Here is a 144,179-nt window from a genome sequence, read left to right as displayed (position 1 = left end):
TTAATGTGTTATGTAAAAAATTGTTAATGCAAAATTATAGTGTATAAATGACAAATGCAAACAGAAAGGTTTTGGTGATCCACATGTAGTCTCAATAAAGGAGAGCCAAAGAACTCATCCACGTGTCTCCAACACTGCTCCCAAGAAGGATGATGGCCTGATTTTAATGTAAGATATTGGTTAGCTAGGCAAAAACCTAGTCTAACTTATCAAGCATTCTTCTGATGTAGAATACGTTTTCTCAAGGAAGATAATTTTCAAGAATATAGGCGCTCTATGTAAAAGACCAGTCCCAACTATCTTGTCAGATTGGGTTCAAATGCTGCCTTCAACAGATATTAGCAGTAATAGCAATTACATGCGACAATTTCCAATGGCAAATCATTTAATCTTTCTGAGTCTCAGTTTCTTTACCCATAAAATGAGAATAACAATACCTGCAGTAGCTAACTTACAGGATTATTGAGAGAGTAGTTGAAAGAGGTCTGGATTTGAATTCAAATTACCTAAATTCAAATCCCAGTTTTGCCAATGAACAACCCATAGGATATGGGCCAAGTCACTTACTTAACCTCTCTGGGTTCAGTTGTCTCATTTGTAAAATGAGGAGTTAGACAAGAAGGTTCCTTCTAGCTCTGAAGCTAAAATGCTTTGAAAGATGTGTCTAAAGTGTCCATATCTAAGGTCTAACTAGGTAAAGTTTATAAACCTCAGTGCCTCTGAAAGTCTCAGTTTTTAGATAGCTTCTATTGTTAAGTTGGGCTCTTGGATTTACCAATCTCCTATGAGTTTGGTTAAAACAGAGAATTGCTTCCTGAAATCCTGATGGGTCTAGTGAAACAGATAAATCTGAGTTGCTTCATCAGCAAAGCTGAAAAACCATTCCTAGTTCCACAGCACCCTCGGCCAGTGTAGCCATGGTGCTCAGCTTTTTAACACCATCTTTTCCATGTAACACAGGCCTAGACCATGAGTAAGATTCAGTTCCACATGGATACTATTAACCATCTGTGCCCTCTTTTTTGTGCCTATATCCTTTGTGTGTCTAGTTTGTTCATCTTAGACCACAAAGCTACACATCATGCAATCTCCACATTGTACAACACTTCTCTTACTTGTTGTTTAGTCATTTCAGTCATGCTCAACTCTTTATGACCCCATTTGGGGTTTTCTTGGCAAAGGTACTGGAGTGGTTTGCTATTTCCTTCTCCAGTTTTTACAGATGAGGAAACTGAGGCAATTAAGTGGCTTGCTCAGGGTCACACAGCTAGTAAATGTCTGAGGCCAAATTTGAACTCAGAAAGATGAGTCTTCCTTACTCCAGACCCAGCTGTCACCTAGCTATCCACTTCTCTTATACACTGGGTTAAACTCATTGGTTTTGCATTCCCTACATGCGTAAGTCTTAAGAAATCTCTAACAGCTATCTCTTAATGGTATAGTATCAAAAGCAATGCTCTTTAGCTCTAAATAAATTAGTGATAAACTGTTTGAGAAAGGCAAAGCAACCTGAAACAGTCATGTAAAGGTTAAATGAACTTCAGGGCAGAGAAATGACCTGGCATAGTTATTGTTAAAACTTGAAGATTAGGCCCATAGAATATTAGGTGGTAAGAGGCAGAGCCAGGATGAATACTACCTTACTTCAGATTGTAAGGACAAACCAGGGGTCCCCAGATATTGGAATAAACAAAATATGTGACACCACTTTGGGGAGAACTTGAAGTTATAGATAAGCCCTCAAGTGATCTAAGACTCCAGGAGTTTCTCTGGGCTAGGAATTCTCTGATGCCAGATTGGACTTCCTAAGCTCTAGGAACGGATCCCTTCTGGCTCATGGCTCTGGTCTGGTCTCCAGAGTCCAGAATGAGTCCGAGAAAGGGGGAGAGGAGGCTAGATGCCATCCCTAATGCTTTGTTTTCAGAGCACAATTCTCCATGAATCTTAGCACGAAACTTACCAAGCGCTATGGAGAAGAACTATGACTTAATCTACAGGCTTTTATTTTTTAAAAATTCACATTTGAATGATTGAGCATAGGACTTTAAAATGTCTTGGGGGTTTTTTTTGTTGTTTTTGTTTTGTCAGAAATAGTATGATAGATGCAGGCTGAGGTGGATTATGAAATACTGAGTCTATTATTGGACCTAATCAATCAATGTGTTCATTAGTTTGGCTGGACATTGTTTTTCTTCTCTTTTTTATTCTTTCTTGAATGGAATGGCTTTCTTGGTGGGGCAAAGGGAAGAATATATTGGAAAATAAAATGATGCAAAAACAAAGAAGGTATCAATAAAGTGTTTTTTAATGAATTTACTTTTTAGCTGAGCTAAACAGTTTGGTCCCATTTAGAACAATAATAAGATGGTACAATGGATCGAGCACTGGGCTTGGAATCAGGAAGCCTCGTTTTCCAAAGTTCATATCTGGCCTCAGATAGTTACTAATTGTGTGGCCCTGGGCAAGTCACTTATCCCCAATTGCCTCCAGGAAGGAAAGAAGGAAGGAAGGAAGGAAGGAAGGAAGGAAGGAAGGAAGGAAGGAAGGAAGGAAGGAAGGAAGGAGAGAGAGAGAGAGAGAGAGAGAGAGAGAGAGAGAGAGAGAGAGAGAGAGAAAGACCAAATTAGCTTGAACCTTAAAGTTAATTCTCCTAAACTAGTAATATTTAAAGGAGCAAATAGATATAATACTATCCTGTTACCCGCCCTCTCTGAAGAGAGAAGAGTGTGGTCTCTAACCCCAACCTCTTGTTTCTCCTCCTGGAAGAAATTATGGTCTCCCTTGGAGAAGGGCAGGAAGAGGAGTTATTTATCCAGGCCTGCCTGAGAGCCCCAAATATCAACACAGCTACCCACTACATAAGAAAAAAATTTCTAACAAATTAAAGCCGTCTAAAAATGGAAAAAGCTACTTCAGGAGGTAATGGATGTCTTATCATTGTAGGTATTCAAGAAGTGCCTAAATAATCACTTGTTAGAGATTCTGTGGAATGGATTCCTCTTTGAGTACAGGTTGGACCAGATGATCCCTGAACTCTGAGATTCTGTGAGCCTCTGAGTCATAATTGCGGTAATGCCTGAAAACTTCACTGGTGTATGTTAAAAAACAGACTATCTTGTTGAGTAAGCTTGGAGATTCCTCCCAAAAATAAAAAGTCTTATAACCACACTAACACAATTCTCTGTAATACAAAGCCTACAAAAGGAAGTATGTCCCACAGAATAGGAAAATAGGTCTGCAGTTGGAAGTCTTAGGGAAAGAAACAAATAGTAGAAGGAAAATATGCCCCTCCCATTCATTTTAGGCCCCTGAAACTCTGGGGAAAATATGCCTGCCTGGGATAGGGATGGGGAGGATAGGGAGAGAGTGGAGAAAGTGTTACTTCTCATGAGGTATCTTTTTTCAGATATCTTTTTTACTTAGAGTTATTGTTGTTCAGTCTTTTCAGTCATGTCCGACTCTTTGTGACCCCATTTGGGATTTCCTTGGCAAAGGTACTGGAGTAGTTTGCCATTTTCTTCTCTAGCTCATTTTACAGATGAGGAAATTGAGGCAAACAGGGTGAAGTGACTTGCCCAGGGTCACACAGCTAGTAAGTGTCTGAGGCTGGATTTGAACTCATGAAGTCTTCTTGATTCCAAGCCCAGTGTTGTATCCACTGTGCTACCTATAATAATGTTGGTTCCGTTAGTTCTATTGGTAAGAAAAGGTTCTTCTCTTATCCCCACCTCCAGCAGATAAACTATCATAAAAAAAGAATCTCAGGAGAACCATGTAACTATCTCCCTCACCCGACTAAAGCAGGAATGAGCCCCGTTCATCATGACCACTTGCTAGAACACAAAAGGACCTCTAATCATACATATTTGATTCTTTGATTTAAGGATAAACACTGGATGTTCTTTCCAGGACTATGAAATCATGTACACTACCCCATACTTTTCTTAAAATGCAAAGTTTTTTCTTTATTATAAACTTACTAGTCATCAATAAACATGAACATTTCAAGATATCAGGAACAACAAAAAAAGGATTACATATGAAACCATAACTTCCATTAACATTGTTTTTAAGTGCATATTAAATTTAACACAACACTACCGCATGCTTATCCTTTTACATTATGTAATATTACTATAAAAATCAAAGTAAATTCAACCTTCGTTATAATACTATCCTCAGAGTTCGCACACGTCAGCCTGACTTTTTTTTTTCACTGAATCTCCCTTATAGTAGGTCTTGTTAATGTAGGTCAGAGATAGTTTATTAACGTCTGCGGAAAGGATGTGGCCACTGAACAAGATACAGCTTCTTAGAACCACAAGTGAGAGTTAGGTGGTAGGTGCACACCAAAGGTGGATGAGCAGTCCTGAAACGGGCTTGGCAAGCCTTCACACCACAGGTGCTAATACTCTTCAAACACCCAGGTTGAGGGTAACCAACAGGCCTCAAACCCGTCAATGAGTTAGAGAAATGTCTACCCTAAGCATGTTAAGACTTCCCTTGGCAGAATGGGCAGATGAGAAGAATTTGTTCCAACAGCCATGAAGGTGACTGAAGCCGGTGCTGTGGAGCACTTAGAGATTGGTCAGACATCAAAGATGCCAAGGTCATGCACTGCATCCCAGTCAACCTGACTTTTGTCTTGTCACTGGACTTCAATGACTCTGGAAGAGAGACTGAGGCTAATAACTTTGTGCAATTCTGCCTCACTTAAATCCAGGTCATGCACAAGACATCACCCCATGGTGTCATTAGTCCTCTTTGAAAACAAAGGATAATCTCAATTAACTTTGAGATCTGGAAAGAACCATGGAGATCACTTAGCCCAACTCTTTCACTTTTCAGAGGAGGAAATCAGATAGTATTTTTTTGCTATGCCCAAGATCATACTACTAAATAGTGACACAGCTCAAACTAGAACCTGGGTCTCTGACTTTGTAGTCCAGGACCACTTCTTTTAGATGACTCTTTAGGGTTGTTAAATCCCTTGCTTGGGGATTCAAGATATACTGAACTTATATTGAATACTACTTTGTTGTTATAGCCTCTGCTGTAACTTCTTCCAACCCCTTAAACATGGAAGACCAAAAGTTCTGCCACTGGCCTTCATCTTATCTCTACAGTCTCTCCCTTGGTCTCATCCTCAGCTATGGGCTCACTTTTAACCTCTATGTAGATGTCTCCCAAACGTCCCTACTTCTCCCCAAAGCTCCAGTCCTGTATCCCAACTTCCTGCTAGAAAACTTCACCTGGATAACCTACTTAACACTTCAAATTTAACACATCCAAAACTGAATTCATCATTTTTCCCCATGAGCCGTCTGCTCTCCCTAATTATCTTTTTCCTGTTTATCGTACTTTTTATTGTATCTTCCCAGTTACCAAGACCCAACCCTTCAGTCATCCTTGACTCTTCTCTAATAAGGACTCCCCACATCCAATCCATTACCAACCAAAGTCTTAGATATGGGGCAGCTAGGGTGGTGCAGTGCATAGGGCACTGGCCCTAGATTCAGAAGGATCTGAGTTCAAATCCAACCTCAGACACATAACACTTAGTAGCTGTGTGATCCTGGGCAAATCACTTAACCCCATTGCCTAGCCAAAAAAAAAAATCTATCACCTATTTCAGGGCTTTGCCTCTTCTTTCTCAGACTATTACAAAAGTCTCCTAAGTGATTTTCTTACTTTCAGTTTATCTTCTCTCTAATCCTTCCTTCAGGGCAGCTAGGTGGCACAGTGGATAGAATGCACAACCTGGAGTCAGGAAGATTCATCTTCCTGAGTTCAAATGCAGCATCAGACACTTACTAGCTGTGTGACCTTGGGCAAATCACTTAACCTGTCTGCCTCAGTTTCCTCATCTGTAAAATGAGCTGGAGAAGAAATTGGCAAACCACTCTAGTATCTGCCAAGTAAACCCCAAATGGTGTCACAAAGAGTCAGACACAACTAAACAACAACAACAATGCTTCTTTTACACCACTCACTAACCAAGTAATCTTCCTAATTGAATCATGTAACTCCTGTACTCAAAAACCTTCATAGGGTCTCCATTATCTATCAAATAAAATGCTAACTTCTAATCCCGACATTCAATCATTCTGCAATTTGGGTACAATCTACATTTCCAGCCTTATTTCACACTGCACATTACTCTGCAACCAAACTGCCCTTCGTTCTTGTTATGCCCTCTCCAGTCTCTCTGTGCCTTTGATTTCACTGTTCCCCATTTCTGAAATGGATATCTTCCATTTCTATCTTTTGAAACCCTTCCATTCTTTCAATTCAATTCAATTTAACAAGTATTTAGTAAACACTTTCTATGTACCCAGCACCGTGCCATAAAGATGAAATAAAACTGTCCCTGCTTTCAAGAAGCTCATATTCAATTGGAGAGAAATCAACATTCACAAATACATAAATACAAAATATAAAGTAATTTAGGACAGAGATTCTAGAGGGCTCAATAGAATGTTGAAGAAGATTGGAATAGGGATAATGGAGGGTTGGGTATGACATGGATGGGCATGAGTCATCCGGTATTGGAGGTCAGGGAAAGACACTTGGACATAGACATTCTCCAACTCAAAAGTACTGAGAAGATACTGAGTAGTACAGCTTAATAAACTTTTGCTGAATATATCATAATGAATGAAAAATGCTGTGATCTAAACATTAAAGGTTATTCCATAAAAAATATTAGAGGAAAATCTGACCAGTTAATTTTTCTAGCTATAGCTAGAAGTTTAAGTCTTAACTTTAAAAAAAAAAAAAGGCCAGGAGGGGATAGGGGTGATCACAAAGGATACAGAAAATTTCAATTATATAACACTGAAGAGGTTTTTCATGAACAAATTTAACACAGTTTAGGATAAGAAGGGAAGTGTCCACTGTGAAAAAAAAAAGCCTTTTCATCAAATATTTCTGATGAGAGTCTGATATCCAAGATATGTAGGGAATTAACACAACTACACAAGACCAAGGGCCATTCCTCATTAGCTAAATGGTTAAAGGATGTGATCAAACAGTTCTCAAAAGAAGAATTGTAAGTTATTAACAACCATATTAATTTCTTAAAGTTTAGGTACATTACTAATTCCACGACATCTTTTCAAATATAGTAAATTTAAATGTCCAGTTTTTTAGGGCCAAAATGATCTCTACTTCTGCTGAGAGAGTGAAACAAATTGTGTACACCCATGATATCATTAACATAGCAGGACCTTTAGGTAAGCATATTCTGTACTAGTACATATGTGCCATGTGTATATGTTAGGGTAAGGAGGATGATGTGGGGGAATGTGATGGGAAAGGAGAGGAGAGGAAAGTATAATGCAGCAAACAGTCAAGTGTTAAGACTTCGTCTGAGGTGTTTCACAATACTTCCTGTTTCTGGCCAGATCAAAAATACCATGAGAACCTCATATAAAGTATTTCGGTACTTCTGCTATTTTGGCCCTAGCCAAAACTAGGAAGTGCATAGAGGCATGAAAATGAGACAGAAAAGAATAATAAGAAGGTTAAAACATAACAAAACCAGACACTTTATTGGGTTTCTTTAACATAACCTGGAATGCCTTGTTAATACACATGTTGTATCTCTTTATTTGAATAGGGCTACAAAGGTTTCTCTCAGATCTTCTAGATGATCTTGTAAGCCCCCTTCATGTACTAATTATTCCCTGAGTCTAAGTCAATGACATCTATTTACTCAAGGAATTTACAGTCTACTGGAGGGAAACAGTATATACCCAGATAAGCAAGTAAAAATATATATGCAAAGTAAATACAAAATAATTTAGGGAAGAGCACTGGCAACTAAGGGGATCAGGAAATGCTTTGTTAGCATCTTACTGAGTAACCCTAGATCATCTTCTATTCTTCACTCTCCATCACTTTGCCCTCCACCATATCCAATCAGTTGCCTACTCTTGTCAATTCCACTTCCGTGTCTCAAACCCACTCCCTTCTCTAAACTGAATTGGTTCAACCATTCTGGAAAATAATTTGGAATTATAAAGAAAGTCACTAAACCATTCATACTCTTAGACCTAAAGATCTTACTACTGGGCATCTAGGACAGAAAAAAATGTCCAACATGTGTTGAAATACTTAGAGTAGCGTTTATGAAAGTAAAACAACAGTAAAAACTGGAAACAGCATACAACCACAGATTGGATAATGGCTGAACAAATTGTGGCATGTAATGGAATACTGTTACATATGTGCAAGAAACGATTAAGATGAAGAATTCTAAGGTATATGTGGAGACTTTATTAATTGATTCAGAAAGAAGGAACCAAGAGAATAATATAAACAATTACCACAATGGTGCAAATGAAAATAACTCTAATTGATTAATTGTGTTGACCACACACAGTCCTGGAGAATATATAAAACGCATTTCTTAGCTCTCAGCAGTGAAGAGGAAGACTTCAGCAATGCAAATACTGTCAGACACACTGCTTTTGTGGCTTATTTTGCTGAACTGTATTTCTTTGTTACAGGAAAGGATTCAGAGATGACATACTGGGAAATATACAGGAATCCGGGAAAGCATATAGGGAAATAATTATTGTATAAAAAACAAAGGACATAAATAAAAAGGTAAAATAATATAAATTAAATAATAAATAATATATAAACCTACACGTTTGTGTTGTTGTTATTGTGGTTGTGTCCGACTCTTTGTGACCCCATTTGAGGTTTTCTTGGCGAAGATATACTGTGGTGGCTTGTCATTTCCTTCTCCAGCTCATTTTACAGATAAGGAAACTGAGGCAAACAGGGTAAAGTGACTTGCCTAGGATATATGTATGTATGTATGTACACACATGCATATATACATGCATGTCCACACATGCCCACATATTACACTGTATACATGTTTCTAAGCCCACTGTGTATTACATGTGTACATGTGTGCGAGCACGTGTGTATGTTACTGTCTGTATATGTGTGTGCACCTGTACATTGTATTATATACTAGCTGGAAATAGTGGTGCACACCTGTAATTTGTGCAACTGGACAGGCTGAGTCTGGCAGATCACTTGACCTCAAGAGTTCTGAGCTGCAAAGAGGCTAAAGCCAATCCAGCATCTACAGTGAGTCTGGAACCAATATGGCGAGCTCCTGACATGGGGAGGGGGACAGCTGAGGGGAGGGGTCGGTCACCAAGCTGTCTAAGAAATTGCAAATCAGCCCAACGTAAAAGCTTTCCTACCAATAAGTAATGGGATCAGGTCCGTGAGCAGCCACTGCACTTCCAGCCAGGGCAAACTAGGGTGACCTAGTCTCAATATATGCAGGCATGAATGCATCTGTATAAATATATACACATATGTTTATGTATACATATGTATATATCCATGTATAAATATATTTATGTTATGACACTATATATGTATATACACATGTGTGTACTACATTAATTCTACAGATAAGTCCTGCTTATCTGTCTCTGTCTGAATTTCCTTCTGCTCTCTTTGGTGCATTCAAAAATATGTTTCATTGATTCACTTTTTTCTTGCTCTTTTCTTTTTTCTTTGGCATCACTATCACTAGCCTCCCTTTCCCCCATCAGTTCTAAACCACTTCCCCCTTTCCCAAGGCTTTGTAACAAGTTCGGTCAAGCAAATCCTCATATTAGTCATGTCCGAAAATATGCCTCAAAATTGATGCTTCTTAATCTAAAAAGAGCAAAATAAAAATTACATTAAAACTATATATACACACATCACTCTGTACCTCTAATCTATTAAATCTCTATCAAAAGGTGTGGAAGCTTATTTCATCATCAGTCTTCTATCATCCATCAACAAGTACTTACTATGTGTCAGGAACTGTGCTCAAGTTCTAGAAATAATTAAAAAATAAAAACATTCCTTGTCCTCAAGGATCTTCCATTCTAATGAGGGGGAAAAGTATACATAAATAGGCACATGCAAGATAAATACAGAGTAGACAGAAGGCAGTCTTGGAGGGTAAGGTGGGAAAGAGGGAGGGGACAGAATTGGGAAATGCTCCCAGGAGAAGGAGGCACAAGCTGAGTCTTAAAGGGAGTCTTAAAGTCTAGAAAGGAGAGCATTCCAGACATGGGACACAGCCAGTGCAAGATCATTGAGATGGGAGATGGAGCATCACGGGTAAGAAACAGTAGGTAGGTCCTTAAGGCTGGCTCACGGAGCATGTGGAAGAGCTTAATATGTTAAAATATTATAAAGATAGAAGGGGGCCAGTGAAGAGCGTTTAGCGGCAAACAGAGAAGTTAATATTTGATCCTAGAAATAATAGGGAGCCACTAGTGACTACTAAGTGACATAGTCAGATCTCTGTTTCAGGAAAATACATTGGCATCGATGTGCAAGATGAGTTAGAGGGAGCAGAAATGGGTTAGAAGTACAGTTGGAAGACTATTGTAATAGTTTAGGTTACGAGGATGAACTATGGTTGTTGTTTATTATTGTCATTTATTGTTGTTGGTCCTTTCTTCTGGAAGAGCTCCAATGCTATAATGGGGTGATGTCTTGACTCGTGTGGGAAGTGGATTTAAGTGAGGGAGAAGTTGCACAAAGCCGTCAGCTTCACTCTCTCTTCTAGAGTCATCAAAGTCCAGTGGCAGGACAGAAGTCAAGAAGACAACTGGTGATGGCCCAGGATGCAGTGGATGACCTTGACGTCTTCAATGTGTGACCAACCTCTGAGCACTCCACAACACCTGCTTCAACCACCTTCATGGCCATTGGAACAATTGTTCTCATCTGCCCATTCCATCATGGGAAGTCTTCACGTGCTTGGGGGTAAACATCCCCTAACTAACTGGCGGGTCTGAAGCCTTTCATTTACCCTCAACCTGGTTTAGCTCTTCTGCCGAGATGGTTTTGGTTTTGCCACGGTGTGGCTGCTGTGCATGATGCAACTTCTTGGAAACATGGTTGAAAGTTGAACTACTGTAGTGACTATGTGAGTGGAGAAAGGGCTATATTACAGAGATGTTGTCTAGACAGAAATTATAAGGTTTGTCAATTGCTGGGATACAATGGACAATGGAGAAGAGTAGAGGATGAAGGGGCAACTAGGTGGTGCAGTGCATAGAGCACTGGCCCTGGAGTCAGAAAGAGCTGAGTTCAAATCTAGCCTCAGACCAAACACTTGACACTTACTAGCTATGTGACCCTGGGCAAGTCACTTAACCCCAATTGCCTAAAAAAAAAAATTAAATTTAAAAATTTAAAAAAAGAATGAAGGGTGAAACCAAAGTTTCTAACCTGGGTGACTAGAATGCCCTCAACAGTAACAGGAAAGTTCAGAAGTGGGATGAAATAATAAATTCTGTTTTGGACATGTTGAGTTTAAATTATTTTTCTTTACAAATGTTATCATTACTATATAAATCATTTTCCTGGTATTTTTCCAAATTGCTTTTCAGAATGTCTGGTCAAATTGACAGCTCCAACAGTGTATTAGTTGGCTTGTTATTTTCCTTTATTTTGGTTATATTTGCAAATACAACGGTTGTAAGGTGGCACTTCACTTACCTTTGGGCAGTTATGTGGTACAAAGTTTCAGGCCTGAAGTCAGAAAGACTCATCTTCTTGAGTTCAAATCTGGCCTCAGACACTTACTAGCTGTGTGACCCTGGGCAAGTCACTTAACCCCCTTTTTTCCCATTAGTAAAAAAATTATTTCCTTTGACACTCTTGACTTTTTGTTACTCTGAATGAATTTTGTTATTATTTTTCCTAATCCTATAAAGTAATCCTTTATGTAGTTTGGTTGGTATGGCACTGAATAAGTAAATTAATTTAGTTAACACTGTAATTTTTATTATATTGGCTTAGCCTACCCATGAGCAATAAATATTTCACCAATTATTTAGGTCTGTATTTATTATCATAAAGATTGTTTTGTACTTATATTCATATAGTTTGTGTGTGTATCTCAGTAGATCGACTCCTAAGTATTTGATGTATTCAATATGAACACTGGGTTATTAGTTTCAAATATTTCTGATTCTTCTATGTTCAGTGTGTTTTATTGTTTACTTTTCTGTTTTAAACCAGTACTCCTAATGGATTTGATAGCTGATGTTTTACTGTATAGTTTGAGGTCTGAAAGTGCTATTCCCTTTGTAGTCCTACCTTTTTTCCATTATTTATCTTAACATTTTAGAACATTGTTTCTCTAAATAAATTTTGTTATTATTTTGTCTAGCTCTGTAAAGTATCTTTTTGTAGTTAGATTGGTATAGCACCACATCTGTAAATTAACTTTGGTCATTTTTACTATTATTTTTGTCATTTTTATTATTATTATCATTAAATTTCCATGACTCCTTCAAGAGTACTAAATATTCCTCCAACTATTTAAGTTGTTCTTTTTTTTCCTTTAAAGAATATGTTGTGATTCAATCTGCATAGGTATTGAGTGTGCTTTGGTATGTTGAATCCTAAATATTTATGTATTCTGTAGTTATTTTCAATGAGACTTTCATATTTAGTATTGCTTCCTAGATTTTATGATTATCTAGAAATGATATTGATTTTTAAAATTTATTTTGTAGCTACAACTTTACTAAAGTCATTAATTCTCTTGATTAGTTTATTTTTTTTTTGCTTTTGGTTTTAGAAACTTTTTATCATATTAAAAAATCCTCTGTGTCTATACTATGTGTGTTTAGCATAAATGAATGTTGTACTTTGTCAAAGGCTTTTTCTGCATCCATTGACATAATCACATGGTCTGGAATGTTTTTCTTTTTCACACGATTAACTGTATGCTGAATTATCCTTGTATATTAACTTATCCTCAGTATAAGTTCAACTTACTCATGAATAATTTTTTTATATATAAACTACTATAGTTTATTTGGGGAAGAGCAAGATTTTATTTAAAAATTGGTCCATAGCAAAAAAAAATAATCATCACACACTCATAAATCACTGTAAAATTCATCCTAATCTCCATATTTATTAGAAATGAGACCCTCGGGGAGCGGAGCCAAGATGGAGGAGTGAAAGCAGTGACTTGCTTGAGCTCTCCTCCAAACCCCTCCAAATACTCATAAAAAAAAATGGCTCTAAACAAATTCTGAAGCAGCAGAACCCCCAAAAAGACAGAGTGGAACAAATTTCCAGCCCAAGACAACCTGGATGATTGATCAGAAAGGTGTATCACGCTGGGCTGGGAGCGCAGCGCAGAGCGGCGTGGAGCGCAGGCCGCAGCAAACGTGGAGCAGGCCTCAGAGGACTGAATCTTGGGCAGCTGTGGAGGTTTCCAGGCTCCTCAATCCACCAATGCCAAAAGCAACTTAGAAGGTCAGTGGGAAAAGTCTGTTTCTGTCAGTGCTGAGAAAGGAAGGCGGGTTTCAGCTCCATTCCCCAAGAGCATGGCCCGGGGGGGGGCAGCTGCTTCCCAACTTCTGGCCCACAGACTGAGGGGGAATCCAGTGGCTGATCAGAGAGGGATTGCAGGGATCTCTTTGCCAGTGCTGAGGCAGGAATCTCTTGCTTTGCCCTGTTTGGATCTGGGTCACAGTTCTGGGCGCAGTGCTGGGGTGAGGAGGAGCTGGGTGGTGGAGCTTGTAGTGGCTGTGGAGAGGAACCCTCCTCACAGTTACAGGACAGAAAGGAATACTTGTGGTCACAGGCCAGGAAAGGAGTAAACACCTCGCCCCTTATCATACCACCTTGGAAGAACTGAAAATTTACAGGTCCCTACAAGTATCTCTGAAAACAGTACAAACCCCTGAAGCTTGGGACAGTACATTCTCCACATTGGAAGCAGACTCTTACCTTAACAAAGAGTTTAAAACTAAAGTAATTGGCTGGGATCATGAGCAAGCAGCGCAAAAAGAGTCAGACTATATTATCTTACTTTGGTGAAAAAGAAGATCAAAATATACAACCAGAAGAAGACAACAAAGTCAAAGCTCCTACATCCAAAGCCTCCAAGAAAAATATGAATCAGTCCCAGGCCTTGGAAGAGCTCAAAAGGGATTTTGAGAAGCAAGTAAGGGAAGTAGAGGAAAACTGGGAAGAGAAATGAGAGTGATGCAAGAAAATCATGAAAAACAAGTCAACAGCTTGCTAAAGGAGACCCAAAAAAATACTGAAGAAAATAACACCTTAAAAAATAGCCTAACCCAAATGGCAAAAGAGGTCCAAAAAGCCAATGAGGAGAAAAATGCCCTAAAAAGAAAAATTGGCCAAATGGAAAAGGAAGTCCAAAAGATTACTGAAGAAAATACTTCCTTAAAAATTAGAATAGAGCAATTGGAAGTGACTTTATGAGAAATCAGACACAGTAAAACAAATCCAAAAGAATGAAAAATTAGAAAACAATGTGAAATATCTCATTGGAAAAACAACTGACCTGGAAAATAGATCCAGGAGAGAGAATTTAAAAATTATTGGACTATCTGAAAGCCATGATCAAAAAAAGAGCCTAGACATCATCTTTCAAGAAATTATCAAGGAAAACTGCCCTGATATATTAGAACCAGAGGGCAAAATAGAAATTGAAAGAATCCACAGATCTCCTCCTGAAAGAGATCCCCAAAGGAAAACTCCTAGGAATATTGTAGCCAAATTCCAGAGTTCCCAGGTCAAGGAGAAAATATTACAAGCTGCCAGAAGGAAACAATTCAAGTACTGTGGAAACACAATCAGGATAACACAAGATTTAGCAGCTTCTACATTAAAGGACGCAGGGCATGGAATATAATATTCCAGAGGGCAAAGGAGATAGGATTACAACCAAGAATCACCTACCCAGCAAAACTGAGTATAATCCTTCAGGGGAAAAAATGGTCATTCAGTGAAATAGAGGACTTTCAAGCATTCTTGATGAAAAGACCAGAGCTGAATAGAAAATTTGACTTTCAAATACAGGACTCAAGTGGAACATGAAGAGGTAAACAGGAAAGAGAAATCATAAGAGACTTATTAAGATTGAACTGTTTACATTCCTTCATGGAAAGATGATATTTATAACTCATGAGACCTTTGTCAGTATTAGGGTAGTTGGAGGAAAAAAAAATTATATGTATGTATATGTAGATAGATAGATAGAGGGCACAGGGTGAGTTGAAGATTAAGGGGTCATATCTGGAGAATAAAATTAAGGGATGAGAGAGGATTATACTGGAGAAGAAGAAAGGGAGAGGTAGAATGGGGTAAATTATCTCACAAAAAAAAACAGAAAAGAAAAGTCTCTTACAGTGGAAAGGGAAACAGGGGAAGGTGAGAGGGAATGAGTGAATCTTATTCTCATAGGATTTGGCTTAAGGAGGGAATAACATACACATTCAATTGGGTATGGAAATCTGTCTTACCCTACAGGAAAATAGGGGGAGAAGGGGACAAGAGAGCAGGGGATGATAGAGAGGAGGGCAGATTGGGAAAGGGGTAATCAGAAGTAAATACTTCTGAGGAGGGACAGGGTCAAAAGAAAGAATAGAATAAATGGGAGGGCAGGATAGGATTAAGGGAAATAGAGTTAGTTTTTCACAACATGTCTACTATGGAATGTTTTGCATAACTGCACATGTACAACTTATATTGAGTTGCCTGCCTTTTCAATGAGGGTGGGTGGGGAGGGAGGAAGAGAGAAAATTTGAAACCTAAAGTTTTAAAAATATGTGTTTAAAAAGAATGTTTTCACATGCTACTGGGAAATAAGAAATACAGGAAATGGGGTACAGAAGTCTATCCTGCCCTACAGGAAAATAGAAGGGGAAGGGGATAAGAGAAGGGAGAGAGATAGAAGAGAGGACAGAGTAGGGGAAGGGATAGTCAGAATGCATGACATCTTGGGGTGGGGGGAGGGGTAAGATGGGGTGAAAATATGGAACTCAAAAACTTGTGGAAGTGAATGCTGAAAACTAAAAATAAATAAATTTGTATTTTAAAAAAAATGAGACACTCAATAATTGTCATTCTTGATAGTGGTATTTTTTCCATGTAAGATAGAGACAAGTGACTATAAGGTAAGGAAATGCAAGGTCCTAACTGGGGAAAAGCCACAATATATGGTAAGAAGTGGAAAGCCATTAACTTAAACTCTGTGAAAGGTGGAAGCCTAGATATGATGACTTGTTAAAAAAAAAAACCATAGCTTAGATCCTGAATCATATGTTAGAAACTAAGTCATAACTTAGATACTGTGACTGATGAAAGCCATAATATGGACACAGTAACATGTTTATGACCCATACATGATAAAACCTCTGTTTGGGCATAACATTGGCTCAATGCCCAAGCTCATTACTTAGCAGAAAACCCAAAACATCTACCAGTGAGTCAGTAGTGATGTACTCTAAGGTACATCTTTGTTTGATTTTTACAATTACCCTGGACTTTCCTTGAGTCTTTACCATGGGGATCCATTGCATTGTCTGGCAGCCATCCCAGATTGCTTCTGTTTGTAAGTATTTATAATAATTGATTAAACTCCTATAATCAATCTAGAGACTCTTGGCCTCTTCCTTTGATATCAAACTTACCCCACAGTTAGTGGGGAGGTACAGGGTTCCCCAGCCAGGGGAATTTCTGGACCTTATAGGAGACTACTTGAAAAAAACACACACACAATGGAATTTTAGGCATAAAAATGACCTTTGTCCCCTTCAGAGTAATCATGTTGAGAAAGTGTTAACTATTTCTATGATGTGGTCATTATTCATAAGAATTTGGGTATTTCTCTTTTGGAATTGCTTTCTGAGTCTTCACCATCATTCTCAATGGTGGTGCTGTTTGCTTTTTTTTTTAATTAGCTTTGACTTTTTGAAACTATTTGGAGCCAAGTCTGATGAATAAGGTAGATGATATTACTTTGGTAATAAACAAACAAACAAAAACCAAAACCTTGGGACATGGCAACAAAGTGATGTAACTGTTTTTCATTTGTAACCTCTAAATTCGTTCTCCAAATGATTCCTAAAGAGGAGTGGCAGAGATATTTTAATCAACCATGGAATTACTGAAATAATAATTCAATCAAAAGTACTAATTAACTGCCTCCTATATGCCAGGCATTTTGCTAGGTACTGGGGATATGAACAATGAAATAATCCCTACTCACAAGGAGCAGGGAGACTAAAGGACAACATTCACAGAGTCACAGAATTAAGAGTTGAAATGGACCATCAGAAAGTCCAAATTTAATAATTTTAATTTAATAATTTAATTTAATAATTAGAGCTAACATTTATATTGCACTTAATATGTGCTAGGCACTGTACTAAATGCTTTATAACTATTATCTCTTTTGATCTTCACAACAACCCTGGGAGGTAGGTGCCAATATTATCCTCATTTTATAGATGAGGAAACTGAGGCAAACAGAAGTTAAGTGACTTGCCCAGGGTCACACAACTAGTACGTGTGTAAGACTGGGTTTGAACTAAGGTGTTTTTGATTCCTGACACAATGCTCTATCCATGGTGCCACTGATATCTGAAAAGAATTCCAGACAAAAAGCAATCATCTAGCTTCTATTTGAAGATTTCGTAGTAGGGGAGACCTGCTACCCCTGGAGGCAGCCCATTCTCCTTCTGGAACCACTACTTGTTAAGATAATTTTCCTGACATCAAACTTAAATTTATTTCCTCTTACCTTCAACCAATACTCCTGGCCCTCTGCAGTCAACCAGAGCAAGCCTAATTCTTCTTCAGCATGACAGTTCTTCAAATTTTTGAAAGACTTTGCCCCATGAGTCATCTCTTATTCAGGTTAAACATTCCTAGTGCCTTCCATTAATCTTTGTATGACATGGACTTAGTACCCTTTTCTGGGTCTCTAGTTTACCAATACCCTCCTTAAAATGTAGCATCTATAGGGGGCAGGTAGGTGGCACAATGGATAGAGCACTGGCCCTGGGATCAGGAGGCCCTGAGTTCAAATCTGACCTTAGACATATAACACTTATACTAGCTGTGTGACCCTGAGCAAGTCACTTAACCTAACACCCCAAAAAAAATCATTTAAAAAAAATAATATCTATAACTGAGCACAAGACTCCATATATGATCTGTCAGGGAAAAGCATAAAGGGATTATCATTTCCTAATTCCTGGAAGTTATGCCTTTTGAGATAGCCCCAAATCACATTTTCTTTCTATTTCAATGGCAAAGCATCATACTGACATCATATTGAGCTTTCAATTCACCAAAATCCTCTGATGTTTCTTTAGACAAACTATTGTCTGAACATGTCTCCTCAGACCTCTAGCTGTAAAGTTGCTTTTTTTAACCTAAAAGTGTGACTTTCCATTTTTCCCATTTAATTTCTTATTAGACTCAGCCCAGTTGAGTTACTTTGGTTCCTGCTTCTATCATTGTTATCTAATCAATTAATAAGTATATAAGAACCAACTCTGTGCCAGGCACTGCAATAATCATTAGAGATGCAAGTGCAAAGAATAAAACGGTCCCTACTTAAAACTCACATTTTAATGGAGACAATAAGTATATTTTTTAACATACAGCATAAATAAATACATATGTATTTATTTGTATTTTGGTGTTCTGAAACTCTTACTGCAATTTTAAGGTATTAACAAAACAATACAACATTACTAAATTTAAAAAACGCAGCATAAATAAATACATATGGGGTGTCCCAAAACTCTTAGTGCAGTTTTAAGCTTTAATGCCTTAAAATATAACCTTCTTCTTCTTTATTTTTTTTTTTTGGTTAGGCAATGGGGCTAAGTGACTTCCCCAGGGTCACACAGCTAGTAAGCATTATGTGTCCTAGGCTGGATTTGAATTCAGGTCCTCCTGAATCCAGGGCTGGTGCTCTATCCACCGTGCCACCTAGCTGCCCCTGAACCTTAAGTTTTAATAGCATAAAACTGCATTGAGAGTTTTGGGACACCCTGTCTATATATGTATATGTATATATATATATGTGTGTGTGTGTGTGTGTGTGTGTGTATATATATATATGTATGTATATATATATGTATGTGTGTATATATATATGTGTGTGTGTGTATATATATATGTATGTATATATATATATGTATGTGTATATATATATATATGTGTATATAGATAGATAGATAGATAGATAGATAGATAGATAGATAGATATCTCCACACTCAAAGTAATTAAGTACAAGGTACTATGAAAGAGTAGTGGTTGGGAGGGATCAGTAAATGCTTCCTGCTGGAGAGTGTCTAAGCTGCATCTTCAAAAAAAAGAGGGACTCCATAAGGCAGAGAGGTAAGGAGGGAGGGCATTCTAGGCATAGGAAATAGCCATTGCTAAGGCATTGAGGCGGGAGGTTGAGCATCATGAATGAAGACCAGAGTGAAGGCTAGTTCAAAGAATCTAGGGTATTTAATTATTGCTGTCAGCTTTGCGTCATCTGCAGATTTAAAGGGCGTGCCAGCAATGTCTTTATGAGTGCCCAAAAGAGAAGAGATACGTCATAAATGCCTTTTGATTTATTATCCAGGTCCTTGATAATGATGTAAATTTACACAGGGCCAAACAAAAAACCCAGAGCTGTTGAATTAGGGCAAGCCACTACATCAAAGGTCTCACGCCAGGCTGACATAGAATCATTGACAGTGACTCAGCAATTCCAGCAAGTTGAAAGCCACACAATTGCACTATTATCCAGTCCTTCCCATCTGTCTATTTTTTTCGACAAAATGCATATGAGATATTTTATCAAGTGTTCTGCTAAAATCCAGGTAAGCTATATCCACAGCATTCCCCTTCTCTAGTAGTGTGGTAAGCCTGTTTAAGGGGAAAAAAAGAAAGAAGACAAGTCTGACAGGATCTATTCTTGACAAAGCCATGCTAGGTCTTGGTAATCATTGCTCACACAGCTAGTAAAGAGGAAAGAGTAAGAGGAGAAATATGAGTAAGAGAACTAAATTTGACAACAGGTCCTGGGTTGGATATTTGTATGGCTTTGAATAAGCTACTTTCCTTTCTAGACTTCATTTTTCTCATCCTATTCTGGAAAAGAAAGAACAAAAAAAAATTAATGGGGAGTTGATTCACAAGATAAGTAAGAAATGGAAGTCACCTGGACCAGATTCTTTCAGGTACTGAAAGAATGAGCAGATACTACTGCTGAGCTATAGCCAGTAATATTTGTAAGATCATAGAAAACATGAGAGAAAAAATGTGGGAAAAGGTGCATGCTGACCCAATTTGAAAAGAAAAAGTAGGGGAAGGAAACAGACCCTATAAACCACTGAGCTTATTTTCAATTCCTGGGAAATTCTAGAATGTATCATTAAAAAGATTATTAGTGAATACATAATAATATTCCATTACATACCTTAATTTGTTCAGCCATTATGCAACCCATGGTCATTTACAATTTTTGTTTTGCTTTCAAAAATACTACCCTAAATATTTTGGTTCAAAGGGTATGAACATTTTAGTGACTTGAATAATTCCAGGTTATTTTCTAGAATAGTGGGACCAATTAACAGCTCCAAAAACAGTGTTTACCTAGATTTTTCAAGGACATTTGATAGTTTCTCGTGCTAATCTTGTAGATGAGATACTTAATTAAATTTAACAAGCATTTATTAAGACCCCGCCATTAAGAGGCAGCTAGATGGTGCAGTGGATAGAGCACCGGCCCTGAAGTCAGGAAGACCTGAGTTCAAATCCGGCCTCAGACCGAACACTTGACGTGTACTAGCTGTGTGACCCTGGGCAAGTCACTTAACCCCAAATGCCTCAAAAGTAAAAACAAAAAACAAAACAAAAAAAAAGACCCCGCCATTAAGCACAGTATCAGGCAATGGGGTAGGAACTGGGGATGCAGAGACAAAAAGGAAGCCATCCCTGCCCTCAAGGAAGTTACATTTTACTGGAGAGAAACAACACATACACATTTATGTAACTACAAAATACGTGGATACAAAGTAATTTGGGAAGGAGCACTAGTGACTGAGGGAACAAGGAAATTCTTCGTGACAGATGCAGCACCTTAGTTAACTAACCTTGAAGTTACCCTCTATCCTTCACTCTCCATCACCCTCCTTGTATATCCAATTAGTTACCTACTCTTGTCAATGCAACATTCATGTCTCAAAACTCATTTGCTTCCCTAAACATACACGCCAGCACCCCAATTCCAGTCCTCATCACCTCTTACCTAGACTCTGAAATGGTCTCCTGATTGTACTGGCTGCCTCCAGTCCCTGGTCTCTCTGACCTATTCTGCAAACAGCTGCCAAATTGATATTCCTAAAGCACAGATTAGACTATGTCCTTCCTCAGCTCAAGAAGTTTCAATGGCTCCTTGTCACCTCTAAGATAAAAATGCCAACTCCTCAGTTTAGCATTTAAAGCCTTTCACAGTCAGATTCCAAGCTATTTGTGCAGACCGATTTAACATTCTCCTCATAGACTCTGCACTGAAGCCAAGTTGACGTTTCATATCCAGCCTCTGCCCCTTTGTATAGGCTGTCCCCTATCCTGGGAATGCTCTTCTCCCCATCATCTTTAGAGTATTTAGCTTCCTGGGGCAGCTAGGTGGTGCAGTGCATACAGCACCGGCCCTGGAGTCGGGAGAACCTGAGTTCAAATAAGACCTGACTCACAACACTCACTAGCAGTGTGATTGCAGGCAAGTCACTTAACCCCAGTTTCCTCATAAAAAAAAAATGTAGCTTCCTTTAAGGCCCAACTAACCTTTCTAAGCCCAGATTCCCAATATGTCTATATCACAGATATGATAATAATACTTACACTCTTTATCTCACATGGTCATTGTGAGGAAGGTGCTTTGTAAACTTAAAGCACTATATAAATATGAATCATGATTCCATACAACCATGGATGTGTGGATCTTTACATTGCTTTTGTTCTTTCCCTCAAGCACCCAGAAAGTAGTATATTTATCCCATCCTCTATTCTGTACCTTCCACCTCAGACTGAACTGTGCCCACGTGGTTTTGGATGCCAACCTCTGTCCCCTTTGTCTTAATGAAAACAAACAACAGTATTTTAGCACCTTATATGCAGCTAAGTGGAGGGAAATCACTCTACATAGCTCAAAGAGCTCATTTGTGATATTGAAAGTGTCTGAATCCAACCCAGAAGAATAAATATACTAGCACCCAGTAGCACAAATTATCATGCAGCGATTTAGCCATGTTTCTCCTTTGCTCAGAAGTCTACGTCAACTCCCTATTGCGGGCCTGCACAACATATGGACCACCAAAGGATTTGGGGCAGCCTGAGAAAAATGTAGAGGATGTAAAAAAGAGTAAAGATCTAACAAGTGCTTTGTCAGTGCCCCACCTAACCTGCCTTCCACTAGTCACTATTGTGCCACCATGTAACTTAGCAGGTGGGTTGCCACCACACACTCCTGTTTGTCTCATGACCTGTGGCAATCAACCATCATTAGTCAGTCTCTGGTCTGAGAGGAGCAAGAGTCGTATCATTTTGCTGTGTTTTCAGTTGTTACTGGCATTGAACAGCGAGCGACAAAGTGAATGTAGCCACGCGCCAGCACAGCTGATACCTACTATTTGATGAGTGGCAACAACTCAAGGGCTTCTTCCCCTCACTCGCTGCGTGGCCACCCTCCAAGTTTCGTTGAGTGTCAGGTGCTCTCTCCAAGGTCAGACACTCAGTTCAGTATTTCTTTGTATGTGAGCAGTTGCTATGGACATTTTTTTGGTTCTAACATTAAAGTTTTTAGGGTGACTTTGTAAAGTGGGTGATAAAAAGAAACAGAAGATCAAATTGGGATGTAAAGTGTTTAATCCGGAGTGTACAAATAAATATTTGTTTACTTACAAGAGAGAGACAAAATACGGTCCCTTATTTGCCAAGAAGTAATAGCCGTTCCAAAGGAATACAATCTTTGTTGCCATTTTGAACCAAAACACCCTGACTTAAACAAATTGGACACCAATGAAAAACAAATTAAAGTGTCTAAATTGTTGAAGAATCTCAGTGGGGAACAATGGTTTTTCAAGAAAATAAACTCAGAAAATGAGGCGGCTACTAAGGTTAGTTTTCAGGTTTCTAAAGAAATTGCCGTTGCTGTGAAGTCTTTTGCTGATGGTGACTTCATAAAGAAGAATTTGCTGATTGCAGCTTCTGGATTATGTCCCAAGGTGTTTTTGAGAATGTAAGGTTGTCCCATACAACTGTGCAGCAAAGACTAACTGATGATAAACTGACTGCTGACAAGAAGTTCAATATGTTCCATTAACCAAATCTAAAAGTAAGAAAACCTGAAAAATGTATTAAAACTTGTACCACTTAGCAAAGTAATTTTTTTAACATTAATGTGATTTCATGATAAATAAAAATCTTAAGTAATAAGTATAATTAATTGATATGAATTGAAATTTCCTTTTTTTAATATGGTTTATTTGCAAAATAGCTGAATCATTAATTATACCTTTACTTGGAAAGTGAGCTGCTAAAAACCTATCTGTGGCCCTGAAGAAGTTTAGCCTATTTTAATTTTGGCTCCTACCTACTGCCAAGTTGTGCAGGTCTGCACTATTGCCTACTAGGTAAGATTCAAATTCCTGGCATCTAAAGTCCTCCACAGTCTAGTACCAGCTAATATTGGCAGCGTTCTCTCAGATTACTACCCTCTATGCACTCTACCCTCCAATCAAATCATTCTACTTGCCCTTTGTACTTTCAAACATGTCCTCCACTTATCTTCCTCCTTACATTTGTTCAAGCTCTACCCTAGGCCAAGAACGTCCCCTCTCCCGTGTTGAATTCTTCCCCCAGCAAGCCTTTCCTGAACCAAAAAAGATATTTATTTTTCATTATATGACAAAGAGTATTTAATGCTAATGAACTTACCGTACATAATCTTATATGTGAAAATTATCCATGAATGGACCTTGACTGGGGTCGTTTAGGCAGTGAGGAGCAAAGTTGGAACACAGGACCCCTGGCTTTCTGGTCTCCATCTTCGCCGTGTTGACAGCAGGACTAGCGGGACCGAGTCACCACCATGCAGCTGTTTCTCCGCATGCAGGCTCTGCACACCCTCGAGGTGACCGGGCAGGAGACCATCACCCAGATCAAGGGCCACGTGGCATCCCTGGAGGACATCGCTCCCAAGGACCAGGTCCTGCTTCTAGGTGGCTCCCCACTGGAGGATGAAGCCCTCTTGGGGCAGTGCAGGGTGGAGCCTCTGGCCACTATGGAAGTGACTGCTTGGATGCTAGGAGGTAAAGTCCACGGCTCTTTGGCCTGAGCTGGAAAAGTGAGGGGTCAGACTCCCAAGGTGGCCAAGCAGGAGAAGAAGAAGAAGAAGACTGGGCATGCTAAGAGGAGGATGCAGTACAACTGACGCTTTGTCAATGTAGTGCCCACCTTTGGAAAGAAGAAGGGCCCCAATGCCAACTCCTAAACCCCTGGTACTTTCTGTCTGTCCCCAACAAAGCCACTATGACTCTAAAAAAAAAAACAAAAAAAAAAACACAGGACCTCTGACCCCAAATCCAATGCAAATTCGATAATAATAAGACAAGGCCACTGTTCTTTGAAGTTTATATCAGCATGTCTTTGAAGACATTTCTCCTGTACTCCACTTGAGTTGCCCCCACTTCACGGGTTCTGCTTAGTGTCATGTCATAGCATCCATTTTCTGCTCAAACATACTTTTAAATCTGCCCACATTCTCACTTTACCACCATCCCCTTCACCTTTCCAATCACCAATTTTTCCCCGTAGCCTTTGTTCACCTACGAATTACCTTATCTGACAACTATGTGCTTGGTGAGATAATTAAAATATTAAATAGATTTAAGGTCATAAATTACAATGACAAAACTGTTTAAGAAGTCATAGGTAGCCTTGCATCATTGATAGCAGATCCAGAATGATCACCTCCAGAGAAAGGTGAGTGTCAAGTTTTATTCTGTAATGAAAGAAGATACCCTTTCCTAGGCACCGGTCCCTTATATGTATTATCTGTCTCTATTGAAATGTAAACTTGTTGAGGGCAGAGAAGGCCTCTCCTTTGTATTTTTTAACCCCAGCTCTTAGTACAGTGTGTGGTTCATAGGAGTTTCTTAATAAATACTTTTTTTATTCATTCATTCTCCACCGTAAATGTCCCTACTCAAATCCACCCTTAACCAACTTCAAGGGAGTTTTCCGAGCAGTTTCTGTATCTGGTTCACACATAATTACTATACCTTGGCATCATAGACCTAGAGTCGGAAGGCACCTGACAGTCCCCCTAGTCCAAGCTCTCATTTTACAGAAAAGGAAACCTTGAGGTCCAGAGAAGTGGCCTTCCCAATGTCACACAGGTAGTAAATGTCAGAGGTCATATTTGAACCCAGGTGCTTTGACTTCAGAGCTAGAGAAATCTGCTGATGGAGTTCAACCAACACAATGCTAAGATGCGCAGAGTACCTGGAGCACTGTAGTTTCGTTGTCCATAAGAAGGGATCCAAGGTTCTGGATCTGAAGGAAATTAGACAAGACTGATGGAATAGCTTTTGAGTAAAAAAGAATCATCAGGTTATAGTGTTGGAAGGGGCCTTAGAGAGCCTCAACAGTCCTTATTTTAGTAATGAGGAAACTGACATATTAAAAGGGGAAATGACTCATCCAAGGTGGTGAGTGGCAGGACCAGCATTTGAACATGGAGCTTTTGACTTATAAATTGACGTTCATTCTATTCTATCACACTGTATTCTAAAATTACAGATCACCCATACCAAATGACACCAAATTTTCCAGTTTAGTGATGCTTGCTGACATAAAATATATATCACAGTAGGTATTATACTGTACCTTAAAGACCTCCCTGACTCTCACTTTTTTTATTTTTTGACCAATTCTTGGTCTCAGTTGAAAACAGTCTTATCAACACTTCAAACTGACACAAACATAAATGCCATCAACAGTCTGGAACTGGTAGGTTTGTCTGATGAATACAGACCTAGGCTAGGACACTCCCATGAAGATGACAGTCCTAAGAACTAATCTATATGCTTAGACATCCAATAACCCTTCACAGGTCCTAGTTGTGCCCAAACTAGTCACTTGGGACTACCCGTCCTTGATCCACATCTCCAAGACAGATAAGAGATGCTATCATGAGTTGGAGTTTGCCTATACAGACACTTGCTCACAGAATCTTCCATCTTAGAGTTCACGGAAAAGATGAAAAGACCCCTGAGTTACCAGAAGGCTGCGTAAGATCCAGTCCTCAGGTGCCCCTGTTACAGGGAAAAAATAATATGGGCCAGGTATGGTGGCACACACTACAGTCACAGCTCCTGGGGAGGCTGAGGATGGTGGCTTTCTTCTTGAGCTTGGGACTCTGAGCTGCAAGTGGTCTATGCTGAGAGTAGTGTGATGGGTCCTGTGAGCAGCCCCTACACTTTCAGCTTGAGCAAGATAAAGAGGACCAGTCTTAACATATAGTAATGATAATGTGGTCATGTTGTCTAGAGTTTGTCAGTGGTTTAGAAAGTTATTATATCAAACCACACCCAACAGACAAACAGTGTTTATCTATTTACACCATTGTGTGCCCAAAGGAGCAGAGTATATAGGAAAGAACACTTGTTTAGGCCAAAAAGGCCCTAGTTCTACTCCCAGTCCTGCCACTAAATAGCTGCCAAAATGTTTTGTTGCCCCCAGGTGGTACCAAAATCCTATAGAATTCAATTGAACAAATATTTATTTAGCACTTTTACTATGTGCAAGGCCTGGGATAGCTACATGTGTGGTAGGGGTTATGAAATCCTGGAGAAAACAAAAATATTTTCCTTTGGGGGCAGGAGGAAAGGGAAGGAGAGTCTAAAAGCCATGCTATCTCAAAAAATCTATTTGCAAGGCTGCTATGATAATACTATAATATGGCACACTTAGTACTTAGCATAGCACCTGCACATAGTAGGCACTTAATAAGTCTTAGTAACTAGTGGTAAAGCACACCAGAGAGGGAGATTTTACAATTACTGGGACCTTTTCAGCATGAGGGCCTGAGGGCCTGGGTAAAAGGGAATGAGAATATGCTAACCACTGAGGAATGAGTACCAAGTTGGTTCAAGTATGTCCATCAGTCTATCAGACTGACTGATTGACTATAAAGCTGATTGGTTGCCTGGATACAAAATAGTCAAGAAGTGAGGGGCTGGAGCTCCCCCCCTCCCTTCTCCCTCTTCCCCTTTAAGACCACAGATGCATTCCCACTTCTGTTTACTAGGATTGTGAGGTAGTAGTGCCAGGAGTTGTTATTTTATTAAAATAAAGGAATCAGATGTCATTTTGGAAATTCTTGAAAAATATTGCTCTCCTAACTCACCCCCAAAAGAAGAGATAGGAGAAGATATCTTCATCTACTCTTTTGCAAAGTGGAGGTCCACTGGTATGGAATATTGCAGATATTGTCTGTTTTTAAAACATATTTATTAGCTTAGTTGATTTTTTTTTCTTCTTCCTCTTTATTTAAAAAAACAATTCTTTGCCTTAACAGGTGTCTCTCCAGTGTGGAAAGGAAGAGAGATATGGGGAAAATCTAGACAACATAACAACAATCAATAAGAATCTTTTTCTTTAAAAAAAGAAAAGTACTTTAACCTTTTTTGCAGAAACAGATATGAAAACAAAGTAAATGCTTATTGACTGGGAAATGGCAACACAAACTGAAGTGTGCCAGCTCCTGCATGAGGAAGGTGAGCCTCCCTTGGAAGCTTTCAGTTTCTACCTTTCTAGTGTCCCCAGCTAAGCTGTCCAGCACGCCTCCTGACCAGGTTCCTAGACTGCCCTGCCTGTGCCATACCCCTTCACAGTTCACTACAATATCCCCTTTCATAAAGTCAGGGTTCAAAGGACAAACTTGAACCAACTTGGTACTCATTCCTCAGTGGTTAGCATATTCTCACTCCCTTTTACCCAAGCCCCTCAGACCCTCATGCTGAAAAGGTCCCAGCAATTGTAAAATCTCCCTCTCTGGTGTGCTTTACCACAAGTGATGACTCAGGTGAGTCCCCTGCTCATTTAGGTCCACATCCATAATAAAATGAAGCCCTCAAAAATAGGCATTAGTAATCCATTCAACAGTTAACTAAAAGGTTTACACAGCCTAGCAAGGGAAAGGATTTTAATTCCCACGGATTCAGTGGAGCCCAGCTTCCCAGTATGACTCATACTGCTGATCTAGGGTCATATGCCCCAGCTCCTCAGATTCTGACTCTTGTTTCCAGGCATCCAATAAACTATGTCTGCAGAGCCAATTAAATCTCAAGGACAGAGTTTCAATACAGTAATGCAATGGTTAACCACTTTACACTAGAGAAATCTGGTTCTTTTTAAAACAAAAACTACCACAAAGTAACACACACACACACACACACACACACACACACACACACACAGAGATTGGGAATACAGGATCATCTTTCTGCCAAGAAAGCAAGAGGGTCAGAGTGAAGCAAAGACCAGGAAAATGGTAAGAAAATGCCGTTTCTGTTCTCAGCTTCAGGAATGGCTCCAGTCAATCTGCTGTTGTTCTGGGTGGGCCCTGAATTGCTCTGCAATTGTTTCTGAGTCTCTGTTACAAGTAGGTATATTAGGGAACTGAAGATTTTAAGACAATAAATATCAATAAAACTTTTTTTTAAAGTTAAGTTTTGTACCCAAAAGGGCATATGTAAGACTCACAAAATAAGCCTGAATGTGATTGAAGCACACACATCTCATACCACATCAGACATCATGATGCATCTCCCTCTTCTATGCATAATTTTGCTGTACCATCTGAATGCAATTATTTCCTTCCTCTGTTTGACAAGGTTGATTACATTGGGAGGCACAGTGGTGAGAGAAATGATTATTAAATAACCAATTATTGGGGAGATCCAAGGATTGTTCCTTCCTATATCTTCCTTCTCTACTAGGCCAAGCCAGCATCTGAAGGACATGATAGATAATGAGATCGGATTAACTTTCTCCTAGGTCTTGTTCAGACCCTACCCTAGTGGGGAAGCCCATTATGTTCCACTGGGGCTTGGCTGGGTGGGGTAGATCCTTTGTCCAGATCGCCCGAGGCTAAGGGTAGTATAGTATACTGATCAGTCATCCCCTGATTAGAATGGGTCCCCTCTCATTTTAATATTCATTCTTTCATTAATTGTTAACCAGTCAGAGTAGACTGCCACCCTCAGCAACACCCACCTTTCCAAGGGCATATAAGCTTGAGTTGATTCCATGAGGAGTATTTGGCATTCAAGAGTATCACTGATCCCTTTTATTAATTATCCTCTAGAATAATTAATAAAATGATTAATTACTCAGAAACTATGTCTCTCAAATATTTTCTATGTCATGGGTGGGGGCAAGGTAAAGAGTGATGGATTTGGAAAGTCAGGAGCTTGGGTTCTAATCCTGACTCTATCGCACATTACCTTGGGACAATTAATCTCTTTAGACTTAAGGTTCTTCATCTGTAAAATGAGATGGTTGGACTATGTGAAACCTCTAAGGTCCCTTCCACCTCTCAAATGAGCCTCTCTTCTCTGCTCTTTGCATGTAAAACGTTTTCATTATCCACCAACAAATACTCATATCTACTTGCCATAGGGTTGCCAGGGTGCTTCTGTTACTACTCTCTACAAATGGAGAGGCAAGAGGCCAACTACCACAAGTCTGAGGCAATAACTGAAGAAGTGAAACATAGAAATTCTCAGGAATTTTATCTGGGATTCCTTGAGGCTCTGTGAGCTCCACCTGGCCACTCTAGAGGCAGGAAATGGGTCAGGAGGACAGGGGAAAGGGAGGAATAGAAGATCCAGAAAGATCAATGTAGAAAACATAGGGTTTAGGGAGGGAACACTCTAGGTTTATCAGCTTGGAACTCACTGATGAATCTTCCCTCTCACCAATCTTCCTTCCTTCACATAGCTGGCCAAATAATCTTCCCAACACACAGGTTTGATCATGAGTGAGACTCCTTTGCCAAAAACTTTCAGTGTCTCCTTTTTGCCTCTAAGATAAAATAAAAATTCCTCTAAGCCACAATCTGGCTCCAATCTACTTTTCCATCCTTATTTCACATCATTCCTCTTTATGCACTCTGTATTCAAGCTAGGACCTCAAGCTTCTTTTAAGGTTCTCAACTCACATACTTCATATGCAAAGCTTTTCTCAGTTGTTAGGGGACCTTCTCTACTCCACAAATGTTATATGTCTATGTGTGCATAGACATATAAATATACATGTGTATACACACATATGTGTTATATGTGTACATGCACACATGCACATAAACAATATACATGCTGTTTCAAAATTCTTAGTGCAATTTTAAGCTACTAAACTCCACAAAGGCTTTTGAAATATCCTGTACATATATGTGTGTGTACATATGTATATATGCACATGTGTATGTATATCTTAACATGTATCTCCCCAAAAGACTGTAAGCTTTTTGAGGGCAGAGAGTATTTTTCATTTTATCATTGTATCTATCTCCAACTCCTAAAACAGTGCTTTATACATAGCAGGTGCTTACAAAATGCTTGGCTGGAAACTGTATTATTTCCTGTTTTTAATACTGCCCTGTGTACACAAGTCATGCTATCCACTTATTGACACCTTCTCTTCCTTTATGGCCCAACCAAGCTACTATCTCCTCCGTGATACTCCTTAGCTGAAAACATTCTCTTACCTTAAATTTTGCTGGTGTACTTTGGATCTCTCTTTTGCTCTTATCACAGTCTACTATGTAGCATATTTATTCGTCTTTATGTTGTATCCCCAAGTAGACTGTAGACTATATACTCCTTGAGGACAGTGACTATGTCAACTTCTCATCCTTGGCAACTAAAACAGCTCTTTTTACACATTAGGCTCTTAAGGTTTTTTTGATTGAATTGACTGAGCCCCAAGGTGGGGAGGAGAGAGACAGAAAAAGGGGAAAGTGAAGAGGAGAAAGAGAAACAGAGAAAGGAGAGAGAGAGAGAGAGAGAGAGAATTTGAGGTAGAACTGAAACTGACTTCCAGGACAAGGAAAGGGAGAAAGGAGCTAAGAACAATTAGGCCTAATAACATACATATTTTAATGAAGACTAGGGTTGACTCTTACATAAGGTTAATCTTACAAAGATTTCTTTAAAGATCTTATAAAGATTTCTTGAAACTTTTTAATTATTCCTTCTGATTGTTTCTAACCCCTGTCTTTTTTCCCTGTAGTTACTAACAGTAAAAATCCACAAGAAACCTAGAGAAGTGTAGTGTACTTGTTTTAGACATGGTAGAACAATGAAACCAAGTATAAGGTGAAAGTAGCATCTCAGAATTGGAAGTATCCTCAAAGGTCATTGAGTCCCCTGGGTCCCTTTCTATGGGGAGCTTAGACAGAGCTAAATCCAAGTGGGAGAGCAGGTGGCCATAGGGAACAAGGGAGCAGGCAACCCAAAGTAGAGAATACCATGGGGTTTGAGGTACGTATGCCTCAGCAATGTTGTCTCTGAGGATTTAACACTAGAAAGAAGCTCTTTCTATACAAAAGGCATAATCTGGACAGTCTCTGCTTCTGGACATAATGTATTTCTGGAGACTGTCATCCTGGAGCATGGTACAATCAATGGAATTGTTGGATTTCCAGTAAGAGGACCTCAGTTTGAATCCCAGATTGTGTAAACTTAACCATGTTATTTCACCTATCTTGATTTCATTTTTCTCATCTGTAAAAAGTGAATCTTGGACTGAGGTCTCTTCTGCTTCCACATTTTAAGATTCTATCAGACTAATTCAGCTAGGATGGAAGCCTGCAAGACAGGACAGAAATTCTCAATGCATTCTTATCCAAGGACTTGAGGCTATGACCATGTCCTCCTCCCTTCCTAATCCCCTCAAGGGGGGGGGGGGAGGTGTGCTGAAATTCTGGGGGAAGCAAGAAGTAAACATTAGGAAGAAGAGACAAAAGATGGGAGAATGAGAAAGGATGGGAGACTGGCACCTTGAGTTGGCTACCAGTGCCCCAACTAGGGGTGAGACAGCAAGAAAAGGTTGTAGCTGAACAATGGAGTCAATGCAGAGTGGGAATATCGCCCCTTTCCTTTCTTCATTCTGACTCCTCTTCCCAGCTATCTCAACCATGCCTTCTGCTCTAGGGCCATTATCTTCTCCTGAAACTTGGACTCTGCCCCCTGGATATTGTTGCTCTGATGGGTGAGCTCTCATCTTTCAAGCACCCAGCTCTCCACATCAGTTCCATACTATCTCCTTACTATGGTGCCACAGATTACACACACACACACACACACACACACACACACACACACACACACATACCTCCCTGCCTTCCAGCACAACTTTATATCCTATCTTTACCATTAGAATGCAAGCTCTTAGGCAGAATTCAGAAAAACCTGGAAAGACTTACAAGAAGTGATGCAAAGTGAAGTGGGCAGAACCAGGAGATTATTGTACACAATAACAGCAATAGAGCACCATGATCAACTGTGAATCACTTAAGCTATTTTGGGCAATACAATGATTCAAGACAATTCCATAATAAATAATAATAATAATAATAAATGCTATCCACCTCCAGAGAAAGAACTCAGAGAATCTGAATGCAGATTGAAGCATACTATTTTTCACTTTCTGTATTTTTTCATGTTCCCCCCCTACCGCCTTGGGAGTGTCTTCTTTCACAAGATGACTAATATGTTAATATAGTCTGCATGATTGAACATGCATAACCTATAACAAATTGCTTACTGTCTTAGGGGAGGAGGGGAAAGAGAGAGAAAAAACTTGGAACTCAAAATTTTTTAAATGAATGTTAAAATTTGTCTTTACATGTAACTAGGGAAAAAATAAAATATAATTTAAAAAATTTTTAAAAATTAAAAAGAATGTAAGCTCTTTGAAGACAAGGACTTGTATTTCCAGCATTTAGCACAGTACCTGGTACATAGTAAACACTTAATAAATGCTTTATCATCAGACACATGTGTGTCTGTCTCACACTGAGCCCATATCTCATTTGGATAAGTGAGGGGGAATCAGCCTCCTTATTCACTGTTTAGAAGACAGCTTCAAGTGAACTCACACACACACACACACACACACACACACACACACACTCAGGGTGGAATCAAGGGCAGTAACTAGAAAGCCAGACCTGAAGGCAGCGCTTGGCCCATACAAAGGTGAGAGTCAGAGAGAAGCAATAGTTAAGTTCTTTTTTGCTAAATACCTCCTCTCCCCAGCCACTGCTAGGCTAATATTAGTAAAGAAAATCACAAGGTAAAATTCTGACAGTCACTAGCTACTGACTCAACAGTGTCTGCTTAGACATGGGTGGAAAACATCACATAAAGAGCCAAGGGCCATAAGAAATCAAGGATAGGTCTTTAGGGTACCATAGCACATGAGTCTAATGGAGAAATACAAATATAGCCCTACAATATAAAGTAGGGCTACTTGTATCTCACTTCTTTTTGCTAATAGCAAGGTTCTGCCCCAAATCCTTCTGGACCAGCTTCTGTACAAGCTGAACAATTTGCTATTCTCAAAGCATATATCTGGATTTAAGCTATGGTATGGAATAGTGAATCTGTGTTTTGGAGGCATAAGGATACACAGAAAACTTCAGAAAAACCTTGACTATTAGTCATTGGGTCTCACGAAAATATGCCTTGATGTTTATAAGTATTATATTAAATAAAACCAGATGCCATGAGATGTTTGTGGAGGTCCTGAGGCTATTTGTAATGTTACAGACTGTCAAATAAAAATTGAGGATATCCTAGCTGATTCATTCCCTATTAAGGATGTAGTGAAACAGGATTGGAAAATCAGAGTATCCAGCTCTATTCAATCTCTTTTATTAATTGCCTGTGCTGTCAGACACAATCAAAATATTGATTAGTTTTACTAAATTGCTTTTAATTTTCTTTAATCATTGTTACAAAGGATAGCAGGGGAAGGTATATATTCAGAAATAAATGTGATGTAAGAACAAAAGACATCAATAAGAATTAAATAAAAATATTTTAATTCTTGTATTCAGTCACGCTAAGGGAAGAGACAAGGAACACAAAAGTTGATTTTTTTTTGGACCCCCATTGAGGAAACTACTTCTACTAATGCAGGTTTTGTTCAGTCATTTTTCAGTCATTTCCAACTCTTCATGGCCCCATTTGGGGTTTTCTTGGCAAAGAAAATGTAGTGGTTAGCTATTTTCTTTGCCAGCTCCTTGTACGGAGGAGGAGACTGAGGCAAACCAGGTAAAGTGACTTGCCCAGGGTCACACAGCTAGTCAGTGTCTGAGGTGGGCTTTGAACTCAGAAAATGTGTCTTCCTGACTCCAGAATCAGCACTCTATCCACTGTGCCACCTAACTGCCCAATGCAGATAAACATCTACTCCTTTTCTCCCTTGAATAATTTTTAATTAAATAAAATAAAAAGTCAAAAGTTGCATTTTTAAAATGCCAAAACTTGGGCTTAGTTCAATGAAGACAGCCTATAACTTGGGTTTGGGAGAGGCTACCTTTCACTGTCCTCTCCTCCACCCCCTGGAACAGCAGCAGCAACTTAGAGCACATGCTTTCTTACCAGGAAAGGAATATAATTCTAAAGACTCTTCAGAGGATGATTAGAGACAGAGCTGGTAGATGAGAATGAACAGAAGTGGTTCTAGTGGGGAAACGAGTGAAAATACTCCACTCGCCACCGGGAGAACTAGTGAAGGTTAGTATAAGCAATAGTAGTATCACTATCGTAGGTAAGGAGAGAAACGCTAAAAAGTTGTCAGCAAAAGTAATACCAATTTGCCTAACGGTGAGCACAGAGCTAGGGCTTGAGGGAAGATGGAGGGCGGAGAGTTAATAAGAGAAAATCAGGATTCATAATTTTAAGACAATGGTGGAGGTTACCCCCAGGTCCCAGCATTTGCAGGAGCTGGCACTGAATTAAAAAAAAAAACACTATCTGATTTCTAGCCATAGAAAAGGGGAAAACCCCAAAAGGGTGAGAGAAAGAGGCATTGAGCTAGTGTTATTTCCTGTCTAATCCAAACTCTGACTGCTCTCTACTAACTCAAACCTTATTCTGTGTGAGAAATGATTATTTCTCTCTTGTATTAATAACTAATTATTGAATCAGAACCAAGGTTTTTCCCATTTTCTACTTCCTCATCCAAAAATCAACCATGTTGGGAAAGCTTTCTAAAAAAATATACTCAGCCAGGATGTTTGAGATCTAATCAAACCCAGTAAAAGAAATTCTAAGTTTGGGCTAATAAGTGCATTCCTACTTAATGTGTTTGCTCAGATAGGTCTGGGAAAATGTGGATGCTCTCTTTTGTCAGACAGGTAATATGGACATTGACAAGTCTTTCTGACCAAGACTTTGATGATCCAAGTCCTGTACCCTGAGACCCTTATTGGAATATAGCCCAGTCTCTCATTATAATATTCATTCCCTCATTAATTGTTTACCAATCAGAGTTGATTGCCACCCTCAGGAACACCTGCTCTTCCAAGGGCATGTAAGCTGTGAGTCCATCTCCATGAGGGGTCTTTGGTTAAAAAGAAATAGCCAAATGACCATCTTTTTATTAGTAAACATGTTGGCCTTATTAACAAAATGACTAAATTACCCAGAAACAATATCTCTTGGAAACTTTTTAAATGCCACATCTGTGTTGGAACCTTATTTGAAAGCACTTTCTTCCCTGACTGCTTCAGGAGTCCTTCAGCATACATGAACCAGAAGAGGCCAGTGAAGCCAACAGCCACACCTAAGCCTTCTACCACAGGGACCGGGTATCCATAAAGAAGATGAGAGAAAAAGATGGCAAAGGCTTGGCACAGTGTCATGATGACAGTAAAAGTGGCAGCACCAAACTGCCCATTGGTGTAGAAAATGGAGAGCCTGCCAAAGGCTGAAGAGATTGATCGCAGCAGAGCATGGACAGCAAACTCTTGGTGATACTCCATAAATCTCCTTACTTCCATACTGTGAAGAGGTAAGAAAAAAGATTGTTTCCAAATATCCTATGCACTGAAGACATCTTGCAGACAAATGGGACATCTTGCCATTTGAAGGTAAAGTTATCAAAAGTGATATAGCCAACAAGCAAGACGAGGCCCGAGGCTGGGGAAACCTGGGGCTTGGGCCCAGTGGCCCAAGCAACTTTTTTACCCAAAAACAAATGAGGTCAAAGTCAGTCATTCTCAGGACTCAGAGCTTCAGACGAGAACTCAGGTTGCTCATCAGTATCATGGGGGTCCCCCGGAAACCTTGGTCAGCACCTGTGTGAGGAAGCTAACAAACTCAAGAGCCTCCTTCTGGAACCAGCCACTGAGGCTGTTAGAAAGACTGGCAAAGCACTATCAGAGTCACAGGTGCTCCATACAGGGGCTGTCCAGGGAACATACGTCATGGGCCAGTCGCTGTCAGTGCTAAATCCATTCGTCAGCACTGGGACCTGAGAGTCAGTCAGGGAAATGCACTCCAGGCATTGTATCTATAGCACCAGAGTTTCACGTCATTCATTATTCCTCCCTGTAGTGCCCACCAGGTCAGATATGATGCCCGAAGCCCCTCAGTACAGGAGGGCAGCTCAAGGGTCAGCCAAATAGGGTAGTTTCTCTCAGTTCTGAATGAAAACCTGGTGAGGGGTTCAACTGAAGGCTTGAGCTCATTGCCAAACCCTAGGGTAGCAAAGGCCCTCACCTGGTAACCAGGCACCATGAAGCCGGCATATCCAGCAGCGTTCCCCAGGAATCTGAAGATGTAGAAATGGGCCCAGGGCTCTAGGTTAGCCTCAGGAAACTTATTCTTCCATCTCCAAGGTGGGGAAAGTGGTCAACACCACCAAGATGGCAGAGGAGTGCAAGAGGAGCTGGGGACTAGGGAATATAGAGAGAGGATCTGAGGACCCCTAGTCCCTCCCTGACAGCCACCTCCTCCTCATCATCATCATCTCCAGTTCTGAGCTGCCAGCAGAAATCAAACCTATTCTTACAACCTATAGCAGAGATGTCAAACATGAAGCCCCAGGAGTGTGGCTCAAACCAGACTAAAACATAATTGGGGGACAGCTAGGTAGGTAGTGCGTATAGAGCACCAGCCCTAGAATCAGGAGGGCCTGAATTCAAATCCCACCTCACATACTTACTAGACCCCGGGCAAGTCACTTAACCCCAACTGCCTCCCTCAAAAAATGCAATTGGAAAATACTTAATAAAACAAATAAAAATATCACAAAACATAGATAATATCACATTTAAAAACTAAGTCACATTCAGCCTACAGAGATGTTTCTGTACCAGTTAATGGCCCCTGATTCTATTAGTGTTTGACACCCACTCATCTACAACCATCTTAAACAGTTATCTGGAAAAGAGCAAGAGAGGGAGCGTAGCGGAAAGAGAGCTGGCCTTGGGAGTCAGTAAGACCCATGTAACAGGTACATGATAACTCTGCCACCTACCACACAACGCTGTGTGACCTTGAGGTTATTTAACCTCTCAATGCCCCCAGGAATTCTCTAAGATTAAATTATACAAGAATAAAAATAGTTGCCAACATTTCTATAGTACCTGAAGAGTTACAAAGTGCTTTGTAAACATCTCATTCGGGCCTTCAATAGCCTTGTTCAGTGGGTACTACAGATATAATTATCCTCTTCTTATATCTTATGAGGGGTGGTCCCCCACATGTAGCCTGGGCTAATTCCTGACAGGAGCAGAAGCAGAAAGTTTGGACCAGAAGCCATCACTCTGCTCCCCTCAGAAAGAGAGGGGGTCCTGCACTAGAATTTTATCTTTCTTCTCTCTTAAATATTGTTAAGTCTATGGGATGTGGCTTTCAAATTCAATATAATATCTGAATGTTGTTTGATTAATGGGGGAAGCTAGTCAAAGCTTTAAAGGAAGCTTAGTGATTGTGACAGGAAGTGTGTTATGAGGCTCAAATGAGAGGATCTCTGTAAAGCACTTTGCAAACCTTAAAGTGCTACATAAATGATACCTAGTATTGTTATTATTACTACTCAACCAATAAACATTTATTAAGTTCCTACTATGTGCCCAAGCACTGTACTGCACACTAGGGACACAAAGAAAGGCAAAAGACAGCCCTTCCCTCAAAGAGCTTCCAGTCTAGTAGGGAAGACCACATGCATGAGTTATCCCTTCCACATCACGATTTTCCCCATCACATTTTTGATATATCATGGGATGGCATTAGAAATTAAATGGGAATTGTGGGAGAGTTTTGTGGAAGCCACAGATGACACAGAAGTTTAGAAACACAAAAATGCATAAAATAGATGAATAGTATTGTATAATATAGCCATGACCAAATACTTAACCCAAATTTTACAATAAGGTACTGCAAATACCCCATAAAAAGAATGAGAAAAAAAAAATTCAGACTTCTTCTCTGGTGCGAAGGGAGGGCCAAAAGTTTTTATGCAGACTTTCCTGTGGACCTAAGTGCCATGACGTGGAAGGGATAACTGCACAAACTATAGACAGGATAAAGTTGAGATCACCAAAAGAGGGCAGACCCTAGGATAATTGTTATCATCATTACCATTACTCTCATTATCGTCATTATTGTTGTTGCTGTTGTTGTTATAGATCTAGAACTGGCCCCAGAGTCAGAGCAATCTGGATTCAAGTGCGTCCTGCCTCTGACATCCTGGGTGAGCCATTCAATGTCTCCATGCTCTGGGGAGCTCTCCAAGACCACAGGTTGCAGAATGGTTGCAGATCTTTACTGAGAGAGGGAGCTTCTGGGCAGAGAAAGCCCTTCCCTAATGAAATCATAGGTCTAGACAAAGCCACAACCAAATAAACCATAGCAAAAAAGTGGTAGACTCCAACCAAACGTGGTATCTGGATGTGTCACTGTCAGCTTAAGTGCCTAGGAATACTCCCAAGACAAACCACTGAGAGGAGAGCACCGGGCTAGGAGTTCCAGGCCTAGTGACACCCCTAACTAGCTTTGTGACCTTAGCCAAGTGCTTCACCTCACTGGGATTCAATTTTCTCATCTATAAGAAAGAAGATTAGAGAAGAGAATATATAAGATTTCTCATAGGGCATCTAGGTAGTGCAATGGAGTCAGGTACACCCGAGTTCAAATTCAGTCTCAGACATTTACTGGCTCTGTGAATCTGGGCAAGTCATTTAACTCTGTGTGCCTCTGTTTCCTCATCTGTAAAATGAGCTGGAGAAGGAAATGGTAAACCACTCCAGTATCTTTGCCAAGAAAATCCCAAAATGGAGACATGAAGAGTTGGAAACGACTGAAACAACTCAACAAGATCTCTTCTAGCTCTGATATTCTGTGAATTATATATACATATATATATATATATGTATTTATGTATGTATGTATGTGTATATATACTCATACATATACAATTACCTGCATATATACACACCTGCATATATACACACATATAAATGTATCATATATACATTATATATACATATATGTGCATACATGTGTATGTATGTACAAGTATATATACACATACACATATGAATGTATGTTCACCAAAAAGAGGTGAACTCAGTAGCCTCTAAGGCCCTTTCTGGCACTCAATCTATAATCCTCTGATGGAGTGGTGAAGAGGACTTGGAGGTAGGAAGGCCTGAGTTCTAAAATAGCCTCAGACACTTACTAGTTATGTGACCCTGGCCAAGTCACTGAACCTATCTCAGTTTCCTCATCTGTAAAATGAAGGTAATAACCTACCCGACAGGGTTGTTATGAGGATCGAGTAAGTTGGCATATAGAAACCTCGCAAACCTTAAAGCATTATATAAATGTTAGCTATTATTAATACTACAATTATTATTATTACTAGGATCTAACCAAAACATCACCACAGAAAAGATGCCTGCTCTAAAGCAGTATTGTGGGGGAAATCTTGTGCAAAGGAGAGATAATGCCAGGAGCTCAAACAGGGCACAGACTCACAGAACAGCAGAACTGGGAGGGATCTATCTCAGAGGTCACCCATTCCAATCTCTAGCAAATGGTCACCCTACTGTCCCTTTGCTGGAAATCTTCCAGTGACAAGTTATCCTCTACTTCTTGAGGCCCACTCCACCTGTGGGCAACTTTCGTTGTTAACACGTATTTCCTCATGATGAGCTGAAAGCTGCTTTTTAGTAATTTCTACCCACTGTTCCTGGGCTAAGTAGAAAATGTCTAATTTCTCTCCCAAAAGACAAAGACTTGAAGACAGCTATCACATCCATCCAAATCTTCTCTTCTCCAGATTACTTCCCTATTTCCTTCAAATGATTCTTCTCTAACAAAGTTTCTAGCCTTCTCGAAATCCTGATTACCCTCCTCTTGACCCACTCTAGTTTGTCAATGACCTTTTTAAATGGGACACAGAACAAAAGACAATCCTCTAGGTCGGGTCAGCCCAGGGCTAAAGAGGTCCATGGCTGCCATATTGGTGTTGCTGAGTCGTATCAGTCATGTCTGACTTTCCATGACCCCATTTGGAGTTTTCTTTTCTTTCTTTTTTAATGCTTTGAAACTAACATGTTGAATTTATTATTTTTTAAACAAGCTCACACAATATTCATGATCTTATATACAATCTTCTGTTTTTTTCTTTGTATATGGAAATGTTTGTGTTTGTCAAGTTAATGATAACAAAACATAATTTTTTAATATAAATTTATTTTTAGTTTTCAACATTAACTTCCACAAGATTTTGAGTTCCAAATTTTCTCCCCATCTCGTCCCTCCCCCCACCCCAAGATGTCATGCATTCTGAATATCCCTTCCCCTAGTCTGCCCTCTCTTCTATCTCTCCCCCCACTTCTCTTATCCCCTTCCCCTTCTATTTTCCTGTAGGGAAGGACAGACTTCTGTACTCCATTTCCTATATTTCTTATTTCCTAGTTGCATGTGAAAACATTTTTTTAAACATGTGTTTTTAAAACTTTGGGTTCCAAATTTTCTCCCTTCCTCCCTCCCCACCCACCCTCATTGAAAAGGCAAGCAACTTAATATAGGTTATACATGTGCAGTTATGCAAAACACTTCCATAGTAGACATGTTGTGAAAAACTAACTCTATTTCCCTTAATCCTATCCTGCCCCCCCCATTTATTCTGTTCTTTTGACCCTGTCCCTCCTCAGAAGTATTTGCTTCTGACTACCTCCTTTCCCAATCTGCCCTCCTCTCTATCATCTCACTGCTGTCTTGTCTCCTTCTCCCCCTATTTTCCTGTAGGGTAAGACAGATTTCCATACCCAATTGAATATGTATGTTATTCCCTCCTTAAGCCAAATCTGATGAGAATAAGATTCACTCATTTCCTCTCACATTCCTGTTTCCCCTCCACTGAAAGAGACTTTTCTTTTCTGTTTTTTTTTTGAGATAATTTATTCCATTCTACCTCTCCCTTTCTTCTTCTCCTAGTATAATCCTCTCTCATCCCTTAATTTTATTCTCCAGATATGACCCCTTAAACTTCAACTCACCTTGTGCCCTCTATCTATCTGTCCATACATACATATAATTTTTTCTCTCCAACTACCCTAATACTGAGAAAGATCTCATGAGTTATAAATATCATCTTTCCATGCAGGAATGTAAACAGTTCAACTTAATAAGTCTCTTATGATTTCTCTTTCCTGTTTACCTCTTCATGTTCCACTTGAGTCTGTATTTGAAAGTCAAATTTTCTATTCAGCTCTGGTCTTTTCATCAAGAATGCTTGAAAGTCCTCTATTTCACTGAATGACCATTTTTTCCCCTGAAGGATTATACTCAGTTTTGCTGGGTAGGTGATTCTTGGTTGTAATCCTATCTCCTTTGCCCTGGAATATTATATTCCATGCCCTGCGGTCCTTTAATGTAGAAGCTGCTAAATCTTGTGTTATCCTGATTGTGTTTCCACAGTACTTGAATTGTTTCTTCTGGCAGCTTGTAATATTTTCTCCTTGACCTGGGAACTCTGGAATTTGGCTACAATATTCCTAGGAGTTTTCCTTTGGGGATCTCTTTCAGGAGGAGATCTGTGGATTCTTTCAATTTCTATTTTGCCCTCTGGTTCTAATATCAGGGCAGTTTTCCTTGATAATTTCTTGAAAGATGATGTCTAGGCTCTTTTTTTGATCATGGCTTTCAGATAGTCCAATAATTTTTAAATTTCTCTCCTGGATCTATTTTCCAGGTCAGTTGTTTTTCCAATGAGATATTTCACATTGTTTCTAATTTTTCATTCTTTTGGATTTGTTTTACAGTGTCTTGATTTCTCATAAAGTCACTAGCTTCCAATTGCTCTATTCTAATTTTTAAGGAAGTATTTTCTTCAGTAATTTTTGGACTTCCTTTTCCATTTGGCCAGTTTTGCTTTTTAGGGCATTTTTCTCCTCATTGGCTTTTTGGACCTCTTTTGCCATTTGGGTTAGGCTATTTTTTAAGGTGTTATTTTCTTCAGTATTTTTTGGGTCTCCTTTAGCAAGCTGTTGACTTGTTTTTCATTATTTTTGCATCACTCTCATTTCTCTTCCCAGTTTTTCCTCTACTTCTTACTTGCTTCTCAAAATCCTTTTGAGCTCTTCCAAGGCCTGGGACTGATTCATATTTTTCTTGGAGGCTTTGGATGTAGGAGCTTTGACTTTGTTGTCTGCTTCTGGTTGTATGTTTTGATCTTCTTTGTCACCAAAGTAAGATAATATAGTCTGACTCTTTTTGCACTGCTTGCTCATGATCCCGGCCAACTACTTGAGTTTTAAATTCTTTGTTAAGGTAAAGATCTGCTTCCAATGTGGAGAACGTATTGTCCCAAGATTTGGGGGTTTGTACAGCTGTTTTCAGAGATACTTGCAGGGACCTGTAAATTTTCAGTTCTTCCAAGGTGGTATGACAAAGGGCGAGGTGTTTACTCCTTTCTTGGCCTGTGCTCTGGTCTATGAGTGACCACAAGTACTCTTTTCTGTCCTGGAACTGTGAGGAGGGTTTTCTCTCACAACCACTACAAGCTCTACCACACCAACACTCCTCCTTGCCCCAGGACCACCACCCAAAACTGTGACTCAGATCCAAGTACGGGCAAAGCAAGAGATTCCTGCCTCAGCACTAGCAAAGAGATCCCTGCAATCCCTCTCGGATCAGTCACTTGATTCCCCCTCGGTCTGTGGGCCAGAAGCTCAGGAGGCAGCCACCGCCCTGGGCCAGTGCTCTGTGCTCTCGTGAACTGGAGCTGAGACCCCGCACTCCACTCTCAGCACCACAGAAACAGACTTTTCCCACTGATCTTCTCAATTGTTCATGGGTTGAGAAGTCTGGAAACCTCCACAACTGCCCGCGATACAGTCCTCTGAGGCCTGTTTCAGGTTTGCTGCAGCCTGCACGCCCACGCCGAACTGAGCTCCGCTCCCAGCCCAGCGGGATATACCTTCCGTCCAACCATCAACCATCCAGGTTGTCTTGGGCTGGAAATTTGCTTCACTCTGCCTTTTCGTGGGTTCTGCTGCTTTAGAATTTGTTTAGAGCCATTTTTTACAGGTATTTGGAAGGAGAGCTCAAGCAAGTCACTGCTTTCACTCCACCTCTCCCATTTCAGGTTTTCTTGGCCAAGATAGTGTGGTTTATTTGCCATTTCCTTCTCCAGCTCATTTTACAGATGAGGAACTAAGAAAAACAGGGTTAAGTGACTGGCCCAGGGTAACACAGCTACTAAGTGTCTGAAGCCAAATTTGAACTCAGGTCCTCCTGACTCCAGGGCTGGTGTTCTGTCCACTGTGCCACCTAACTGTCCATGGCTGCTTTATCACACTGTAAACTCATAATGAATCCATTAAGCACCAAGGAAATTATCTAGGAAGAAAGGAAGAAAACATGCATTTATTAAGTGTTTACTATGTTGCCAAGTATTGTGCTAAATACTTTACAAATATTATCTCATTTGATCCTCACAACTACCCTGGGAGGCATGCTGTAATTAACCCCATTTTATATTTAAGGAAATGGTCGAGGTTAAGTGACTTGCCCACGGTCAACATAACTAGTAAATATCTGAGTCCAGATTTGAACTGAGGTCTTCCTGACTCTTGGACCAGTGCTCCATTCACTGTGTCATCTAGATATCTCTAACATATTTGTATAATTGTCTCATTTTATAGATGAGGAAACTCATCTCATTTTATAGACAAGGAAACTCCCCAGAGAGGGGGAGTGATCTTCCCAGAGCCACACAGCTGGTTAGTGGCAAATTTGGTATTCTTAATCCAAGATCTCTCAATTTCCATTCTAGTATTCTTTCATGCAGTGAAGAAATTCACATCTCTCCATAATTTAAACAAACATTTGATTTAAAATAAGATTACTGGCCCCATTTCCCCTTTAAATATAACCAACTTCATGTTAACCAAGACCTTCATATCCAATTGGCTTACCTGCTATGCTGAATTCTCTTAGAATATGATCAATATGTTTATTATATTTTAAATCTGATCCGTTGACTACAAAGGTACATATGTAACATTTTGATTATAGAAGGCAGGTGCAGAGTAAGTAGAATTGCTATAAGAACACAATGAAGCATTGTTTCTAGCCTAGGACAAAGTAAAAGCTGGAAAGAGATATTCTTATCAACTTAATATTTTTTCAAGTCATTTTAATTTTTATTAAATATATTCTCTTGGCACAAATCTTATGATAAAATTATATATGTCTTATATGTGTGTGTTATATATACATACATATATATTATGTGTCTATTATATATAATAGATACATATATGCATATATATGTATCTATTATATACACATTATATAAACAAAGTGTCTTCACTGCATCAAAATATAACTCCAGACCAAAAAAGAAAAAAGAAAAAGCAATTAAAATTCACATATGGACAGGAATAACACATCTTTACAAAAGTATCATGCATTATGTGGCATGAAGGCAGAGATGAGGTAATTCTTTTGGAGAAAATTAGTTAACCTGCTCTAAAGGCAGAAGGGCAGAACCACAAACGCATAGATTTGGTCGCAGTTACTCCTCTGCTTGAAATCCTCCAAAGGCTCCCTTGAGCCTACCAAGTAAAGCACACACCCCTTTGTTTGGCATTCTTCCACACATCTTCCACAATCTGATACCACCTCTACCTCTCCAGTTCTATCTCATATCAGTGTGCTCACTGCTCTGGCCAATTGAACTTCTCCATGCTTTTCCGCCCTCCTTTCCCATTGCTCCTGAATCCTTTCTCTAAAGCCCACTTAGAATGCTTCCTTCCAGAAGCCTTCCTTGAATCTCTCAGGTTCTCCTTTTTGCATTTTCTAAATGAATATAATATGCATTCTTTTGTACATGGCTACATGTTCCTCTTAAGACTAGCCCTGAAAAAAAAAACTGGCTATTAGTATTATGTGTAACAGTCCCCTAACTTCATGAGGGTAGGGGCCTTGACTTAGCTAAACTTAAGGGCTCTCTGTAGTGCAAGAGAGTTCAAATAAGGAGCAACAGGGCCACTCAGGGATAAAACTGTATCACTACTCACAAGGGCAGAAAGAGAATAGATGCCCATGGGGAACAGTCTCAGTGTGCAGCCTCCTGTTACCCTTGGCCAAAGGCAACCTACAGTGGGGTGGCTTTCAGATAGGTAAATGTGCAACAGTTGTTACTCTCCAGTCAAAGGCTCAGGGAACCTCGGGGCTCAAACTTACATAAAGTTTTAGACAAAGAGTAAGCTAGCACCAATTAGAAACTGCCCCGTCATCTATAGGGGAAGATGCTAGTGCAATTGGGACCAGAGAAAGGAGACTCTTTTCTAAATTGCCTAAAAGTTAGAGGTAGGGATGCAGAAACTTTAACTGTGCCATCCAGCAAGAGGTAGAGGGGTAAGAGGATGGTAATATCCCATCTCTACGTTTTCTGCTGCTGTTTTTGTTGGTGCTGTTGTTCAGTCATTTTTCAGTCATGTCTGACTCTTTGTGACCCCATTTGGGGTTTTCTTGGCAAAGATACTAGAGTGGTTTGCCATTTCCTTCTCCAGCTCATTTCGAAGATGAGAAAACTGAGGCAAATGGGATTAAGTGATTTGACGAAGGTCATACAGCTAGTAAGTGTCTGAAGCCACATTTGAACTCATGAAAATGAGCCTTCCTGATTCCGAGCCCGAGTGCTCTATCCACTGTGCTACTTAGCTGCCCCCCTGAGGTTATCAGCCTTAGCACATATACATCTTGGGAGGTTGAGACTACATCAGTCCACCCTATTCTCACCAGTTCACACTCTCCTAGCTTCTAGCACAGTAATCTGCATATAGTTAGAGCATAAAAAATGTTTATTTTAATTGAACCCAAAGATCTATCTTAAAATGCAGACACCACTGAAGGCACCTCCTTCCAGACTCCTTTTCCTCCCAGTTAGAAAATTAAAAATATGATCCAGAGTGTCAGCTTCTAACATGAAGAAAAAACAGATGAGGTACTGTGGGGATTTACAGAGGATGTAGAAGACATGGTCCATCACTCCAAGCTGTTCATGTTCTACATAGTTTTAAAAATAAAAAATAAACCACATTTTAAGTCAGAAATGTGAAGTATTTGCTTTTCCTCTTTTTTTGTGTGACATTGCTTTAGATTTCTGGCTTCACTTTTTCTGAATGGGCTGCTTTACTTTTTTGCAGAATGTTATCATCCACTCATATCTGGGTTCAGAGTGAGTTAGGAATTACCGCATGCCAGTTAGCAACACTTCCGGGTTAAGGCAGAATGGTGTAGTTAAAAAACAATGCTATCTAAGAGCCTTTTCCCAAATGACAAATGATCAAAGGATAGGAACAAACAATTTTTCTAGGGAAGAAACCAAAGTTATCAAAACTCATCTAAAAATGCTCCAAATTACTATTAGAGAAACATAAATTAAAGCAACTCTGAGTTTCCACTTTAAACACATCAGACTGACAAAAGATGACATGAAAGGGCTGCAGGAAAATAGGCATATTAGACATATTAATGTACTGTTGGAGACGTGATTTATTTCCTATTTATGCTGTATATAGCTTACTTTGCATATATTTGTTTGCATGTTGCTTCCCCCTATTAGATTGTAAGCTCATTGAGGGCAGGGACATTATTTTGCCTCTTTTTGTACCCCCAGTGTTTAGAACAGTGCCTGGCATATAGTAGGCACTTAATAAACGTTTACTGATTGACTGGTTAGTTCAGTTATTCTGGAAAACAATTTGGAACTATGCTCCCAAAAAGTTACAAAATGGTACATACCTTTAACCCATCAATACTAGTACTAGGCCTATACCAAAAAGGGAAGAAAAGAAGAAAAGGTCCTACGTATACAAAATATATTTGAAGCATCTCTCTTTGTGGTGGCAAAGAACCAGAAACTAAGAGTGTGCCACTGCCCATTAAAGGGGGAATGGCTGAACAAGTTGTGGATGTATTGTGTTGTAGTGATGAAGGAAAACAGTTTCTGAGAAGCCTGGGAAGACTTATAGGAACTGATTTATAATGAGAAGACAAACAATTGTGAAATATTTAAGAACTCTGATCAATAGAATCATTAATTACTACTCTTCACATATGCTATCCACCTCCTGATACTGGGATATTGGACTCAAGGTACAGATTGAGACATATATTTTTTGCATTTGGCCAACGTAGCAATTTGTTTCTCTTGACTGAACATTTCTGACAAGGATTTCAGGGTTTTTTTCCCTTTAACGGAGGGTAAGAAAGAAAATAAATTTTTGTTCATTTAAAAATGAAATTTTTTTAAAATGCTATCTTGAACCTGAGGATGGAAAACTTGGAATAATAACTTAGATACTTACTTACTCTATGAACACAGACAAGTCAGTAAACTTTCTGAGCCACAGTTTTTCTCCTCTGTAAAACTGATATATTTATAATTACCACTTAAATCAACCAGCTAATTAATCAACAAGCATTCAACTCTAAATGCCTAATCTCTGCCAGGCACAGAGCTAGGTGCTAGGGACACAAAGACCAAAATGAAAATGAAATAGCCATCATCTCAAGAAACCCACATTCTTATAAAGGCCTCATTTCTCAAATACATAGAAAAATTGGGTCAAATTTATAGAAATGAAAACCATCCCTCAACTGATAAATGGTCAAAGGATATGAACATGCAGTTTTCAGATGACATAGTGAAAGCTATCTAGTCATATGAATAAAATGCTCTAAATCACTGTGATTACAGAAATGCAAATTAAAACAACTCTGAGGTACCACCTCACACCTATCAGATTGGCTAATAGGACAAAAAAGGAAAATGACAAATGTTTGAGGGGATGTTGGAAAATTGGGACAATAATGCATTGCTGGTGGAGTTCGTGAACTGATTCAGCCATTCTGTAGAGTAATTTGAAACTATGCCTAAATGACTATAAAATCATGCATAGCCTTTAACCCAACAATACCTATACTAGGACTGAATCCCAAAGAAATTTAAAAAAAAAAAAAGAAAGGAAAAGAACCTATATGTACAAAAATAGTCATAGCAGCTCTTTTAGTAGCAGCAAAGAATTGGACATTTGTTTAAAAAAATGGCTCTCTAAATTTAAAAAAAGTAACATACTTTTAAACTTAATCTGCATTATGAACATTTTCCCCATCACTTTCTTAAGTCTAGAAAGTCAACAAAATAATAAATGTAAGCCCTGATTTGCAAAAAAAAAAAAAACGGACACTGAGGGAATGTCCATCAATTGGGTAATGGCCAAACAAGTTGTTGTAAATGATTGTGATGGAATACTATTGTGCTATGAGAAATGAGCAGGATGCTCTGAGAAAAACCTGGAAAGACTTACATGAACTGACACAAAGTGAAATATGTAGAACCAGGAGGACACTATATACAGTAATATGGAGTAATATTGTATGATGATCAACTATGAATAACTTAGTTATTCTCAGCAATATAATGATCCAACATAATTCTGAAGGACTTAGAATGACAAATGCTATTCATTTTCAGAGAAAGAACTGATGGAATTTGAATGCAGATCAAAGAATACTGTTTATTTTTCTTGGGGTTTTGGTCTATGGTTTCTTTCACAGCATGACTAATATGGAAATGTTTTGCAAGACTACACATGTATAACCTATATCAAACTGCTTTCTTTCTCAATGACTGGGGGAGTTCGGGGAGGGAGGGAAAGAATTTGGAAATCAAAATTTGAAAGAAGAATGTTATAATTGTTTTTACTGGTAATTAGGAGAAAATAAAATATTAAATTTTAAATTTTAAAAAAAGAGACCCACATTCTTATCGGAGGGAATAACATACACATATATATGTAAAATAGACAATATACACCTTATGGTATTACTGTGAATATCCTACACTATCTCTGAAGCCAAAGCAGAGTGTGTGTGTGTATGTGTGTGTGTGCGTGTGTGTGCGCACGCAATTACACCATTAGTCTTAATTATCTTAGCTAATTGGTTTTCTCAACTTTCCAACACAGTAATAGTAACAACACTAATAACTCACACTTACACTTACGGCATTTTAAAGATTGGTCCATGTGTTAAGAAAAGCAGAGGTGACTCTCAGCTTCCTTTGGCCAGAAATTTGCCTTTCCCTTCAAGAATAAGAGAGTAGTACAGTTATCCCTTCACATTGCAACTTTCCCCGTCGCCATTTCGGTAAATCATGGATTGACACAAGAAATTAAATGGGAATTTGGGGGAAGTTTTGCGGAAGCCAAACACTAAGGTTAGTATTTTTACTTAACACTGACCTATATATAGCCTATGACCAAATACTTAACCCAAATTTTATCATAAGGTACTGTAAAATACCTCATAAAAGAAAAAAGGAAAAAAATTCAGACTTCTCTGGTACAAAGGGAGAACCAAAAAATTTTACACAGATTTCCAGATCACAGGGGCACTGCCCATAACCCCTGCAATACGGATGGGATAACTATATTCACACTATGATTTTCAAAGTACTGGCAACCCATAATTGTACCTACAACCCAGATCTATACTTCCTTATGATGGTTCAGAAGCAGCAGAAGACACTTTTAAAGAAGCTAATGATGATTAGTTTTAGCCACTGTATGTTTAATAATGTATGCTCTGACATTTTTCTAAAAAAAGATACCATGAAATAGAAATGAGTAAGAGGATGAGAAAGGTGAGATTCAAAAGCACAATTCATTTCCTATCTGCTCCGTGACTATTCTACACTTAAGCTCAAGGAAGATGAGGATAGCAAACATTCCCAACAGATGACAAATCCCTAGTAACAGGCAGCCAACACTTCTTTGCTAAGCTACAACGTCATTTTTGGAGGATAACTCTACATTTACCCACCCACTCCTTTCCCACCAAGGACGTGATGGATCTGTAAGAACAAGACACCCATACAGGAAAAAGCCATCTCAGATTTGGCAACAAACAAGGATTTCGTTAGGAACTAAGCCTCAATATCACTTAACAAACTAAGTGGGAATAGAGTTTCTCATCAGAGCAGGAATTACTGGTAAGCAAAACTATCTTGAGAAGCCAGAACCAACCTTATGAGGTGCGGAGCTGAAGACAAATTTCAACGTGCTTCCCTACCACCATTATATGCATTAAGGACATGAAGTGAAAATTAACATTGCAGTGTGATGAAGAGTGGTACATTCAGAGTCAGAGAATAGGTTGAATCCCGCCTCTGCTATTTCCTACCTACCTAGGTGACCTTGGAAGGGCAGCTAGGTGGCCATAGTACATAGAGTGCCTGGTCTAAAGTCAGGAAGACTCAGATTCCAGGGGTCAAATTTGACCTCAGATGCCTACTACTTACTAGTTGAGCAACTCACTTAATCTCATCTGTAAAATGAGCTGGAAAAGGAAATGGCAAACCCCTCCAATATCTCTGCCAAGAAAACCCCAAATGGGGTCACAGAGAGTAGAACAGAACTTGAAATGACTGAACAACAACAATAAATGTGACCTTGGGCAAATCTCCACCTGTCTCATGTTCCCTCATTTGTTGGGGTCAGACTAGATGATCTCTAAGCACTATTACAGCTCCAATTTCAGATCTATGATTCCATGATCATGGGCTGCCTGGAATGGGAAAAGAAAGAGCAATTTGGAACCTGACAGGCATGAGCAGGATGCAGACAGAGCAGTTTGAAATGATGTTAACATAGCTTAACGGCTGTTTCTTTTTTAAACCAGCTAGCTTAAAAGGTGCTTCTCTCCTCCTCCTCTATGAATTCCCCTCAACCTCCATCTCCACAGAAAGAGTTACCCTGCAAAGAGCAGGTCTTTCCCCCATACTCATGAGACCAATCTCCTTAGCACTGTCTGTTTCCTTGGGGGCAGCAAACCAGCAGAGAACAAGGGTACAGGCTCACAGAACAGTCTTACCAGCCACAAAACTGCTCTATCACCACCCCCTGGTGGCAGACAATGCTTCTCACCCAACACTAAAAATAGGACCATCAGATGTAGAGCTAGGAAGAACTGTAAGGATCACTTAGGTTGACCAACTAATTTTACAAATGAGAACACTGAAGCCAAGAAAGAGGAATTAACCTGACAAAACTTCAGTTTAAAAAAGTTTAGTGGGAAAAGTGAAGTACACTATTAACTAAAATGAGGTCTGGGGATCACCTCTGTAATTTTATTTCTCTGGGCCAGCTTTATCCTCAAAAGACACAGAAAACTACCTCCTATCTCACCTCTCCACCTATAGCAAGAAAGTAGGTACTTAATAACTGAAGAGAGCTACCTGTACTTTGTCCCTCTGATTTTTCCAATATTGTTCCTCCAGGAAACCAAGAATGACCTTAACATTCCAGGCAAATCAACAGTACGACAGGCAGGGGAAACTTGGCATTGGAATTAAGAGTTAGTGATTTATTTAATATGGATGGAGTCCATAATTTAGGAAAACCTGAAGTAGAGAAATACAGTGTAGTAGAATAAAGGCTTGACTTGTACTCAGGAGGAAGTCAGACTCACCCTTATAGCTGTGCGAATTCGGAAAAAGCTACTTACCCTTTGAGCTTATTTTCTCCTCTGTAAAGTGGGGATGATAATACAACCTCAGAGGGTTGTTCTGATGAAAGCTTTAAAGTGCTAAGGAAATGGGACTTGTGAATCAACTTCAGAACTGTCAGCCAGTATGCTTCTTTGGAATGTCACCTTCCCTCAGCCCTCTGTGTGTTGTCTTCCCCCCATATAAGGCTGCCTTACTTGTTCATACTTGTATCCCCAATACTTGGCACCAGCACCTAGCATACAGTGAGTGCTTAATACATGCTTTATCTACATGTGGACTAAACTGAGGAGTTAGTCACCACTTATAATATTGCTTATACAAGAAAACTCCACTCACATGACTCCTTGTGAAATGAAGACTTGGTTTCAAGCAGGAAGACATCACTACTAACTAAGGATTGGTAACTCATCTTATTAAACAAGCGTAGGTACTGACTTGGGGTAGGCACACAAACACACATACGGTAAACAGTGCACCTTGGAAAGGTTGTCATATCTCAACTTGCAGACAAAAGCACTGTATCCTTTCAAAAAGTATTCTAAAGTATGCTATTATCAAGAGGCTCCTGCAGCTAAGTGTTGAGCCTGGCTGTAAGAAGACCTGAGTTCAAATTCTGTCTCAGATACTTATTAGTTGTGTGACTTTGGGCAAGTCACAACCACTGTTTGCCTCATTTTCCATAAAATGGGGATAATTAATAACACTTACCTCCCAGAGATGCTAAGTAACTCTGTAAAACAGCAAAGCACTTAGCACAGCACTTAGCATGCAGTAAGCACTATATACCTATTAGCAATTCCATTAGACTGTAAGCTCCTTGAGAGCAAAGACTGTCTTTTGCCTCTTTTTGTATCCCCAGTGCTTAGCATTTGCCTGGCACATAGTGGCACTTAAATGTTTACTGAACTGAATTTAATTCTAAGAAGTATGGCTCAAAGGCAGGCCAACCAACATGTGTTTTACCTACTGCTGTATTAATGAAAGAAAAGATGGGAAGGAGATTCCATAATTAAGAAGAGAGGCCATTTTCATGGCAACAGCAATTGTATCAGTAAATTTTATTTTGTTTTTACAAGTCTGGAGATCTGAGCCAACTAAACAATTACTGTCAGGAAATCTTAACAAGGTTAGGAAGCCAGTGTAATAGATTTAAAGATCTGCCATTTCCCTTTTTTCTCCCTGAGTACAAGGGTGAGATCCACAATGAAGAACTGAGACTCACTTAAAAGAACACATTTTTAGAACCATATTTATCACACATTTATATACTTTACCCAGTATCATCAGGCCCAAAGCTATTAAAATGTGCCTCCATGGAAGAATTAAACACATTCTCTTTGGCTAAAGGGATTTTGTGCTACAGTATCATATACATCAGTACAAATCCACAAACAAAGTATTTACTTCTTTTATTTTATTGGCTCCATTTACATTCAGATTTGAAAGACGTGAAGTTAATACCCTGCCACTTCCAGATAATAAAAAGCAGTGATATAATACATTCAATTTAGGATTGCAAAATATTTTTTCTATTCAATTACCACCCAGCAAAAGCTGGTCTAGGTTTTAACTTAAGTGGTATGTTGTAAAAAACACATTACAGTTACTGCTCTCAATTTTGGGAATCCTTCCATCTCTAACAAGTGAATCAAACCAAACCTAGGATGAAATGTTTCATCTCTAAATTAGCAACCTAAAAAGTCCTCTCCTTAGGTAGGAGCAACATCTACACCTTACCCAGTAAAATAAATTCTTATCTTGTAGAGGCAGAACAGGAAAAAAGGCAGCCTTTTGGCCTAGCTGGTTGGACTTTTATCAACAAACAAGAAAAAAAATACAGGTTACCAGGTCAAAGTACTCTCTGTCTGATATTGTTCCACTCAGAATTGAAGCACTCAAGTCTTTCATTGTTACTGAGAATCTGGATTCTTATTTTTTAGTTAGTTTCAACACATTCTGTACCATTATCCCAAGCCCATCAAAAATAAGGTGCAATGCTGTTTCACACATAAAGGCTGGCGTCGTGACCACTTTGTTCTTGATGTCCACATGAGCTTCGTAAGGAGAAGTTATGGAAAAGAAAAAGTCAACAAACTGCCAGTTCATCTGGTACTCAGCCGGATAATATTTAATTACATAAAGTATTTACATTCCTGCATCTCAGAACTATTCTCTGACTCCACTGTTGACACTGTTGGGTAATACAGTTTGTCTACTATTCAAATATATTCTTCACTGAAAGTCCTTAAATTTTTTTTGTGACAATTGAGCCAGCTTACTAAGAAAGCTACATAAGTTGCTTAGTATTTGAGGACAAGTAAGAGAATCCTATCACTTAGGCAGGTAGGTGACATTGAGCTTGGAATCACAAAGACCTGACTTCAAATACGACTTTAGGGGAGCAGCTATGTGGCACAGTGGATAGAGCACCGGCTCTGGAGTCAGGAGGACCTGAGTTCAAATCTGACCTCAGATACATAAAGCTTATTAGATGTGTTGACTCTGGGCAAGTCACTTAACTTCTGTCTGCCTCAGTTTTCTCCATTATAAAATGGAGACAATAACAGCACCTAACTCCCAGGATCACTGAGAGGATCACATGAGATATTTAGAAAGGGCTTAGCAAAGCACCTGGCACATAGAAGACATTCTACAAATGCTTATTCCCTTCCCTACTCACCTGAAACTCATAGTGGCATAAACCTAAACCAATTTGCTACACCTTAAGCTCTCCTCTGGTGGCAGTATTTGACAGAAGACAGAGAACTGCTGTCCTGTTTCTTGACAGCCAAAAAGGATATAGTTACTTCTTTCACACAGTGCTTTGCTCCTAAGGCTTTAATGGCTTCTGCAGTCCCACAATAAGGCCACTTCCCATCTTCCTCTTCTTCATGTCCTATCGTCACTTCTGTACCTGTAAGTACTTTGGCTGCAAGAATTGGTGAAATGCAGCACAAGCTGAAAGAACAATGAGAAATAAAAAGTTAAACTTTTAACCAGACATCATGCAATTAGTTGCATATAAAGAGATGCAGCAAAAGATTTACCAGCCCACAATGTATTCATTTTTTAAAAATCAGTTCATTTTTCTCATAGGAGTCTACTCAGAGGAAAAAAATATTCAGCAAACTTTGGTATTCACTGTGAATTCCAAGAATCGGTATTTTTAGTAGATTAAAATGCATATCTGAGTTCAAATCTAGCCTCAGACACTTCCTTGCTGTGTTACCCTGGGCAATTCAATTTAACCATGGTCTGACTCTGTTTCCTCCACTGGAAAATGGGAATAATTACAGTACCTACCTCCTGCAGCTATTGTGAGGATCAAATGAGATATCTGTAAATCACCTAGCACAGGGTCTGGCACACAGTAAACACCTTTGTTCAGTCATTTTCAATAATGTCCTACTCTACGTGATCCCATTTGGCATTTTCTTGGCAAAGATACTATAGCGACTTGCCATTTCTCCAGAGTAAACCCCTAATAAATGCTTATTCCCTTCCTGTCTTTCCATCTTTTGAAAGGAGAGAAAAGATGGCAGAGCAGCATAAAGAAACACTGCAAGTTCCCTCCTCCAACATAACTCTTCTAAAAAGAAATAGAAAAGGCACAAGACTAAATACTGATTGGGAAACACAAGAAAAAGTGGCCAGGGTCTGGCCAGGAACAGAGTCTAGTGTCCAGGGAATGAAAGATGGCAGAGGCTGTATACTGAGAAAGAATGAGGAATGAAACTACACTGGAGCACTACAAACTTGTACAGGGTGAGGGAACGGGTGCTACCTGGCAGCTTTGATCCAGAAAGAACTGAGAGAAACTATACCCAGAGGCAGTGCTCCAGGGAGAATTCTTGGGCTCTGGGCTATGTACTGAGCAAGAAGCAAGTTCAGAAGCAAGTAGCAACTATGTGGCTTGGAGCCCAGGACCAAAGCAAACTCTCAGTTTGGAGCAGAAACACTGGAGCCTACAAGACTATTTGTCTGAAGCAGCTGAGTACCCCATCTGGCTGACAGGAGCCCAGTCCAGCAGAAGTCTCGTGATGCTTAGACTAAAATCCAGGTCAGGAATTTGCTGAGATCAAACCAGAAGGGTAGCAATAAGACTTGCCCTGGATCAGATCATTCTATGAGTCCTGAAAGCTCGCAGGTCCCCAGACTGAGTTGTCCCTAAGAGCATGGAATAACACAATACACAGTAACTCCAAGAAAACAGCAGTGGGATCAGCCCAGATCTTCCCTCCTAGAATGCACAAAGTCCTGCCCTAATATAAAGTCTGCAATTTGGATGAGCAAACAAACAAAAGAGATTTCCACCATAAAAAGCTATTGTGGTGAAAAGCATGCTCAAGACACAAATCCAAAAGAACAGAATGGCTTCAAAATATCTACAAGCAAATACTCAAAGAAAAACACACCTCTGGTACAAATTCAACTAGAATTTTTAGAACAGAAAAGGAGTTTTACAATGTTTTTTTATAAATCAAATGAGATAGAGGGAAAAATTTTTTAAAAGAAATGAAAATAGAGGCAGCTAGGTAGCACAGTAGTTAGACCGCTAGCCCTGGAGTCAGGAGGACCTGAGTTCAAATCCAGCCTAAGACACATGATACTCACTAGCCATGTGACCCTGAGCAAGTCACTTAGCCCCAATTGCCTTGCAATAAATAAATAAATAAATAAATGAATGAATAAATAAATGAATAAATAAATAAATAAATAAAATGAGAGTGACAGAATAGAGGAAAGAATTGGAAAGGGAATTAGCTTGGCACAAGAGATTCAAAACTTTGCCCAAACAACAAACTCTCTCTAAAAATTAGAGTGGACCAAATAGAAACTAATGATTTCATGGGGAGGAAAAAAATTAAAGCCAAAATACTAAAAAAGTGGACGAAGGTTTAAGGTATCTCATAGCAAAAACAAATGACCTGGAAAACAGGTCAAGTGGGAAAGATTCAAGGATCATCGTACTACCAAAAAGAGCCCAGACATTACATTTCCAAAAAATCTTAAAGAAAACTGTCCACATCTCTTAGAATCAGAGGACAAACTGGAAATAGAAGAATCCACTAAGTCACTTTCTGAAACCCCAAAATTAAAACTCCCAGGAACATCACAGCTAAAATATAGAGCTTCCAGGCCAAAGAAAAAAATACTACAAGGAGACAGAAAGAAAAATTCAAATACCTAAGAGCCACAGTAAGGATCAGACATTATTTAGCAGCCAACACTATTTCAGAAGGCAAAGGATATAGACTTAAGAGCAAGAAAACCTTACCCAGCAAAAGTGAGTATCCCCATTCCCAACACATATAAGTGGTCAAAAATAAACAGTTCTCAAAAGAAGAAATGCACAGTAACAACTACATGGAAGAAGGCTCTAAATCACTAATAATAAGAGAAATGCAAATCAAAAGACTGAAGTTTCACTTCATACACTGCAAACTGACAAGGATGACAAAAAAATGGCAATAGTCAATGTTGGTAGCACTGGGAGATGACAAGCATATGGATGCATTATTGGTGGAGCTATGAATTGGCCCAATCACTGTGGAAAGCAATTTGAAAATAAGTTAAGAAAGTGACAAAAATGTCCATATCCTTTGACCCACAGATCACACTGTTAGGCATATACATTAAGGAGATCAAAGACAGTGATAAAGGACCCATATAAACCAAAATATTTGTAGTAGTACATCTTGTAGTAGCAAAAAATTAGAAACACAGTAAAGTAGATGTTCAACAACAGGGAAATGAGACTAAACAAACTGTGGAACATAAATGTAATGTGATAGTACTGCCTTGTAAGAAACAATGAAATAAATACAGAGAAGCACAGGAAGACAATAAAAAGTAAACAGCACTAGGAAAAGAATAATACATGACTATAACAATGTAAATGGGAAAAAAAATTGAATGTTATGTAGTTAAGATAACCAAGCTTAGTACCATAGAGATGAGAAAACATACTTCTCTCCCTTCTTTGTAAAGGGATGAGGGGTAGGGGTGAGAGGAGGACTAAACACCCAAGTCAATAAACATTTATTAAGCACTTATTACATGCCAGGCCCCGGCGGTTAATGCTGGAGATACAAAAAGAGGTAAAAGACAGTCCCTGTCCTCAATGAGTTCACAATGGGGGGGGGGGGCAGGGCGATGACACAACAAGCAAACAAATGTGTACAAGCAAACTATATATGGAATATATAAGAAATAGTTCAAAGACAGAAGGCACTAGAATTAAGAAAGGTCATGGAAGGTTTCCTGTGGAAAGTGGGATTTTAGTTGGGACTTGAAGGAAGCCAGAAGGCAGAGATGAGGAGGAAGAGTTTTCAAGGCATGGTGGAACAGCCAGAGAAAATGCTCAGAGGCAAGAGATAGTGTCTAGTTCACGTAACTGCCAGGAGGTCAATCACTGGATCGAAGAGTATGTAATGGGGAACAAAGCATAAGAAGACCTGGGGGTGGGGGTGGGGGGGAGGTGGAGGAGAGTAAGTTATGAAGGGCTTTGAATGAGCATTTTGTATTTGATCCTGGAGGCAATAAGAAACCACTGGAGTTTACTGCATGGGGTGGGGGGGTAAATCAATCAATCATTTTTTTTTAATTCACTGACTTATTAATTTTTTTTTAAGTTCTACAAAGCATGGTGTTTCACATTCATTCTGTATCAAAAGTTAGTGAAACCATCATTTCCCAACCAAAGTTTCAGGACATATCACAAAGACTGAGCTGGCACAAAAAGAAGAGCTAACCCTACACTTGGCTCTTTCTCTACAGAGTAACTTCAGCAGGGCCAGCTTTGCTTGTGTGCACCATACCTTTCCTTCCTCCCCATCAAGATAAGGCTCTCCTTCAGTCTTCTCAGAGTAGAACACTAAGACAGCTGAGAACCCATTGCCTTTTCTTCTTGCTCTTCACTATTTTTTTTTTTAGGCAATTGGGGTTAAGTGACTTGCCCAGGGTCACAGTTAGTAAGTGGCAAGTGTTTGGTCTGAGGCCAGATTTGAACTCGGGTCCTCCTGACTTCAGGGCCGGGGCTCTATCCACTGCGCCACCCAGCTGCCCCCTCTCTTCACTATTTTAATCAAATGTAATCTTTTAAAGGCACACTTTTCCCAGTTACGCTCTTCAATCAGCAGATAGCCATCTAGGTGCTAATTTTCACAGTGAATGTGCCATTCTTACATCATTCCCCTCTGAACCTCCCCAAAATGCCACAGCAGACTTAGAAATTTATTTATATGTCACACTGAAAGGACTGAGTAACACTGAAAAATACAGTTACTTACAAAACATTCCAAATACTTTCTAATAACTTGGATGAATTAGATATTTATAGATGTCTGGAAAATTCTCAGTTCATTTAATTCTTAGTTTCATTTCTCTGATTCCATTACTGTCTATTAAAACTTCTGGTAAGATGACAGAAGGAGAGGTAGTTAAGAGACTATAGTTCCCCCAACAGCCCCCAGAAATACAGAAATACAATTGTCAACAAGCAGAGTAACTAAAAACCCTCCCCCAAAAATTGGTTCACAGAAAAAGAAAAGGCATAATTAAAGAAATAAACAAAAACAGCTTTAACATAATGAATAAATGTTACAGGTTAAAAAAAGAAGACATCAGAAGGAAAAAATGATAAACAGCAAAGATGCCTCTCTCCCTATTATTAGTTGACATAGTGCTAGAAATTTTACCTATAGCAATAAGATAACAAAATCAAAGGTGTAAGCACTGGCAGAAAAGAGAAAAGTTTATCACTATTTTCAGGCAACATAATACTGTACTTAGAAACCCTCAGAGAAGCATCAAAAACTAATTTAAACAATTAATAGATAGATATAACAATTGTAGAATATAAATAAATTCACAAGGAGCAACAGTATTTAGACACAGTACTAACAAAAGCCAGGAAGAAACCATTAGGAAAATTCCATTCAAAGTAACTACAAAATATATAAAATATCTTGGAGTTAACATATCAAGAAACACATAAGATTTATATAAAATACAACTACACAATCTTCTTGACAAAAAGAAAGACAAATAACTGGAAAGTGTAAACGACTGGGCCATATCAATATGACAAAAATGATACCATCCTTATATAATTAATGTTACACCAATCAAATTACTTCTTAGAACTACATAAAATATTAACAAAACTCATTTAGAAAGGCAAAGGGTCTAGAATCTCAAGTAAAACAGTAAGAAAAAAAGGACAAATGAAAAGGGCAAAGCTTTACTAGACCTCAAATTAAATTATCAAGTAGTCACTCATGAATGAATGAAAAAGAACTTAAGACTTTACTACATATCAAGGCCTGTGCTAAGCACTGAGGATACAAACAGAAAAAGCAAGACAGTACCTGCTCTCAAGGGACTGGAGCAAGACATCATGTATAGGAGGATTTGGATTCAGAGTGGCTAGAAAGGCTCATAAGTCCTAGAGTGCTGAAGCAAGGAAAACGGCCAGGCCCAGGGATCTAGAGGGTAGAATGGCACGACAGACGCTAAGGCCTTGTATTCTTCTATCTTATCAGAAGGATTATAATTGGTTACTCTCAGTTCATCCATATCCACCCTGTGGAGAGGTCGATATATTAAGGAAGGTGGGATTGTAGGTACCCAAACTAGCATATCACCTTTGGGAAGCCTGAAACGAGTAGAACAGAGATTATGAGTTTCCCCTCACAGGGGTGGGAATGGTAGAATCAGTATCTGGACACGAACAGGGTAAAGGAAGAAAGGTATTGGCAGGAAGACTGGGGGAGAAGAGCACCCACTGGCAGCTTGTCACACCTGGCCACTCAGATGGGGTCAGTCACTAAAACTATTTGGTACCAGTTTCAAAAAAAATAGTTCAGTTGACAAGACTGGATAAGCAAGTCAAACCACATCAACATTTATTAATACAAGCATTTATTGAGCATTTACTATATGCTAGACACCGTGCTAAGCCCTAGGGATAAAGAGAAATGTAAAAAAAAAAAAGTTCCTGATGTCAAGGAGCTGACAGTATAAAAGGGGAAATAACAGAGAAGTAATGATGTGTAAATGAGATCTATACAGAATAACGACAGGGTAAACTGGACATAACCTGAGAGAGGAGGCACTAAGAGATTTGTACCAGGAAGAATATAGAAACCAGGTTGTTGTTCAGCTGTGTCCAATTCTTTGTGACCCCATTTGAGGTTTTCTTGGCAAAGATACTGGAGTGGTTTGCCATTTCCTTCTCCAGCTCATTTTACAGATGGGAAACTGAGACAAAAAGGGTTAAGTGACTTGCCCAGGGTCACATAACTGGTAAGTGTATGAGGCCACATTTGAACTCAGCACTCTATCCACTGAACCATCTAGCCACCTCAACATGGTCTTAGCTGTCATGTCCATATTTAGAGAGGTTACAGTCCTGTTGTAGTCTGCCCTGGTCAGATCTCAGATGAGTATGCCAGGCCTGGCAACATTTTAAGACAGATGTTAACAAACTGGAACTTATCCAGAGAAAGATAATTCATTGAGGCAAGGAGGGAAGTCCAGCCTAGAGAACACTGAAAGGCATAATAATTATCTTCAAATATTTGAAGAATTATCATGTGGAAACATAATTAGATCTATTCTGTTTGGTCCCAGAGGCTGTAAGTACTAGTGAGTGGTTAGGGAAACATATTTTGACATAAAGTAAGGAAAAATCTTCTAACACTTAAAGGTTCAAATAGAACACAGTGCTTTGGAGAGTGAATTCCCTATCATTAAAGTTCTTCCACAGGCTGAATTACTACTTGTCAAGGATATTACAAATCAAATTTATGTTCTGGGTAAGAGCGAGGCCTGGATGACGTCTGAAGTCATTTCCAACTTAGAGATTCTATGACCTCAAGTAGTTGTAAATTATATATTTGCACATATGATATGTATCGGGATAGCAGTGCCTTAAATATCAATCACAACTCTTCATCAGTGATGGCTATCTTCTAATTTGTCATTAAAAACTCCTCTCTAGTAAGCCAGTGACTTTGTGAAGACAAAAAAAAAACAACTAGGCTGCAATTCTAACACTCTTCTATAATATGTTTTTACACTGCTCAATTAAAAAAAAAACCTGTTCATTTGGATAAGCCATTCTCCTTTATAAACTCTACAATTTACTTGCCAAGTTACTGATGTACCTTGACTGTCTGTATATTCACAGTAAACAGTAGGTCACCTCTTCTATCTCATATCAGTTTTTGGCTACCCTCTGCCTAGCAGTAAGGATACACCATTAACCAAACTTTATGTCTAGTCTCTAACATGTCTTCATCTTCACAGACAGGTGTTTTTTTTTTTTAATATGGGACTCTATAAAGAGAGATGCCCCTTTCACATCACCTTTCTGTAGCTGCCATATCCACAGCCTTGGCCCTAGTCAGAAAAGGCAGATACTACGTGCATGAAAACTTTTTTTTAAAATTTGTGTGATGATGACAGGGTAATGATCTCGGATCTCACAAAACAATTTGCTCTGCCCCCTCTAATGCGTTTGTAATATAATATATAATATTGTACATATACATATATAAATAATATCAGTTATCAGTGTGTCTGTCTCTCATCACCCTGCTAGAATGAAAGTTCCACAAGGGTAGAGACTAAGTCTTATCTAAACTGGTATATCTACTAGCACTAACACCAGGCTATGTACATAATAGATGCTAAATGTTTGTTAAATGAATAAATGGGCTTAACAAGCATGTTCACAAATAAATCTTTTGGGTTGCTTCACAAAAAAATCTTTTCAGGTTGCTTCAAATAAAAAAATGAAAACTACATACTTCAGAATATGGATTTCAGGGTAACTATAACTCAAAGTACAGAGTCAAGAAAAAAACAGAGAAAGCTTGACATTCTTCATCAGCCCACTACAGACAACATTCAGAGCTCAAAGGATCATGGATTTAGAGGTCAAAAGGATTTCAGGAATCATTTAGTCCAACTTCCTCAATTTAGAGATGAAGCAAATGAGAGGTTAAGTGACTTGCCTAAGGTCACAAAGCTATGACATGGCAGAAACACGATTTGAACCCAGAACCAAATTTATCATCATACTTGCCATGGCATTATGCTGCCTCCACTCCCTTTGTCTGAAAGGCAGTTGCTAATGCTATTTGTTTCAATCAGTCATTAGAAAACTTTATTTAAATTCCCTCCTCTGAAAACAGAGAATTGCTTCCTCTTTCAGGAAGCAATGGCAATCCCCCTCCATTGATACAACCACACAAAATAATTTGCTTTCTAGGTCAAAAGCTTTTGCTCCTCACAATTTCCTTTTACTATATCTTACCATCATCCACAATTTGGCTTTTGATGAGATCTCATGTTTTCAAAAAAGTACATGAGGTCAGAAAGGGGAATTACAAACTCCTTTGCAATTTCACTTCTGGGTTTCTCCTTCAAACCCACTTTTGGCCTTTGAGAAGCAAGAAAGTGAGCAAAGTGTGTGATTTATCATTTCAACATCATTTTCTTCTCTGTGCCAGCAAGGTCCACAGTCATTTTATGACACACATCAAATTACACAATAAATTTAATCATGAAAGATATGTTCAAGACTCAATGTCTCAAATTATATAGTATTTGTTGTTTTATGAGCATAATAAAGATTTTAACGGGAAAATCTTGCTAAGTTGGAAAATGGCAACTGTCTCTATTTATATGATATTTCTGAATACTTATAAAAAGGTTTTATTATTGTTCATTACAAAAGCCTCCAAACCAAAAATGCCACACTATGTCATTCTAGTTGACTAATGACTTAGTACATTTTACAGTTTAAGAAATGACAAAACTTCATTATGGTGATGAACCGGGGACACACTCCTCAAAAGTTATAGCAAGTACTTTTCATTACAGTGGACATTACACAAAAATTCTGTAGCTAAGCTCTTTATTTTGGCTCTTTCAATGATGTAACCACTGCACCTCTATGACTGCACCAAGAAAATAAGCTTACTTCTTGGCACAAGATTACAATGTGTATAATACCATGCCTACCCAAGACAGTCAAATGCAAACTATGAACTAAACAGCCAAAGGCATTGCATACACACTCATAGAATTTCTAAGAATTTTTAAGGTTTAGCCAAACAGACTAGCAAGAAATGAGCGAAAGAAAAAAAAGCCTTCTGCTACAAAGTCAATAAACATATTAAATGCTAACAAGGTTTGAGAAACAGTGCTGGCAACAGGTGATACAAACCATCTCAATATCTACCACCAAAGAGCCTACAATCTATAAAGGAGACTCAAGACACACAAATATGTGTAATAGAATACAAAATGACAGGGCCAATGGAGAGCTCCAAACAGATCGCTCCACGAAATTTTGAGAAAGGAGAGAACACATATAGCTGGGGAAAATCAGAGTGGGCTTCAAAGAAGTGGCCTCTAACTGAGCTTTGAAGGAAAAGAGGAACTTCAATAGGCATCAACAAGGACAGAATGCATCCTAGGCATAAAGTATGTGGCCTGTGCAAATGTCAAGATGCAAGAAACTGCAGGTTGAGGCTGGGGAACAGCTCTTAATCCAACTGGGCTAGAATAAAGAACACATGAGGAAATAAATGAAACTGAAATAAACTAGAGCCAAACTCTAACAAAGAGCTAATCTTGAACTTAAACTTTTTTGGAAGGTCCAAAAAATACTAGACTAAGGTGTATATATTGTCTAGCAGGTCACAGGGAGACACTAAGGTCAGGATTATGAATAGTAGAGAACTGCTATAACAACTTTTTTTGCCCCTAGACCTCATAAGTAGTATATAGGTATAACACAAAAAATATTTATTAAGCACTTGCTTATGCAAAGAATCCTTAAAGTACATTTAGTCTAAGACCCTCTTGTTACAAGTGAGGAAAATGAAGTCTAGGCATGTAAGGTACAAAAGCTTAAAAGGTAAGTATCAGTCAAAACTAGAAGCCAAGTACCTAGGTTCATAGTCCACTGCTCTTTCCACAGCATTCTGCTTCCTATATGGTCTAGGTATGAGAAACGCAGCTCCACATATAGCAGTTTAGACCTAATGGGGCCCTAGAAATAGCTATAGGTAGATACACAACTGAGGGCTCAGTATACCCAAATGGGGCAATGGCCCCAACTAATGCAGTACAGTTAATCCTCTGTATTAAGGTTTGTGTGAATGTAAAATATAAGGGAAAATAGGTATACAGAAGAGGCTCAATTTAAGTATAGATAAAAAACAAGTGACACAAAAATGAGTCAAAGTAAGAAGATGCTAGAGCCAAAGTATATATTAAGAATGATAGGACAGTAGGTAGCTAAGATGTGTGAGGTGTACAATTGGAGCAGAGTGCTATCTACTTTAATACTTCAAGTATCATTATTGTATAGGCATTATCTCTACCAATTCAGACTACAACAACCTCCACATTTTAGTCAACTGTCTTAATGCTCTACTGTTGCCAAAAAAGGTAATTGTGTAGCAGCATATCCTTCAACATCAAAGGGCAAGGTACTACATAATTCTATGACTATATAACTATATTCTGAATACATATAAATATGATGGAATTAGCCTTGTTTTCAGAGAAAACAGACAAATTAAGTTTTCCCGTGTTTCTCTGAATTCCACATATGCCTCATTTCTTACAGCACAGTAATTTGTTTAGCCTTTCCTCAATCAATATACACCTATCAAGTTCTTTGCTACCACAAAACACATTACTATGAATATGCTGGTGTATATGATGTGATGATAAACTTCATCAAATTCAGCTAGGCTGACACTTAGAACATGAGCTATACCTTCCCTCTCAGTTGGACCTTCCAAAGCTTCCATCCAATTAGTATAGCAAGCATCCTACAAGGTGAGTTCAGCATCTTCCCTCCTTTCTGTTAAGGTTATAAATAGAGGAAGGGGAAATTGATCAGAGAATTATTTTATAGCTAGCAGTTATGTCTGACTTAAAAGAATCTTAGAGATGAAATGAACATGAAGGGAGGTCACCTGGTCCAACCCATTCCTGAAGAATCCACTCTACAGTATTCCTAACAAGTAGTCATCCACACTCTACTTTAAAACCTGTAGTGATGAATAGCCACTACCATCCAACAGTCTATTTTTGGACAGCTCTAAGTTTTAATAAGTTTTTCCTTACACTGAGCTAAAATCTGCCTCTCTACTCCAAATCTTGCCCTCAAGGGCACCAAACAAAACAAGGCTAATTCCTCTTCCCTAAGTGAGTACTTCAAATGCTTAAAAAAAAAAAACTCTCATGACCTACTCTTTCCCACCCATATCTTCTCTTCTCCAGACCAAACATTTTTAGTTCCTTCCATAGAAATCTCCTGACTCCATTCTAGTACTATTTGCTATTATAATGTGGTTCACAATACCTCCTAGAAGATTCCATCTTCCATCTAGAAAAATCTAAAACCCAGAGTACCAGGGCCAGAGCAAAGATGGAAGAGAAAAGGCAAGGGCTCACCTCTGTTCTCCCAAATGCCCCTCCAAATACCTTTAAAATAATGTCTCAAACAAATTCTGAAGCAGCAGAATCCACAAAAGGATGAGATGAAATGATTTTCCAGCCCAAGACAACTAAGAAGGTCAGCAGGAAAACTCTGTCACAATGGGGTTAGAGTGGAGGTCAGTTCAGTGCAGGGTCTAGCGCAAAGACCAGGCCTTAGTAAACCAGGAACAGGCCTTGGGAGCAACCAAATTGGCAGTGGCAGAGGCCATTTCGAGAGCTCTCAGAACTCAGACAGTAAAGACGTCAGACAACTAGTTAGAAGGAGATTACAGGCATCCCTTTGCTGGAGGCACAACTCTGCTGCATTGCCCACAGATCTGGGTCACAGTCCCAGGGCAAGGAAGAGTACTAGCACATCAGAGCTTACAAATGCAGGGGAACAGGGACCCTGGTCATAGTCTAGGGCAAAAAAGAGTGCTTAAGGTCACTCACAGATGAGAGTATGGGGCCAGGAAAGTAGTAAACACACCTCTCCTTACATCATACCATCTTGGAAGAACTGAAAGCTTACAGACCCCCAGAATGAGCTTTGAAAACAGCAGTACAAAAACCCTGAAGCTTGGGAAAATGTGCCCTCCATCCCATACGCAGAGCCTCACTTTAGCATATAGTTAAAAGTCAAAAAATAGTTGGAAAAATGAGATAAAAAATTCTGACTATAGAAAGTTATTATAGTAACAAGGAAGATCAAAGTACACACTCAAAAGAAGACAATAAAGTCAAAACTGCTACACCCAAAGCCTCAAAGAAAAATATGAATTGGCCCCAGACCATGGAAGAGCTCAAAAAAGATTTTAAAAATCAGAGAGGGAAAGGAAAAATTGGGAAAAGAAATGAGGGCAATGCAATAAAATCATGAAAAAAGAGTCAACTTGGTAAAGGAGGCACAAAAAATACTGAAGAAAATGATACCTTAAGAAACAGAATAGGCCAAAAATCCAACGAAGAGAAGAATGACTTGAAAAGCAGAACTGGCCAAATGAAAAGAGATATGCAAAAATTCACTGAAGAGAAAAACTCTATAAAAAGCAGAATTGGGCAAATGGAAAAACTGACACAAAAATTCACTGAAGAAAAAAATCCTTAAAAAGTAAAACTGGCCACATGGAAAAAGAGGTATAAAAGCTCACTGAAGAAAATAATTCCTTAAAAGTTAGAATTGGCCAAGCAGAAGCTAATGACTTTATGAGACATCAAGATACAATAAAACAAAATAAAAGGAATGAAAAAATAGAAGAAAATGTGAAATATCTCACTGGAAAAAACAACTGACCTAGAAAATAGATCCAGAAAAGATAACTTTAAAATTATTGGACTACCTGAAAGCCATGATCAAAAAAAGAGCCTAGGCATTATTTTTCAAGAAATTATCAAGGGAAGCTGCCCTGATGTTCTAGAACCAGAGGGTAAAACAGAAACAGAAGGAATCCACTGATCACCTCCTGAAAGAGATCTCAAAATGAAAACTCCCAGGAATATTATGGCCAAATTCCAGAGCTCCCAGGTCTAGAAGAAAACATTGTAAGCAGCCAGAATGAAGTAATTCAATCATCATAGAACCATAGGCAGGTTAACACAAGATTTAGCAGTCTACATTAAAAGATCGGAGGGTTTGAAATACGGTATTCTGGAAGGCAAAGTACCTAGGATTACAACCAAGAATTACTTACCCAACAAAAGTGAGCACAATCCTTCAGGGGAAAAAATAAATATTCAATGAAATAGAAGACTTTCAAGCATTCCTATTGAAAAAACCAGAGCTGAACAGAAATTCTGATTTTTCAAATATAAAACTCAAGAGAAGCATAAAAAGGTAAACAGGAACGATAAATCATAAGGATTTCAATAAGGTTAAATTGTTTATATTCCTACATGGGAAAATGACACTAGTAACTACTAAAAAAGATTTCTCATTACTAAGGTGGTTAGAATGAAGGGTATGAGTTGAATATGATGGGATGATTATCTGGAGGAAAAAAAACAAAAAAATAAAACAAAAAAATAAAAACCAGAGTACTAGGCCTCCACTCTCACCTCTAAAAAAAAAATCCACCTCATTAATCTGCCATTAATCACATACATACCCAATTGGTTTCCCTTCTTTATGGAACTGGGTTAGTATTCGTTCAACATCTTTATTGACTTTAAAATCCTTTCCATCGACTGCAAATGTACACCTGCCAAAACCAAAAACTTTCTATGAGCATGCTGATGGGTATTTATTTTGTAAATTTAAAAAGTCTATTTATTCCAGAAATGTCATGGCACTATCTCATAACTGTTTTTTAAATTTATTTTTATCTTTTGTTTTCACATTATCTTTCTTTCCAAATATGTCTCTCCCCTCTCCCCCACCAATCCCCCTATAACTTAAAAAAAAAAAGGGGGTGGGGTGAAGAAGTTCAGCAAAACTAATTAACATATCCAGAGTCTGACAATACATTCTAGGGGTTCTGAACATGGAGGTCTGTGAACTTGTGTTTTTTTTTGACTCATATTTTGACAACTATATTCCAATGCAATTGGTTTCCTTCATAATCTCATGTAATTTTATCCATTTAAAAATATTCTGAGAACAGGTCCATGGCCTTCACCTGACTGCCAGAGAGGTCTGTTACACAAAAAAGGTTAAAGACTCCTGATACAAGAACCCTTCCACCTCTGCAAAGGAGAGCAAGAGGTTCATTTTCTTAACTCTTCTTCAGGACCAAATTTGGTCATTATAATTAAATAGCTTTCAATTTCATTTTTTTAAATCTATTTACATTGTTGTAGTCACTGTACATATACTATTTTCTTGGTTCTATTTAATCCACTCCTTAATTTATATTACGCCTTCTCTAAATTCTACATATGCATCATTTCTAACAGCACAGTAATTTATTTAGCCCCTTCCCAATCAATGTGCATCTACTTCATTTCAAATTCTTTGCTACCACAAAATGTGTTGCCATGACTATATTGGCATTTATGGAACCTTTCTTTCTCTCTCTGACCTCCTTGAAATAGATGTGTATAACAGTAGGAACTCTTGGTCAAAGGGTATAGACACTATAGTCACTTGTCAAAAATAATTTCAAATTCTTTCCAGAACAGCTGTGTTATCAATGTGCCTGTCTTTAACAGTCCCTCCAACATTGACCATTACCATCTTATGTCATCTTAGTCAATATACTGAGTGTGAGGCAAACCTTAGAGTTGTATTAATTTACATTTCTCTTTCATTTGGTTGTTAAAGGTCTGCAATTTTTTTGAGAACTCTCTAGTCATATCATCTGACCACCTGTTCATGAAGGAATGAGTCCTGGACTTATATATTCCTGCTAATTGCCTATCTTGGATATGAGACCCTTATCAAAAATATCTGAGGCAAAAATTTTTTAGCAATCATTAATTTCTAATCATCACTTACTTATCCTAGTTGCACTGATCTTATTAAAGCAAAAGCTTTTCATTTTAATGTAATTAAAATTACTTATTTTGTCATCTTTCCTCAGTTAAATGAAATGTACCTAACCTGATTCTCTTCTAATTTTTTATTTGTGGTATGACTTTTAATATTCAAGCTGAATACTCATTTTGAGCTTACTGTGGTATATGGTAGTACACTGGAAAGAGCCTCAACTCCTGAGTCAGAGGACCTGTATTCAAATCCTGCCTCCAATACATACTACCTGTATGACTTTCAGTAAGTCACTTTACCTCCCTAGGCCTCAGTTTCTGCGTCTATAAAATAAGAGACTGAACTAGATGGCCTGTAAGGTTCCTTCACACCCTAGATCTATGATGTGTGTCATTCTAAACCTAATTCCTGCCAAACTCTTTTCAGTTTCCCCTACTAGTATCACCAATTTTTAAGAAATTCAAAGATGTATTTTAAAAGCAAGAAATATAATTTTAGGATGCCAAAGCTCTATTAGAATATAAGTTCCTCTATGCCCAAAGGGCTATAAAACTGTGCACACTCTTTGATCTAGCAGTACCACTGCTAGACCTATATCCCAAAGATATAAAAAAGAAGGGGAGAGGGGAGGACCTATTTAACAAAGTATAGCAGCTCTTTTTGTCGTGGCTAAGAACTGGAAATAAAAGAGATGCCCATCAATTAGGGAATGGACTAAACAAGTTGTAGTATATGACTGTGATGGAAAATTATTGTGCTATAAGAACTGACAAGCAGGATGATTTCAGAAAAACTCAGAAAGATTTACATGAACAGATGCAAAGTGAAGTGAACAAAACCAGGAGAATGTTGTACACAGTTAACAGCAATATTATGCGATGAAGAACTGTGAATGACTTAGCTTTCTCAGTTATACAATGATCCAAGACAATGCTATGATGAAGCACACTATCCACCTCCAGAGAGAAAACTGAATTGTTTGAATACAGATTGAAGCATGCTATTTTTCACTTTCTTTCATTCTTTTTCTTTTATTGGAGTCTTCTTATACAAAATGACTAACATGGAAATGTTTTACACGATTGCACATGTATAACCTATATCTGATTGTGTGCCACCTTTGGGAAAGGGAGAGAGGGAGGGATAGAATTTGAAACTCAAAACTTTAAAAAAAATTGTTTAAAAACTGTTTTAACATGCAATTGAGGAAAAAATAAAATATATTTTTAAAAAAGAATATAAGTTCCTAAAATTGAAAAGAAGATGAAAGAAGTGAAGCTCCATAAAGGCAGGGACTTTCTTACTTTTTTCTTTTTTTTTTTTTTTTTGAGAGGCAATTGGGGTTAAGTGACTTGCCCAGGGTCACACAGCTAGTAAGTGTCAAGTGTCTGAGGCCACATTCGATCTCAGGTCCTCCTGACTCCAGGGTGTATGGTTAGAGGACTTGCCCAGCGTCACACAGCTAGCAAATATCTGAGGCTGCATTTGAACTCAGGTCCTCCTTACTTCAAGGCCAGTGTTCTATCCACTGAGCCACCTAGCTGACCCTATGACTTTCTCTATATATGTATCCATAGCACTTAGCAAAGTATCTAGCTTACAAAAAGCATTTAACAAATGCTTTTTGTTCATTCATTCATTTTATTTATCTGATTGACTCTAACATACTGTCCACAAAAGCTAACCCATCTCTGCTCTTCAAGCTCCCCAAATAATCTTCCACCTACCTCCCTTAGCAAATTTCCTTACTTTCTATTTAACTGGGAAAAACTAAGGCCATGCTGTCATGAGTTTCCTCATCTCCACAACCCCACCACTTTCTATCTTCACCCATCCTCTCCCTCATTTACCTCACTGTGTCTAAGCTCTCTACCCCTTTACACCTCTCTTGTATCATATTTACTTGGGTGCATATGGTCTACCTCCTATGGAATATAAACCCGAAACGGCGAGGGCCATTTTATTTTTGTCATTGTTATCCCCAGTCCCCTGAAAATCAGCAAAATACTCACAGGTTTTTGGCAACTCCAAATCCCCCAGGAAAGATAACAGCATCATAGTCCTTTGAACTAAGTTTTGACAAGTCAGTAATCTTGCCTCGAGCAATCCTTGCTGCTTCTACCAAAACATTCCTTGGAAAAAAAAAATCACACATAAAAAGAGGTCTGGAAAGTGGCATAGTATAGGCAAATAATATGATCTATATATTATATTTTCTTTTTAAAAAATGACAAAAGAATATCATTTTTAAGCTAGTTTTGCCTAGAAATGCTAGCCTAGGAGGAAGAGAGCACTGATAAAGTTTAAATGACTTATATCTTACTCTTAAAAAAATATAGCAGTCATCAGCATCTGAGGAATTTTTATAAAAGCAAAATTAGCCAATAGTTTAAGTTAAAACTTCCATCTAACCAATTCCTTATCCCATCTAAAAACTGTTACAATCCAGAGCTGCCTCCACTGAAGTCTTCCTCCTAAGCTTCTCTGTGGTAGAGGTGACCCTGGATTCCCAAAGGCTAAAACCAAGCTGGCTTCAAGTAAAAACTAAGGATGGTTATCAGAGGACCGGTTTAATTAAGCACAGACAAGGTGATCACCAGTCAGTCAACATGCATTTATAAAGCACTTGCTATGGGCTAGACACTAAAGTATTAGGGATATAAATAAAAACAAAAAATGCAAAAATAACTCTTGCCCTAAACAGGGGCTTACAGGTACATACAAGATATCTGTAAGGCAGATGAATAGTAACCTGAACTCCAGCAGGTTCTTGAAGAAGGCAGTGTTTAAGCTTAGTCTTAAAGGACATCAGGGATTCCGAGAGAGGAGGTAAGGAGGGAGGACATTCCAGTAATTGAGAAGAGACAGTAAAAATGCACAAAGATGAGTGCTATGTGTGAGTACAGACAGCAAATAGAGCAATATACATATGTACGTGGAGGGGGGCAACACGCAGACTGAAACAGCAGGAAGGAGCCAGGTTGCAAAGTGCTCAGAATGCCAAAGAATTTAAATCTATTTGATCCTAGAGGTAAAAGGGATACACTCAAGTTTACTGAGTAGCCGAGTTCTATCAACACTTCAGGAAAATCACTTTGGCAGCTGCGTGAAGGATGGACTGGACTGAGGAAAGACAAGGTAGGAAGACCAACCAGAAAGCTATTGTAATAGTACAAAGTGATGAGGGTCTGCACCAGAGAGGCAGCTGTGAGAGTGGAAAGGGATGTACATGAAAGATGCTGTGAAGGTAGAAATGATAAACAGGCAACAGACTAGATATGTGGTGAGAGTAAGATTAAGAAGTCAAGGGTGACAACAAGGTTACAAACCTACATAACTGAAAGGACAGTGGTTTCCTCAATAGTTACAGGGAAGTTTAGAAGAGGGGTGGTTTAAGGGAAACAAAATAAGTTCAGTTTTGAAAATTCTGAGCTTGAGATGCACTTGGGGCATATAGTTCAAAATGTACAATAGATAACTGTCAGTCAATATGCATTTATTAAGCACCTACTACATATCAAACAACAAATATATATTAAACATCTACTATGTGCCAGACATTGTGCTAAATGCCAGTGATAGAAAAAGACAGTCCCTGCCCTCCAAGAGTTTACAATCTAATGGTAAAGAAACATGCAAACAAATGTATACAAAGCAAACTAGATTCAGGACAAAAAGGAAAAAAATAACAGAAAGAAGACACTAGAATTAAGAGGAACTGGGAAAAGTAGGATTTTAGATGGGACCTAAAGCCAGAGAGGTCAATAGTTAGAGCAGAGGAGGGAAAGCGTTCCAAGTACAGGGGATGGAGCATATGCCTGGAACCCAGAAATAAAGTGTCCTGTTTGTGGGACAGCCAGGAGGGGTCACTGGACTGCAGAGCACATGTTGGGGAATAGGTATAAGAAGATGAGTAAGGTAGATAGGGGCTGAGTTATTAAGGGCTTTGATTGCCAAACAGAGCCAATGCAGTTTATTGGGGGAGGGGGGCGGGAGAAGTAAGAGGTGGTGTTGACACAATTGGACCTGAGCTTTAGGAAAATCACTTTAGTGGCTTAATGGAGGATGGACTGCAGTGGGGAGAGACTTAAGGCAGACAGGCCTTCCCTCCTCCCCACCCACCCAAGCAGGCTATAGCAACTGTCCAAAAGTGAGGTGATAAGGGCCTGCACTAGAGTAGTTCAATGTCAGAAGTGAGAAGGGATATAAGGCACTGTAGAGATCAGAAGAGAGACTAGGGCTGGATATACTGATCCAGGAATCATCTGCATAGAAATACCATCAAGTGAGAGAATATAGAGGAAAAACAGAAGAGGGCCAAGGACAAAGCTTTGGGAGATACCCACAGTTAGGCAGAGGATATAAAAAAGATACAAATACATAAAAGGAAATTGAGACACATTAGTCAAACAGGTAGGAGAAGAAGCAAAAGAAAATAATGTCAGAAAAACTCAGAGAAGAAAAAAATATATAGGAAGAGAAGGTAATCATCAGGGTCAAAGTCAGCAGAGAGGTCAAAAAAGACAAGGATTGAGTGAGAGAATATGACGGTCAGGTACTTTTGCTGGAGAAGATAGGAGAGGATGGAATCAAGAGTGAGAGACTGGCCCAATCAAGAAAGGCCATCTCTTTGTCAGAGACCATAGTGAAGGAGGAAAGAATGGGGAAAGATGTCTGAGTGATAACAGGAGGAGAAAAGAGGAAGCTCTCATCAAATGACCTTATGTTTTTTAGGTGAAGTATAAAGTCCTCAGCTGAGACAAGATGTTCATGAAGACTGAAAAGACAGGCAATTGTCAATGTGGTGAGGAGGATAGCAAATTGATTAGGGAGGTATAAAGGGACTGACTTGTTACAGTGAGGGCCCAACTGAGATTATATAACATTTTTTAGTGGGCCCAATCATCAGTCTTGTGACTTTTCTCCAGCTCTGTTCAGCAGCACATGAATATTGATTGTTGATAGTGAGAGTAACCAAGGGTTGGGGTTACAGCAAGGAGACATGGGATTCAAGAGCAGAAATTGGCATAAAGTTGAAATGGTCCACAACAAGGTCAAGACTAGAAAGGGAAGAGAGTACACTAGTGCAGGGATGATAGCCTGGGAAAGAACAAAGAGGCAAAGAGATCAGAAGTCCTGGCAAGGATGAAGAACAGTCAGCAGTCATAAAATTAAGGGAAAGGTGGAATGACAAAAGGCTATGACCATATACAGGAATAGAACCTTATTGTTATTTTATGTACAGTCAGCAGTCATAAGACACAGGGAAAGATAGAATGATAAAAAGATTATGATCATACAAAAAAATTCAGAATTTGTGAATGTGGAAGTAAAACATTTGTAGTAATAGTAAAATTAAAGACATGACCATCTCTTTGAGGTAGCAGAAGTGGAGTAAAGAAAAAGGTCACGGTCACACACAGGCAGACACAGACACAGACACACAGACACAAAGACACACACATACATGGAATTCCCCTATTATCAGGGTAGGAGTTGAGGTGAAGAAAAAGAATGCAAGGCATCGAACTTACTGAGAAAAGGGAAAATAACTTGGAGATAAGTAGGTAACAGCTGCTAGGATTTGGACTGGGTGTTAAATTTGGATAATGTAAAACTCAAAGAAGGTGAAGCTGCTCATCAGGAGTCAGAGGTTCAAAATCACTAGGATGGAGAGAATATAAGGTTCACTAAGGAAAACAGGTGATTAGACAGTTCAAGATTTCTCTTACAGGCCAAGAAGGGAATAACAGGAAGTAGTATACACTGGAGAGACGGGAAGCCAGTCAGGAGGCAGGGGATAGCAATGAAAGCAAGATGTCTGAGAGGCTACTGCGAGGCAGGACTAGGGCTAGACATGGAGATGGATCAGGGATCTGCTGGAAGCCAGGCTGAGTCTGTGTCTTTAAGGCCTACGCTTCTTGCCTTGAAACAGCCTTTCATCACTCGGGAGAGATTCTAATCTGTATCCCTGGAGGTCCCACCTCACTGAAACACAAAATCCCTCTGAATACTTAAGTCCATAGGCAGGCAATGTCGTGCAGTAGAAAGGGTGCTGAACTTGGCCATCACAGGAGCTGAATTCAAATCTCGATCAATACTTACTACCCATGAGACCCTTGGAAAGTCTCTCAACCTCTCCGAGTCTCAGTTGCTTCCTCTATAAAATTGAAAGATTAGGCCAAATGACCACTAAGACGCCTTCCAGCTCTAGGACTGTGATCCTATAACTAATTTACAAAATAGCCACAAGGTCACATAGTTTTGATTATTAATACCTTCCTTAACGTCTCAGTCCACTGAATCATAAACATAAACTAAAACCCCTAGAAATTCTCTGATAATTAGCTAATCTGATGTCTGGGAACATGGTATTCCATGTTGACTGCACTGCAACTCTGGTCAAAGCATCTCTAGCAAATTCCATCAGAAATCCACACCAAGACCTGGAGACCAGAAAATCTCAGAGATTAAAAGCAGCAGGAATTAGGAAGACTGGGGTTCTTAAAATAGAAAATATTAGGAAGCTGAAGTAAAACCTTAAGAATGGAGCAGAAGATTCTGCAGACAACCCAGAGCTAGGGCCTCCAGCCCTTTGTTGGCTGGGGATCTGGCTGCAGCATTGTTCACCTTCCCAACAGTCACACAGGAAGAATAGGAGAGAGTGACTAGGGTCTCACATCTCTGGCCCTGACCCAGCAACACTATCTCTCTGAGACTGAGAGTCTCATTAGTCATCTGCTAACCACAACCACCCTTAAAACTAACAATCCCTTACCATGGGGAGTCTTTCTTTTTTCCAAAAAGTTCAACACCAAGCTCATAATCCTCCTTTCCTCTCCAACTTCTGCCCTTATAATAAGGAACTTCTTTCCCCAAGGGTATTATTCCTTTCAACTTCCCAACCTCCCAATTCCTCAATCTCCTTAAATCCCAAGGCCTACTCCTTCACTCCGCTTCAGCCATACACAGGGATGGCCAAACATCGCATCTCACCATGATACGCAATGCTTCCCTACTTTAATCAAAAACTCTGACATTCCTCTACATGATCAGAACCTTCACTCTCCCTATCCCTCAACCCTCCAAAACCTGAGCTTGGAAAACTCCTCCAACTCTTTGACTTCACTTTCCTCCCTCCCTCTCAAACTTTGCCCTATAATTAGCCAATTCAACTTCAGACTGTCATCTACTCATGAATTCACTCATCTTTTGCCAAATCTTAGCCCTAAATTACTATCTGCTTCTTCTACTTCCACTTGTGTGCTTCTGAATGGTGCGGAAGAAGTCTTTCAACTGTGCTGACTGGTGATAAATTCACATTATAGAAATTAAACTGAGCCCTCACTGCAGCAAGGCAATGCCTGGCTTTTATTTCAAATTACCTATTTTACTGCCCATAAAAACTATGCCAAACCTTCTCTTTCAAACCTCCCACAGTTCCTGTCCCCCTTCCACTCAGTAAGGGCCCTGCCTCTTATTTTACTGAGAAAACTAAAGCCATTCACCATGAGTTCCTTCTTCTCTCCTCACCTCAAAACTCCTTGAAATCATTCCCCACACTCTTATCCTTTCCCTAGTCTCTGACAATTAATGAAGTGGCCCTTTTCCTTGCCCAGACTGACTCCTCTAAATGTGTTCTTGATCCCATCCCTTCTTGTCTTTTCCAGAAGATTACCTGCACATTCAAGTATCACGTTCTTTCATATTTTCTCTCTCCCTCTTCTCCCTTTCCCCAGAGATAAATGACCTCTCTCATTTCCAATCTCTAATGCCACTCAACTTAGGCCTTTCCTAGGCAGCTAGCGGCACAGTGGATAGAGTGATGTAACTGAAGTCAGGAAGAATAAAGTTCAAATCCAGCCTCAGATACTTACTAGCTGTGTGACTGTTTGCCTTAGTTTACTCAATTGTAAAACAGGGATGATGACAGCACCTACCTCACATGGTTGTTGTGAGAATAAAATGAGATTTGTAAAGCACTTGCACAGCCCCTGGCACACAGTAGGTGATGTATAAATGCTTATTCCCTTCTCCCCCCTTTGCACTTATGTTTTGCTTTATAATTTTCTTCTCTATCTATATATATCCATACTATAAGCTCCTTGCAGGCAAGGCCTGTGTTTCATCTTTTTATCTAAATCAGCACCTAACACAGAGCGTTGACAGATGCAATTGAAACTAATTTAGTCATAACGTACAGTTGAATATATTATCCAAAGTAGAACTCGCTAAACCTTGCTGACTAACTATCCACATCCATGAAAATCAAAAAACCTCTCCTTGTTCAGTTACTCAGTTGGGTTCAACTCTTCATGACCCTGTGGCCCATACTGTCCATGGGCTTTCTTGGTAAAGACAGTAGAGTGGCTTGCCATATCTGCTTCTCCAGCGAATTAAGGCAAACAGGTTGAGTGACTTGCCCAGGGTCACAAATCTATTAAGTGTCTAAGACTAGATTTGAACTCAAGTCTTACTTACCGTTTTTCATTCTGTGTTGGTTGTCCTGTGATATGATCAACAACATGCATTTGAGGAACATCAGGTGCATACATCTTAAATTCAGCACCTCCACGACTCAAGTGAACTAATATCCTGTGAGACAGAAGCTCAAATAAGGCTAAAAGCCTTAAAAAACAATTCCTAATGTTTAAATCTATGTTTAAATAGTATAGTGAAAAGAGCACTGAACTTAAAGTCAGAAAGACCTGAGTGCAAATCAGCTCTGTGACCATGAACAAGTCACTTAACTTTCATTCATTTCATTCCCCCCATCTCTCGACCTTGCCACTATACTCAGCTGTCATCTAACCCTTGAACATCCTTCTACCATGGCAGCCCATTTTTTCCATTGGTGAATTCCTCCCAGGGCCTCCATGGGGGAAAATGGGGTTGCTAGGCTATCAATCTTCATTTTCCTCCTGGCCCTGCTTCTGGCTTTCCAGAATCAGACACCATGATCCTAACTCAGAGACTGTCCCTTTATCCTTCAGGTCACTACTAGACTAGCACAGCTTCTCTCCAAATAGATAAAAACAGAATGTTGTTTCTGAACTTGAAGTGTAGTAATAATAATAACAGCTGACAATTATGTAGGGATTTAGAGTCTGCAAAGTACTATATGCTATTCGTATATGTTCTCATATACATATAACCTCTTATCTGAGTTTCATAACATACCTGTAAAGTAGGCATTATTATTACCATCCACAAGTAAGGATATTAAAATTTACAAAAGTGACTTGCCCATGGCCATAGTTACTAAATGTTAGAGGCAGGATTTGAACCAGTGTTTCTTAACCTAGGTCCAGCCTTCTTATCACTCCACCACAGGCCCTATTGTAGTAAAGAAATTTTATACAGAAAGGGGCTTACGCTGAGGCCTCATGAACTTCTGTGCCATCATAGACACCACATCCAGAGAAAATCTGGGAAGAGAAAAGAAAGGCATTCATTCTATAAAATTTTTGAGTATCTACTATGGCCGAGACAGTGGAAGTGAAAGTGACAAGAAAGTGCTTTGGTTTGGGTCTTGTGGGAATGAAAGGTTATGAAAATCACCTTTAACACTTAGAGAGGGAATGAGAGATAGGCAAGCAGGCTGGTGCAGTGTAAAGAGCACTAGACTTAGAACTGAGAAAACCCCTCAATTACTGAAATAGTTCTGGCACTAGTTTGGTGATTCCCTCAGACTCTCTTTCCCCATCAGCAAAATAGTAACACTTAACCTTACAAAGCCCAGAGGCAAGCACTCAACAAAATCCATCCTTGCATTTTAAGTTGAGCAGTTGCCAAGCTGCAAATATGTGGAGTTATTTTTTTCCTTCTCAGCTATATCACTGTCCTTCCTGTAACATGGATTCTCCTTGAGGTGAAATAGGGATTTTACAGTCAGAAAATTAACAATTCTTTTCTGCTGTTTTTGTTTTGTTGTTGTTCTTTTCTTTGTATGCCCAGCACTTAGCACAGTGAGACTTGTTGACTTGACTTGTTTGCCCAAACTCTAAGCTTTTTTTTTTCCCCCAGGCTGTTGCTACTAAAAGGAATATCTGGAGAGAATGACTAACAAAATTAATACTTCCCAGAGTAGTAAAAAAGTTCTCAATTTCACTCATTTCTGCACTTTGCCACATCTGAACGGCCTTTTTCCTTTGCCCACATCTGACCATATCTGACAGTCCTTTATCTTCATAAACCAGTTACTGCCATTTTCACCTTTGCAAACCTGTGACTGCCCTTTACCTTTGCACCTAGGTGGACAGAGTGCCTGGAGCCAGGCAGACTCGGCTTCCGAGTTCAAATCCAACCTCAGACACTTACTAGCTGTGTGACCCTGGACAAATCACTTAACTCCGTTTGTCTCAGTTTCCTCATCTATAAAGTGAGCTACAGAAGGAAATGGCAAAGCACTTCGGTATCTTTGCCAAGAAAATCCCAAATGGGGTCACGAGGAGTCAGACACAACTCAATGACGGTCCTTTACCTTTGCAAACTGGTGATTCTCTAAGTGCGATGGGAAGGGAGGCACACACAAAAAAGGGAACTAAGGGGACGCGGGGGATGACAGCCACAAGGGCTCCAGAAATCGTGGGCTAACCCTAAGCCTCACGCGTGGGAAGGATCGGAGGCCCAAGGTCAGAGGACAGCTGGGGCCAAAGGCGAAATGTGACCCCACGCCCCTCCACCACGCTGTCCCGGTGCGACCCCAGCGCCCACTCGGGGCTCGTAGGCAGCGGGCCAGCTTCCCCTGTGCGGGGGCAGCCCGTACCCCGGGGGCCCGCAGGTCCCGGCGCCGCCTTACTCACGACAGCTACTTTGGGCCCGGGACACCGCGCGGAGCCGTGAAAGGCTGCGAGGGGAAGGAGCTGCTGCCCGCCGGGCCTCAGCCAGGGCAGGCAGCAGGTGAGGACCGGCCTGGAAGCCGCCGCGGACCTCACAGAAAACATCGCAGTGGCTGCTGTGGCCGGAGGGACAGAAGACCAGTAGGCGGAAGTGGTGGCGGTGCCAAGTGTTGAAAGGCAGAGTGCCACGTGACCTTTACTTCCGCCGCCCCGCCCCACCCCCGGGCGGATTAGTCATGTGAGCAAAGCGAGCCCCAGTCCAGAGCCGCTCACGCGCTAGGCTGACTCAGAGGCCCAGAAGGCACTTCCTTTCCGGTAGGGGGAGGGGCTAACACTTTTGAGTAGCGGGAGGGTGAGAGGGAGGGAGGAGAGAAAAATTGTCTGGTGCCCTCTAGGGGCTGGAAGAACCGTAGCAAAGAAAATATTGCAATCCCCAACATCCTTACAAGCCAACCTACAAAATTCCTTGTTAATTGCCTAAAACAACTCCCACACCCATTTGTTTTCTTTTTAACATTGAAAACATTTGCAGATTGCTTCCACTCCCAGTGAAGTCTCTTATAACAAAATAAAAAAAGTAAAATTAACACTAAACCTAACTGTGGGGTTTAAAACTTGAATGAGGTGATGGTGGAAACTTCAAAATTTGGAGGAGCAGTTATAGGAGCAAAAATTACTGTTCCATTCTTTGGATAGGCTGACCCTAAAGTACTTTGGGCAGAGTTCCAAACTGCTCTCCAGAATGGTTGGATCAGTTCACAACTCCAACAACAATGCATTAGTGTTCCAATTTTCCCACATCTTCAACATTTATCATTTTCCTGTTTTATCATGTTAGTCAATCTGATAGGTGTGATGTGGTACCTCACAGTTGCTTTGCCAATTCTACTTTTTATTAAGCCGTTTTCTTTTTCCAAGCTGTTGACTCTTTTTTTCACAATTCTCTTACATCACTCTCATTTCTTTTCCCAATTTTTCTTCTACCTCTCATATGACTTTTAAGCCCCTTTTTGAGCTCTTCCCTGTCACCATAACTTTCTATGATCAGATTCTTTTTAGTTGTTTTTTGTTCATCTCTTTTGGCCTTTTTCTTTTCTTTTAAATTTAAACTCTGCTCCCAAGGTGGAAGGGGCATTGTTTCAGGCTTCTTGTTTCAGGGGCTGCAGGCCCTAGCTGCTTACCTGGTACTGCACTGATGTTGCCCTGAGGTCCACGGGGTCCCTTCTATCGGGTGCTATGCTGAGAGGTGGCTGGTACTGCTAGAGGCTGTGGGGGAAGGGGGGGTGTATAGCAGCTTACCTGGTGTTGAGCCAGGGTCCTAGTGGTAGTCTGGGATGTGCTGAGGCCAGTGGGGCTATGCTATGCTGAAGCAGTTGCAGTTCTTGGAGCTGGCATCCACCCATTCCTCTGGCTATTCTAGGCACATAGGGGGTGCTGGTGTTCTGGTGTTATGGTATTTGCCTGCTCTACTGCACTGGGGTTCAGAACCACCTGGTTTGCTGAGGTGAGGCTTGCTGGGATACCTCCTGTCCTCTACAGAGCTCCCCTTTTACCCAAGTGAGACAAACCTTTCTTGCCAATCTTACAAGTTTCTTGGGTTGTTTCCCTCTGTCTTTTTCCTGGTTCTGGTGCTCCAGGATTTGTTTTGGGGGGCTATTTTATGGTTTTTTGGAAGAGAAAATGGGAGGCAGCGATTTACTGCTTACTTCACCATCTTGGCTCCCGGAAATTTAACTGGAACTCAACATTCAAAAATATGAATGTTAATTTTTTTTCAAATGCATTGGGAAATATTTAACAAAACAAAACTAAAAATCTTAAAAATGATCTAGTGAGCTTGTATAAATTTATAAATCTCTCAAAATGAAGTAAAAACAGGAAAAAACAATATAGACCTCTCTCTGTAACTGTTACAATCCAGATGGCAGTACTGAGGAAGACCCACCACCACTGAGGGTGTCCTGCTCCTTCTTTCTTCCTTACTGCTCCCTTTCCCAGGGACAGCCAGGCTGAGGGGAGACTCACCACCACCCTCCAAACCTCTTCCCATTGTCTAAGGCAGAACTTCTTAAACTTTTTCCACTCTCAATGATCCCTTTTCACATTTTTTTAAATTATTTTTTACACAACTGGGGTTAAGTGACTTGCCCAGGGTCACACTGCTAGTAAGTGTCAAGTGCTTCAGTGAGGGTGCCCTATCCACTGTACCACCTAGCTGCCCCTCCCTTTTCACATTTCTGCAAGTCAGTTGGAGTTGTGTGGCCTGAGGGCATGTGCAAAGTAAAGTGCACAAGCTTTGTGTTCAGAACCAAGGCTGCAGTCAAGTTGCATGGGCAAGTACTGCCAAAAACACCTCAGATTCTTTACACATTTGATTTTTAATTAATTTTTGGTTGTTGTGCATTCAGAAACCTTTTACTGTTGCCAAAATTTTCCCAACCCCATATAGGGTTGCAACCCACAGTTTAAGAAGTGCTGTTCGGGGCCACTAGGTGGCACAGCAGATAGAGCACCGACCCTGAAGTCAGGAAGACCTGAGTTCAAATCCGGCCTCAGACTAAACACTTGACACGTACTAGCTGCATGACCTCAGGCAAGTCACTTAATCCCAATTGCCTTTAAAAAAAAATGAAGGTCTAGGGAGCTTAACTACATAACAGGGTTTAAATGAGTCAACAACTCCATCCCCTCCAACAACATGAGAGGACCACCAGGCCTTACCACTGCATCCTAAGATCTTTATCTCTGGTGTTACCTCTATACCTTGCCTGACCTTACTTAATCCAAGGACTACTAGGCCATGCCATGAGTTCCATTACCGTACTCTTAGACCTTTTGGTTTTTTCCATCTGCCCTGCAGTCAAGAGTGTGCTGATAAATATTTAACAACCAGGTCTCAAAAAAAAAATGTACCCAAGGCACACTATTAAGTTTAATCTGCATTATTAACATTTTTCCATCACTTTCTTTAGCCTAGTTAACCAACAAAACAATAATCAAGCCCTAATTTGTAGCATTTGCTGATTTCTGAAATGTAAAAGCTAAGAATGACAATTTGGCAATTTGCTCTAGTAATCTAGTTCCAGATGTTACCAACACTTCCTGCTGCTGAACCTTCTTTTTATGTGTTGTCTCTCCCAATTAATGTGAACATCTGGAGAGCAAGGAGTGTCTCGCTTTTTCTGTTTGTATCCCCAGTGCTTAGCATCATTCTTGGCACATAGTAAACACTTAAATGCTTTCTCATTCATATTCAATCTTTGGTGCCATTTCTATCTCTTCTATGAGTGCCTCTGGGACTGCAATGTTAGGATCCAAGTGTGGTGGGAGTTTCACTATCTGTAATGGAGAAAAGTTTGTTCAGAATCGTTTTTGCCAGGTTTTTTTTCCCCATTTTTCTTGTTTGTAGTCATCCCCCAGTTTTCAATCCCAAGTGTCCTTGGGATGACTTTATTCAGCTGGTTATCTTGGCAAGTTTTCTTTTAACTAGTTTTACCTTCCACAACTTCTGCGTCAAGATAGTACTGCTCATAACCACCAAATATTTAATTTGTTGAATTCCATTGTTTAGAAAATCCGTTTCTTAAAATTTTCCAATTTATTATCACTATTTCTTCCCTGGAGAATACAAAGCCAATCTTCCAGGTACCAACTCCCAAAGTATCTTTGAAAACAGCTATCATGTTACTTCTAACACGTATCTAGTTCCTTCTGCCATTCTTCATGTGACATAATTTATAGACCCTTCAACATCTTAGTTTTCCTCCTTTGGATGAGTTCCATTTAATAATAGCAATTAATGTTTCCACAGCACTTTATATATATCATCTCATGTGATCCTCACAACATCATTCAGTAGGTGCTACCATTCCCATTTTACAGATAAAGAAAGTAAATCTCAGAAAGGTTAAGTGATTTGTCCAGGAGTACACAGCTACTAAATGTTGTTGTAATTTGAACCCAAGTGTTCCTAGGTTCAAGACAAGGGAAAAAAAAAAGACAGAGTAAGGCTGACTTCACACAACTCTGTCTCACTGAAATGCAATTTATGAGTGACAAGTCAAAGAAAAAAAAAGTCCCAGGTCCAACATTGTATCTACTAGACTATGATCCTTTTTATAAGGCAGCATCCAGAACTGTAAGAATACTCTACATGTGGCTGGCAGCACAGTTTACAGTGAAATGATTACCTTTCTTGAGCTACACTTCTATTCACATACAGTAAGCTTGCATTACCAGTCACACTATATTGTTGGCTGGCACTATATTCGTGGTGAAAACAAAGCTCTATAATTGTGAAGATGCTCCCAGCAGTAACATGTGATTCCTATAAACTAAAAGGACTTAACTCTAGTTTACCAGCCTACTACTTCCTTCAGGATGTTGCTAAACAGATTTTGTTTAGTTTTTAGGTTTGCAAAAACTAAAAACTAAACTGGCCACAAAAACCATTGATCAATTTTCTGAGGTCTTGTGCTTCTATTTCATCACATTTTCTATGACTTCTGTGTTTCTATTAGCCACACAAATAAGCCAAGTAACATCTGAGATAGTGATAGCTTTTTTTTCCCCTGACCTCACCCCAACAAGCCATCACAACTCTAATCCTCATTGTCTGCTGTACCCTTCGGCCTGCCACTTGAATTCTTCACCCAACACTATGCACTTATTAAGCTTTTAAATGTTTTTCAAAGCCCCAGTTTCATAATTTATTTTAACATGGATAATCTAAAAATTTCTAAGAATACATCTTGAACAATAACACTGAAGAACCAAATCCTTCTAATAAGTTTGAAGAGAAAAACACACACATGTACAAAGCAGATTTTGCAAAGGTAGAGTTCCAATATTTATTTAGAGGGCAATTGCTTTCAGGAAACTTAATGTTCACTGAATCAATTTAGGGTATTAGATCTAGAGTTGGGTGGACCAATCCAACCTCCTCATTTTACCATTGGTGGTTAAGTGACCTGCCCAGGGTCACAGAGGCAATGACAGTCAAAATTCTAATAACCCATGTCTTCTGACTCCAAATACAGTGTTGGGGTTTTTTTTTAACTACATCAATTTCCATTTTCTGATCTTCAGTTTCCAAATTAACCAATTCCTAGCTTAAAAAACCCCAAAACTTTCCAAGTTTGGCTACATATCACAAAATATTATTAGGTTTAACAATGTGAGTCCATGATAAAAGTGAAAACTGAGTCAGAACCACATTCTTGTGTTTTAATAATAAATATTCTTAGAAATGTAAGATAGCTTTTTGGAAAAAAGTATAAGATACATATGTCTCATAGAAAATCCCATATCATAGTCCTCTGGGCCTTAGTTGTTGAATATATAAAATGAAACAGCTGGACTCTTTTAGCTCTAAAAAAAAATCAGTCTGTTTAATAAAAAAGCTCCATCCATCATAATGTGATTTTACTTTCAGAATGAGAGTCTCTTGATTATTCTTCTATTAAGAGAAGCAGTCAGACAACATTCTCAAAGCTCTCAAGTTCTGTCCCTCATGTCCATTAATTTCTGATATTAGAATACAAACAAAATGAAGCCACTATAAGGGCCATGTAGTGCAAGTGAAAAATCACTACAAAATCATTTCTTCTTCTCTTCTGGGTGGGTCTTACCCAAAATAGGAAGAACTAAATATGACACAGCTGTAGAAAATGCTGCTGCTACATTTGCATCTCTTCTTCTTCCTTCATCAGCTGTAAACTTGCAGATTCCGAGTCTGAGTCTTCGTTGCTTCCCGGGGGCTCTGAAGGCCGTTTCACACCCCGTTGTTGGGAAATCCCCAAGGCATATTTAATATTATAACGATTCCAGTCACAGCTGTTGAAAGAAATGATATAAACAGTTATAATCCTACAGGAAACCCTACATAACATTTTCAGTATTTCCCTCAAGATCCATACTCCAAAACAATACATATACATTTCATTCATTCTACCACCAGTGCCTTGCTATGGGAGAAAGGAAATTAATCTTTTTTTAGGTCTTCAGAGAGGAAAGCATTAACCATGGAAACATGATATGGAAAGGTATGCATGTAGCATGGGACAAGTGCTATCATCCTAATTTAAAGTAAATTGAGTAAGATCCCTGACCCTATGTCTATTAAAATCAAGGATCAGAATTCTGGTGTCTCAGATTTCCACCCAATAGGGATCTCCAGCCATTTGATCTTAATGATTAAAAAAAGACTCAGTAAAAAATGGTAGCAGCATGTACATACAGTTTAGAAACATCATCGAAGTGACGCTGAATACTCTTTTGAAGAAACTGAATTAGGGCTAACAATTTTCCAGCTCTGAAAAAGAAAAAAATACCATATGTCAACAAATACTCCAGGTGACCCTTATTTTGTTATTTTTCACTTACATGAGGTTTTCATTTTTCCATGTGCCTTCACAGATAAATGGAACAGATGGAGCAACTTATTAACTGGCACTAATAAATTCTGATGACTTTTGAGCAGTTTTGCCATGACTTCATAAAAAACAACAGCTGACATTTGTAGAATGCTCTACAAAACCACAGCGAGCACATTAAACAGAAATGGAGGCCACACAACCAAACATAAGGATCCCTGCAGGCTACATATTGACTTCAAAAACCACAAATTAACATTACCTATGGCTTATTATATTTTTTATGTATTTTGTTAAGTATTTCCCAATTACATTCTAATGCTATAGGCCACATGTGTTACACTTCTACTCTAAAGACTTGAAAAATGTATTGCATACATCTCATTTGATCCTCACATCTACCCATTGAGGAAGGTGATATTATCACTGCCCCCAATTTACAGCTGTGGACACTGAGATTAAGTCACTTGCCCAGGGCCACACAGCTTGCTTTGGTCTAAGGTAGGATTCAAACCCAGGTCTTCCTGATTCCAGGGCCAGAGCTCTATCCATTATATTAGTTGTCTCTCTAAACATAATCAAAAAACATTGATTAAGTACTTAACTATGTACCAGGCCCTGTACTACATGCTGAGGATATAAAAAAAAGTCAAAATAGAGGCATTCCAAGAAGCTTACATTCTAACTGAAGAGACAATACATATAGAAATAGGCTTTACATATATATATATATACACACATATATATTTACATATATACAGAGCAGACGGAAGATTGATTTTAGAGGGGAAAGCACTGGCAGTTTAGAGAACCAGGAAAGACTTCCTACAGAGGAGGATGTTTGAGCTGAGTCTCAAAGGCCAGAAATTCTAAGAGGGAGAGATGAGGAAGTAGAGCATTCTAGGTATGGGAGACAAGTCCACATAAAGGTACAAAGACAAAGATGGAGCATCATGTGTGAGGAACACCAAGTCGTATAGTATGGTTGGGCCACGGATGCAGGAAGGGCAGTAATGTGAAAGATGGCTGGACAGGAAGGCATCAGGCTGTGAAGAGTTTATATCTAGAGTATTAGGGCTGTGAAAAGTTTATATGTAGAGTATGTGTGTGCGTGTACATACCACACATATACATACACATACACACACAACAGAGGGAGAGACAGCCAAACAGAGTTTACACAGAAAGCCACTGGAGTTTCTTGAGTAGAGTGGCTAGGGAAACATGGTTATATTTATTAATTTTGGTGGCAGTGAAGAGGATAGATTGTTATGGAGACAGATTTGAACAAAGATGACCAATTAAAAGGCTATTACAACAGTCCAAGTAAGAGGTGATGAAAGTCTGAACTAGAGTCTTGGCTGTGTGAGTTGCGAAATATTATGGAAGTACACCTACTTACCTCAATTTCAATTTTGGGCCATGCAACATGAGTAATCGCTGGGTCCAGATGAGGTAAAACTCTAAATGATGGGACATCTCAAAGGCTGAGGCTAAAAATTCAAGTAATTTTTCTACATACAATTCAGGAAGTGATGATGCAACAACCTCAACTGTAGGAAGAGGAAAGAAAAGGCTAATATTAATTCTCTGAAAAACTCAGATTAGAAGAAATATTCACCCATTTCAATTCCTCATTCTAAAGAAAACCAAATGTTAGTTCTGATCATTTATGGTTTAGCAAATTTAACTTCTTAATCAGCTGAGAAGTGGAAAAATGAAGGGAGAATTAAAAAAAAAACCTATTAGTACAGCTGATTTTTTTTCCTCCACATTAACAAATGACTGCAATGACTGCTTATCTTGACATTACCCAACCAACTCAAACATGAGAGTCCAGAAGCAACAAGTTTTAGGTTTACACATAATTTTCTATCCCTTATGAGTGACATAGCATTCTGCAGATTTTTAGTCAAGACCTTTAATGATGAAAACTAAGAGTTTAAGCTTGTTGCTTACTTTCATGACTGGGGACTGACTCAAGGACCTCTTGGATCAACTTCTTCTCATTCAATCGAAAGGCCATCATTATTGCCTTTGTGAATTCCTTCTGTCTCATCGTTGCACGCACACTGCTGGGGGTGATGCTGATATCTAGTTCAAATGGATCGAAGACTAGCCCAGAGTCAAGAGAGTAGATAAGAAGGCCTTCGGTGGTGGTGGCTGCCCAGCATCGCCCTAGGGAAGGAAGAAGTCCACTAAATTCCCAAATAGAAAACAGTTCAGAGAGGTTCGATAGTACAAGGCAAAGAAAGGCTTTGAAGACAGTTGCTACCCACATATAATTTATCACAAACTAGAAGAGGGATAACTTTTCAGGTCCTAACAAGATGAAAAGGCCTCAAGCACAGTTGTGGTAACAGACTACGTCTACTATCCACTGTCTGATAACAAATGTAGGTTGGCTGCCTTGATGCATTTGTGCGTCACAGAAACTTTCAAAGATCATCTAAGTTCTAGAAGTGTTGAACTGCTGGAGAAAACACACTGATAAAATCAAAGATCTTTAATATGGTCCAAAACACACACTGACTACTCAATATCCTGAAGGTCCAGTTTCTATGGTACTGCATTCAGGTAAGACTTCCCTATTCTAATCCAGAAGAAATCAGGGTAAGGAACTTTCAAGTCACAACATACTACTGAGGAAAAAGATAAAAATTGAAAAATTTTCCCTATATACAGTTCGTGATGTGGATAAAAACTACCAACAACAGGCACTGATCTGGAATCTTAGTACAATTTGTGGGGGACTAATAACACAAAGACATAAAAGATACTTTTAACCTGGCCATTGACAATCATTCCAAAATTAGAATTTAAAACAATTTCAGAAGGTTAATTAATCACTTAATAAATAATTGTTGATTAAGTCCACAGAAAAATATTTTTCATACCACAGAACCTCTATCCTCGGAGCTACAGTGCAATTAAATGAAGCAGAAATGAAAACAAAAGTGTCCAATACCCTATGCTTACCACCTACAAATGTGAATATCTTGTTATGTAGAGATATAATTTGAAAAAAAATAGGTGCTGGAGATGCAAAAGGAAGCATTTATTACAATTACGTAAATTAGTAACCAAAATTTCAGACCTTTCTTCCTTCAAGGACATACCAAAATAATCATAACCAAAAGGTGTTCCTATTTATTGAGCTGACATTTTTTCTTGGTACAAGAGAGTGACGTGATAGACATAAAAGCTGAAATCTTGTGGCAAATCAACAGAATCAGAGTAGGCCTCACATAAGAGAGGGCATTTAAGCTGAGTAGAACTCTAGGGATTCTAAGAGGCCGAGATGAGCAAAAAGGACCTAACAGTCATGGAAAGGGAAGAGCAAACGTGGAAGAGGAATAGAAGCAGTCCATTTTGGCTGGTATGGACAATATGTGAAAAGAGCCTAAAAGGGCATGTTCAAGCCTGGCTTTGTATTTTCTCGAAGGGTCAATGGGGAGTCACTCTGACTCCAACTGATCTTCCCAGGCTTTTTATATATTACTGCCCATCTCACACACACACTACAGTCCAACCAAACTGGCCACCTTGTTCTTCAATTCACTTCCCCTCCTCATTTCCACCTCGCAGAATCCCTAGATTCCTCCAAAGCTCAGTTCAAGGATTATCTTTCCTGATCCCCTCAATCCTCTCAGCTGCTGCAGGGATCAGGAAAGAGACAAGATACGTTCTATCTACTTCATGCATACTTATATTACTTACTAGATGGAATAGAAGTTTCATGCAGGCAGGGATAGTGCCATTTTTGTCTTTCTACTGTCCAATGCCTAGCACACTGCCAAGAACATAATTGGTGATTAATAAATGCTTGACTATGCTTTATATCACTATATGGAAGGAAGACAGACTAGAAAGGGAAGAGATCTGAGGTGACAAAATAGGAGGCTAATGAAACAGTCGAGGCAAGACCTGCTGGACACAAGAGAATAGAGGGAAGAAAAGTTATTAAGGATGAAATGACAAGTTTTGACAAATGATTAGATGTTTAGGGAACATGAGGAATCAGAGATGACAGTAAGGTTACAACTGGGGTGACATGACTAAAAAGATGATGGCTTGGAAGTTTTGGAAGAGGGGTGAATTAGGGGTGATGGTGGTGAGGGGAGTAAAAGAAAATGAGTTCTATTTTGGATATGTTGAGCTGCCTGCAGGACATGCAGTTCACAATGTCCAAGAGGTAGCTGGTAATGCAGGATTAGAGCTCAGGAGAGCTAGGTTTCCATGCAGACATCTGTGAATCATCAGCATAGAGATAACAACTGAATCCACAGGACTTGATAAGTTTATTAAGAGACACTGCTGAGAGAAGAAAAGTGGGCTCAAGGTATACCCAAAGCATGATAGTAATGATAATCCAGCAGAGGAGATTGAGAAGGAGCAGACAGGAGGAGAACTAGGAGAGAACAGTCATAAAAATCCAAAGAGAAGAGAATATTTAAGAGGACAAGGGGGTTGGCAGTGTGAAAAGCTACAAAGTGATAAAAGATGATGATTGAGAAAAGGTCACAGGATCTCACAATTAAAAGATCACTGAAAACCTTTAAGAGAGCAGCTTGAGTTGCAATATGAAGTCAAAAGACATTATAAAAAGATGAAAAGATAGAGGAGGAAGTGATGGCAACAGCTGTAGAAAGTTTTTTCCTAGAAGTTTTCCTGAAGAGAAGTAAGGTATAAAATGAGAGCGTGAAGGCAAGGTATGCTCTAAAAACATTATTACTTTTTTAAGAATGGGAAAGACTTAAGTGTGTTTGTAGGTAGCAGGGAAGGAACTTGTATATAGGGAGAGCCTAAAGATAAGGGACAGAGAAGAGATGATTATGGGGTAAATTTGCTGGAGAAGAGGGGAGGTGTGAAGCAACATGTAGAGCAGATGGCCTTGGCAAGGAAAAGGGCCATCTCATCATCAGAGACTGGAGTGAAAGAGATAGAGGAGAAAGAAATGAGTGACATAAGAAGAGAAGGAGGGAAAAAGAGGGAACTCCTGACACATGGTCTCCATTTCTTACTCAAGTATGAGGCAAAATCCTGAGCGGTGAATGGAGAGGAAGCAGGGCAGGGAATTTGAGACAGAGAATCCATTACGGAAGAGTAAAAGGACTGTCTTGCTACCATGACGGTCCAGTTGGGATTAGATAATTTAAATACAAAAAGGAACAAGTCAACATGACTTTCTCTATCTCCATGCAGCAGATGAGCAGGAGAAGAGGTAGATGGTAAAAGTAATTCAGAGTCGGGGTTTGGCACAGCATAAACAGGACATGGGAGCAAGAAATCTGAAAGCAGAACAAAGTCTAGAGATGAGAGCCTGGAAAGAAGGAAAATAAAAGCCACAGCAGCAGTAACATGGGAAAGTACTGATGAGTGGAATATCACAGTAAGGACATAGAATAGGTTTAGAGGGAGTAAAGCATAGGGAAATATAGAATGACGGGTAATGACTGGCTAAAAAAATTTTGGATTTAGCATTTTTGATCATCAAAGTAGAACAGTTGTAAATGATGACAAGATCATCATTTAGTGGGATATCTAAGTGGGATAATCCTTGTGTGTAGCTGAAGTAGAGTATGTCATGGGAGTTGAATGAGTAGAGCAACTGGGCAGTTAGGGAATCTCAAGTTGTTCAAGTCTTCTAGTACTAAGGCAGGAGCTGTGCTAGAGAAGAAGGCTGTGGGCCAGGTACCTAATTCCTTGACAAAGGAGAAAGACCTGCAGGCCAGAAGATAACAACTACCAGGATCTGGAGTGGGTGATAAATTTGGGCAGAATGAACTCTAAAAGGAGAGAGGTTGCGGAGTGATGGTGGCAAAAGAGGAATTTGGAAACAGCCGTGGGGAGCAGGGAGCACCCCAACTCCCCCTTGAGGGTGGGACAGGACTCATGAGAGAAGGTACAGCTGGCCCTGGAAAGAAAGGCCAAAGATGCAAAGTCTTATGGGGGGGAGCCAGATCTTTGTGGCACATGAGGAAGAGGTCTAAAATGAAAAGAAGCTTGTTAATTATGCAATGAGAATTCCAGAGGTGACAGTGGAAAGGGGCTCAGAGCTAAAATGAAACACTGGAGGGTTAGTGTTGAGGTGGATGAGGATGAGAAAATAGACAGCAAGGGATGGAGAAGAGGGTGCTTTGCAGTTAGGAATTCCGTATCACTGAGACTGGGGAAAAACAGAGAAGGTGGAAGCTTTCTAACCATCAGGAAGTGTAAGGGCAGAACATTCTCAGTTTCATGTGCCTCTGCCTTAGTGGTCAAGATAGTGCTTCTATGAAGAGCAGTCAAGTGAAAGCTGTGTGGCTGTCTCCTGTTCAGCTACGTATTATTTGATTTGGGCTACCCACCTGCATCCTCCTATCTCTCTGCTCAGTCCTGTAAAGTTCTGGCTGGCTTCCCCTTGCCTAAAAGTGGGAGATGCCCCTTCCTCTTAATAGCCAGAGCTGTGGGACATGGATTAGCTAGGTCCAAGCCCTCTGCACTCCAATCCCACAGATCCTTCTTAGGCACGGATCTAATCCTCAGTGCTCTGCTCAAAATCTTGTAATGACTTCTGATTGCCTATTGAATGAAATTTAAGCTCTTCACTTTAGCCTGGCATTTAAGGAAGGCCCTCTACCTTTCCATTAACATCTACACAGTTTCCAATGGTTTTCAATAACCTCTTTTCCTATTTTATTTCATAGTATTTTCTACTACTACCCTTTACTCCTCCCAATTTGCCCCAGAATCCCAGGTCAATTCCCCATGTTTCAGGATGTTTTCTTCCACATCCATGCCTCTGCTCACACAACTCCCATAATTCCACCTTTTAAAATCCTAAACATCCAGATCAAAGGCCATCTGTCCATGATGCTTTCTCATCCTAACTGAGTAATGATCCTCTCCTTCACCCTAAATTTTGGCTACCACTATGCACTTCACATGCTTTAATTTGTATTAAGCCTGCCTGTGTACCAGTCATACTAGACTGTGAGCTCCAAAAGTGCAGAGAGGAATGAAATCTTATTTAATCTTTCTAACATTTATAATATCTAGCATACTGTTTTGTACATAGCAGGTACTTTTAATGAAAAAGTTATCCATGACTTATGAGGGATTTACAGTCTTAAAGATTCAATCAAAGCCATCATCTTATTGCTAGAAAAACATCTTATACATTCCTACCTGTGGGAGAAAAGTGAAGTGAGGTCACCCTGATTTCGGGCTTAAAGCGCCGAGAACTCATGTCACCTGTAAAGAAAATAAAATCATTTCAGTTACTAGGCAACACTTTCAATTACTGTAAATTCTCATATTTAAACTGATGGTTCAAGAGGTCATAATACTATCTTGGGGGCAGCTAAGATCTGGCTTGAATGACTTCATTAGACTGAATACAGACTTCATTTCCCCTCAAATATGGATGGCATAAAACACAAGTAGGTGGCTAGCTGGTGCAGCGGACAGAGCACTGCACCTGGAGTCAGGAAGACCTGAATTCAAATCCAGTCTCACTAACTGTGTGACCTTGGGCAAGTCACTTAACCCTGTTTGCCTCAGTTTCTTCTTCTATAAAGTAAGCTGGAGAAGGAAATGGCAAACCACTCCAGTATCTTTGCCAAGAAAACCCCAAATGGGGTCACAAAGAGTTGGACACAGCTGAACAACAACAAGAAGACATGAGTGATGCCTGCAAGCACGATCCCAGCAGCAAAGATACAGTTTAAACCTCACTGGTCATAGCACAACATCAAATTCTAAAAGAGTCTCTCTTAGAGGCCCTTGCTGTTGCTGCCAGGTAAGGGTTTCAGATCTTTCCCCTTTGTAGGTTCCAAGTCACTTCTTCTGTCTCTTTCTGTCTGAATCTCTGAAAGTGACAGACAGAGCTTTGGTCCTGACACCAACATTCATCCACTTTCTCCCCCTGTGCTGATCCCTATGAGTCCCTTTCCTCAAAGAGTGTTACCTTCTTTGCAGCCCAGTCTCTGCTTCACTCTCACTGTTATTTTTATAGAAAATGGACCCCTAAAAAAGGCTGGTGTTTTGGGTCAGGCAGCTCAGTGTCCTGGAATGGAAATGCTTGAAGGAGGCAATTGATTACAGGGAGTGATGGAGCAGGTGCGGATAGGGACCATGATAATAAGAATGGCCTGTGTTAAGATCAACTGGAATATGTGCAAATTTCTATGTTGGTTTATCATTCTAAATTTTCCCACTAGCTTGATTTTAATTTTAATTTTGTAAAGCAAAAAAATAACTTTTGCTTTTTTTTGGGGGGGGGAGGTTTCCCCAAAATGGATTTTTATTTTTTAATATAACAATTTTTAAAAATTAATTTTCAGTGTATAAACATATACTGTTTATTCTTTTCCTTTCAAAAGAAAATTATCAGTGTAGCTAGATGGCACAGTGAGTAGAGCTCTGGCCTTGAAGTCAGGAGAACCTAAGTTCAAATCCAGCCTCAGACACTTAACACTTACTAGCTGTGTGACCTTGGGCAAGTCACTTAACCCCAATCGCCTCACTAAAAAGCCAAAAAAAAAAAAAGAGAAAGAGAGAGAGAATCATCATCTAGTAGGAGTGTGGATTACCTTCAGACAAAAAATGTAGGTAATTATGGAACCTGATTACTAGAGAAGCTCTTATACAAAAATTAGAAGGGCAAAAGTTAACACAACATAAAAGGTAAAGTTGGGAAAGAGGAGAAAGGGTTTTGCCACTTTTTCTGGTAGCTGGGGCCACAGTACAGGGACCTGCACTCAAAATGGCATCCTTATCAGGTGAATAGAAGCCAGTAAACAATAACATCAATGGCATTTATCTAATCAGAGCCTCAGTCTCTAAAGAAACATTAAAATGCCCATAGAAATTGTATTTCTCAAGTCCGTATTCTTCTAATCCCCTGTGTAATAGGTTTATAACATTAAGTTCTGATCTGTGAAAAGCAAATGTAAGTATTCACGATTTTGTTATTTTTCTTTTCTTCTTTTTTTTTTTAAGGCAATTGGGGTTAAGTGACTTTGACTTGCCCAGGGTCACACAGCTAGTAAGTGTCAAATGTTTGGTCTGAGGCTGGATTTGAACTCAGGTCCTCCTGACTTCAGGGCCGGTGCTCAATCCACTGTGCCACCTAGCTGCCCCAGATTTTGTTATTTTTAATAGAAAAGAGTAAGATGCACCATCTTGAATCTTGCAGCACCAATGGGGTTCGATTACATTCTGGCTTATTCACTTCAAAGTCTACAACAGAGTTTAAACTTTTCCTAGCACTGAAAAAGTAAATACATGCCCCACCACAAGAAGCAAGGTGCCTTGCATGTAATAAGCACTACACCTATTTAAGCTACATATGGAGGCAAGTAACAAAGGCCTAGAACTACGCCTTAGATACTGTTTATCCCATATGTTACTGAATTAGCTATTGTTTTCAGTCATGTTATAATGACATCTTACTACGTATAACCTACACACACTGAATGTTCTGGAACTCTATTTTTAAAGTTACCATAAACATGAACAATGATTGACTATCCTACCCCTCCTGAGTCCCAGATGATTGTGAACTGAACCTCAACTTTCATTAGGCTAGACTGATAATGATGATGATAACAATTAACATTTATAGAGTGCCTACCTATGTGCCAGGCACTGAGCTAAGCACTTTACAAATATTAACTCTGATGATCCTCACAACAACCTTGGGAAGGCAGGTGCTATTATTATCCCCATTTTACAACTGAGGAAACTGAGACAGACAGATATTAAGTGACTTACAGATCTGAACCCAGGTCTTCCTGATTCCAGGCCTGGTGCTCTATACACTGAACCACCAGTTACCCCCCTCAGTAAGTGATCCCCAAGGTCCCTCAAATCTCCTGACTTTGGACTGCCCGGCTTATATGTCCCAAGCCAAAACATGAATATGACTTGTTTGCATCTTTTATGGAATTCCAAAAAAAACTGTCAGTAGTTGCCTGAGGCAGTTCCAGTCCAAAATCTGTCATAAACTAGCTATGCCATTAGTAAAGTCCATTCTCTCATCTAGAAAATGTAGACTCTTTGTCAACCAACAAATATTCCTAAGAACGAACTATATGCCCATCTCACTATATTAAGCACCATAAAATGAAACTGTATTTGAAAGCTATAAAAATGTTGCTTCAACAACATGGGAACTCTCTCCAACATTAAAGACGGCAACTGTCTATGATTCAGTAGCTAAGTTTCTTGAGTCATAAAGAGGCCAAGCAACTTAGCCACACTCAGAGACAAGATTTGAATCTGGGTCTCCCCAACTCCAAACTCCAAGCCCAACACAATCCACAAAGCCATGCTGCCTCTAAATATATACAAGTATAACATACTGTTATTAGCCTTAAAACAACAACCCAGTCTGTCCACCAGCAAGTAGGTCTATTTTATGAGAGCCCCCGATCCAGCACAAAAAGGAGGGCGTTTAAAGAAATCTTAGGTTCTCAAGATTTTTACCTTTTCTTACCCCTGGCAATGCCACAGCAATGCCTTCTTCATCTCCAGCATCTTGATCAATCAATGCCAGATTGCCAAATTCAGTTATTCTCCTGCGATCCAAAAATTCCTTTACGGAAAAGAGACAAAAGTCATCAAGTCTCAAGTCACAGTAATGGGAATAACAGCATCCAAGGAATCACCTACAAGAATGAGGGCATAATCCCTAAAGGATGAGGGTGTCTCACAGACTCATCTCACAGCTCTGAGAGGTTAGCCTAGAGTCTAAACTTCATATGCAGTGTAAATCTCCTCTCCACTTATTCAACGTAAGTGGTCATTTAGTCCCTGAAGAATTCCTCAATGGAAAACAAAGCACTTCTCTAAATGTACAGGATCCTCTGACCCTGTAACTCCACTCCTAATCTCTCTAACAAAGTACACTTTCATTTCACTTATTTAAAACCCCACAGATGTTTAATTTTAACATTTACATAAGGCTTCCTCTGATGCCTTATCTTGGCAGGGAGGTAACCTGGCTTTCACAGGCTACACCAGTGAAGCACATAGCCTAGCAAGTCTTCACAAACCGCAGAGGCTCTAGTACGAGACTTGTGCCAGAAATGAGGTCTTTTGACCCAGGGCCCGGTTATTAAAGTTCTGAAACACTCATTACCAGAGGGCTTTATTTGGATCATCGCAATTCATGAAGACTAAAACACAGAATGGATGAAATCACAGTTCTTTTATGTATTTTGTTAAATATTTCCTGATTACATTTTAATCTGGTTTGGGCCACACTCAGGAGCGTTGTAGGTCACGTGTGTCACACATCTGCTCTAAAGGACCAAAGAATGTGTTACATACATTATGTCATTTGATCCTCATATACCCAGGGAGGTGGTCCTCCTGCTGGTTGGGCTCCCTGACTCAGGTCTCTCTCCACTACACCCCAGTGATGCTCCACTTAGCTGTCAAACTGATCTTCCTAAAGCACAGGTCTGACCATGTTACCCCCACTCCCACCCAATTCAACAAATGCCAGTCGCTCCCTATCAATTCTAGGATAAAGCCCTTCATAACCTGACTCCTCCCTAGCTTTCCAATCTTCTTTCCCCATCTCCCAACTCTGGACATTTTCACTGGCTGTCCCTGCATGCCTGGAACACTCTCCCTACTCGTCTGCCTCCCCAGCTTGTGGGAAGATGCAAGTCTCAGCTAAATATACCACCTTCTGCAAGAAGCATTTTCCTTAATGCCAGTGACTTCTGAGATTATATCCAACTCATCCTGTATAGATCTTGTCTGTACATAGTTGTTGGTGTGTTTTCTCTCCCATTAGACTCTGAGTTCCTTGAGAGCAGGGACTGGTTTTGCTTTTCCCTGAATCCCCAGGACTTAGCACAGTACCTAAGACTTAGAAGCAACTTAATAAATATTTGTTGACTTGATTTAACTAACAATACCATATATGTGGTATTTTAAATATATGGTATTTTAAAGCTTTCAAAGCATTTTTTGCAAAGAAAAAAAATGCTATGAGGTAGACAGCATAAGCATCATTAATCCCATTTATGAAACAGAAGCATATTTAAGTAACTTGACAAATCACACAGAAGAGATGTTCAACAAGTATGTTCTCCCCTTCCCTTTCCCTGTCCAGGCACTTTATCTATAAGTAACCAGAAAGAAAAAATCATGGCTAATTGAAACACCATGATAAGATACTGATAATTCAGAGTGTAGCCGTGCAGCATTCTTTACTAAACCATCAATCTATTGTCAAACTAATCTGGCGAAACATCAGTTGCTGAAATACTCCCTGTGAATTCGAGCCTAAGTGATTTTGTTGCCATACAAGGTGAATTTGCCTGACCACAATAACCAGACCTGGGACAATGAAGACAACAGCATTTCCCCACTGTGGCTTACCTCCATTGCATCCAAGGAGTAATTACAGGATATTTCAAACTTCTTCATGAGAATCTGTTCCTTAATGTGATAGATACAAACAAACTTGGACATTCCTCCTGCCAAAATACACTGGCCATCTGCTGAATAACACAGAGTGGTGAAAGACCTAAAGAAAGAAGAGGGAAAAGTTCTTTAAATTGTTGTAGACCACAAATCAAAGCTTTTAAAAACAAATGTTGAAATCCATTACCCAAACACGTACCATGCTTTGCCTCTTCTAAGGGTTTGTGCTGCCCTCAGTTTCATCTTTACCAGCCCTTCAAGGCCCATTGAGGCTTCCCTATCATCCAGCCTTCTCTCTCCTTCTGTTTCTCAAAGGTGTCTCTGTCTCTCTCCCCTCCCCCCACCTTCATGCCTCTACACTAGACAAGACTCCCCAGTTCTTGACGGAGCATTTTTACTGCCCACGCCCCTTCTCTCTATCCTCATCTTTGCTTTTTTGCTTCACTAACTAGTTTCAAGACTCAGCTGAAGTCTATACTCTGGGGCAGCTAGGTAGCACAGTGGATAGAGTACCAGCCCTGAAATTAGGAGGACCTGAGTTCAAATCCAGCCTCAGATCAAACACTTGACATTTACTAGCTGTGTGACCTTGGGCAAGTCACTTAACCCCAATTGCCTAAAAATAAATGAATAAATAAAAAATAAAGACTATCTTCTGCAAGAAGCTTTTCTCCAACCTTCCTAACCTCAGTGCCTTCCCTCTCTTGATTATCTCTGATTTATCCTACAGATATCTTGTTTGTACATGGTTGTTTGTATATTACCTCCCTCTCAGATTATAAGCTCCTTAAGAGTAGGAATTGTCTTATGCCTTTCTTTGCCTCGTCAGTGCTTAGCACAATGACCAACACACAGGAGATAATAAATGCTAAATGAGTAACTCAACTACAAACTTATATCCCATCAAGTAGGTAATATCTGTATCCACAATGTAAAGGAATTAAGAATTAGGGCCTTCTTCCAAAAGGCAAAATAACAACTTTAATTAAATAGAACAGACATTGAGGTGGGATGAGAAATGCAAGGGATCTCCCTCCTCAATAATCCACTAATCAAGTCCTTCACTATTTCAAAAAGAAGTAGCTATTAGCTAGCAAGAGAACATTACCAGAAATGCATTACCATGCATTTGACACAGACTCACTTAATTAGCTGTTAAATTTTTTTCCAAGGCTGATTCAGTTTTCTAACTTGTCTGTTCAGATTATTATAATGATGTACATCACCAATGTTTAAAATCACAACAGAAATAAAAGGGACCTTAAAGATCATCTCGTCAAACCCACTCCCTTCCCTTTAAGAGGAGGAAACTAAAACCTAAGAAGTTTAAGTTACTTGCCAAAGTCATTAATTTAGTTACAGAACCAAGCCCAGGACTCAGATCCCCTGATTGCAAGACCAAAGATCTTTCATTCCATCACACTTAACATGAGAAAGACTGAAATTTAAGAACACCTCGGATAACCAAGCTGTGTCTATGCAAAAATGCAGCACATATTTTTTTTTATCCACAAGGCAAAGAAAATAGCAATAGGATTTTCAAAGTAAAATTATAATTTTTTCCTTCTAGTAGTAATCGCTCTCAGAAATAGAAGAATGGCTATAAATCACTAACAGCCATTTGGGACATCATCTTAAAGCCATTTATTACAAATAATAGCTCATTTTTACATAGTGCTTTAAGACCAGCAAAGTGGTTTCCTCATGAAACTATAAGGTAGATGTTACACATATTATCTCCACTTTACAGATGAGGGAATAGAAGCTCAGCAAAGTTAAGTGGCTTGTGCCCAGTGACATAACAGTTAACAAGTGTAAAGGCCAGGTCATTTCATGACTCCAAGTTCAGCACTCTTTCCATTAGATGAACATTGCCTCCCACAAACCAGCACATCAGGACATTCACTGCATCCCAGCTCTCTGTTTCCATTCATCAGTCTCCAGGGGAGGATACACTTACTTCCCCTTGGCTGCATGCTTGGCTGTTATCTTGTCCAGCTCTTTTCTGCCCACTTTCAGGTCATGTCTGCACTCAATAGACCCCATCTGCACAGCATTTTCATGATCCCAGAAGGAGATCTGTGAATTCAATGTAGCCACTGCCAGTTCAACACCATCTGGCCGAAAAGTCACAGCAAGAGCTGAAAAGACAAAGAACACAAACTCAGAACCAGGGTCCGCACTAATCATGCTCTCTGCTGAGGAAACAATCTGTTACAATTTGTTTATATATGAGCCTCAGATTTTTCCTAGAGCACTCAAGGCAGTTTCCTCACCACTCCTAAGAACATATTAAGCTTATTTGCTGCATGTTTCCCAGAAAAATGTATGCACCCTAAAGGCTCTGACCCAAATATTCCACTTCTAGGTGTGTGGTAGTAAAGAACTTGTAAGTACATAGATGTCCTTTAACTGGGAATTGCCAAACAAATTGTGATACTTAAATGTAATGAAATGTTTACTGTTCTGTAAGAAAAAATGAATATATTTAATAAAGAGCAGCATGGGAAGACATGCAAACTGATGCAAAGTGAAGGAGAACCAGGAAAGTAACACACACAACTACAAAAATGCAAACAGAAGGGGAAAGAACCTGAATTATAATATATATTATAATATGTAATAATAATTATAATGATCAAACTTGGCCTTGATGAAAAGACATGGGAATGTACTTCCTTTCCTTCTCTGCAGTGGAGAACATTGTATATAAAGCTGGACTTGAACAGTTTTGCTAAACTTTTTTCTCTCTTATATAACAAACCCCAGGATAGAATGGAACAAGGAAGACCAAATAACAGACAAAAAAGATAAACTAGATGTTGGGAGGATCAGAGCCTGGTCTACAGTAGGAAGATGCTATGAAAAACCAAGAGGCCTTGAAGACAGAACAGTTACAGGAGATGAAGGAGCTTAGATAATCCCCACCAGCAGTGCTAGGTTTAAGTGGTGCTTCAGTATCCAAGACGAAACTGATTAGTAATATCCAAAAGCAGACAGAGAACATTATGGACTGTCACTTGTGGTTACTTTCTCCTTCTCATTGCTGCTCAAATACGGAAGAGGAAACCAAGAAAAGGAATGACCAAAGCCTAAAACCAAAACACAGCCAATGTTTGGATAGTACTGACAAGTTAGTACTGGCAGAGAAAACACTGACAATTAAAGCATGTGGCTGTGCCCCAGCCTTCACAGACCAACTTTCTGACCTCTCTGGAATACCATACCACCCCTAAAAAACATAAATAAAAACAAAACAATTAAAGAATAGTCTGATAAAAATATAATCAGTGAAAAACATCTTACAAATTAAAGTCACAAATCTGAACCTCATCCCATTATGTACCCTTACAGTTTACTGAGAAATGAAATAAGATAAAACTTACCATCTGAGGTTAAATTGAACGTTTCCTTGGTTCTCCAGCTATCAAACATGTCCCACAATCTCACTGTCTTATCCCAAGAGGCACTAGCAAGGATGGACTTCATTGGGTTAAAACACAGACTGCTGATGGGGCCTTCATGGCCTGATAAAACCTAAAGAATTTTTCATTTACAAAGAAAAGGGAAACGAATACTATGAGAAGACGGTAATGTGATAAGCAAAGTTAATTCTACTCCCCTGTGTCAAACAATGTGATTTAACCACGGATATATTCAGATTTAGAAATATAATTCTTTTTGGCTTCCTGGGAAGCCACACAATCTCTTCTGTCATATACTCACTTCTCCATTTTTCATTCTCTTTCTCTCTCTCTCCCCACCCCATCCTCCCAATACCCTTTCTTTCTTTTGTCCTAACCCTCTTGAATGACAGTACATCCTAATTCCATCTGGGGAAGCGCCACAGAAAATTAGGTAGTTAATAAAAATAAAATATGCTGTGTTTACCTACACGTTAAGAGCTATTAAAAACATCAGAATTTTCTGAAATTTTGCCTTCTCCCACTACCAGCCAAGATGAATGAGAGAGTAAAGAATTCCCTCTTGCCATTCTAACGCTCTCTCTGCTCAAAGTGAGGTAATACTAACAAGAAATAGGTATGTTATTGTTCATTTACAACAACCACACTCTCCTCAAAACCCCACACACATTTCGCATTGTGCTTCAGTACCAAGGGTTTATTACATGTTAAGTTCTGTTCCTTACATCTAAGAGTCTACCAGTCTGCATAGACCATATAAAGATTTCAAAGGAATCTTGAGACCCAGCAGTAACAATTTCACCACTGGAATCCACAGCCACACAAGAAAATTGGGTCGGGCGAGGAGATGTAAACGTGCGAAAGTTTCGGTATCTGCAAGGGGAAAAAAAAAATAAAAGATTTTAATGCCATTGTTAATTTACCAAGGCATTTTCACAAATACCAGGAAGGTATCGCCATTAGCAATATCTAGCACGCTATGTAACAGCCAGTACCTAAAGAACTCTCAACAGGCTAGAATGACAGGCTGAAATTTAATAGGGATAGATATCAAGTACTCAAAAAAATCAACTTGACAAGTACAAAATAGAAAAGAAAAGCCCAGCCAAGTTTGTGAGACATAGCTCTAGTCCAGAGGTGTGGAACCTGCATCCTCAAGGCCACATGTGGCTTTCTGGGTCCTTGGGTGCAGCCTGTTGACTGAGTCTAAGTTTTACAGAACAAATCCTTTCACTAAGGGGATTTGTTCTGTGAAGTTTGGATTTGGTCAGAGGGCCTAGAGGGCCTTGAGACTGCAGGTTCCCCACCCCTGCTAGGGGTTTAGTGCTTAATGAGTCAGTCATGTGACATAGTATCTAAAAACCCCAACCTGACCTGGGCATTTATAGAAGCACAGTATCCAAAGCAAAGGTTGAAACAGTCCCTCTGTACTCTGCTTTATTCACCCCACACTGGCCACATTGTATCCAATTACATAAGCCACAAACAGCAACCCAGGGTAGGGCAACCAAGATAGTGAACAACAGAATGTGGATGAGCTGAAGAAACTAGAGAAGACACAGGGCAACAGGAAAGTTGTATTCAAGTATTTCTAGGACTGTTGCACAGAAAAGAAATTCTAATTGTTCTATTTGGCCCCAGAGGACAAAACTAGAAATGATGTGTGGTAACTGTAGAGAAGCAAATTTTAGCACTCAATATAAGGAAAAACTTCTCCGTAGGGTTATGGAAACATGGAATGGGTTGCCCCAGGAAGTCATGGATTCCTCTTTACTACATATTTTTCTAGTGTAGATGTTCTAGAGAGGATTCCTGTTCAGGTATGAAACAGACAAAATGTCCACTGAGTTTTCTTCCAGTTCTGAGATTCTTTGATACTCTTTTGGTTCTATTCTCAACCTGTGTTTCAGAAACAGTATTGTGGTACCCAAGAACACTGACAACTTATATTTTTTTTCCCATCCTAAATTTCAGCTAATGAGTACAAAGGAAAATAATTCAGAAAAGATGTTCCGGGCTTTGTTTTCTTCATCTGCAAAATAAAAGCTGTACTAGGTCACCTTAAGATACCTTCTAGTTCTAAAATTCTGAGCCTACATTTTAATACAACATAAGAATTTACTACCTGTGAAGGTCAAAGGCTCGCACGGTTCCATCCAGAGAAGCACTAACAATAACATAACCTGTGGAGGTAAATGCCACGGCTGTGACCCCACTGGTGTGTTCTGTGAATGTGACAAAGCAGAACCCACTCAAGGTGTTCCATACTTTCACCTGCAACAGAAAGGGTTTGTGGAAGATCTCAGTGGACTTTATAATACTCTTACAAGTTCCACTCACATCCCCAAAAGAGCAATTAAAGTTCAATACTGAATTTAATTATAGATTGTTACTACATATTTGCAACATATTTAGCTGTAACTGCTGTTCAAAAGGGAGCTGAACTCTGTACTTTTAATCCAATTTCAAAAGGCTTCTTTTACATCAGAGTATAGGAAATGAACTAGAAACCTCTGAAGAATTGAGCTCACTGAAATAAATTTTCAAATTTCTGTGGCGTTAATGTTGTCACACATCATATTCTCACACTGGTGCCAAGGGTTAAATACACCACCACTGTCACAGACTTCAAGTCAATCAAGATCAGAGTTGACAAAATGGGAAGAGTAATATTGTCCCTAGCCTCAACCCCCATATATCTTGTCCTCAGAGTTAACCCAAACAGAGAAATGATGCCAAAAAGTTTAAAAAAAAAGGCAAAAAAATTTGTCTAACTGAAATAAATAAATCCATCCATAATCTGAAGCCTGAAAGTACAAACTGTACTTCACCAGTCCCACTATATTTACCAATATAGTAGTGACTTGAAAGCTGATGCTGACCATAGATAATTAAATTCAACCAAATACTGACACATACAAGACTGAATTTTAACAGGAATATTTCAAAATATATGAATACTTAGACTTAACCACACACAATTAAGTAGTTAAACTGTTTCTTTCTGCAAGTGGAAGAAGATACGAGGAATTACTTAATTCTTCTTTCTGTCTATGAATTAAACTACAGCTATATGATTTCAGATTCATGGGATGATGAATTGACCACACATATACACTCCTCAAAGAGTATCTGTGAATTATTTATCTATGAATTAGTTAAGGATCTATGAATTAGTTAAGTAACAAAAGGCAAAACAGTTCTTTCAGAGGAACCTTTAGAATAAGCAATTTACATTACCCTGGAGCTTTACAAAAGCAGGCTAACATTGGTTTTAACTACAGCTAATAACAAATCCCCAGCTTACTTTTCCATCAATGCCACCAGTCACTATGTACTGTCCATCAGGAGAATAGGCCAAAGACACCATGCTATTGAAATGACCTTGCTGCTTCAGTACGTAGGACTCACTTTGCCATTCCCATACCAGCAGCTGACCCAGACCTGGGGACCAATACAACATCAGAAGTGAGTAAATGAATGACAAAGATCACAGAAAAGGAAAATGACAGATTGTTGGAAGGCTTCTAGGAAAACAAGCACACTGTGATTAATTCTGGAAAGCAATTTGGAGGCAAAAAGTTGTGCATATCCTTTGACCCAGGGTTACCATTATAGAGGGAAAGGTCCTATACATACAAAAATATTTATGGAAACACTTTTTGTTGTTGCAATGACTGTAAACAAAGTAGGTATCCAGCAACTGGGGAATAGATGAACAAATTACGGCATACAAATGTGGTGTAATATTATTGCCTTTAGAGAATTAAGAAAAAAAAAAGAAAAAAGCTACAAAGACTTATCTAAAATAACAGGACAGAAAGGGGGAAGATCATAGTTCCAAATTATTTTCTAGAACAGCTAGTTTAAGGGGCAGCTAGGTGGCGCAGTGGATAGAGCACTGGCCCTGAAGTCAGGAGGACCTGAATTTAAATCTGGCCTCAGACCAAATACTTGACACACTAGCTGCGTGACCCTAGGCAAGTCACTTAACCCTAACTGCCTGAAATAGATAGATAGATAGATAGATAGATAGATAGATAGATAGATAGATAGATAGACAGATAGACAAACAGACAGATAGATAAATAAAAATTTCTAAAAAAGAACAGCTAGTTTAATTCACAGCTCCACCAGCAACGCAAGTAATGTGCCTGTTCTCCCATAGCCTTTGCAATTCTAGCCATTTTCCTTTTTTGTAATGGTTGCTTATCTGATGGGTGAGAGGTAGAACTGCATCTTTAAAAACTTTAAAAAAAAATGTTACATATACCATGTTTAAAATATGTGTGTATATACACACATATGTGTGTACACACACACACACACACTCTTTAACCTGGTAGTTCCAAAATTGCCCTGCTTCTGTCTCCTTTCCTGAACTTTCTTCTGATTTCTGTATATTGTTAAAATGTTTCAATGATACTTTCATATTCTTTGTTCAATATAACCACCACTACTTTCCCCCAATAACCTCCAATAATTCTTACTCCTTTTCTTAACATATTCTCTTTTTTGTAATCAATAAATATAGTGAAGAAAAACCATCATACACGCTGACTTTGTCTCATTTCGCACCTATAGTCTCACTCTCCTAATATGTAAAAAACATCCTAAGTCTTTGGGAGCTGTAATTAATCATTACATGAATTGGCGTTCTTAAGTCTTTTAAGTTATTTTTCTTTCTAAAGTGTTGATATTTTATAATTTTTTCCATAGATTGTGATCCAGAGCTGCCACTGATAAGCATATGCCTCCAATGAAGTAAAAGAAAGAAGAAAAGGACCAGTAAGTAAAAAAATATTTATAGCAGCATTTTTTTGCTATAGCACAGAACTATTAAAGTGGGGGAATCACTAAACAAATTACTGCATATAAACATACGGGATTATTACAGGTTCAGAGAATCTAGGGAAAATTTGCATGAACTCATGGAGAGCAAAACCAGGAAAACAATTGATACGATGACCACAATAATCTAAAGGAAAACTACTATGAAAGACCTAATTCTGATCAATTCAATGAGCAATCATGCCTCCATAAGATTGATGTTATGAAGCATGGCTATGTCTCGCGATCACTGTCAGAAATGGCCTAAGTCTGTTTTGTCTCACTACAAATTGTCACAAGGGAAGAGCTTTGATTGGGGGAGGGTTGGGAGAAGGATAAGTTAAGTGGTGCAGGAATTGGTGGGTAATGACAGTGATGAAAAGAAGAAAGGAAAGAAATGAAAACATTTTTTTAAATGGCCAGAAGATAGCCAAAGTCAGAAGAGGACAGAGACAAGTGGGACCACGTGGGTACTGGCATGCTAAAAATTAATATATATGGGGAAAAAAACACAAACTGTATACAAAAGAAATTCAGTTTCATATAAGATCCTTTTTTCTGTATTTCTTTGTATACTGAATTGTTTGTTATGTTAAATTCATAACAAAAAAAATTCTTGAAAATAAACAACAAAGCTCAGCACTCAAATCCTGCCTTATGTCTTGTCATACATAAAACCTCCTAACTGAAGTCAGACATGACTCCCTTCAAGTCCTGTTATGAGACTTGACAATGACAAAGATTATAAAAGAAGTCACAGCCACCTCTTGGGTATTACCTGAGCTTTTCCTTAATAGTAAAGGGCCTGTGATTTGGCTTATGCTCAAACTGCACTAACTTGAATGACCATCTAGCTGGAAGCTTTAACTTCAGCTCCAGCAGCTAAGCCCAAGTCTGTTGGGGACAAGAATTAAGTGAATATTCTGTGTACAGTCTGCCACGAGAGACACAAACCTGGACATCCAATAGCAATCCAGTCTCCTGTGCTGTTGATAGAAATAGATGTAATCTTCTGATCTGAAATACTAAAGGAGAGACGAAAACAGAGATAAATAGGGACAAAAAAGAACAAAAAGCAATTCTAACTGAAGTTTTCTGAGATCAAGATAATTTTTGTGGATTATATACTTTACAAGGCACATAAGTGGTATAATGGAAAGAACACTGGGCCTGGAATAAGCAAAGCCTGACTTCCAATATAGCCTCAGACACTTAACTAGCCATAAGACTCTGGATAACCAGTTCCTGCCTCAGTTTCCTCATTTGTAAAGTGAGGATAATAAGAGTACCTACTTCCCAGGGTTGTTGTAAGGATGAAGTAAGATAATATTTATAAAGCTCTTTTCAAACCTTAAAGTGCTACATAAATACTAGCGATGATGATGACGATGATGATGATGATGATGATGAGACTGCCCACATACTAGATTATCAAATTCTGAAATGATTCAATGGGTATTCTAAGGCAAAATGAATGAGATACCTATACTCTAATTTGCTTCAGAAATTATAGAGTGGTACTACCAGAAAGATGACAGAGAAGATAGTAGTGAGCCAACTCTACTAACTGTACCCCACAACAAAGAGTCACTAAAAAAGACTTAAGGAAAAAAAAGAAAAACTAAACTCACTGAAAGACAATTGAGTAAACTTATCAATAAATATTTATCACCAAATTTCTAAGTTAGAGATTATCTACACTGCTGTCACTGTGCAAATCATATGTTTTAATATGGGACATTTTAATAAATAAATTTAAGCAACCTGACAATGTGAAAGCTTCGAAATCTTAATTCTCTTCGGAATTTACCATGGAATGTAGAATTTATGTATTTTTTTTTTAAACTTCATGGGCTAAACAAGTTGGCTTGACTCCCTAATGGTTTCATTAGAGATTATTCCTCACTACAGAAATTCCGTCACAGAGGAAAAGAAAACTATATCACATAGTTGGAAAAATACCAATGCCACAACTCTTTGCTCTAAGTACTCTCAGCTAACTCAAAAGTTCTTTCATTTTGTCAGAACTCTGAGGATTTTCGCTATAATAGACTTTCCAATATATACCACCAACAGCTGGCAAATGAACTCACCTCAGGGAGTGGATCAGGTTGAACTCAGGTAGTTCGTGTAAATGAAAGATTCCAGAAGCAAAGCCAGTGACTAGAAGGTGAATTTTCTTGTGATATGCAGCAGATGTAAGATTATTAAAATCTCCCTCTTTGTTGAAGAAGTACCTAAATCAATGTGAAGATCAAAGAACTATAGTTAGAAAAAGATTCAGGTGGCTACGCACATACACAAAACCTTAATACAGTTGTCCCAATTATTTGGATACTTCAGGTCAAAGTATTTTTTTGTATGGACACAACCCAACAAAACAGGTCAGTTTAATAGAAGGTGAATACAATTCTTATGACAAGGCCTGTGCGGTAGTGATGATCTACCATCATCTGTTATTCTCTTCTGTACTGCTCACATTTAAAGTGCCTTCTCCTATGAGATTCCAAATGAATCAATCTGAAATCTTTTTGCAATGTTTATTATGTCTCTCTCATTAGCACCACTACCACATCACAGCTCAGGTATGAACTGTGACATCAACTTTCAAATTGCTCTTCCCCCAAAAAAACATATTTACCAAGTACCTATTATATGTGTGTAAGGCAAGGAGTATTAGGTTCTTGGGGAGCAAAGGGAAGTAAGAGATAACCCATGCCCTCCAGAAGTTTACAGCAGAGCATCAGGTAATAAAGTATACCCTTTCTTGGAGTCCAAATCTATGATTTCATCAATATGAGCAACTCTTGGTGTGGAAATTCTATCACCGATGCAGACTGGAAATCCATCTCTACCACATGCTAAGAGAGTGGACTGGGCACTAAGAGATTATCTGATTTATTTATGCCTAATCACAGAACTACTGTGTGTCAGAGACAGTACTTGAAACCAGGTCTTCCTGACTCTAAGGCCTGGCCCCTAGATACCATGTCCTGCTCTCCTCAAGGAATACATAAATAATTACAATATAAAGCAATATTTGTTAAGACCCACGTACGCAGAACAAATTACAGGCTACACCTCTAGCTATTTTGAATTCATCTCTCCAGGATTTATTAGTTTTGGGGCTGGGGATGTCCTAGATGGTCCAATGGAATCTTAGGAAGCAGGATCCAATTATCCTGAAAGAGGCTATTAGGCACTGTACTGGATATAGGACTAAGAGCTGGAAAAGACTTTACAGGTCATCAAGTCCAACCCAGTTATTTTACAGATGAAGTAACTAAGGAATGAGCAGTTAAATGGTGCAGCAGATAGTGTGCTGGGCCTGGAGTCAGGAAGATTCATCTTTTTGAGTTCAAATCTGGCCTCAGACACTTACTAGCTGTGTGGACAAGTCACAAAACCCTGTTTGCCTCAGATTCCTCATCCATAAAATGAGCCAGGGAAGAAAATGGCAAATCCAGAATCTGTGCCAAGAAAACCCCAAAAGGGCTCAAGAAGAATCAGACACAACCCCAAAAGGGGTCAAGAAGAATCAGACACAACTGAAACAACAAACTGAGGACAAGAGGTTAAATGACTTGTCCAAAGTCACAGAGACACAAATGGTAGAGTTAGAACCCAAACCCAAATCCTTTGCCTTCAAATCCTGAGCATTTCTACTGCGCCATTTTGATTCCCTTAAATACACCTAAATGTTGCAAAAACTGAGTGAAAATAATAAATGCTGAGATTGTGCTGTCTTCTAGAACCTCTCCATTGTCTACACCAGTAACTAGTAATGTACAGCGTATGGCTCCAAGATGGCACGTGGGCTAGCCTAGTGTTTCTTAAACTTTTCCCACTCCAACCTCTTCAGCAATCCTTAAACTGTGGGTCGCAACCCACAGTTTAAGAAGTGCTAATAGCTAATGGTCAGTATCCCTTTACAAAGCTCCTTTCTCCCTATGTCTTTCAAGAATCTTCTGTTGCAATACCATCATGACTACTTCTTCCTCACTTCTGTTCATAAGAGCATTCTGGCTAAGATTTCTGTTCTTGCTCTTTTCCTCACTTACTTAAATCCATTCTCAAAAGTCAGATTTAAGGCAGAGGAAGGAAGGAGAAAAATCTGGAACTCACAATTTTTTTTTAAATGAATGTTAAAAAATTGTCTTTACATACAATTGGAAAAAACAAAACACTATTTTTTTTTAAAAAAAGCCTGGTAAGTTCCCCTCTTCCTCCTCTAATATTCCTCCTGCCACTTCAGCACACATTCACTTCTCCTTTAAAAATCTTACCCACTATGACATTCCTTTTTGTACCACACCATGTAAGGAGTTTATGCCACACTGCAGTATTTTTAAGTCTGCTCCTGTATTCCCCACAGTGCCTGTATACAGCACTATATACCAAAGAGGTGGTGTACAAATAACTATTACTTAAAGTCAAATCACAATGAAGGGAAAGCACTCAATTTATATGTTTCCTTTTCAGTCACCATGAACAAGCAACAAGAAACCTTAGAATGTTAGTGATAGAAGGGACTCTTATAGAGGTCATCTAATCCAATGCAATCATTTTATAGTCGAGGAAAGAGGTTCAAAGAGATTAAAATGACCTTGCCTAGGTCCCCTAGCTAGAGCTAGGACTAGACTCCAGGCTGCCTAACTCCTAAGCTTTTTCCACACGTTAAAGGAAAGGTGTTACTGGGAACAATCCCTGAGTGAGCCAGGAAATGTTTCTTTTGCTCTTGATGTTAGCTCTTGACATGTTACCACTTTTAATCCTACAGCAGAGCTATTAACATTCACCAAATTCTCGCTCCTTCTGATCTCACTGTCACGCATTCACACAGGGACACATCACCACATACAACCTGATTGGGAAGCAAATTCCCAAAGTTCAGGGAGGCATGAACAATTTGGACTTAGCTACAAAGGAAGGTTTACTGTCCTAAAAATTTTACCCTTGCAAATAGGAGGAAAATATTTTCAGGACCACATGCTTCTTACACTATTTCAATGACAACTCAATTCCACAAGCAATTATTGAGCATGTCCTATGTGACAGATGCTGGGGATTCAAAGACAAAATAAGCAGCCTCTACCCAAATGAAGCTTACATGCTACTGAGGAGGCAGCATGGGACACTGGAAAAGACAATGATTTGGAGGCAAAGGACCTTGATTTAAATCCCACTCTTGGTTCTAATCCCAGGTCTGTAACTTGCTACCTGTGCAACACCGGGTAAGTCAAAACTTCTCTCAGACTCGGGTTCTTCATCCGTAAAATGAGAGGATGGAACCAGATGGCCTGTAAGGTCCCTTACGATACTACAAAACATATATACAGAGAAGTAAATGCAAAGTACATACAATATAAATACAAAGTAATGGGGAGGAGAGAGAAAAATGAATGATTAAAGAATCAGGAAAGATTTCTTTTGGAAGGGGCATTTGAGCTGAGCCTTCTAAACTAGGGCTTCCAGAAGGCAGAGACGAAGGAGAACACTCCAAGCACACAGGGCCACCTTGTGCACAAGGAATAGGAAGGCACTTCTGCAGGAAGGTAGAGGACATGACATAGAGCAGGCTTGCATGCCACAAGTGGCCTGTGGGCACACCAAAGGATTTCTGGTGGCCCACAAGAAATCCTTTGGCTGGTTGCAGTTTGTACAGGCCTAACATAGAATAATGAGTAATCAACCTGGAAATACAGGTTGCAGCCATACTGTGAAGTGCTTTAAAAGCTAGAGGAATTTTTACTTACTCTAGAAATCATGGGAAGCCACTGAAGATTCTTGAGGAGGGGAGTGACCTCCTCTAGGAATGTCACTTTCACAGCTATGTGGAAGACAGAGTGAACAAGGGAGAGACTGGAGGTAGGAAGACCAATTAAGAGGCTGCTGCTGAACTACCCAAGCAAAAAGTGATAAGGGTCTAAATTATGAGTGTTTACGTGTGGAGACAAAGTCCTCTGCTGAGGACAGGGGAAGAGGAGAGGCCTGAGGAAAGAAAGTATGGAACAGATGGTGTGGGAAGCATGATGGGGAGGTAAAAGGATTACTACAGGAGGGGCCAGTTGAGGTTACATATCATAATCTTGTACTGAACAAATACAGGCTCCTTTAGCAGCACTCAGCAGCACGCGAGTAGGGACAGAGATGTATGGTAGAAATAATCTAGGGAGGGGGTTTGTTAAGGAAATAGGTCCATAGCAATGCAACAAATGTGGCAAGTTGTACACTTGTTCCGTAGAGAGCAAAAGCTTACTTTTTCCTCTGTACTATCAAAGTGGGCATCTTTTTTTTTTAAACAGAACTATTCACTTCCCTATCATGTCATTTTTAAGAATTAAGTGTCAGTCCAACAAATGGTTTTTCCATGCTCAATCATGCTTTAAAGTATCATAATAGAAGCTGCTTGTAAATCTAAGTAACATTAAATTGTACTGTTGTAAATTGAAAACAAACAAACAAACAAGGACCCAGGAATTCAAGGCAGCTGCTTAACTGGTACACTACAGTATCACAGTGTTGAAGGGAGAAGACGGGGGCCACAGCAGAGGAGATGGCCTAGGGCAGCAGGGAAGAGCGGAGTTACTAGAGACTGAAGTAAAGAAGAGTTTTAAGAAAAGTGTGACACAGGGAGAGATGGAAGGCCTTGGAGGTCATTCTCAGAAAGAATTTGAGAGTTACAGATTGAAAGAACTAAAATGGCCAAGGAATGCTTGTGGGAGATGACATACCATCCCTGAAAGTGGCTAAAATGGAGTAAAGGTACAGATCATGAAAGATGAAGAAAACTGAGGAAGTGAGAAGCAAAGGTATTTGAGGGGCCTCAACATGTAAACTGAATTGTGCAGGTACAAGGACAGGAGTTGGGATGGAGAAGACTATGAATCAGGTACTGAACTTGAAAAAAGAAGAGAGAATAACCTCGTGGCTGGTAGCTAACTGCCACCGGGATCTAAATAGAGGATGAAATAAGTATCTGGATGGAATAAATCTCAAAGGAGAACCTGCCAAGTTCTCTGATAGGGAAGAGTACAGAAGTGGCAATGAGTAGCAACAAGCCTACCCAGGCCTCCTGGACAAGTGCCAGGGGCACAAGAAAAAGCACTTCCAGTACTTGAAGGGGTGACCAGGGACACTGTGTCTTCTGGCGGAAGTGAGGTTTCCATTACTGCAAGAAAACAGAAGTGAAAAAGGAAAAGCAGTGTGTTAGGAACAGAATGGGAGTCCCATAAGGAACAATGGAAAGGGAAGATAGAGAGTGACAGAGGCTTAATGATGTACCAAAGTTACCATATGCAGAAACAGCTGAGCATATGGGACACTCCATTCTGGTCTCAGAACGTGAAAACCAGCAGAGGGCAACACACACAAGAGGTGCCTCATATACCAAAGCATCCAACATTTGCTTGAAATAAATAGTTACTGAATTTAATTCTTTGAACAAGAGGATGGAAGAGAGATCACCTACTTTGCCACATGTGAGTATTTCACTTTATCCTTTTTCTTTTCATCATCCGAAACAGTTTTTCCACGAATGGTATTATCCTCTTTTTCTATGTCGTCATCCTCTTCCTCCTCCTCCTTATCCCTCTGCAGTATGTCTGCCCGCCAACCTTTAGGAGCTTTCAACTTCAGGCCATCTAGCTCAGTGTCACACTGCCACACACAGAGCGCCCCATCTTGGCTCAAAGTGTACAGCTGTCAGACCAAGACATACAGGTTAGCAAAAAGGCAATGCTCTCCTGCCAGCTACTCCCTCCCTCCATGGAATCCACAAAGAAAGGAAGTAAATGCAGTAAGAAATCAATTCAATCATTGCTCTCAATATATAATGATCTTTTTAAAAAGAATAGGAAAAAAGACTTAATTGATACAACAAAACCTTTTCTTGGCAAACTGAGTGGCAGGGTAACAGAATGTCTTAGAAAGAATTTCATCAACAAAATTTTTGGCAATGTTGTTTATGTCACATTAACTTTAGAAACTAAAGGAAGAAACAAAACGTTTTTGCCCTCAGAAACTGTTTTCTACCATTTGGTCTCTTTATCATTGTACCTTCATAAATTAGGAATCTGACATTAATAGTCTCTCCATAACTATAGAACTCTGCAAAATTTCATGATACACAGTTTTTCTTTTTATCTTGAAGACAGAAGAGATAGGTTTAAAGAGACATTGTGGGGAATGTGACAGAATCAATAACTGGGGAGCAGAAAACAGTATGACAGAAAGTAGATACAGAACAACATCTCAAACAGTATACCAACATACGGTCAAAATGGGTACGTGATTTATACATAACGGTTGAAACCATGAGCAAATTAGGAGGGCATGAAATAGTTTACCCATCAGACCTATGGATAATGGAAGAATTTAGAACCAAACAAAATATAGAGAACATTACAAAATATAAAACGGACAGTTTTGATTATATAAAATTTACAACACTTTGCACAAACAAAACCAATGCAACCAAAATTAGAAGGAAAGCAACAAACTGGGGAAAAAATTTTTTACAGGAAGTATCTCTGATAAAGGCCACAATTTTCAAATATATAGAGAACTGAGTCAAATTCATAAGAATACAAGCAATTACCCAACTGATAAATGGTCAAAGAAAATGAACAGTTTTCAGAAGAAGAAATCAGAGCTATCTGTAGTCATATGAAAAAATGTTTTAAATCACTATTGATTAGATAAATGCAAATTAAAACAAATTTGAGGTATCACCTCACATCCATCAGATTGGCTAATATGACAGAAAAGGAAAATGATAAATGTTGGAGGGGATGTGGGAAAGCTGGGACACCAAAGCACTGCTGATGGAGTTGTGAACTGATCCGACCATTCTGGAGAGCAACTTGGAACTATGCCTAAAGGGCTATAAAAACCTGCATACCCTTTGATCCAACAATATTATTAGTAATTCTGTATCCCAAAGAGATTTTTAAAAAGGGAAAAGAACCTATTTGTACAAAAATATTTACAGCAGCTCTTTTTGTGGTGGCTAAGAATTGGAAATTGAAGTGCTACCCATCAACTGAAGAATGGCTGAACAAGTTGTGGCTGAATGTAATGGAATACTATTATGCTATAAGGCAGATTTCAGAAAAACCTGGAAACTTAGAAGAACTGATACAAAATGAAGTGAGCAGAACCAGGAGAACATTGTACACAGTAACATCAATACTGTACAATAAACAACTGTGAATAACTTAACTATTCTCAGCAATGCAACGATCCAAGACAACCTCAAAAGACCCATGATGAAAAATGATTATCTGCCTCCAGAGAAAGAACTGATGTCATCTAAATACAGATGGAAGCATACTATTTTTTAACTTTTTTTCTTTCTTTTTTGCTTGAGTTCTCTTGCACAAAATCTATATTAGACTGCTTACCATCTGAGGTAAAGGGGAGGGAGGGACAGAATTTGGAACTTGAACTTTAAAAAAATAATATTAAAAATTGTTTTTACATGTAAGTGGGAGAAAATATAATATTATTTTAAAAAATAACTGAGGAGTAAAAGAATTGGCAAGGTCCCTTTGAGCAAAGAAATCTAATAAACTATCTGAGACTTCCACTAAGGCCAGACTAGACTAGCTTTTGCTCAGGTGTGAAATTCCCTTCCACAGGTCTGTGAGATCCTATAGGTTGTCCTTCATGCTTAGAGTACACTTCCCTCCTTATCCCTCTAACAAGGCCCAGCTCAGGTTCTATATCCTCTGTGAAACCCTCTCTGATTCCCTATGTTATTAGAAGCACTCTCCCTCTTAAAATTACAGCTTATGACAATTTGGGGGTATCAGAAAAGGCTTCACAGATGAGGTAAAACCTGAAGTAGGCCTTGTTGGAAGATAAAGATTCTGAGATTCCATCTCTCATATCTATGCACTCTAAAGTACACTTCCCACTTCTTCAAGGTAATAGATGGAGGGATGGATAGATATAGATATGTAAGAAAATATAAATATAAAGATATATAGTTATGTAAATAGATAAAAGCATATATAGGTACATATCAATATCAGGAAGGAAGAGGTGAAGTGGGGAACATATGTATGAGAAGGCCTGCTCAAGCAGCAAAGCAGGTAGCTATTACGAAAAAGGATAAGAGAGATATTCAACCTAGCAGTTGAAATACTGACTAGAAAGTCCCTTGGGCTTTTTCCACTTCCCTGCTTTTCCAGACCACAATTCTTTAATGAAGCCATTATCAGCATCTATGGTTTGAATCAAAGTTTTCCAATGGATATTTGCTTGTCTACATACATCCAAGCTTCCAGCTTCAAAAAAACAGGCGACGATAGCATCCTTGTGACCTCCTAGTGAATAGTAGATCAAATTATCCCATCGTTCTGCTCCAAACACCCAGGTCGTCATGTCCTTGCTCCCAATCACAAAGCACCTTTAATCACAAAAAAAAAGTGACTCAAGTTATATAGTCTTTTATGATCCCACTAACAAAGCCTGTGATCACCACATTACCATAAATATAAAATCTCAGGGAAAGCTAAGGGAGCCCAGAGGTCACCATGTCCATATCAGAACAAGCGCCTCCTTTCCAACCTACCTGGTAAGTGGTTATCCAACTCTGGCTTGAAGACTTTAGTGAGAAAGACTTCACTAAAGGGGCTCATTCTACATCTGGAGAGCTCTACTAGTTAGAAAATTACATCAAGCCTAAAGTTCTCTCTCTGCAGTTGTCAACCACTGTTCCTATTTCTGCCCTCTGGGACTGAGCAGAATAAGCCTAATCCCACTAACATATTTGAAGACTTCTATCATATTTCCCCTAAGTCCTGTCTTCTCTACATCACCAATAATTCTCATATGGCACAACCTTAAGGCCCTTCACCATCATGCCTGTACTTCTCTAGTTGGTTTCTATTTTATAAGCAATTTTCCTAGAATGGGCAGGGGGAAGAAGGGTAATAGAGGGGTAAGGGTATAACTAAATAACACTTCTTTAAAAAATAAAAAAAAGGCTGGGTAGATATCAAAAAGACTTCAAGGTCAATAAGAAGCAGGAAAAAAAAACTAAGATAATTTTAGGCTGCATTAAGAGAGGTGTAGTAACCAAAGTGAGGAAGATAGCTAGTGACCAAGGTCACACAGCTAATATGTGTCAGGAGCAAGACCTGAACCCAGGTCTTTCAGATTCCAAGGCCAGTTCACTAACCACTACTCAACTTCCTATCCATCATTTTTTACAAATGAAAATAAACTATCATATAAAGGGAGAAAGAGAAGAATAAATCTTAACAGATTACATTTGACCATCTGCCTCAAACCTCTAGGGACTCTGCCACCTGAAAACTGCTCCATTAAATCTTTTTACCAAGAACTACAATAAATGTGAAGGTGCAGGTGTTGTTTTAAAATGTCTACACTTTACTCTGTATGCCATACAGCACACCACCCCATAGGGAAAAAACGCGCAAGCTGGCGTACCTGGAGTCAGTTTGGCCACATCTCCTATGTACCTACACCAAAGAAGATCTGAGTTTGAATGCCGGCTCAGCTTTGCACTATCTGTGTGTGCAGCTTTCTGCACCTCAGTTTCTTCACATGTAAAATTAACAAGTCAGACTGAGATGACTTCTAAGATCTTTTCCAACTTTGTATCTATGTTCTTATGAAATGTTATTTATGGTACCAATATTTTGAAAGCAATTCTATGACATTCAGGCAACATCTAAACTACAAAACTTATCTGAATATTTCAGGAACCATTCCTACTGGTCACAAATGCAAGGTATATGTACATAATGCAAAGAAAAAGATTCAGGTTTAAATTACGTCTATAGGGGGCAGCTAGGTGGCGCAGTGGATAGAGCACCGGCCCTGAGGTCAGGAGGACCTGAGTTCAAATCTAGCCTCAGACCAAACATTTGACACTTACTAACTGTGTGACCCTGGGCAAGTCACTTAACCCCAATTGCCTAAAAAAAAAAATTACATCTATAACCACAAGAGTCTAGTTTTTTCCTGCCTGATGCAATAAAAATATTTCTTTCAAGCAAAAATATTGCTGTAACCTAGACATGCTAGTTAATTAAATTAGATCCAGACTGTCTACTTGGAAGTTTGTCATCAGAATAAGGCTTATAAAGCAACAAATGGTGTTTTAGTAGTATGTCCCGATTCCCATCTTTCTTCACAATACAAGGTCTTTAGCAACATTCATCACCAATAAACAATACACATGGAAATACTTACTTAGAATCATCAGTCCAATCAACGAATGTGGTTTCATCATATGGCCCATAGTAAGTTTTGTCCAAGACAAAGGCATTAAATTCTCGCTTCTTTCCAGGGGCATAATACATTTGGGCAAGGTTGTCTTTTGCCACCACAAATCTCCTGCCAAACAAATAGCAAAAAAGTTATATACATATATAATATAACAAGTTTAAAACAAAAACCTCAAAATTACTGCTATTGTTGAGAAGAATAGATAATGTTAGGATAACTCAACTTCTCAGCCCAGTAACTGCAAACTCTTATCAAAATAAACATGTTAGCAACTACCTTAACAAAGAGCACAAATGACTTGTGTTACCAACCATTCCTCAACTCTGTCTATATAATCCAGTGCTGATTGACAATGATGCAATTTAAAGACATTTTTAAAATATCCAAAGGGCAATAAAAGACATACCATTCTTCCTTCTTCCAATAAATTGAGCATTTCCTTACCTGCCATCTGGGGAAAAGGAGACACTGTGAACAGAGCCATTGAAGCGGAAATGATGCAGCACAGATTTGCAAACCAAACTGACAAGCAAGGCTGCTCCCTCTGAAATTAAAACAAGAACTACTTGACAGATAGAACAGGGAAAAAGAGAATCACAGAGTCTAAAGACTGGAAGAGAAATCCATGGCCATACCCAATCCATACACAAAAGCAATCCCCACTAAAAATATCTAACAAAATGTTCATCCATCCTTAAAGATCTCTAAGGAAGGGAAACCCTGCCCTCCCTCCACCTTGAAGTAGCCCATTCCACTTTTAGACAACTCTGATTTTTAGGAAGTTTTTCTTGAAATTAAACCTAAATTTGCCCCTTTTCCAGCTTCCATCCATTGCTCCTATTACACCTTCTGGAGTTAAAAAGAACAGTCTGATCCCTTCTCCACATGACAACCCTTCCTTCAAATAACAATGATGACGATGATGATGATGATGATATGGTACTAGCATTGGTATTTTAAAGTTTCCAAAGCACTTCACAAATATCTCATTTAACACACTGGAAGACAAGAACTATTATTATCACCATTTTACAGTGAGGAAACTGAGGCAGGCAGAGGTTAAGTAATGCCTATAGTCACACAGCTACTAAGTGTCTGAGGATGGATTTGGCCAGCTGTGTGACCTCTAAGAAGTCAATTAACCTCTAGGTGTCCCCAGGTTAAGTTTCTAAGACCCTTAGTTGCAAAGCATATGCCAATCCACACTGATAACTTGCACTACAGATGTGCCATGAGGTAAGCATTTTGTAAACTTGAGTTTATATGATTATGATATTCGTTATAAAAGGACTTTACTCATGCATTTCAACTCAGCATCAGGTTACCACAAAAGACACAAATGGAGTATAACAGCTTCAGACAAAGACTGGATTTACCAACATTACATTTCCTTGTCTTAAGAAACTGAAACATATGCTAAATGATTACCTTCATCAATGATGATGGCAAAGCAGCCATCTGGGGAGAGTCCCACACACTTAATGTTATACTTGGTCGCCAGAGGCAGGGTTTCAGACTTGTTGCTTAAAAAAAAAAAGAAAAATCAGGAGAGAGAGAATACAAGCAGTCTTTAAACCTTATTACACAGAAATGACAATACAACATTGTTTTCTCTGGTCCTAACCCAGAATCTGATCTGAAGGCCTAACCAAGTCAATCAAATCAATCAACAAGCATTTATTGAGAAACTACCATATGCCAGGCACTGTGGTGGGTGCTGGAGATAGCAAAACAAAAAGACAATAGCCCCTGCTTTCAAGGACCTTACATTCTCTGGGGAAAGACAACATACATACATACATACATACATACATACATACATATACATATAAGTACAAATAAAATGTACACAGGGTCATTTTGTGGGGGGAGACATTGACAGCAGAAAGGACCAAGAAAAAGGTTCACAAATCAAGTGGTACTTGAGCAGAGTTTGGAAAGAACGCAAGGAATAGAAGAGGTAGGAATGAAGATGCATAGAAGTCTATTCAAAGGCTGAGACAGGAAATGGTATGTTGTATACGAGGAACAGCAAAAAGGCCAGTTTGGTTAGTGGAATAATGTACAATAAGGCTGTAAAGGTAGCCTGAAACCAGGTTGTGAAGGACTTCAAATGCCAAACAGAAGAGTCTGGATTTGATCCTAAAAGTAATAGAGAGCCCTACTCAACCAGGACATGTAGGAAAGTAAAGTACGACAGAGTAACCATAAAGATCAAGTTCATAGGATGTTAACCTTAGATAGCATTTTATCTATTTTTTCCTTTATAGAACAGAAAATTAAGTATAGAACAATTCAGGAGAAAAATGAGACATCAGTCATACCAAAAATTGGATTCCACAGAATTAAATTCCATAGAATTGAAGAGAAGGAAGTGACTTTTTTGGGGGGGAAGTTAACTTTCAAGGAGAGTTTAACACTGCCATATTTTAAAGTTGAAGAAACAGAAACCAAGAGAAGCTATAGTGACTTACACAGTTATAGAATTTGGACAAGAACCCAGCTGTCAACTCCCAATCCAATGCTCTCCCTACCACAAGAAGAGATCTTGAACTTCTTTAACTTTAATCTCTATTCCCTTTTACCAATAAATTTGTAACCTGGTCCCAGTTGCATGGAACAACACCATGCTGCTCTATCCAGATCACCACCTGTGTTACCTTAACTTCTCTCTCATTTAGCCATAGTAAAAACAGTCAAAAGCAAGTCTAAGAAGTTGTCTCTTTCCTTGCTACACCATCAATTCTAAACTACTGTCCCTAAATATTTTCCTAAAATTATATATAATGTTCTGCTTTATATAGTCCAAGAACAGTACAAAATGACTTCATAACATGGAATTTTAGTCAAGAAATTAGCATTAAAGGGGGTGACTTGCTGATACCTCTCTGAAACTGTCCTCTGTAAAATTACCTCTCTGAAACTATCCTCTGTAATATGCAAGTGAAATATGCTCAATTCACAACTGTGATGTAAAAATTAAAGTGGGGAAAAACAGCTTTGAAACCTAGCTATGCCAGCAGATGTGTCATAGAGGCAAAGAGTAACTACTGTTAATATTCCAACATACTCACTTCTTTAGATCAAAGACGGTGACTCTATTTCCCACTGGGCTAATGACCGAATTTCCATCAGGAGTAAAATTTAAGTTCCCACAGCGATAGACTGTACCCAGCAAATTTGAAAACTAAAGAAAACAAAACACATTTGCCTTAAAACCAAGATTATGATCTTGTTACTCCTAAAAGGTGACAGAAATCTTAAGTATTCAGGAAAACAGCAGTGGGGAGCCGTGGTACCTTCTAAAGATGGGCCTAGGTTACAGATAAGCTGTCCCTGCTCACTATCATACCTTCTAAGCTAAGCCTTCGATTATCTGTAACCTAGTTTAGAAGGCACCATGATGGCTGATGATGATGATGATGATAAATATCTAATATTTACAGTGCTTACTATGTGCCAGGTACTTTGCTGAGTTTTGCAGATACTACCTCGATCCTGAAAGATACGGGGCCGCTATTATCCCCATTTTTCATATGAGGAAACTGAGGCTAAATGCCCAGCCTAGGATCACACTGCTACCAAGCGTCTGCGGCAAATTTTAACCCTGACCTTCCTGACCTCAGGGCTCAACACAGTACCAGACATTTGGCAAATGCTTAATACATGTTTAATAATCGATTAAGTGCAGGTCCAGCGTCGCCACCCATTTCCCAAAGTCTGACTACAAGCCATCGGTTCAAGCACCTCGGAGCACAGCAGGATCCCCAAAATAAAACGAAAATGCAAACTTTTTTTTCCCCCGCAAACCGGGATTTGACCGAAATGCTCCTCCCCAGAGCCCAGAAGCCCGCTTCCCTTCTCAGTGACCGCAACCCACGTGCTAGGCTGCGAACCACAGCTTTGCTCCTCCGCGGCCGCCCCATGAGCCTCGTGCCCCACCGCCCAGGCTCCGGCACGCGGCGGACGCCTGCTCGCTCCTCCTCGGCTCTGCCCGGGCGCTCCCCACGGCCCCCCCATCCCGCTCTCCAACAGGGCCCATGCGCAGTACGGCGCCGCGCTCCGGGGTATGGGGAGGGGGTGGGGCGTCGCTCTCCCCGGGGCCCCTCCGCGCTCACCCGATAATTGAATTTCATGTCCGCGGTCCCCGCGTGGGAGTTCCACCGCCACCCGGTTCAGCCAGGCTCGCGAAGACCCGGACTTCCGGGAGAGCGGAAAGGTAGGCCATAGAGAGGATGAGTATTCTATCGGGAAGGTGCTGCGCCCCTTGGTGGCTCGGAGGAAAGAGCGCTCCATTCCTCTCAATCATTCAAGAAAAGCTGCCGAGAAAGCACACTGCGTAAGCCTATGCGCTGTCTCAAAAGAGAGCATTTAATAATTGCTCGCGTTTATTTGGGGCTTTAAGGTTTGCAAATCCCATTTGATCCTCACCACAACCCTGGGAGGTACGAGAAATTAAGACTGTTCCTGGAGTCAGGAAGATCTAAATTCAAATCCTCTACTTAGTAACTGAAACCTGGGCAAGTCACTTCACTTCTGTTTGCCTCAATTTCCTTATCTGTAAAATGGGGATAATTATAGCATCTACTCCCAGGGTTGTGGTGAGGATCAAATGAAATAAAAATTGTAAAACACCCAGCCGTATATGAATCTTAGCTGTCATTTATTATTCCCATTTTACAGATTAGGATACAGAGGAAGGCAGAGATTAAATGATTTTATCAAGGTCACACAAGTAGTAAATGTCTGAGATGAAACTTGAACTCTGGTCTTCCTAACTCTGTGTCCAGGTTCACGGTGCCACCTAGCTACCTAATAGAAGGAAAATAATGCTATGGAAGCGTATCTTCTTTTTTTAAAGGCATCGTGCTTATATTCTTGCCCCTATAAGGGGCAGTCCCCAAACTCTTTGGTCTTACACCTATAAAAATTATTGAGAACTTCTAAAATTATTGAGAACTGCATATAGGTTATATCTACTGATATTTATTGTATTCTGTGTTGAAATTGTATCTTGTTATGATCCCTCTGACTCCTTCCCCACTTCTGGTTGGTAAAGCAAGTTACTTTATAAGTAGCCAGTTTAAAGTAATAATAGCAAGAAGTAAGATTACAAAGGAGAACATAGAAATCACCTATAGATTGTGCCATAAATCAAAGGAGCATAACAGTTACTTGTAAACTGTATCATGTATTAACTAACAATCACGTCCTGAGACTGTGCTGAATCAGGGGAAGCCAAGCCAGCTAAGCCTTGCTGTCAGAACCTTTTGGTCCTGCTAACTGCCTCTGTAAGCCTCAGAGAAGCTCCAGATATCTGTAGTAAGACCAACAGAACACCAAATGTTGCTGATAACTTCAAGATGATGTGGATATGTTGGATAATGTTGGGTAAAAGTCTGTCTGCCACCAAAAAAAAAACCCCATAAAAATGACATCCCAAATTCCTAGTTCCCCACCCCACCCCCATCTCCATCTGGATCCACACTACCAAGTGCTCCAAACTCTAATCCATGGTTACATAAGTGACTCCCTCCCATTCCCTTCCCTATGCTGCCTGCCTTTCTCCACCACACATACCCATCTGCCTCTATACCCCTTCCAAGACATTTGTCTCTGTACCCTCTGTGCCATTTGTCTCATACCCTCAGTGCCTTATTAAAGTGTGATTGAAGCATTAGTCTCCTCTGCCACCTTGATCTTTTTCAGCAAGTACTCAAAGAACAGGTCATGCTTGCCACCATGTAATAATTCCATAAATGATAGCAATTCAATTCTAAATATAAAACCAACCCATTTTAAAATATTTACTAATTCATTTAAAATAACAGTAGTAAACCCATTGCATGTTAACATCACATATTTTTATGAAAATTAACTATTTTCCAAAGCAAAAAAATTGTTGGAAGAATGGCATTGTTTTACATATTTTTGCAAATCTTAACGTCTTGCTTAACAGAAGACTATTATTATTATTATATTAGAAGAAGAAAATTATTAATTCTTTGTCTATGACACCTTTCAGCAAAATGCAGTTTATTTATCTCTTTTAATTAGGTTTGTTTTCATTTTACTTTGTCTAAGATCATTATTGCTACCCTTGGCTTTTTTTTTTACTTCAGTGGAAGTATAGTAGATTTTGCTCTAGCCCTTTGTTTTAACTCTGTATGTAGCTTTCTATTGTAAGTTTCTTTCTTAAAAATGACATACATTTGATTCTAGTTTGTAGCCCATTCTGCTATCCTCTTCTATTTTATGGGGGAGTTCATACCATGCACATTCACAGTTATGATTGCTAACTATGAATTTCCCTCTATCATATTCTCTTATGCTTAGCCTTCTTTTTTTTCCCTCCTCCCATTTAAGATCTGTTTTACTTCTAATCCTTCTTTTAATCTTCCTTCCCTTTTACTTTCCTCTTTTCCCTTAACACTTTTCCTTCCTATTTCCTTGTTGAACAAGATGTATTTTTGTACTCAATTGTAAGTGTATGTTTAGTCTTCCCTCCTTTAACCAGTTTAGATGAGAAAGAGGTTCAAGTGTCATCTGTTCCTCCCCCATCTTCCCTTTCCTATTGTATAAACTCCACTTGGCACACCACATATATGTGAGATAAATTTTCCTCTTCTTATCTCTTCCCCTCTCTCCCAGTGCATTCTTCTTCCCCACCCATTCCATTCTTCTTTTGAGATCATCCAAACACAACAGAATCACAACCAGGCCCTCTGTCTCTCTATGACCTCTGGTGATGATAAAGTTCTGAGGAATGACATGTCTCATCTCTCCATATAAGAATGAAATTTGTTTAACCTTATTTGTTCCATTATGATTTCTCATTTATATTTACCTTTTTATGCTTCTCTTAACTCCTGTGTTTGTATGTTAAATTTTGTATTCAGCTCTGTTCTTTTCATCAGAAATGTCTAAAAGCTCACTGTTTCATTAAAGATCCATTTTATTACCTGTAGGATTATATTCAATTTTGCTAGGGAGGTTATTGTTGGTTGGAAGCCTAGTTCCTTTGCTTTCTGGGATATCATATTCCAAATTTTAGAGAGGTAGCTGCTCAATCTTATATGATCCTTATTGTGGTTCCTCAGTATAGTACTTGAATTCTTTCTGCTTGCAGTGTTTTTTTCCTTGACTTGGGAGTTCTGGATTTTGACTATAATATTCCTGGGAGTTTTCATTTTAGGGTTTATTTCAGGAGATAACAGGTGAATTCTTTCAATTTCTACTTTACTCTCCAGTTCTAAGATATCTGGATAGTTTTCTTTTATGATTTTTTTTTTTGGCAAGGCAATTGGGGTTAAGTGACTTGCCCAAGGTCACACAGCTGGTAAGTGTCAAGTATCTGGTCTGAGACCAGATTTGAGCTCAGGTCTTCCTCACTCCAGGGCCAGTGCTATATCTATCGAGCCACCTAGCTGCCCCTTATGATTTCTTGAAATGTGTTGTCTAAGGCTTTTTTGGTTCATGGTTTTCAGGTAGTCCAATAATTCTTAAATTATCTCTCCTTGATCTGTTTTTTAGGTCATTGTTTGTCCTATGAGATATTTCCACATTTTCTTCTTCTTTGTTTTTTTTTTTAGTTTTGACTTTGTTTTATTGTTTTTTTTAGTGTCTCATGTAGTCATTGGCTTTTATTTGGCCAATTCTAATTTTCAAAGAATTATTTTCTTCAGTAAGGTTTTGTACCTCTTTTTCCAACTTATTAACTTTCTTTTCATCTTTCTTCCCCAGTTCTTCCCTTTTTTCCCATTTTTGCCTCTACTGCTTTCATTTGGTTTCTAAAATCATTTTAATGCTTTCTTGAACTCTTCTAGGAATTCTTGTTGGATTTGTGCCCAAGCTGCATTTATCTTTGAGTCTTTACTTGTAGATGTTTTAGAGTCATCGTCTTCTTTTGTGTTTGTGTCTTGAGTTTCCCTGTTGCCACAATAGTTCCTTATGATCAAGTTCTTTTTTTGTTTGCTCATTTTTCCAACCTACTTCTTGACTTTGGACTTTATGGTAGTGCTGGGCACTACTGGACTACTGGGAGATTTTGTGGGTTGAGAGCAATGGCACTGCCAGCTCCTCTTTGGTCTGGGATGCTGCCCTCTGCTCCTGGGAGCAGAGCCACATTTATAGCTGCCATATGCTTCCTGGAATTTGTTCCATGCTTTGCACAGCTGGGCCAATGATCATGGACTGCTCCCCTCAACCCTGGATTTGTGACCCAGAAGTGAATGGTAGGCAGCAGAGCCGCCAGATGGCACCTTCTTCCTGCACCCAGAGATTGTTCAGGGATCCCCTCTGTTGCCCTGTCTTGGTCTACTCTCAGTTCCTGGGCTTGGGAATGCCCCCTGCAGCAATCACCACGGCTACTCATGCTGTTGGCCGGACCCCTTCCGCAATGTCTGCAGACCCCTTTGTTTAGCTCCCTAAGTTGCCCAGGCAGGAAAAATGAATCATTGTAACTTCTTCACTTTCTTAATTAGAATTCAGTCTAGTGCATTCTCTAGATCTTTGTCAAGAAGGTGTGGGAGATAGAGTCTAATGCTTCTTACTTCACCATCTTGGCTCCTCTTCCTGTGAGCTAAGTCCTAAAGGAAGCTAGAGGAGGTAAAGAGGTAAGGCATTCCAGACATGAGGGGCAGTCATCATTGCAAAGCCACAGAGATGAGAGATAGAACATGTCCTACATCAAGGACAGTGCCTGTAGTACAATAACCCTAGGGGCCAAGCAAGGTTAAAATCAGAACTATAGCTTCCAGCATTCCTTAGAGCATGGATAGGGGCAAGTTTATAACTCCCATCAAGCTCTAAATAATTTCCATTCCCAGAAGCCTTTAGGCAATTAGAGTCATAAATAGAGCCTCCCAGAGGCAGTGATTGAGCAATTACTGTGGCTTCCCATGGTGTAGTGGTAAAGGGGCCCAGTGTCAACCCTAGGGGATCATAGGATCATAAATTTAGAGTTAGAAGGGACCTCAGAGGTCATCTAGCCCAAACTTCTGAGGGCATTTTAGAAAGATTAAATGAATTTCCTAAGGTCATACAGGTAGTGTCAGAAACAGGATTTGAATTCATTCTTGACTTCAGAACTAGTGTTTTTGAAGAAAATAGATCCTATCCCTCTCATCATTTCTTGAAGTACAATATATTCCATTATATTCACATATCATAATTTGTTCAGCTCTTTTTCAGTTTATGGGTACCTTCTCAGTTTCTGATTCTTTGCCACCAGAAATTGCTATTGTAAGTATTTTTGTGTATATGAGTCCTTTAACTCTTTCCTCTCCAGGTTGCACTCCAGACTTTCTACCATGCCCCAGAGACAAATCAGGTACCTTCTCCGACCTTTCTCAGCTTCTTTTTATGTGTTGTCTTCCCTCATTAGAATGTAAGCGCCTTGAGGACAGGAACTATGTTTCTTTCTGCTTGTATTCCCAGCTTAGCATAGTGCCTGGCACAATAGTAAACACTTAATAAAGGCTGGTTGACTGACTGACTGACAGATTCAACAGCCTTTAGAGCTAAAGAGTAGGAAAATATCCAGAAGCACAACTCTCATCATTGTTTGAACAGAGGCCAATCAAAAAATAAAACTAGAGCTCTGAATAGATCAAAATAAGGGGATGGCGCACAGACAGCTCATAGCAACAGCCCCTCGGCAGGGATGGAGATAATGCATATAGCACCTCACACCACATGAACAAAGTTAAGGAAAGAACTAAATCTCCTAGAATCTCCTTGGGCAGATATTGCATCACCATGGTTGGGTATATAATCACAATTATACATCAACAGGAAAAAGTGTGGTGGGAAAAATACTGGATTTGGACTAAGAGGATGATTGTGGGTGATGGGATGCTTGGGTGCTTGTGCTTGGGTGCTTGTGCTTATACTTGGACCCCAATTTCTCCCTAGTCTCAGAAACATTGTCTCTGACAACCACTCCCCAGCCCAAGGACACTGTGCCTAGCAGTTATTCATGCATGGGCCCCAACAAGACCCTTATTTTTCTTCCTGGTGCAGCTACACAAAGTTGGGTGAGAGAGTGCCAGGCTGCGCAGGCCCCAGCCCTCAAATCATACCTCTGGAAGCCTCCCAATTACTTAGTAAGTTCCTGTTTTGTGAGAAAGCTTTCCCTTGTTGCAGAGTATTTTCTCATCAAGACAGAGAGAGAGGCGTGCCCTGCCCAGTCCAAGGAGTTTTGTCCTTGGCTGGTCCAAGGACTCTTCCTCCTGCCAGACTTCCAAGATCCATACCTCTGTCATCTCCCTCCCTGTCTGGTATGCTCCCTGTACTTTCCCATCCATAGCTCCCAAAGACACGCCTGGACCTAATCGTTATCCCTGGCATTCCTTTTCCATGTGCTTTTCCATATAAACCCTAGCTCCATCCTCAGTCTCTTGCAGGTTCCTTAAGAATCCTTGCCCACTGAAAAGCGTAACAACAAATCTTTGCCACCTTGACTTAAGGAATGCTTGAGTCTGTGAATTCATTCCAGACAACCCCATCCTGTACTCCAGTCTTTGAGGGGTCTCAACCTCTCAGACTGCAACTGTGGGCAAATCATTTAGCCTGGTCCTCATTGCCTCATCTGTAAAATGAGAGCATTGGAATAGCTGGCCTCTTAAGCCCCTCCTGACTCTAAATCTATGATACTGGCAGTGCCTACAGTTAAGAAAGTAGGGAAACAGAGCCCCTGGGGCAAGGGTAGAGAAAAATGTTTTTGCCAGCATCCCCAAGGATAAAAATGACCAAGATTAAAGCTCTCAAGAGCATTAAAGAAATAATAAAGTCAGGACTCCATCTCCCAGAATATTCTGTGTAACAATCTGTTCAGGTTTTAATCTAATCAAACTGGTTACCTGACCTATAGGCAGACCACTTAGCTTACACATACCTATTCCAGCAAAACCCTGAAGTTTGTCCCAGACTGAATCATATCGAGAAATCCGATGATAAACTACAGTAAGTGACTTTTCTACCTTAAAACTGCACTAGAGCTCAGCTATAAGCCCAGGGGCAGTAGGAAAGAAGGCCACCATCAGAGCCAGTGTTTAACACAGGGTAAATTTTCTCAGTGTGATGGGAAACCAAAGAAAAGGTGATAGAGGATGGGCTGGGGGGAACCTGTCCGTCCCCTTTCCAGAAGAGTGAAGGGAAAATCATCCTCAGCCAAACATTGTCTTCTCAGATATACCTGCTGCTAACAGCTGAGAAGAGATAGAGAAAAAACTACAATTCCCGGCCTCAGTTAGCCCAGGAGAAGAAACGCCACAGTACCATTGCTCCCAGCAGTGCCAAACCTAGGTAATTAGCTCTCATAGGCTCCTGGGAATTGTAGTTCTACCTCTGTCCCCACTCTGCCTAGAGACTTCTGGGAGCTGTAGTCCTCACACTGGGGCAGTTAAATGGTGCCGTGGATAGAGTGCTATGCCTGGAGTCAGGAATACTCATCTTCCTGAATTCAGATCTGGCCTCAGATACTTCCTAGCTGTGTGACCCTGGGCAGGTCATTTAATAACCTTGTTTGCCTCAGTTTCCTCACTTGTACAAAATAAGCTAGAGAAGGAAATGGCAAACCACAAAAAAGTCCTTATGCTATATCAATGGAATACTGAGAATTATAGTCTTGGTAATATTTCTCACCCTCTTTAGGTTAACTTTTACTTTTGTTTCATTTTTAAAGTTATAAAATGGATTCAATTTTTATTTTTAGTAATAAATACATTTTTTTCTTGGCACCTTCTAGACAGAAGTTCTTACCTTACAGAACAAACTAGGTTACTTTGAATTGGTGAAGAAAAAGAGTTACTTAGCTCAAAAGGCAAGCAAATTGATTCACATTCCAGAACAGTCCTTACTCTCTGGAATTTCTGATCCCTCACCACATCTTCAGGATCCAGTGGGACTCCCAGCCCTCACCTTCCAGCTCAGTATGAGCAGGGCCTTTAGATCAACATGAACCGTACTCTTTGTCCTGGAGGAGCTCTGCTGTTTGCTTGTGCTGTCACCATTACCATCACATTGAAGGTCTCCTTTTTGACTCCAGTGCACTGCCTCCATCAGCTTCAGAGTCAAACTCAGACTCTGAACTTAGCCCTTGAAGAACTGGAAGAGTCCTCAGAACTATCCAGAGTTGTGCCTGATGATCCCTGAAAATCAACTGAATTAATCAGTCAGTTATGGTCAGCTCAGGATATTCCTCCAGGGCTGCTACCTCCAGTCAGGGTTGATACGAAGTGGCACAGGGTGACTTACACTGCCACTGCCCACGTTGTATCTGTTTGTGTACCATTTCCCCAGTAACTGGGGCTTTCCTCATTCTGTCTTGTCAATTAGTCACACAACAAGCATTTGTTAAATGCTTACTATGTGCCAGGAACTGTGCTAAATTCTGGGGATACAAAAGCAAAAACTGTTCTTAAAAGGGCTCATTCTCTAATGGGAGATACAATACATAGATAATTATATATGTGCAGGCTATATACAGAATAAATGGGAGGCAATCTGAGAGGGAACATTAGCAGCAGAGGAGACTAGGAAAAAACTCTTGAAGAAGGTGCTGTTTGAGCTGAGTCTTGAAGGAAGCCAGAGAAAGTAAGGTAGAGGTGAAGATGGAGAACATTCCAGGCACTGGGGATATCTGAATGCAAAGACAAAAGGTGGAGGGTTTCACATTTAAGGAACTAAAAGTAAAATAGTATAATTGGAACATCAGAGTGAGAGGAAGGAAACAAAATATAAGAAGACTGAAAATGGAGGAAGGGGGCTAGTTTATGAAGAGCTTTAAATTACCAAAAGAGCATTTTATATTTGATGCTGGAGGTAATAAGGAGCCACTAGAATTTATTCAGCAGGGAAGTAGGGAGGGAAAGTAACATGGTCAGGCCTGTGTTTTAGAAAAATCACCTTGGTAGCTGAGTGAAAGATGGATTAGAGTGAAAAGAGATTTCAGATGTGGAGATTCAACCAGACTATTAAAAATAGTTCAGGTTATGTCTATAACTCATATAGAAAGAAAGGGACAAGGTCAAAAACAAAACAAGATTTGGCAACAGATTGTATTAAATGAGAATATGGTGTCAAGGATAACAATGAGGTGGTAAGCCTGATTGGCTGGGAGGATGATAGTACCCTTGACTGTAAAAGGGAAATTTGACAGGGAAAGGAAAGATAATGAGTTCTGTTTTGAACATGTTGAGTTTGAAATGCCTATTGGAAATTCAATCTGAGATGTAGTTGGTGATGAGAAACTATAATTCAGGAGAGCACAGGGCTGGATTTATGGATCTCAGAAATATCTGCATAGATATAAAAATTGCACCCATGACAGCTGATGAAATCTCCAAAGGGGAGAGAATAGAGTGGCACACAATGGGGAAATTGGTACTGCTGACATAATTCTGAGTGACAATGGCAAATGACGAAGTTAAAGACAACATATCACCAGCCCTCTGGTACAAAGACAGTCTCTTCTGGGTTCTGTAAGATTTCTAAAGGTTTGAATTCAAGTGGCTGAGTTGAAAGCTATTTCCAGCAATAAATGATAGTAAACATTGTAATAGCTTCATCTTGCTGATGAAGGTGGCTGGACTATTTCTACTTCACTCTTGTACCTCAAGGGGATTATAAACTAGATCTGTATCTGTCTACCACCTCAAACCCACATATCTGTAGGCTAGGGGCACAATTAGAGTTCAGAATAAAAGCCACTTTCCCTAGTCACTTTTAATTCTTAGTTCATCTCACCAGTAGCCTCTCTGTGTCAGTAATAGAGAGCCAGTACTATCATCCCAAATAGCATCAGAAGAAGGGGTGTGGTGAAGACTATAGCTTCCAGCAATTCTTTAGATAACAGAGCTAATACTATGTTTCATAGCAGTGTCTAGGGCAAAGAGTTAGGCTGATGGTGGAGTTATGGCTTCCAGCACTTCTGGCAGCACAGATGGGATGGGACCCCAGCTACCTACTAGTATAGAATATTAGAAGACAAGTCTATTCTTCTAGAAACTTCTGAATTGGAAATGTGGCTAAGAATATAGCTCATGGGACAGGGGTATGCTGGAGCCAATTCAATCCTGATCCCAGAGTTTGTTTAATTTTGAGCATTTGCACCTCAGAAATCAACAAATGCTACAAATTAGGGCTTGTTTTATTGATTCCTAGATTTAAGAAAGTGATGGAAAAATATTAATAATGCAAATTAAATTTAAAGTGTATTCTGTGCACATTTCCCCCTCCCCCAGCCAGTTGTTAAACTTTTATACTTTCTCCTCCCCCAAACACTGCCTCAAGGTAAGAAGATTGAGACTTTAACTGCTAGTGGCCCCCAGGTAGGGGTAGAGCCTGGATTAAGGTTTATAGCAATTGCTGGAGGAGGAACTGAATTAGGGTTACAGCTACTACCGTCCCCCAAGGTGGAGAAAGAGCTAGAGCTACAGATCCCTAATCCCTGCTTCTCTCACAGGAAGGGAAGAGAGCAAAAGGACTCAAAAGCTTTCAGCCTCTCCCAGAACTAGAACTAGTACTACCACTTCCAGAAGCGCCTATTGTTGTTTGTCTTTTGTTTCCGAAGAGGACCAATGACATCACAGGGTGATGTCTTGATTCATGGGTGAATTGGTTTTAAGTGAAGCAAAGTTGTACAAAGTCGTCAGCCTCAACCTCTCTTCCACAGTCATCCAAGTCCAGTGGCAGGGCAAAAGTCGGGATGACTGGCGATGGCCCAGGTGGCAGTGGATGACCTTGGCGTCTTCCATATATGAACAAACTCTAAGCGCTCCATGGTTCCTGCTTCAGCCACCTTCATGATTATTGGAACAAATTGGTCTCATCCACCCATTCCAAGTTTTCACATGCTTGGGGTAGACACCCCCCTGACTCTCAGCCTGGTTTAGTCCATTTTCCAAGATGGTTTCCCCAGGGTGTGACTGCTGTGAATGCCACAGCTTCTTGGAGCCATAGGGGAGAGTTGAGAGTTGGGGTGTTCAAGGAGGAATAGCACCTCTAGTGTGAGGGCTTGCCCAGCCCTTTTCAAGGACTACTCATCCATCTTTGGCAGTCCAGAAGCACCCAGGCTAGAGGAGGGACATAGAAGGGGTTCTCCAATCCATCTTCCATATATCTGTCAGAGTGATTTTCCAAGAGCCTGAGGGCAGAGATGAAAATGGGGCTAAAATGTTCAGTAAGGGGGTGGGGGGAAAGGGAAGTGAGAATTTTTATGTATACTTATTGTCTTCCCAGAACAACATAAATTCATTGAGAGTAGGGATTGTTTTATTTTATTTTTTTGTACTTGTATTACCAGAGCCAGTTTCTGTCATTCCTGGCACAAGGAAGGCAGTGAATAAAATACTTATCTATTAATTGATTCAGCTGTGATACAACTCTCAGTCCTCAAGATGGCGACAGAACCTTGACTACAGTGGCCTGGACTAGAATTAGGATACTAACTCCTAGCAAATTTGAGGCAGGAATAAAGTCAATAACTATACTTTTCAGTAGCCTCTTGTACTGGGAAAGAGAAGGAATAACACCTTCAAGCAGCCCCCATGGTAAGGCTGTTGTTGCTGCTGTTGAATCATTTCAGTTGGGTCTGACTCTTCATGACCCCATTTGGGTTTTCTTAGCAAAGATATTGGAGTGCCTTACCCTTTTCTTCTTCCCCTCATTTTACAGATGAAGAACTGAGGCAAACAGGATTAAATGACTTGCCCAGGGTCACACAGCTAGTAAGTATCTGAGGCTGGATTTGAAGTCAGGAAGATGAGTCTTCCTGACTCCAAGCCCAGTGCTCTATGGTAAGGGTAGCACTAAGATTATCCCTTCCGGTAATTTCTAATTCAGGAATAGAACCAAGAAGACAGTTTTTAGTATCTTTAAATAGTACACCCTCCCAGAATACAGGTCCCAGCAACCATGTTGGGCAGGCAAAGAGGCAGAGGCTCTATAAGCCCTGGGGTCTCTCTAGAGTCAGGACCACATTTCTACTACCTCCAGATCCAAGGATAGAATAAAGACTATGATTCCAGTCAGGCCCCGAGGTAGAGCATTATCCAAATAGCCCCTGGATAATTCAGTGGGGATTGATAGGGACCCCAGTGTGACATCCTTTCATCACTATGTGTATTTATGCCTCCAGGTAGTTGGATTCACTTTAGGTTCATATGTACTTAAGCAGTTTTTTTTCCTAGGTCCCATTTTTCTTCTCTAAATCCTCTGCCCTAGACTAGCCAGAATTAATTACATAATGTGTATCACAATAGTGCGGAAAAAGGACAATTTACTTAAAATAGAAATACAGGTGTAACCCTTTCATCCTTGGGCTGTTGCCCAGCAAAGGTTGCCATAGAAACATCAGACTCCAAAAAAGACTGATTGGCTCTGTCCTGGCACTAGTTTAGTAATGTTTTTGAACTTGGCATGAAGACTTTTGGGAAGAAGAAGAAAAATGAAGAGAATATATCTTAACATTTCTGTCAAAAGAATCACATCCTTCTAGTCAATCAGGATCACAATCTTGGTATCATCTTCGTCTCCTCACTCTCACTCATCCCACTTTCCAAATCTCATGCTTTCTGCCTCTACATCTCTCACATCTGTCCTCTTCATTGTGTAAACATCACCCTGGTTCATCACCTTTTGCCTGTATTATTGTAATACCTTCTTTGCCTCCTCAACCAGTTATAGTGTTCAAAGATACCAAAATACAGATCTAGAAGCAGAGGTAACATATAATACTTTGTTTCCTCATCAGGCTACATGCTGGACTTCTTTTCCACGTCCCAGAAACCTTCATCCTGGGAGATTACTCCAGACCTGGAATCCACACCTCAGAAAGTACCTTCTATCATTTTAGCCCCTCTTTCAGATGGGATGACTCCCTCTAATAGGATGACTCTTCCCAGAACCTTCATTTAGGGAGGGTACCCAGCCTAGCCATCTTTTCATTTTTCACCAGGTTACTCTCCAGACTTGCTAACCACACCCTCACACCCTTTCAACTTCCTTTCCTCATCAGAATGTAAGTTCCTTGAGGTCTGGGACTGTCTTTCTTTTTGCTTGTATTTGTATTCTTAGTGTTTAGTGTGTGCCTGACATATAGTAAGCACTTAAATGATTGTTGACTGACCAGTCATAGCCCTGAAACCTCCCAGAAGCATGGGACTATCCTTAACAGGCACCAGAGATAGGATTCTTCCTATACATAGTATATATAAAAGCTGGGAAGTCATCTTTAGAGCTGCCATACCACCATCCCAATATGTATAAAAACTTGGAGGACTATGGGAACTCCCTCATCTCTAGCTAGCTATAAAGAATATCCTTTTAGAAAAGGACCTATCTGTACACAAATATTTATAACAGCTCTTTTTGTGGTAGCAAAGAATTGGAATTTGAGGGGATGCCCATCAATTGGGGGATGTCTGAGCAAGTTGTAGCATATAATTGTAATGGAATATTATTGGCCTATAAGAAACAATGAGCAGGATGCTTTCAGAAAAACCTGGGAAGACTTACATGAACTAATGCAAAGTGAAATGAGCAGAACCAGGAGAACATTGTACACAGTAACAACAATATTGTACCATGATCAACTACGAATGACTTAGCTATTCTCAACTATACAATGATCCAAAACAATTCCAAAGGACTTATAATTTAAAATGCTATCTACCACTAGAGAAAGAACTTATGGCATATAAATGAATATTGAAGCATACTTTTTTATTGTATTATTCTTGGGGTTTTTTGTCTGTGTTTGGTTTTTTGTTTTGTTTGCTTTTTGGGGTTTTTTTGCTTTTTTTGCAGCGTGGGTAATGTGGAAATGTTTCACATGACTGCACAAGTATAATCTATATCAAATTGCTTGTTTTCTCAAGGAGGAGGAAAGGGAGGGAGGTAGGGAATTGGAACTACATCTCAAGCAGTCCCTGGGTGGGGATAAATCCGGGACTACAGATCCTAACAGTGCCTAATCTGAGAAGAAGGTTACAGGAAGAACCACAACTTAATGCAATTACCTGGGTGAAGATAGATCCAGGATAGCAGTTAAAAGCCACCCCTGATTGGGACTATAAAATAAAGCAAGAACTACATACCTACATACTTCCATACCAGAACTAAAATGTCTGGCAGCCACTGATAGAGATACCCTGGCACAAAAGTTGTAGAACCAAAATTTACCTTCTAGTAGCACCTGGATAAGTATACAGATAGAATTAGTTTTCTGCAGTCCTAAGAGCAGAGGCTGAGACAAAGTTACAAATTACTGTCACCCTCAAAGTCAGAGGCAAGTGGAATAGTGGTTAGAGAAAGCAACCTGGAAGACTGGTTCAAGTTTCTCCTCTTACACATACTGGATGTGTGACCCTGGGCAAGTTCCTTAACCTCTTAGTACTCTAGCAACTCTCCAAGCCTATAATTTGCAGAAATAGTATCAGCCTGCACTGATAGAGGGAGTTTCCTCATGTCTGAATTCTGTATCCAGTCTCTCTATCCCTATCCCCCTATCCACTCCAAGAGTGAAGACAAAGGCAAGAATGTATCTCTCAATGGACTCTAGGTAGGCATAGAGCCATAAATCCTGCTTATATCTGCCCATGGGCAGATGTAAAGCCAGGATTACAATATGAAATAGGCTGAGATTTAAAGAGCCAGGACTGAGTCAGAACTGCAGTTCCCAGTAGCCCTTGGGGCAGAGACAATGGGATAAATCCAGGACTACAGCTTCTGGCTGGCTTTTTGGCAAGGATAGAGAAATTACTCCTTTAATGGAGGCATGCCCAGAACAAGCCCCTCAGGGTGCCTCCATGTTAGGCAATCTGAGCAAGTTCCAAAGGCAAGCCCCTATTACACAAGGCAAACCTACATTATACTCTTGTTGGCTATAATACAGGCATACTGGCATGACTACTGGTTTTAAAAGCTCCCCACATAAAATGGAGCGAGTTAAATTAAAGACCTCCAGCTCCTAGTATCATCTGAGGTAGGAATACATATGAGCATAACTTCCAAGAGCCCTAGGGTACACATAAAGATACTACTAGAGCTTGCAGAGAAAATAAAGAACTAGGACTATAGAATTCCAAGGAGAAGATCCATATATTCTAGTGAGATATAGATCTAGTCAGCCAGGACCAGAGCTCCCCAAAGCTGGTGGGTAGTCCCCAGCATAGACAAGACAGAGGCCAGGCATAGAGTAAGTACTTAAATGTCAACCAGAACCAGGGGGGGAGAGTGGAAACAGAGCTTGGTCTACAAAGCCAGTATCTCTCAGGACTGCTGTAGAGCCAGGACCTTATCTTCCTTGTCCCTAGGACATCTAAGTGGCACAGTAGAGTACTGAGCCTGGAATCAAGAAGACCTGAGTTCAAATCCACCCTCAGACATGTAATTGCTATGTGACCCTGGGCAAGTCACTTAACCTCCGTTTGTCTTAGTTATAAAATGAGGATAATAATAGTACCTACCTCCTGGGTTTGTTGTAAGGATCAAACAAGATAATATTTGCAAAGAGCTTAACACAGTGCCTGGCACATTATATAACATATAATAGGCACTATATAAATGCTTATTTCTACACACACACACACACACACACACACACACACACACACACACACACACACCCCCCTATGGTAGGGACAGAGATAAGTCTATAACTCATCTATTTCTGAGATTGGAATAGAGCTTAGAGATCTCCTAGGCAAGGAAACCACTAGAACTGAAGATTCTCTTAAACATTTCAAGTAGCAATATGGTCAGGTTTAGGACTGTAGCTCCCAGAAACTATAGTAGGAGGGATGGTTCTAGGTCAAATGTAAAGGAAGGTCTAGGGTTCCAGGAGCCCCCTGGACAGGTGAAAGGAGGTATGCTTTTACTTCTTGGCTAGCCAGGTAGAGAGTATTGCCACAGGGACTCAGGAACCTAGGGATACATTTAATGGACAGCATTTACCATGATGTCATGAGAGTGGTGATGTTGAAATAAGATTCTAGGAAAGAGTCCGAAAAAAAAAATCCATCTTGCTGAGCCATGTAGAAGGGCTGGGGTGGGGGTATTAGAGAGGTTCACTTTGGCATGACATGCCTTTCACTCCACCCTGAGACCCCTACACCCAAGCTCTTACTATAGGCAATAGGGATTGGAAGCTGAGGAGTCAATCTTCTCCTTCCCCTCCACTCCCACCCAGAATATATGGAAACTGATGGATAGATGAGTCATGCACACACACTTGACACCTTCTTTTTCTTTACCTTTTTTTGTCTACCTCTTATCTTCTACCTCTCTCTTTACCTTCTTTTATCTATCTACTTTCTGTCCCCCCTCACTTCTGAGTACAGAAAAAGATTACCAAAGTATGTAAGACTAGGCTACATTGATTATTCCACTTTAAATTACTTAAATAATTACCTTTGTTAGGTAATAATACTTTTTTATTCAATCAATCAAAGCTACTGTATGAACAAGCCTATACAGCTCCTTTAATCAATAAAAGCCACTGTGTGAGAGACTTGGGTCTAAGGACTTGACCTAAAAGGAAGGAGCTCTCACAGAACTGAATAAAGATTCTGAGGAATGGCATTCAAGCACACCTCTGAGGAATAAAGGTAGGAATAAGCTGTGGACAGAGCGAAAGAGCCAGGCTGGAGAAAATCTCAAGAAATTAGTCCCTGTCTCTCCATAGACACTATAATGTAATCTGCTGTCTTGTTACCCAAACATTTCTAGCAAATTGAATTTCACCTTAATCATAAAGAGGCTGAAGGTTAACTAGAGATAGATATAAAGGTAAAGCTAGAGAGCCCAACCTCTGCCTAAATATTAGGAATTTTCCAAACTGGAATCTTGAAGTAATTGCGATTTTACCTAAAATAAATTCTCGAAAACTGAAAAGGAAAGAACCATATAGATCTTAGGGACCATTATTTTGCTTCCTAGGCTTTAAACAAGCTAATTATCCTAACAAAGTATTACAGATAAAAGAATTTCATATGTCCCTTACTGGCTACAGCATCTCCCTCACCCCAAAGCAGCCCTTGATCCAGATGAACCATTCTCTCCATAGCTTACTATCTTCATGTGTTATTATGACCTTATTTCCTTTTATGTGTATGAAAATGTCTACAATGGCACCAATAAGTAGAGACAGGGAAATGGAGTTCCTTTTGCTTTTAAAGAGACAAAAAGTGGTTCTTCCTAGGAAGGTAACGGAGTGGGAGTAGAAGGATCCCATTTTGGATATTCACAAGAGAGACACCATACAAATCTAAACAATTGTCCCTTAGCCTAGATAGAGAAGGTAATGAAGCAAACACAAGTGCACAAAGAAAAAGCCTCACTCACAGTGCTGAGAAATGTTAGCATTAAAACTACTGGTGCTGTTTTTATCTATTACCCAGGTGCTGGATATTTTTCCTGCCTTTTTAGCCTGAGGCATTTGTGCTGCAATTGCTGAAAGCATTGAGGCAGTTAGGGTGCTGTTGTTGAGTGCACCTGTTCACTAACTAAGAGCTTTCCCTGTACCTACAAACATGTATAATTTAGCTCTATTTTGCCTTTACATAGGCTCAACTTGCTGCATGTAGAGATTCATCTCTCATGCTGCATTTATGTATGAGAATTCATTTTATCATTTCAGAAGGAATATTATAACCCAGAAATGGATAGAATTATAAACACAGTTCCCAGCAGCTCCCAGGTCAGCGTTAGGGGCAGGAAGAATTATAGCTCTCATTTGCATCACTTCTGAGGTTAGAGGGTGAGGATAAAACTGCATCTGTGAATATTGTAAAGTCAAGTAACTTTGAAAGACTTAGGAACTCTGAGCATTGTAATCACCAGCCACAGTTCTAGAGTGCTATGAAGTGTACTACCCATCTCCTGATAAGAGAGGTGAAGAATTCAGAGTGCAGAATTTTATATATAATACATATGTATATATATATATATATATATATGCATACACACACATATATATACACATATATATGTATATATGTGTGTGTATTACATATGTATATGTATTGGACATAGCCAACATTTGTTTTGCTTCACTGTACATGCTTTTCACAGAGGTTTTCTTTTTCTTCCTCAGTTAGGAGGGGGAGCAAAAGAGAAAGAAGACAGATATTTGCTGATTTTTTAAAATAAAAATTAATTAAAAAAATCTATATATGTGAGTAAACAACTCATGAAGTAGGAATAAAGCAAGGACTATAGCTCTCAAAAACACATAGAATGAAAATGTCCAGGACATATGGTAGAATCACAAAATTTGATATTTGGAAAGGAACTCAGTGGCTCTCTAAACCAATCCATAAACCAAAGGAAACCCTGCTATACCATACATGACAAGTGGTTATCCAGCCTCTGCTTATAGACCTTTAAGGAAGGGAAACCCATAATATCCTGAAGCAGGCCATTCCACTTTTTGAGCAGTTCTAATTGTTAGGAATTTTTGCCTGCCATCAGTCTAAATTTTCCCCTTTCAACTTCCTGGTCTTGCTCCCTAGGATTAAACAGAATAATCCCTTCTCCATATGACAGCCCTTCAAATATTTGAAGATAGCTGATATGTCCTCACTGTCTTCTCTTCTCTCAGCTAAATATCTTCTGTTCTTTCAACTAATCTTCATCTGAGATGTACTCATGGCCCTTCAATATCTTGGTTGCTCTCCAAACACTCTTTAATTCATCAATGTCCTTTTAAAATTGTGATTTCCCAGAACTGAACATAATACTCCCCATAAGGTCTGGTGAGAGGAGGGTTCAGTGGATAATCACACTGATATTTCTGAAAGCTATGTCCTTCAATGCAACCCAAAATCAAATTCATGTTTTGACAGCTATATCATACTATTGATTCATTATGAATTTATAGTCCATTTAAAATGTCAGATATTTTTTCCAGAAAAACTGCTAACTATTCCGTCCGCACAAATGAGACAACATTTGTAAAATGCTTAGCACAATGCCTGGCATATAATAAGCATTATATAAAATGCTTATTCCCCTTCCCCAATTTTGTGCTTGTGAAGTTGATTGTTTTTACCCAAGTGTATGAGTTTATATTTATGCCTATTGATTTTCAACTTTCTAAATGTAAGGATGTAAGTGTGTGAGTGCTATTTTGTTTTTGCCCATGTAGATTTTGTGTGCCCACGTGGATCTATCTAGATATGGCTTCCAAGGAGACAAGAAAAAATATTTCTAACCTCTCCTCTCACCTTTCTCTAAGGAGGAGGTTAGAGTGTGAGGTTGGACATTCTGCTTTCCTCAGATCCATGAAGTACGGGCTAGAATTATATCTATCTACTCCTGTAAACATTGTCAGTCTAGGGGAAATAATTTTAGGTTCAAGCTTCATTACTGATTACTTTTCCATAAGGGATAAAGAGAGTCCCAAGCTATTTATCCAAAGGCTTGACTGCCTTCCAACCAAATCTCTATTCATGTAAGTCTTTCCATGTTTTTCTGCATTCATCAAATTCCTTTTCTGAAGGATTTATTGTCTTATTTTCCTGTTTCTTAGAGGACAATAATATTGCATTACATTCATTTGCTATAATTTGTCTAGCCGTTTTTGGACATCTACATTGTTTCCAATTCTTTACAATCACAAAAATATTTATATGAATATTTTGATGTATATGGAGCATTTCTTTTTGTCAAATGACCTCCTTAGGTTATATTCCTAATAGTGGAGTCTGTGAGTCAAAGGGCATGGACATTTTGGTCACTTCATTTGCACAATTCCAGATTGCTGTCCAAGACAGTAGTACTAGTTCATAGCTCCATCAACAATGAATTAGTATGCCTATCTTTTCACAATCCTTCCAATATTGGCTATTTTGTTCCTTTTTGCCAATTTTCTGGGTGAAAGGTGAAATATGAGGGTTATTTTAATTTGCATTCATATTAGTGATTTGGATCACTCTTTCTTCTGGCTGTTAATAACTTGCAATTCCTCACATGAGCGACTATTGGCTCATATGCTTTGACCACATATCTATTGAGGAATGGCTTTTGGTCTTGTATATTTCTGTCAGGTCT

The 144,179-nt window shown here is 39.5% G+C and overlaps 2 protein-coding genes and 2 pseudogenes across 3 annotated transcripts; 1 reads left to right on the top strand and 3 right to left on the bottom strand.

Annotated features, from left to right (window-relative positions):
• Positions 1 to 23,987: 23,987 nt before the first annotated feature.
• Positions 23,988 to 24,409, top strand: LOC110214912 (ubiquitin-like FUBI-ribosomal protein eS30 fusion protein pseudogene; annotated as a pseudogene).
• A 9,619-nt stretch (positions 24,410 to 34,028) lies between these two features.
• On the bottom strand, positions 34,029 to 36,717 carry LOC110214842 (adenosine 3'-phospho 5'-phosphosulfate transporter 1-like; annotated as a pseudogene).
• Positions 36,718 to 53,415: 16,698 nt separating this feature from the next.
• LOC110214875 (putative glutamine amidotransferase-like class 1 domain-containing protein 3B, mitochondrial) lies at positions 53,416 to 81,003 on the bottom strand. 2 transcript variants are annotated; one of them, XM_020995971.2, is made up of 7 exons: positions 80,765 to 80,995; positions 79,335 to 79,387; positions 78,441 to 78,554; positions 71,972 to 72,091; positions 68,641 to 68,733; positions 54,823 to 54,979; positions 53,416 to 54,079 (listed from the first exon to the last, which is right to left on the bottom strand). In XM_020995971.2, exons 1-7 carry the CDS (start codon positions 80,903 to 80,905, stop codon positions 53,951 to 53,953), a joined length of 807 nt encoding a protein of 268 aa, XP_020851630.1. In that variant the 5' UTR covers positions 80,906 to 80,995; the 3' UTR covers positions 53,416 to 53,950. The 2 variants fall into 2 exon arrangements, with proteins under 2 accessions (XP_020851630.1, XP_078002695.1); XM_078146569.1 differs by lacking the exons at positions 53,416 to 54,079; positions 68,641 to 68,733 and having other exon boundaries at positions 54,143 to 54,979; positions 80,765 to 81,003.
• A 4,622-nt stretch (positions 81,004 to 85,625) lies between these two features.
• Positions 85,626 to 124,324, bottom strand: LOC110214854 (PWP2 small subunit processome component). Its single transcript, XM_020995940.2, has 21 exons — positions 124,241 to 124,324; positions 123,197 to 123,309; positions 121,551 to 121,645; positions 120,567 to 120,666; positions 120,087 to 120,230; positions 118,137 to 118,272; positions 115,330 to 115,559; positions 109,952 to 110,095; positions 108,813 to 108,883; positions 106,336 to 106,472; positions 105,154 to 105,302; positions 103,754 to 103,901; positions 102,990 to 103,140; positions 101,564 to 101,744; positions 99,559 to 99,706; positions 97,648 to 97,756; positions 94,345 to 94,410; positions 89,134 to 89,352; positions 88,577 to 88,727; positions 87,039 to 87,113; positions 85,626 to 86,635 (listed from the first exon to the last, which is right to left on the bottom strand). Exons 1-21 carry the CDS (start codon positions 124,256 to 124,258, stop codon positions 86,479 to 86,481), a joined length of 2,742 nt encoding a protein of 913 aa, XP_020851599.1. The 5' UTR covers positions 124,259 to 124,324; the 3' UTR covers positions 85,626 to 86,478.
• Positions 124,325 to 144,179: the final 19,855 nt, after the last annotated feature.

Source organism: Phascolarctos cinereus, unplaced genomic scaffold (assembly GCF_003287225.1).
Source record: "Phascolarctos cinereus isolate Bilbo 61053 unplaced genomic scaffold, phaCin_HiC Scaffold_726;HRSCAF=1367, whole genome shotgun sequence".
Classification (NCBI taxonomy): Eukaryota; Metazoa; Chordata; class Mammalia; order Diprotodontia; family Phascolarctidae; genus Phascolarctos; species Phascolarctos cinereus.
Note: the sequence above shows the minus strand (reverse complement) of the source record. Positions and strands in the feature narration are given on the sequence as shown.

Excerpts from the sequence above, each read along its gene's own strand:
- LOC110214875 (XM_020995971.2), bottom strand. The coding sequence starts at position 80,905 with ATGTTTTCTGTGAGGTCCGCGGCGGCTTCCAGGCCGGTCCTCACCTGC. Across the intron at positions 79,388-80,764 it reads CCGGGCCCAAAGTAGCTGTC|ATTTTCTCTGGATGTGGTGT; the intron begins GTGAGTAAGGCG and ends TTCTCTTCCCAG. Across the intron at positions 68,734-71,971 it reads TTTGGAGTTGCCAAAAACCT|GTGTACATTTGCAGTCGATG; the intron begins GTGAGTATTTTG and ends TGGTTTTGGCAG.
- LOC110214854 (XM_020995940.2), bottom strand. Across the intron at positions 120,667-121,550 it reads TGCCATCATCATTGATGAAG|AGGGAGCAGCCTTGCTTGTC; the intron begins GTAATCATTTAG and ends TTTTAATTTCAG. Across the intron at positions 88,728-89,133 it reads GTCAGTCCCCAGTCATGAAA|TTGAGGTTGTTGCATCATCA; the intron begins GTAAGCAACAAG and ends CTCTTCCTACAG.